This window comes from Cenococcum geophilum (assembly GCF_001692895.1).
Source record: "Cenococcum geophilum 1.58 unplaced genomic scaffold K441scaffold_14, whole genome shotgun sequence".
Taxonomy (NCBI): domain Eukaryota; kingdom Fungi; phylum Ascomycota; class Dothideomycetes; order Gloniales; family Gloniaceae; genus Cenococcum; species Cenococcum geophilum.
Genome location: NW_027137572.1, coordinates 2,401 through 145,129, shown reverse-complemented (window position 1 = coordinate 145,129; position 142,729 = coordinate 2,401). Strand labels below are relative to the sequence as shown.

Sequence of the window (142,729 nt, the reverse complement as noted above, 5' to 3'; positions counted from 1 at the left end):
AAAAATATCCTCCCTTGGCCTAGAGTGCCTCTGCGACTATTAGGGGGTAAGCTTTAGGCAGAGCCTCGTGCAGAGCCTTAGTAGAGCTTCGTGCAAAGCTTAATGCAGAGCTTCGTGCAGAGCTTCGTGCAGAGCTTCGTGCAGAGCTTCGTGCAGAGCTTCGTGCAGAGCCTCGTGCAAAGGTAGAATTGTGGCCTCTACCGCAACAACTTCCTCTCAACATCGCGCGGGTATAAGGAGCTAATGATCTCATAGCTTTATAGAGTAGGCTTTTCTCTATAATTTGGTGTAATTTTTAATGTTAACAGGTATTGCAGGAGGGTAGATTAATTTCGTTAAAGTTAACAAAGTCTTCTCATACCAACAGTGTTTTGGTTTTCTACAAATCTCGCCAAAGGGCCTCAGACCAAGAAAACGATTGCCGTCCTAAATCAGCTTAGCGGACGGTGCGGATATTCCTATATCCGCACAATCGACTTCTTGGTCTGAGCTTCTTACCTCAGCAAGCTCAGACCATAGAATCAATTAGCGGACATACGTATATCCGCAAGCGGATATCGCTAACCTTTTTTGTCAAAAAGTTGATTCTATGGTCTGAGAGACTTTTCCAGACTTTATTAAGCGATCCGACTTATTTGTATGTAGAGCAGTCACCTTCTTCAACGAAATTGTTAAAGCCATCTACGTAAGGTCTAGGGCTGTATATAGGCTTAAAATAATCGCAAGAACCAGCTCTATAATCGATGAATTTTTGGGCCTTATATATATACCCGTTGCGACGTCCGATGCAACGTTTATTGCGACGTCCCTCGCAATATCCGTTGCCTAAATTTGTATAGGGAGATATATAATCTTTAATAAAGTTAATAAAGCCACCCATATAAGGTCTAGGGCTGCATATAGGCTTAAAATAATCGCAAGAGCTAGATCTATTAGTGATAGGTTTTTAGCTTTTATATATATACTTATTACTATATTATAGGTAATGTCGGGGTTCCTAATAACGGAATTTTTTTTTTGGCGAAAATGATCTTAACTTTGGGCAGTAGTGGGCTAATTTAGACCCGATATTTATGAAATATTAGGTCGTCTCTCTAATCGATAAACTTTTGGTAGTATTTTAAGCCGTTGTGGTTAAGTGGTTCAACCGCGAATATAGGGAACACCATAAAAAAAGTCGGAGTTCTTAAGAAACGTTGGATATGTCCCTCAGACCACATTTTCGATTTTACGTGGAGCGGATATAAAATTATTCCAAATATGTGGTCTGAGCTTGCTGAGGTAACTGAGCTTCTGAGGTAACACATACAAGCCCCCAAAAGCGGATTACTAGCGCGCTGTCTTACCACATCAAAGTTTCAAGAATTACGGAGGTAGCGGTCAAAAGTTCCTGGCCCCCCTGCGCCACAAATTCGCCACCAATAAGCCACAAATGCGTTGTCTTGGCGTTCCTAATTAGGAAGGGTCACGACGGACCTTGTCAATAACTTCTCGAATCTTAGCAGATATACGTTTAGTTGGGCGACCTGACCGAGGTGCATCTCTAAGGTAGATATCAAGAATTGTGCGGCTTTTGGCCTTGTTAAAGCCGCGATTCCGTGCTTCTTAGACGATCGATATATACGGGAGACGCTTATTCTGGTGGCGGCTTAAATATCGGCATTTATGCTGCCACAAATCTTTATAGTAAGGGCCTAAGCCCTTATATAGATGTGGTATTAGTTACCTATTATAAACAGTAAGATGTAATAAGGATTTAATATATTTTAAAAGCTTATAGAGTATAATATTAAGTGGAGAGTCGCAATCTCGCGGTGTGCGCCAAGCATCACTTACGCCACACTTACGCCACTAAAGGCTAGCGCACACCACCACGACAGGGGGGGGGGCCAGGAACTTTTAACCGCTACCTCCGTACTAAGTAATTTATATATAAATCTCTAAATTTAAATTCTTTACAATATATAGCGCCCAAAACTCTATAGCGTCGTCTTGCCTATACGGAACGTGCATGTATTTACATACTTATCTACACGGCTTATTAGACACAAACTCGCATTATATAAGGTAAGGATGTGGATAGGGAGTCCAATAATAGAATAATGGGTATATTGTATAGACAGAGACAAATCCTTAAGGGAAAAAGGAGGAGTCTATATGCGAGGTAGGAAGGGTTTTCCCTAGGCACGTGTAGAGCACGTGCCTTACGGGCGAGTCACCCCTGGGTTGCCCTAGGGTCGCCCATACCTTGCGGCTATATAACTATCTATTTAGGTTTTACCTAATAATGCCCCCCCCTTTAAAAAGGGTCGTCCCCAATCCTTTATATACTTAAGCCTTAATAAAACCCTATAAAAAACCTTAGTAAGGAAAAAATTTAGAGGGGAAAGAGCGTCTTAATTTTATATATAGAGAGACGGGTAGTATATATGCGCGGCGCAAAGATATTAAGGAACTTTAACCGGCGGTTAAAGTTGTCTAATTAGTTAGATTTGCCTTACTAAAACTCCCCTATATTTAACTAAGCTAGTAGCGATTTTATATACGCGGTATAGAAAATCCTAATTAGTCTATTTAATAGGTAGAGCTAGTAGAGCTTAATACCGTCGCCTAAATTTAGTAGACTAGAAATATTCCAAAAGCTTACTTATATAGGTAGGTCGCTGGTACCTTACGGGTTAGTTATAGGTTATTTACATACAGCTAGATTTATGGACGGTAAGGCTATATACCTATTAAACCCGCCGCTAACCCTGCTTTAGCCTTACGCTATACCGGCGTAGCGCCGTATATACTTTATAGGTAGGTTTATAGGTTACTTATATACAGCCAAGTTTAGGACAGTAAGGCTATATACCCGTTAAATCTGCCGCTAACCCATGCTTTAGCCTTATACGTTATCTACGTAGCATATACGTGGAATAGTATAAGTTATTAGTATAGGTTACCACTAGCGGGTCACCAGTAGGTTATAAACCCTAGTTAAATAGACCCTAGTTATAAACGGGCGTAGGATATTAATAAATTAAAACTTTACTCCGTACATACGCCGCAGTTCTTATAGCAGTTATTACTTATTCTTTAATCCCTTAGGACGTCCTCTACTCCGCTTTAATATAGGTTATATTTTAACAGCGGCGCTTGCTTTTCGCCTACGCTTTAGCTATAAGGCTAGGGTGTCCCGCTTACAGTACTTATCTAGTAGTTATTAATAATTCTCGAGTTCTGTCTCGTATTTCCATTTATTATACTTATTTAGCTATCCTAGCTATTTAATAAGGTACTGCGGTTGTCTAGTATAATCCTAGTAGGCGACGATTACTTCTACTTCCTAGCTGCCTTCCTTAAGCTCTTCCACTACTAGGGGTTAAAACCCAGGGCGTGACCTATAAGGCTCTAGTAGGGAGATATAGAAGACTAGGTGGAGCTATACCATAGTAGGTAGGAGCTCTAGCTTATATACTTGCTGCCCTACGCGCTCTAGGATCTAAAATGGTCCTATAAACTTGTAGTTAAGCTTTTTATAAGGACGTTTCGTGCAGATGTTCTTAGAGAAGAGTAGGACTTATTTACTAATGGCGAAATGCTTAGCTAGATGGTAATAATTATAGTATTTTACCTAAAGCTTTTAGGCGTGTATTATTAACGCCGCCGCTGCCTTATATATAAGGCGTAGGCGTTATAGGTGCGTCTCTATAAGTTGGACATTTGTTAACTCGGACCCCTCCCTACCTTATTAGGCATCTTAGACGCTATCTAGAACTCCATCTAGGATGTTTAGTAGCTAGCTATAGGCGAGCTTAATGGGGAAACACTTTGTTATAGTATAGACCTTAGAGTTATAGGTAAAGGCTACTTCTTTAAGTAGGGAGGCCTAATTAAACTGTTCCTAGTTCGTAAATATACGTAGGTATACCTTAAGCTCCTAGTTCTGGCGCTCCATCTACCTATCTATTTATAGGTAGAATGCAGTACTAAGTTTACGTTAAACGCGGAGATAGTAGTATATAGTGCTCTAGTACTCGCTTATAAATATACTACCCCTATTAAAGACAATATTATCTAGAGGCCCTATTTATACAAAAACTCTAAATAAGAGTTCTACGAGTTGCATAGCATTAATTGTCTTATACACTAGATAGTAGCGCACTAGCTTTATAAAACGGTCTATAAGGATAAGGACGGAGTTATACTCTACGCTATTAGAAGTCTTGGACTCTAGGAGATCTATAATAAAGTTAAGTAAATAATGCCGCTAGGCTCAGGTGGGGGCCTAGAGAGGCTGCAGCTTACTATAGGGTTTATAGCGGCGCGATTTAGAGCATTAGTAGGCATTATAATTATCTAGGTATTTGCGGAGGTCCTAGGTAAGGCTGTTCTAAGTATACTTTCGCGCAATTACCTTAAAGGTATAGTTGAAACCATAGTAGCCGCCTATAGGATTGTTATAATTTCGCTTAAGGATCTCCTATTATAGTAGTATATAATTCAGCACCTAGACCTTATTATTTTACCTTAAGAGTCCTTAATTATTAAGGGTGTAGTCCTTATTACCGGCAGGAACTTATTTTTAGGTTAACTAATTATATATAGAGCGTATAAAGGCGTCCCTTTTTTATACTCTATAAATAAAATTAACTAGTAACTTAGGGGGTTGTTCCGTAAACGCCGTTTTAGCTAAAGTAGCTACTACTACTTCTTACCGTGGCATGAGACTCTGCGTAAAGTTAGTGCTAGCGAAGTAACGTATAATGCGTAGGTAACTCACCAGGTTGTCGTAGGGGACCGTAGCCTAGGCTAAGGGGTCTTCCTTAGGGTTAAGCGCTATTAGGCCAGTTAAAGTGGTCTTAAAGAGAATAGCAGGACGCTCTGGTCCGCTAGCGCTAAGTTTATAAGGGTTGCTTGCATACTACACGCATGCTACTTACTAGTATAGTGTAGTAACACTAGGGCCGCCTACAAGGCCTATAACCTGCAACTTTTGCTGCAATATAGGCAGTATAGTATTAAGGAGTGTCCTCTTACTACTATTTTTAAAGCCTTTAGCATAATCCAGGCGCCGGGATAGTGTGTTAGTAGGATTTGTCTTGCCTAGCTTATATTTAATCTTAAAATTAAACTTAGCTAGTTTCTTAGCATACTAGGCCTAGCGAGCAGATAAGCTCTTAGTAGTTATAAAGTACCGGAAATTGTTATAATTATAAAGTACGCGCATTACATACGCGGCATATTTAAGGTAATGGCGCCACGTCTTAAAGTATTACACTATAGCGAGTAGTTCTTTATTATGCGTATTATACTATACTTCTAGGCTAGTAAGCTTCTAACTATAATAAGCGATTAGGTGCTAATAGAGTTAATCTCCCTACCCCAAAGGCTGTAGAAGTATACTGCTATAGGTATAGTCGGAAGCGTTAGTAATTACCATTAGGGGTAGATTAGGGTTAAAGTGGCGAAGTAGAGAAGCTTATGTAAATATAGCGCGTAGCTTACAGAACGCCTACTACGCGTTATTAGGCTAGGACCAGGGTTAATACCATTTAGTAGGCCCTTTTAACTTATACTTCCTCTTCTTCTCCCTATCTAACGTTAGGTCGCGATGTGCCTATATAAGATATGCGTATAGGGGGTATACGGTATCTAAGTAGTTCTAGATAAATCGCCTATAGAAGTTAGCAAAGCTAAGGAAGACCTAGATATCCCTATAGGACTTAGGCTTAGGCTATTCCTTAATAGCTTTTACGCGGTTAGGGTCTATTACAATACCCCTAGGGGTAATAATAAAGCCTAGGAACTTAATGTTCTTAGTATAAAAAATACATTTTAATAGTTTGGCATATAGGCCCCAAGCACAGAGCTATCGTAGTACCTACTTAACGTACTCGACGTACTTATCCTTATTATTTAAGTAAATAAAAATATTATCTAGGTAGACTATATAAATAGTATCCACTAGGGTTTCTAGAGCTTTATAAATATAGCTCTAGAAAGTTATAGGGGCGTTAGCAAGACTAAAGGGCATTACTAGGTACTTAAAGTAACCGTAGCGTGTCTTAAATACGGTCTTCCATTTATCTCCCTTTTTAATATAAATCCTATGGTACGCATTACAAAGATCTAGCTTTATAAATATCTTTATATAGCTAAGCCTATTAAAGAGTTCGCCGACTAGCGGTAGGGGGTACCAATTTTTAATTGTAATCTTGTTTAGGCGTCTGTAGTTAACATATAGCCGTATTATACCGTCTGCTTTCGGCACAAAGAGGATAGACGCTCTAGTAGGCGACTTACTAGGCCTAATTTAGCCCTTTTCAAGAGCACTGTCTAGGTACTCTTATAAGATCTATAACTCTTTCTGTAAGAGGTTATAGAGGGGCATTTACGGTGGCGTCTTGCCTTCTTTTAAGTTAATCGCATAGTCGTACTTAGAGTTCTGCGGTAGTATACTTGCTAGCTTATTAAAGAAGATATTAATTTCCTCCTTATATATATCTAGTAGGCCAGGGGCCACGGAGGTCAAAGCAACTATTATATGGTAGTGTACTTCCGGGAGCTAGTAAAGAAAAGGGTGCGGCCGATATGCATTTCGTAGGTATACTTACACAAAGAGTATATATAGCTCTGCTATAGTATACTTAATAGTTTTAGGGTTTTGATCACCTCCCCCTTATATATAGGTAATCTACGCTAGTACTAAAGGGTCTCCACGGGTACTTACTACCAGTAACGGCAGGTCCTCTACTATGTTTATAACCGGTATCTTTATATCTAGAGGGTCTGCACAGGTACTCGCTGCTAGTAATAATAGGTCCTTTATTATATTCACAACCGGCATAGAGAAGAAGTCTTCTAGCTATAGCGAATAGACTGTTTTGCTAGCCTTAATATCTACTAGGAGAGCGTTAAAGGTAACTATCTAGAGGCGTCTAGGGTCTAAAGTACTCTAAATAAACTGTCTAAAATAGAAGCTAATTAATAGATCTGCTTCCGCGAGCCAATCCTATTTAAGAACTATATTATAACTATTAAATAAGCCGCCCTAAAAGGTCTACGGGCTAATAGTGCGAGGGGTACCCTAGGAGTCACTAGTAGTAACTATTAGATTATAAGCATCCTAGATTGTTATTTAGTTACTATTAAGGAAACGTATAATAGGTTTACGTAAATATAGCGCGTAGCGTATAGGCAGGTTAAACCTATAAATAACATCTTAATTAATAAGGTTAATTTAGCACCTATTGTTATATAAGGCATATAGGCGGACTTTACCCTAGGGCGTATCTATCGCAACATATACCATAATACGTTTCTTCTCTCCCTTTATATTAGGCCCTAGTTGCAGTTAAAAGAGATGCGCTACTAGGGCTTTAGGTTTTCCGAAGCCCAAGCTAACTTCTCTTTAGCCTACTTCTAGTATTCCTTATAGTGGCCGCCTACGGTCCTTCGACTCGCCTGCGTAGCACCAGCGTCTAGGGGGTCCCCTAAGCCATCTAGCTTTTGGGTAGTCTCCCCGGGAGTTTACTTAGAAAAGCGTCGCCCTTTTTAGGTTCTATTCCCTAAGCCTAAGTCTACAGAGCCTGTGCTGCGACCGCACTTCGTACACGATAATTTGCCGCTACTACTTACGCGATCTTCCGCGAGCTTTATAGTATTAAACAATTACTCTACACGGCGGATTTCGTTAAAGAGGTCTTCAGCGGTTCTTACCCATTAGGCGAAGTTCTGGCGGAAGAGCTCTGCTTATAGGTAGGCTAAAAGACATAAGAACTAGAAGTCTACCTATTATTTAGGATTAATAAAAGGGGTATATAAGAAGAGGTCCTCTAAGCTACGTATACGGGCTAGGAAGATATTAAACCTCTAGTTCTCCTTTATAACAGCTATATAGTACATTATAGCGTTATTAAAGCGTCTTACTATAGGGTTCCTAATCTAGTCTTAGACCATAGTCTTAAATTCGTCCTATAGTAAGGGACCCTTATCCTTAGTGCCTAACCGGTAATAAACTAGTTGGGCAATTATCTTCTCTTTTATAAGACCTTTAATGGCCTAGCGCGTGTATTACTTATAGTTATAGTTAGCGTTATTAACCTTAAATCGGTTCTTAACTGCGGCAATCCACCGGTTAAAATGCTGTTAAGTAATACCGCTAATATTAGGTAGTAACTTCTTAACTAGGGTGTTAAGATTTAATCAGCGTATACGTTTGCCACATAACTTATACTCTTTACTAGAGAGGCAACGGGAGGGCTTTATTAAATTAATAATGCTCTATAAGTTAGCTATTTTCTTAGCTAGCTTATCTAGCTCCTTTATATTAGCGGTATTAGGTAGGACGCTAGTAACCTTACTAAGCTTCTGTTGAGCCTAGGTATATAAGTTAAACTAGTCTCTAGCGTTTATAAATATCTAATTATTTTGGGATTCGGAGAATAGCTTAAATACTACTAGTGTGCTTCTAGCGGTTTTGTCTACACTAGATCCTAAGGCGTTCTGCGGTCGTATTACCAGCGTATTACCGTTAGGTATAGGCATCGGTTTTCTTTTTAGAGGCATCATAGAAAAATTAAACCGGCTATCCTCCCAAGGGGATTGGTAAGGATTTAAATGTGAGGTAAGGATGTAGATAGGGAGTCCAATGATAGAATAATGGGTATATTGTATAGACAGAGACGAATCCTTAAGGGAAAAAGGAGGAGTCTGTGTGCGAGGTAGGAAGGGTTTTCCCTAGGCACGTGCAGAGCACGTGCCTCACGGGCGAGTCACCCCTGGGTTGCCCCAGGGTCGCCCGTACCTTGCGGCTATATAACTATCTACTCAGGTTTCACCTGACACATTACTCAAGAGCTTAGTATTTCTCAATGTACGATCAGCAATTATCTTAAGCAAAATATTACTTCCGTTAAGCAAAAAGGCCGTCACCCTTTATAACTCTAATTTAATAACAGCTTATTGCTTATATAGCCCTTAATCGCGCAAGGAAATTTGTCGAAAGCCAAATAGGGCCTAGTTTAGGGTTCTACAGGGGGGGTCACCCCCTACATAAATAGCCTAGATTCTCATCAATTTGATCCTTACACGAGTTCTGACAAAATAACTTACGAGCTCGGAATTAACGTATACAAGAGAACTCTCGTCACTGCCTTTAAGAAGGAGCCCTACAACAAACGGGTCGCAACGGAAAAGCCTCTTCTTACCCCTAGGCATATGGAGAATCGTTACATTTAGGCACAATATACGAGAACCGGGAGGACTCTTAATAGGATCGTGTAATATGGACTGATGAGGTCCCCTTCCGTTATTAAGGAGGTAGACTGTACGTCACTAGAAAGGCTGAAGAAAAGTATCTCCCTAAATGTTGCGTACCTAACTTTAATAAATATACATTTATGATAATATGGGCCTTTATCACGGCTTAAAAAAAAGGGAGTTTTGGTAATATGGAACGGGAAGCAATAGGGCACGATAAGCTTAGAGACGTATATACAACATATCTTGCCTAAATTGCAACAATTCAAGATGCATCACGAGCTTGCCAATATAGGAATTAGCCAAGCAATTATCGTGGAGTATATAGCTTCGTCGCATAAGGCTCACGCAACTCATGCAGCCTATAGGGAGTTAATTAACTACCTTACGTGGTGGCCTGCCTACTCGCCCGATTTGAATCCTATTAAGAATATATGGCGTATTCTTAAGTATCGTGTGGGCAAAGACAAAACAGATTCTTATACAATGTATCCCTTAACCCGCCAACGTCCACAAGGTAGGTGGTCCGTGCGGAACAACAGAATCAAAAGTACGCGTATGGTCACGGAGCCTTGATCTTATTGATTCTATTGGCCAACCCTTATCGATAACGTGTGGACGAATTTTGGCGGGTTAAGGGATAAGGGAGAAATGGGACAAGCTTTTATTGCAGGATATTCAGAAATACTGTAGGAATGTGAAGGAGAGGTGTCGGGTCGGGCAGTATTGGACGCTAAGGGGGCACACGAAACACAGGATGGTTTTTGTAAATAAAACTGATTTGGGGAATGACACCTTGGCTAGACTAGACTAAGACGGATAGATCCGTACCCCACATACGATCTATTTTTGTATTCTAGTAGTAGCACATGTTACGAGTGATGGAATGTTCATGATTCCTGCTTCTTTTTCGTAGTAAAATATAATGGGAACATGCATGGCCACTTGTTCCTTTAGACAACCATCCGCATCTTCAACTGGTCCCCGTTGACGATCGCGTCCTTCTTGCCCTCCAACTCCTCAACGTCCCAGTTCGCGCTCAAGTACCGTCCGCTTAACCACTCCCTCCTCTCCTTGACCAGCCACACCAAGAAGGCCCCGCATAGTCCAACGTCATCCACAGCCCACGCGCGCGCTTGAGGCGCCATGCCAATCGGCGGCGGCATGGTCGCCACGATACCGGGATGCACCGCATGCGCCAACACGCCCTCGGCGCCATATGCCTCGGCCACAGCCTCGGTTAGCCTGTTCGTGGCCAGCTCTGAAATATTGTAGCCGATGGCCCCCATGCTCGCGAAATGCGACATGGCACTCGTGACGTTGACAATCGTCTTGGCGCCGCCCTCGGTCTTCAACAACAGCGGCAGCAGGGTTTTGATGGTGGCGAACTTGCCAATGAAGTTTACCTCCATGGTCTTCTGGATCTGGTCGATGTTGATGGCGTCGAACTTGTTGAAGGCGGACTCGTGCGTGCTGACGATGGCCGCGTTGTTGATGAGCAAGTCGAGACGGCCGTACGAGGACGAGATTGTGTCTGCGATGAGCTTTGCGGAGGAGGGTTCAGCTATGTCGGCGGCGAGGACGGTGACTTTGAGGTCTGGGGAGGTGGCTGCGGCTTCGACCTCCTTCTTCGTTTCGAGGAGCGCGGCGGATTTGGAGGTCGCGGTGAGGATGAGGCCTGTTGCGCCTGCCTGTGCGAAGGCTTTGGCTGTTGCGGCGCCGATGTTGCGGCTGGCACCCGTGATGGCGACTACGAAGGGAGCTGGCAGCTTCTGGCTGGACGGTGCGAGGGATGCTGGTGGGGCGCTGTTAAGCTTCGAGGTGAAGGTCAAGCCGGTCCATGGTGGTGCTGCCATTGTTGCTGTGTGTTGTTGCCGTGTTCAAGCGCAGCGAGGCCGGGGGTTCCCCCATAAAAGAAGGCGCGACGAGAGGGAGACCCGGGCCTCGCTGCGCTCGAAGTGGCCGTCAATAATTGTCGGTGTTCCTGTGTGCCTCCGAATTGGCTGGGAATGAGCGATCGCCGCTCGGCTTCGGCGTCGTGGGGAGCGAGGATTATGTAAATCTGATGGGCCTCCAGCTCCCCGAAATCCGAATTCCCATTGGCTCGCTCGCTGAGCGTCGCAAAGCAAGCAGGTACGTGATATGGGGCGCCTTCGCTTTTTGACGATGCCTTTCCGCTGGATGATTTAGTATCGAGCCTCGTAAAAGGAGCTGCATTAGCTGCATTTGCTGCATTTGCCCGTCTGCCATGGATTCTCGACCGGACACGCCGAGTTCGCGCGCCACGGCTAACGCCACCCAAGGCCGAGCGCCTGAGAGCGCAGTCGCTGGCGATGAGAAGCGCTCGATGATTGTGGAGGCTGCAGAGCCGCAACATGCAAGCCAACATGCAAGCGAAGAGCCGCATCCGTCCCCCTCCCCCTCGCCTCATGACGTTGTTCCAACAACAAAGCTGCAATTCCTTGTCATCTTCATTGCCCTCATCCTCGCCATCTTCTGCGTGGCCCTCGACAACACCATCATCGTTACAGCAATTCCCCGCATCACTGACGACTACAAGACTCTTAACGATGTTGGATGGTAAGTTTCTCGCTACCCTGCAAGTATCAAAGTATCATCTCGATGCTGGATGCTGACATAGCTCCCCAGGTACGGCTCCGCCTTCAACCTCCCCGCCGCCGCGCTCATCCCCTTATTCGGCAAAATCTACGCAATATGTTCGACCAAGCTCACGTTCCTCGTCGCCCTCTTCATCTTCGAAGTCGGCTCCCTGCTTTCTGCAGTGGCTCCCACGTCCATCGCTTTCATCGTCGGTCGTGCGCTCTCCGGTGCAGGGTCTGCGGGTATCTTCAATGGAGCGCTGGTCACCATCACCATGATCTCGCCGTTGGAGAAGAGACCAGCGTATCAGAGTGTGATCGGTGGCACGTATGCGATTGCGACCATTACTGCACCCCTGATCGGTGGTGCTTTTACTGACTCCGTATCCTGGCGCTGGTGAGTTGACACTTCAGTCAAACAGGTGACAGTAACTGACGCGTTACAGGTGCTTCTACATCAATCTTCCCATAGGAGCCCTAGCAGCAGCCATGTTGATCTTTGTGCTGCATCTCCCATCTCCGCCCCGCCCGAAGCAAACATGGATGCAGCTGCTCTGGAGTCTCGACCCCGTCGGCCAAATGCTCTTCCTTCCCAGCATCATCTGCGTTCTCCTCGCGCTGCAATGGGCAGGCACAACATACGCCTGGTCATCCGGCCGCATCATCGCGCTCATGGTCGTCTTTGCCCTTCTCCTCATCGCCTTCATCATCAACGAGCTCTGGATGGGCTCCAAAGCGACCATTCCTCCCAAAGTCGCATCCCAGCGCACCGTAGCCGCCGCATCCTGCTTTGCCTTCTTCAACTACGCCCAGTTCTTTATCTTCGTGTACTTCATCCCGATATACTTCCAAGCCATCAAGGGCGTCAACGCAGAGCAATCCGGTATTAATACTATCCCGCTCATCGTGGCGAACAACATCGCCTCTTTGACCTCGGGTTTCCTAACAACAAAGTTTGGAACTTATGTCCAGTACTTCTACGGCTGCTCTATCCTAACATCCATCGGCGCTGGACTCATTACGACATGGCAAGTCGACACCTCAATAGGCATGTGGATAGGCTATCAAATCATCTCCGGGTTCGGCACCGGCCTCGCCCTCGCTCTCCCACAAGTCGCCGTTCAACCCGGTCTCGCGCCCCAGGACATCCCAATCGGAATCAGCATGACCATCTTCCTTCAGTTCTTCGGCGGCGCACTCTTTGTCTCCGTCGGCAACAACATCCTCAACACCAAGCTTGTACAATACGTCCGCGACATCGGCATCCCGAATTTCGACGCTGGTAAGATTGTTGAAGCGGGCGCGACCGAGTTAAGGCGAGCCGTCCCAGCGGAGTATTTACCAAGCGTTCTAGTTGCGTACAACGAGGCATTGCAATGGGCGTTTCGCGCCGGATTGGTAATGGCCTGCTTAAGTATTCTGGCCGCTCTCCCGTTGGAATGGAGGAGTATGAAGCCGCCTGAGAAGAAGTCGGATGGGGAAAGTACCGAGGAGAGGATCCATGTCCCAACGATGGCGGCGTAGTGGTTGGAAAGAGGATATCTCTTCGTCTGCACATGGGTTTTAGCGGGTATTAGTTAACTTAAAAAAACTGAGCGCATGGGATTAAAGGTACTGGTGTTAATTGTAAAATTGATTTCTGGAATTTAATTACTTAAACATTTTTATTACTATGCTTTGCTTGGAAGGCTACGGTATTAACGTTTAATAAAATGTTGACCCTACACATGAAACTCAACGAAATATCACCCGGCCTTCTCCACCATCTCATCCAACTATGGAGCAATCTGCACACTTCGATCGCAGCAAAAAGCAAATTCGAAAACGCTATAAGGCCTTTCTCTAATAATCTGCGTTCGCTTCTTATCCGTCATTTACCCAGGCCCAAAGCCACTATCTAACCCACATAAATAAATATTAGACGTCAGTTACAGCCTAGTTTCGGCCCAATTTCACGACTATCTAGGGACCCTAGTAGGGGGTACTACCTCTTATATTTATAGTCTCTCTTCTTTATAGATCAATCTACACACGAGTTTTCCTTACCTGTATTTTTAGGTTCGATAATAAACATCCCAATTATTATAAAAGCCTTCTTTTCTAGCATATATATTTAGGACCAAAACAACTTTATTTAACTGAAATGTATCTTGCAATACAAGTTTATATAATATCTTTACCGTAAACCGCCTTAAGAATATTCCTTTTACCTACTAAAGTTAATAAATAAAATGCCGAAGGTATATAACCGTCAAAAGCCGCTAACCCTCTTTATTATCTATCCAAACGCGCTTAATCGCCAATGTCTAAAGTTAAAGTACTAGTATATTATTATAAAACTCCATCATTCATTTTATAAAGTTTCGGCGAAAGTATAATAAAGAAGGCAGATTTCTCTAGCCTAAGATCAGAGTTGGGAATAAGTAAGTAAGCCAAGCTGAGCAGGCTCAGCTTGCTGGCTTGTAATTTTTGACACCTTGAGCTTGCTTGCTTGGCTTGTTTAGCCAAAATCGTCGGCTTGCTTGGCTTGCTTGGTGTCACGGGACACCCCCGTGACACCTTATACACGTCCACCTGTTTCCACCGACTCAGCAACCAGAGACCGACCACGAGACGGCAATCTAACAGCAATCTGCGGCAATCTGACGGCAACCTGCCGCATTCTGCCATATTCCACTAAGTTCTACTAAGTTCCACTAAGTTCTACTAAGTTCCACTAAGTTCTACTAAGTTCCACTAAGTTCCACCAAATCCTGCCAAGTTCTGCTAGGACCACCACCTAAATCCTATTCTACTCCGTGTACGTATTAACTAAGCAACTAAGTCCATAATATATACCCTTTCTTCCTATTTTCCTACCTTTTTTTCTTATATAACGTCTTAACCTTCTTATACAGTTTATATATATAGCTTAATAATATCTACCTTACTATTTATTATTACCGCTTATACTTACTCCGTAACACTATATTACGTTAACTACCTATATTACTATTAATATATAGAACAAACCTAAAACTTCTATAATAGCCGCTAGCATTATATCTATACTTTAAAAATAATTAATAGAGATATAGAAGTCTTTTATAAACGCCCTTATATAGAACTAAGCTATTTTAAATTAATAATAAGCTAAATAAGAAGTATAATACTAGCAATTAATTAAGGACCTCTAAGAAGAAATCCGTATCCTTAAGATACCTATACTAGGACCTTAAGACTAAATACTATCTTTAGAGATAAATATATGGAATATAAGCCCTAAACCTATAGTAGTCTCTTACTCTAAATTAACTACTATATTATAATAATCTAAATAACTATTAGATCCCCTAGTATTTACTAATAAATAATAAAAGCTCTAATTATTTTTAAGCTAGCTAAAAAATAAGCTAACTAGTAATGCTAACTGCTACCTAACTAAAGCTAACTAACTCTATTACGCCCTAAGTTAATTAAAAGAAAAGGTAGCTAACCTTATTAAACCTCTTTAGCCGAACTTAGTATAAAGCCTAATTATACTTTTTAAAGCTATATATAGTAACTTAAACCGCTAAGTTACTACTTAAAGGAAAATAAACTATATAGTTTAAGGAATAAAGAGTTTCCTAGTATACTTTTCCAAATTTAACCCTTATATAAAGGAAACTGGCTAGAATAACTTTGCACTAGTTAATAGCCTTATTAAATTTCTAAGCCCTAAACTAAAAACCTCCCTAATAGGCGTAGACCTACTAGGAGCCCTTAATACCTATATAAACATTATTAATAAACGGTATAATAATATACTACGCCTAATACCGAAACACGCTTCTTAATATAATATAATAGCCCTATAAATGTCCACTAAGTTATCTTAACTTAAGCACTCTAATGCTATAGATATTAACACTAAGATCCTAGGATACGCCCTACTAAGGTTCTTTAAATAAGAACGACGCATTAAGCTAGGCCTCTGCTTTAAATATAAAAGTAACTCCTACCTCTTTAACTACTACTCCGTCCCTATACCTAAACACAATTTATAAACGGCTAATATTAGTAACCGTTTACTATATTAATCTTCTAGTTACTATCCCTAATCTTTACCTAGTTCTAGCCCTATATTTAGTAAGCACTACTTATAAAAGTAAAGCTATAAGCTCGGACCCCTAGAACTCGGTTACCCCCCGAACTCGTTTACCCCACCAAATCGGCCACACCACTTTGGAAGCTATTTACACTCAACGAAATCAAATAGATTATTTGCTCTTATATGCTATTTAGTATATCGACTTCGGGATTTCTATCTAGCGCATTTTAAAGCTTTAATTTTGGCTGCTTTACCCTTATTTTAGCCTTTTTTCCCTCCACCTCCACTATAGCTTAGTTAATTAAATCTATATATTTTAATATTATATTTAGATCTACCGTTATCTATTTATAAAATTTTAGACTTTTAAGGTCTTTAAGTTGCAATTAAAAGTTATATATTTAAGCTTCTATATATATAGTCTTTATAATAACTCTATAAAGTTGCTAACTTATTTTTTATAAAAGTGACTAAGTCTTTTAATTAAGTATATACTTATTATAGAGGCCTTAAGCTACTTAATTATATTATAAGGCTTCTTTAGGGTCGTTATAATATTAAATTACTTACTATTAGCTTATTTAAAGCTTAATTATATTATTAAAGCCCTATTTTTAACCTAAAAAGATTTATAGCCTTTATATAGATTTTATAAGTAAATACTAAAGATATACTAGCTAAATTTAATTATTTTTGTTATAAGGCCTTCTTTTAGGTATTATAGTAATACTTAATAAAATCATATTTTATAATTAGACCTATATAGTTAAGATATATATACTTTATAATTGACTAAAAATATCTTAACTTAATAGAGGAGGATTAAAATAGATTTAAGGGTTATAATATTAAATAAAGTAACTAAAAACAAGCCATATATGATATATTTTATATTTTAATAAAAAATCTAACTATATTATAGCCTATCTAGCTATTAAGGAAATATAATTAAGCTTTATTATTAAATAATTTAGTTTTTGGTATAAAAATAATAACAATTAGCCTAAATTTAATATAATTAGCCATTTAACTATTCTTTTACGTTATATATATTTAATAAGATATATATATATATACAGGAGCTCTTGCTACACCCGGCCCAAAAAGACCAAAACCAACCAAAAGAACCCTGAAAAACACCTAGAGAATCCCCCTAAGATGCATACATCGCAGGGGAGGCACACGTCAAACGACGGTGGTTCGTACTCGCGTGCGTCCACTAGAACTACGCCTAGCAATAGCCCTCCATAATAAGAACGGGCGAATACCATACCATAAAGCGGAAAGACCTCTATTAAGAAGGCATCTGACAAAATATAAAGCCTATTAGACGCGTCTAGTATCCGTAGTTATAGGAAAGTAACCGTTAGCTATAACGAACTAATGTAGCTAGCAGAATGGCTCCGCCAGTTTAGTGAACCCTAGGCGCCCCTTTAGTAAACCCTTAACTAAATCCTCCAACGGTTAAGTAAAATCAAAAATAAACAAAACCCTTTTTTACTGGCGAACCGCACCTAGGCCGCCGTAGCTGTATATCTATAGTATAGGGAACCTACCCCCCTAAAGATAATATCTGGGTATATAATTATAATATAACTAAATATAGAAAAAGTAGAGGGGCTTAGGGGATAATTAGAAATAGAAGTTCTTACAAAGATTTATAAAGAGGTTTATAACGCTATTATAGTCCGATACCTTAGGAGCGGAGATATTAGAGTTACCCTAAGGGACTAATAGGTAAAGGAACGAGCTGTTAGGGTAGGGAATAGGCTAGGAGAACGTATTAGTATAAAAGTGCTCCACGAAGATTACCCAGTCGAAGTCCCAGCGGTTCCCCTAAGCCTTAGGGTAAAAAAGGGACGCTAGGCGGATAATACAGCAACTATATATAAGATAGTAAAACAAACGGAACGCCTTATATTAGGACTTAAGATCACCTAAATTTAATGGCTTTAATAGGAAAATATAAACTAAGCATATAATAAGAATAATAAAAGAATATAAGGGTCGCTAGAGACTTGCTAGGGAAACGCTGGTTAAACGCATGGCTTCCTTATCGTTAGTATATATATACTAGGAATGCAAAAACTCCTTATTTAAAAAGGTATTATTATAAATGGCCTTATATACAACGCAAGGCTCTATAACTATAGACTCCGCCTAAAATAATGCTATTGCTGCGTATAATAGGGACACACCTAATCCATATACGCAGTATAGGTGTGCTGCGGCCACTATACAGGCCCCCACAATATAAGATAATGCTTAAATTAAAACTAAACAAAATACGCAAACTGCCACCGAAGCATATATAAGGCGTAAGAGAGAGTAAACTGCATTAAATATAGGAGACGGAAGGTAAGGGCTTAATAGCTGCGGGAATAACTGTATGCTAGGTTATATAAATAGAAACAATAGGTAATAAGCTAGGGGGGCGCGGGTGCCTTTCTAGCGTTTCCTACCTTTAATACTAGGGGGCTAGGCTAGCTATCCCAAGCCTTAACGGGCCAGAAGCGACGCCGCGCGATATTATTAGACTATATAGGGATATAAGGGTCACAGGGGACATAAGGGAGAGGACGCCCTATAGGAAGACCCTTATGGACAGCTATAGCAAGCTTAAGACCAGGATAATTAAGAATTAGACTTAACGCGGCAAATATAACATTCGCGGCCGACTCTTAAAGGGTATATAGCCAACTAGTAAGAATAGGGGAAGAACTAGAGATAATAACAGATTTAAATATAGAAGCGCTAGTAGGAACATAAGACACGGAAATAGAAAGCTCTATATAAAATAAGTAGTAACTAGGGTATAGATATAAGAGACAGAAGTTCTAAATATCCTAGAGAAAGTAGAAATAGAAGAAGTAAGGAACGAAGGAAAGGCGAAGGACCCTTACCGGGGGTCCGCCACCTATCTATTATATAGTACAACTGCGGTAATACAAACCACCGTCTTGTAAGGCCCTTACTAGACAGCCTAGACCTAGAGAAACACTATATCCTTACTATATAAGAGCCGTATTATAATGCCTATATATAATTAATATACTACCCCCGAGGATTCCAGCTCCTATATAAACCAAAAGCAGCTACATATATGTGCTTTATAATTAGTAAGGCTATTAGCCTATCCTTATAGTTATAGCAGGCAGTTAACCTAGATATTATAGTTATAACAATCCAGATATATAGGGGACCAGTATAGATTATTAATGTGTATAACCCTAGGGTTAAAAGGGTCCTATAAATAGAGAATATTATATCGGCGATAAGCTTACTAAAAACCGAAGGCATAAAGTCTATTCTATTAGGAGATATAAACCTCTACCACCTGCGGTAGGGGGGTATTTATATTACTGCTAAACGACAGGCAGAGTGCCTACTAAGAGCTATAAACACCTGGGGCCTTAAGCTAGCTACCCCCCTAGGAGTAATTATATAGCAATAAGGCACTGCTAGAAGTATAATTAACCTTATATTTATAGACGAAGGCCTATACTAGAGACTTAAAAGGTGCAACCCCAAAGAAGAATGGGTACTCGCTTTAGACTATATCCCTATTTAGATATAGCTAGATCTAGATATTAAGGCGCAACCTAATAGTAAAAGATACGCAATTAAGAAAGCTTAAAACAGATAGCTTCCTTAGCATAGTTAAATAACAACTTTAAGACCTAAAAGAAATCCACCCGATACTAAACAAGTAAGACTTATTAACTACCCCTAAGGAAATTAACTAAAGACTAGAAAGGATTTAGGCAGCAATTAAAAATGGGCTAGAAGAGCACTGCCCGGTCTTAAAACTGGGCCCCTATATACGACACGCATGGTCCGCATAATGCGCGGTTTTTATCGCCAGCTAACGACAAGCAAGAAGAAAATACATAAGTAGCTATAATCCTAAAGACGAGAGATAATATAAAGATACAAGAAACCAGCTAAAGAATACCCTAAAAAAAGAAGTAAGGAATAGCTAGAGATGGTTTATAAATAAGTATACTACTAACCCGAGCCTCCCCCATAACAAAGGTCTCTAGAGGATAGCAAAATAGGTAAAGAAAAAGGTGGGACGCCTAGTAGAAGACCCACACCTTCCGCCCCTACGAAGACTAGGTGAATCACTGGCCATAAGTAATAATAATAAGAAGGTAAAGATCCTTATAGAAAGATTTTTCCCTTAACTAGCTTTAGCAGACCTCAGCGATATCACAGGTAAAGCACTGGTAACTCGCCTAAGGGTTAACAGCGACATAATAACTAAAGAAATGACCAGAACTATTAGCCGCCTTTTAAATAATATAGCACTAGGACTAGATAGGATCCTAAATAAAGCCCTAAAGACCTGCGGACCACTAATAGCACCTTAGCTTACGGATATAGCTAGAGCATGCTTTATAATAGGCTACTACCCGAGACTTAGAAGAGCTATAATAACGTTTATCCTATGTAAAGAAGGTAAAGTAGACTACTTATTTCTAGGGAGCTACCGCCCTATTGCCTTAGAGAATACCCTTAGCAAGATCTTAGAAAGGGTAATAGCGGATCGCATAATAGACACGGCTAAGGAACACGCCCTACTACTATAAAGCCAAATAGAGGCAAGAAAGAACCGCTCAACACTATTAGCACTTACGCTACTCGCTGCCACCATTAAATCTGCATGGGCGATGTAAAAAGACTTTGTAGTATTAATACTTAGCCTAGATATTAGTGGCGCCTACGATAATATACCCCACAAGCGTCTCTTATATATCCTTAGGGTAAAAGGCTTCCTAGAATGGATTATATAATTTGTTTAAGGGTTTATAGATTAAAAAGAAATATTATTAGTCTTTAGCGGATACTAAAGCCCCCCTATTGCAGTTACAACAGAAATACTATAAGGATCACCCCTCTCGCCTATACTCTTCCTTTTCTTCATAAGCAACCTACTTAACTCCTTTAAAGAAGGGGCGACCTAGGGGATAGGCTTTATCGATAACACAAACCTAATTATATACGGGCCAATAGCCGCAGAGAATTGTAGAACACTAAAGAAAGCTTATAATACCTATATAGAATAGGCAAGACGACATAAAGTTTAATTCTTACTAGAGAAATACTAGCTAATCTATTTTATAAGAAAACGTAACCAATCTATAGATCTCTAGCATATAATTCGTATTTAAGGCTTTAGGGGTTAACCAGTTTAGAGCCTAAGAGTATTAGGAGTATAGGTAGACAGTAAGCTCTAGTGGAGCGCATATGCGGCGTAAGTAGCCCATAAGGGCTAAGTATAGTATATCGCATTATCTAGGATTGTTAACTCTATATGGGGTCCATACTTCTAGAGGTTACGCCTACTATATATAGCAGTTGTCCGGCTAACCATAACGTATAGGTCCAGTATTTGGGCCATTAGAGAATCTAAGAAAGGCCCCCCTAAATCGCTCCTTAAACTACTCTAAAAGGTCTAAATAGCTTAACTCTAGAGTATAATAGGCGGATATAAGCGAATGGCCACAGCACTGCTTAAGAAGGAAGCTAATATTCCCCCCCTATAACTATATATTAAAGCTGCTATAATATAAAGGGTATAAAAGGAACGTAACTTTAATGTTATAAAGTATATCAAGACACGCCTAAATAAACTATAGAGGGACCTTAGGGCGCCTCGTAGGAGAATAAACCAATAACCCTAAAGTAGGGAAGATATATTAGAGAAACAGGTAAAGAAAGCAGAAGAAGAATGGCGCTACTTTAGGGCCCAGGCCCATATAGAGGAGGAAGGGAGACGCGTAAGAGGCTAGTAAAGATAACAGTAAGAGAGAGAAAGGAGCTAAAGTAGAGCACAAAAGAATGCTAGGAAACCATCTACCGTAATACAATACTAGCTAGACCAATGCTAGAGAGGTGTATAGGAGTTAAAGGTATAGAGGCTAACTAAGGTAAGAGGAACCTAAGCCGTAGCATGGTTAACGCTATAGGGGGTAAATACTTTAGAGCTCTAAGAAGGCCTAATAAAGGCAAAAAATACAATAGCAATACTTTTAAGAACAGGAATAATAGGACTAAAAGACTGGCTCTACTGGGTAGGTATCCTAGTAGGTAGCCTAAGATATAAATGTAGCTGGCTAAGACAGATACCAAAATATATAATACTATTATGCCCCTTACGCACTAACTAAGAAGTAATGCTTTTAGTAGCTAGCACAGAGAACTATAAGACACTGCTCTTAATATAAAAAGGCCTTAAGGCGGTTACCTAGTAGCTTATTAGCTAAAATATACTAAACTAGTTCCGGGTTGTAAAGGAAATGGCAATAAAGGGCGGGGGGGCGAGTAACGGGCGCCCCCTAATAACTCTATAGTAGTAGAGTAAAGTTTATAATACTAGTGCGTCTATAGGCTTATTACGGCAGCAGTGGTTCCTAAGGAGGTTAAAAAGTAAGGTAGTAGGAGCACTACTAGTGACTTGTAGGCGCCTTATAGGCGAGTCCTAAAAGGCGGGGAGATAAATTACGGGGTTTTCTTAAATAGAGTTTTCTCCCCACATATATATAAGGAGTAGTCCGCGTGGGCCTAATAGGGATCTAAATCGGACGTTAAGCAATGAATTATTATTATATATTTAATAAAGTACTTTACTTTAGCATACTTATATTAATTAAGGGTATATTCCTTTAAAATAAATTATTTTGCTAAGGGTAAATATTGTCTTTATAATAAATACCTATTTATAATTATTAAATAACTTTATAAGTAACTTTTTTTAAAGATATCTCTTATAGTAATTAAATTTATATATATGCTTAATATAGCTCTAAATTTGTCTAAATTTTAGGTGTTTTTTGCCTATATATTATCCTTTTTTACACCCTTTTATAAAGGCTATAAAACTTTTAAATTTACTTTAGTTATACCCTATTAATTTATATACCTTCTATTAATTAGGGATATATAAATTTTATATAAAGATTTTATTTAAAGTGGCTAATTACATATATTTTACTAAGGGGCTTAGTATTACTACCCTAACCAAAGACCTAAGCTATTATTTTTTTATAATTACGTATATAATGGGAATATTTTTAATAAATCCTATTTAAGTACCCAATTAGTAAGGAAGGCCTACTATATAGGAGTTAATTGCTATTCGCATTGGTGTATAAATTGTTGTAATAGCCTGCCATTTAATTGGTCGCTTAAAATTAATAAAGGAATACCGTATACAAGTATAGCTTTTCGCGCATACTTATAAACACCAGATTTGAAATCTACGATGGCCATTTATAAGTTCTGCTTATTTTTGTCCATATTAATTAATTCGTTATAGAGAAAATAGGTTAACAAATTGGTAATTTAATTTTGGTTGGGTCGCCGAGTTCTAGGGGTCTGAGCTTAACTAACGTTTTATAGAAACCCCTCTGTAATAAAAGCCTTGTAGGAAATACTACGATAGACTTATTAATGGGCTGGGTATATAGGTATAGAATAGTTAACAACGTAAATATAACTAGTAGAGAAGTTACCTAATAGATTAACTCTAATTATATTCTAAGATTTACTATAAAGAAGAAAAACTATCTATAAAGACCGTATATCCTTAAATATATAACTCCTCCCTATAGTAAAGGTTTAGTATATTAGTACGTTAGTATATTACATTCCCACGTTTCCACGTTTTTATATTCTAAACTTATAACGTAACTAGCTATATAACTTAGCTACCTTTTATCCTATAGCTTAATCGGTTCTAGCGTCTCCTATACTATCTTAACTAACCCGTTTATATCCATTCTTAGTAGTTATATTACTACTAATATAAGGTCCGTAACACCATCTTTTTCCTTTTTATTTTTGTCCTTAAAGATATCTCCTATCTTTAAGTTGTTTATTAGAGGTATAGTATTCCCATCTTTAATTTAATAACCTTTATTATTCCTAATACCTCCTATTAGATCCTCTATATTTAATCGTTATAATTAGCTAGTAACGTTTATTCTTTTACTTAGTAAAGTTATACTATCCTATTCTTATTATATAGAGAAGAAGTTAATATATATCGCAATTACGGCTCCGTCCAGTTACTAACCTTCTTTTTATACTAAGTATACGCGAGCGAATATGCAATTATCCTATAATATTTAATCCGTCTTTAACGCTAAATATATATATCTTATTATTCTTTATAACTATTTAGTTCCTTATTTAATCTGTTTTAGGGTTACGCGTATTGGTAGCGGCTAAAAAACTAGAGAGTAAGCTAGCCGAGGCCCTTATTAAGGTTTAGCGTTATTCTAATAAGGCCTCTCGGGCTCTAAAAGCTTAATTAAATACTTATACTCGCCTAAGCCGTCTAGTAAAGGTCTATAAAAAGGTATACTTAAAAGAGCTATATTTAGTAGAGCAAGGTCTATTTAAACTTAAGGCTAAAAGGGCTAAAAAGGGTTCTAATTAAGAAGAGGCGGAAATAGCTTATACGCCGGTAGTAGATCCCTTAGATAATCCGGCTCTTCTATTACCTTTAACTAATCCCTTTATCTTTAGCTCCTTCTTAATATTACCTAACCTATTTTCCTTTAATACTCCTATACCTTTCCTATAGCATTCTTTAAATTCTATAGTAGTTCCTAAGTAGTCTTATTATAGCCTATTTACTTAACCTTATACTATATTTTATTATTAATGTCCTTATAACTAATAATCTTTAAAACTTACTATTTATCTTCTTCTTATCCTCTATACGTGTCTGCTTTATAAATTAATGGCTTAATATTTCTATATACTAGCTCTAGTATTATAATATACTATATAGGGTAAATCTTTATCTTAGCTAGTAAGTTTAACTTAAATATAACTGGTGAAATCCTTTATATAACTTTAAAAGGTCCTAGTCTAACATAGTCTAATTTCTTACTTAGTTGTTAACTCTTAAAAAATTTNTATAGTAGCTATACTTTATCCCCCTCTTTAAGATCTGGTCCCTTAGATCTTTTAGCATTATAATACCTTTTTATTCTTTTTTATACCTTTTTTATTAATTCTATAAGGTTTATATAAAGGTTTATTAACATCTTTATTCTTTCTTTAGCTATAATACTTATTTTCTTTACTTATTATAGTAATAATAATATTCTTAGCTTATATCTGTAATTTGCCTTAAATAGTAATATACCAATTTCTTCTTATAGTATTGTATTATATATAAACTATATAACTAGTAATAACAATACCTAATTATTCTATACGTAATTAATATAATATTTTAGATACTGTTTTAGTGTTTAATTTAATCTTTCTATTTATCTATCCGTCTGCGGATAATATACGGTAAAAGTTACTGCTCTAACTCCCTATTCCGCTAAGAATACCTTTTAAAATACTGCTATAAATCTTAGATCTTTGTCTAATATAATCTTACTAGGTACTCCGTATCTTGTAAATACTTCTTTAATATAGATTCTAGCAATATCTTTTACTAAGATTTCTTCTATATATGCTATAAAGTAGCCCTATTTAGTTAACTTGTCTACTATTATTAGGATTATATTACACTCCTATTTAGTAATAGGATCTCTTAACTTTAGTAACTTAATAATAAAGTCCTATAATATAACTTCCTATAGTTGTTCTGGTATTTTAATAGGGTTTAGCCTTCTATATAGTTTATACCTTATTATTTTATTCCTTTAATAATCTAAACACTTCTTTATTACTTTTCTAGCTATGCCTTAGATTCCGTTAATAATATATTCTTCCTAAAGTCTTAATACTAAGCCTATTGCTCTATTATGTCCTTAAGTTATTCCTTTATAAAAATCTTCCACGAAATACTCTACTATACTCTTTAGAATATATTTCGCTTCTTAATTTTTATATATATCCATCTATAGATCTTCTAGATATACTTTTAGAATTCTTTATGCCTAAAAGCCTTCTAGTATCTTATAGACTCTTTTTGGTTTTTTATCCTCTTAAGTTACTACTAGCTTAGGGTAATTATATCTAATTAACCCGTTATTATCTTTACATAGCATTACTCCTAATAGTTTCTTATTATTCTATAGTTTAGCCTTTCTACTTAGCGCGTTTGCTTTTATATTCTTAGTTCCTTTAATATACTAAATCTTAAAATAGTATTCTATAAGCATCTCTACCTATCTAACCTATCTATAATTAAGTTCTTTTATTATTAGGAACCCCGTTAAGTTTTTATAATCCATCTTAACTATAAATAGTTTTTCTACGCCTTATAAGAATGCTCTTTATTCCTTAAGTACTATAACTATACCTAATAACTCCTTATTATAGATATTATAGTTTAACTCTAGTAGTATTATCTTCCGACTATAATATGCCACTAAATACTATATATCCCTATATTTTTTATAATAAATATACTTCTAGTATAAAGTCTAATACGTCCGTTTCTATAACTATATTTAGTCCTAGTTAATAGATCTTAAGGATTAGCTCCTAGGTAAACAACTCCTTAAGTTTTTTTTTAAATAGCTTTCTCTACTCGTCTCCCTATACCTATAGTTTCTCTTTTTTTATAAGCCTAGTAAATAGTTTAATATTCTTTAACTACTATGTTATAAACCTTCTATAGTAGTTGTAAAACCCTAGGAATAACCTTAACTATATTACATTCTCTAGTTCCTACTAACTTACTATAGCTTTAATCTTCTTTAGGTCTATACTAATATAACCTAGTTTAATAATAAATCCTATAAAATTGGTCTTCCTTATAAAGGACTTATATTTTTTAATTACTGCTAGTATCTATTCCTCTTATAGTCTCCTTAAGACCTATTTAATGTATTCTCCGTATTCTTTCTTAGTTATTAAGTAAATAATAATATTGTTAAGGTATGCTATAATAAACTTATTAAGGTGTTCTCCTAATACGCTATTAATTCTTTTCTAGAATATTACTAGTATATTTATTAACCTAAATTATATAACTAATAGTTTATATAGTCCTTTTTTTAACCTAAAGGCTGCCTTTTATTTATTACCTTTCTTAATTTTAATCTAATGGTATGCCTATCTTAGATCTATCTTTATAAAGATTTATACGTTACCTATCCTATCTTAAATTTTACTAATTAAGGGTAAAGGATACCTATCCTTTTAAGTAATGCTATTTAACTATTTATAGTTAATATATAGCCTAAGTTTTCCATTTTTCTTTAGTACGAATAGTACTAGATATCCTGCTAATAACTATAATGGTTTAATATATCCCTTTTATAAGTTTTTTTAGATAAACTCTTTAAGTGCTCTTAACTCCTCTTAAGTAAGCTTATAGGTTAGAAAGAACCTTAGACTTATTTCTAGTTTTAACTCTATTTTATAGTCTTATACTATATAATCTACTAGCTTTTTACTTTCTAGGCTCTATAGTTTCTTGCCATATTTATAGTATCTTTTTAGTATATAACTTAAGCTTTACTTAGTCTCCTTATATATTACTCCAACTTAGTACTATACTAACTTAGTCTATTATTATATTCTATATTATTAAGTATCTTTAATATTAACCTAACCTATAATCTAATCGATCTTTAGATTGTATACTTAATACTACCTTATCCCGTCCTAATAGTAGAATATTAAAAGATATCTTAATTCGTCTCCCTTTAATGGTTATTTAAATAGGTCCTGTTTTAAGATTAATAATCCCTCCTTTATAGGTTATTGGATCTCCTAAAATTATAACTAGTAGGTAGGGTTATTCCTTCTATCTATAAGGTAGTCCTATTTTTTTTAACTACTGCTAGTAAGATATAGTTTCTTATTACGCCACTGTCTATTAATACTTTAAACTGCTAATCTTACTAATTAACTCGTAAATTTAGGTGTTATCCTTAAATTCCTTTAAGGGTCTAAGGCTCTACTACTAGCTCCCTTTAGTCCTATAGGCCTCTACTTTTCCTAACTATTAGCTACTTAATTCTTATATACTTAGCTCGTTCTTTAGCTAATACCTAGTTTGCTTTTTATCCTCTATATACTATAGACACGTATTCTCTAGGCATTTCTACTACTATTATCCGTTTAAGTATTCTTCTATAAGGAATCTTCCTGGTTAAAATATTAAGTCCCCTAACTCCTAAACTTCTACTAAATGCTATCCGTATATATACTTAATATTTCTATACTATTGCTTATCTAGTACCCAATATATCCTTATAGGGTACTTCCGACTTTTTTTTCTTTTAGATTCTTATATATAATCTATAATAGCGTATAATATACTAGGTACTTTAGGTTAACTCTTAACTCGTCTTTATTCTTAAGTTTAAACCTCTATTATATTAATCTAAACGTTATAACTTTATTTACGGGTACTAAGATTTACCTCTTACTTCTCTAGTCCTCTAATCGTTCCTTTAGATCCTTTAATATTATAATTAAGGCTCCCTTAATATAATTTATCGCTTTTTCCGTAATAGGGTGGTCCTAGATAACTTATTTATCTAACTATATATAAAAATCTTCCTACTTATTATTATGTCGCTGCCTATACCACTTTTAGTATAGCTGCTAAAGTATATTCAGCTTATCCGTAAGGAAGTATTTTATTATTACTACATTGTAATAGCCTTTAGTATATCATTCCTCAAACCTAATAAAGATTTTTAAATCCTCTTTATTTTCTAATTTAGTAAGCTACTTAGCTTTTAGCGTGCCTGCCCTAGGCCTATTAGTAATTCTTTATATAAGTGCTCTATCCCTTATACGACTTAGTATACTAGTTCTCTAATTTAGCTTTTATTCTTACTATACGAGGATTCTTTATCTAAATTCCCCTATAGTTTCTTTTGTTTTTTTGCCTTATAAGTAAATCCTTAAAGTCTTTTTGCTTTTTAATCTTAGTTTATTTAATAGTCCTTACTTATACCTAAAAATCTTAGTTCTATAGGATTCTTAATCCTAAGCTTACTTTTTTTAAGCTTAGCTTTAGCCTTAGTCTAACTAGGCTTCTGTAGTGTTCTTATCTTATTTTAAAAATCTTAAATCTTACTTATCTCGTCTTAAGAGTCTTATGCCTTTAGGAAACTTCGTTCTAAGCTTATTCGTATATCGCTAAACTAAGCTATTACTCTACCCTATTGGTTATTGTCTATTATAGGTCCTTAAGCTTATCTTATCCTATCTTAGGAATCTTAAGCATCTCTTATCTCGTTCTAAGAATCTTAAGCCTTTAGCCTTTTGCCTTTATTAAGTGCCAAAGTGGTTTATTATCCTATTTCTCTTACGTCTTATAAAGCAATAGATATCTTGTCTAGTAGGGTCTTAATCCCTACTAATATTCCCTATTCTATAGTGGAATTATTCTTTACCTCTTTTATAACATCTCTAAGGTCTATATACTCCTAGTAAGCTACCCTTATTACCTTATTATTACTAAATATTTCGCCTATATTAAATTTATTGTCCTTAATATCTAATTTATAAGATAGTTTATTAGTTCCTCTAAACTTTAATAATTTTAGCTCCTATAGCTAATAGCTTACGCTATACTTAGCATCTTTATAAATTTAGTATACGTTATTATAATAAAACGCAAAACTTTTAATTAAATATTCTTTGGTTCCTCGTAGTATACTATTGTCCCTTTATATATATATATCTTCTACTAGTCTTGTTCCTTTTACTATATAATATCCTTACCTACTTTTATAGTCTCTAATAAAATAACCTTATTTTCCGCAATTTATATAAGCCCCTTCTTTAAACCATTTTTCTTACTATAGTGTAACGGAATCCCCTAGGAGGTATATATCTGATAAAACGGTAGGAGGTTTTATCTATATCCCATCTATATTCTAGAAGAAATAGTTAGATAGGTTAGAGGCGAAAGGTTTTACTAGCGTCTTAAAAGAAATATATAGGAAGCTAGTTCCCCTCTAGGGAAGAACTAGCAATTAGTCTCTAAATAGAAGTAGTTAGAAGTATTTGTCCTTTAATACGTAAAAACTTATTTTACCTTCTACTTACCTTTAACGTACCTTTGACTTACCTCCTACTTACTAGTAATACTGTTAATTAGATAATTATATATTCCGGTTAGGCTGGCCTCTTATAATTCTAATTGCTTATAATCCGTTAGGAACGTACGGCTATTAATTAACAATAACGGACTATACTCCTATACCCTATAAAGCAACGCCCTTACCGCAAAAGGCTTAGAGAGTCTCCTTAGAGAAGCATATTCCCTCTACTTACGAAAGAGTAGACTAGGAAGCTATAGTTAGTCTATCTAACTTTATAAAACCCTTAGAAACGATTACTGCTAGGGAGTTATTAGAGTGGTTGCTACGCGAGACCCTATAAAAAAATAAAAGAGTTGGAGATATGATTAAGATAAGTATATTAGGACTATTAAGAACAATTATAAGGATAGTTAGAAGAAGTATAGACACCCTAGATATAAAGCGGACTTAAAGGGGTAACGCTATACTATACTATAACGTTAAAAAAACTTAGATTCCGTATAAAGGAACCTAATAAGTATAATAGTAATAGTCTCCAGAACTATAATTATTTTATCCGTTAATATAAAACTAAGTTTTAGCTAGATCTAAAATGTTACTCTAATAAGTATAATTAGACACTAATTGCTTCCACCTTTCTATATGGCACTATTAAGAGTTTATAGACACGCTATAAGAAGAAACTTACTATACCCCTTAAATTTAGCGAACTTAAGACCTGGTTGGTTAATTAGGTCTAAGACCCTACTAATTAAGGGATAGATTATAACTAGTAATACTATAACGCTAAACAGCGAGAAGGCTAGAGTATAGTCTAGTTTATAAACTACTTAAAAGAGCTAGAAGATAATATACCCTACTTAAACCTATGGGATAACGCTATATAACTTTATTAGCTACTTGCTAAGCTACGACCTAAGATTTAATAGGCTATTTAGGAGAAGGGCGAAATTCCTACCTCTTAAGAAAAGCTTATCTCTAAAGCTACTTAGATTAAAAATGCTAAAAAAGACTATTTAGGTAAGTGAAAGGAATAAGACGCTAATAATAAAGAGCGTAGGACTAGACCTAGCTTTAATAATAGGGGCAGATTCTAACCTAACTGCTCTGCGGAAGGATAACGTAAGTAGGCCTTACAGCCTTAGAGTAACGCTAGTTAACTTTAAAATAATAATAGGCAGAGACCTAATCCGTAGAAGGGGAACTAGGAGATACGTACCTATTATAACTGCGGCAAGAAGGGCTATATAAGCCGCTTCTGCCGGTAGAAGAAGTAAGAGTTAGCCTAATTAGGAAAAGAGATAGCCTAGTAGATCTTTACTCCCTTATACTAGGCTAGTAAGAGAAGAAGGAAGTAAACTGCCGTATGGTTATTCCTGTCTCTATTTAAGTTAATAATAAATAGGTAACGCGAGACTGCCTTATAGACAGTGGCGTGAATATAGGGTTTATTTCTTAATTACTAGTAAAAGAATTAGATTTAGACCTTAGCGGCTTATAGATACGTACTGTTTAAAGTATTAAAGGCTACTAGATTCCGTACTATAGGGAATAGACATTTCCTATTGCTAGCTAGGACCGCAATAGTCTATAGGATACGTAGAAGATACGCTTCTACGCCGTAGAAATTAAGGGGTATAACCTTATTTTAGGATACTTATAGCTTTACTAAGTTAATCCAGATATTAATTGGCCTTTAGCCTTATATTAACACTAGAAGTCTTAATTACGTATTATAGTTAAGGATTAAGAGACTTTCCTAAGCTATATATAAGAAGAAGGGTGGGTATATACTATATATGCTACTCTTAACCCTAAGAATAAAGATATAGGGTATTTATTTTTGGATGTTTGGCTATACGTAGTTAAGGAATTAGAGATTTTGTAGGAATATATAGACCTAAAAAAGGTTTCTAATAAAGAGGCTGCATAGGCCTTACCTAACCTTATGTTGGTTAAGCATAAGATAGATATAGGGGATAAGCAACCTCCTTTTGGACCACTATATAACTTATTAAAAACAAACTGGCCGTATTACGTTAGTATATAGTAGACAATCTTTAGAAAGGATAGATTTAGCCCTCTATAAGCCTAGTAGGGGTACTAATTATATTTATACTAAAGAAGGACGGAACCCTTTGCCTTTATATTAACTATTAGGCGCTTAATAGGATTACTATAAAGAATTGCTACCCGCTACCCTTAATAGGGGAGCTTATTAATAGGCTGTTAGGCGTAAAGATATTTATAAAACTAGATTTAAAAGATATATACTATTGAATCCGGATTAAAGCTAGTAATAAGTGGAAAACGGCGTTTTAAATACGGTACGGCCACTTTAAGTACCTAGTAATACTATTTAGGCTTACTAACGCACCGGCAATATTTCAGGCCTATATTAATAAGGTATTGTTAGGCCTATTAGACACAATATATGTGGTCTATTTTAATAACATTATAGTCTACTCTAATAACTATAAAGTATATACGTACTACGTATAAATAGTACTTATATCAGATAACTTATATAGAACTATTTATTAATAAAAATGGGTTAATTGATTAATAATCTTGATCGTGTCCTAACCTAAGGCCCCTAGGCTTAGATGAAGATATTTATAAAGCACGGGCTACGTATACGTGACTCGTGCACGTTCTATGCCATAGAGGATACAGATTATCTAATATACCCCCTTAGCTTCGACTTAGTTAAGGACGAAGCTAGCTACCTTCTTGTGTCCGTTAATGCGTTAATTGAACCATAATCTTATCTAAATCCTTCCGTCTCGCTCTAATATTCTCCCTTAGGTCCTCTAGTTGCTTCTCCTTATTTAGCCGCTCCTTAATATCCACTATCCCGATTATATTAACGAAGCTTTAAAACCTTTGCTTAGGCAGGGCCTTTATAAGTCCATCGGTGATTATCTTCTTTATTACTGTCTATTAAAATTATACTTATCTCTTTGCGTATTCCTAACGTAGCTAGTATTAATAGATATTAACGTATTAGAGCTTTGTAATTAGCTTTGCCATGTCTTTTATAATTAGTTAGAGCGTCTAGGTGTTGTTACAGTTGATAATTAAGGGCTTATTTAGTTATAACGTTATTGCTTTAAATAGCCTACTAATAAAGATAGCTTCCTTTGCTGTCTGTAATAGGGCTAACAGCTCGGCTTCTATGCTCGACGTTATAACTATACCCTACTTGTTTGCTCTCCAGGCAATCGGCCCCCTAAATAGCTTTATAATGTATCCTTACAAGCTCTTTCTATTGATGGAGTTGTCCGCGAATAATGCGTCGCTAGCATAGATAAATGATTGCGCTTCACTTTTACCGTCTCCTCCGTTGTCTCGTCCTTTATCGCGTATTCCTTTATCTCTCCCTCTACCGTTCGTTCCTTCCTTATCTCCTCTATAGTAGATTACTCTGCTCCTCATGCTATATAGGTACTGGATAACTCTATCTGCCGCTTAATAGTGCTCTTAGCTTGGGTCCTAATTAAACCTTACCAGCCGTAATACTGCAAAGGTAATATCCGGACACGTTATAGTGGCTATATAGAGTACTAAACCCAGTTTTCTCTAATATAGCGTTGTAGACGCTAGTAGGGATATAGGACAGACTAATAGGTCTGTATTGGGGGACGGACGCGTCGGACGGATTATACGGTGATTAGTAGGGAGGAGTTCCGATTCTGCCATAGGAGTGTCTAAAAGACGCCCTCTAAGATCTATCTTATACTAGTTAGCTATCTTCTTAATATAGGCTTCCTGGGATAGCTATAGGAGCCTCTAGCTATAATTGCGTAGTACGTAGATTTTTAGGAACTATTTTAGCTCGCTAAGGGTACTTATCTAGTATTCCTTGCTTAGCTCCTTAATTACTTCTTAAGCTTTCTTCTTATTTATCTTTTAGTAGCAGAAGACAATATCGTCAACGTAGAAAAAGATGACTATTTTACCTTTTAGCATAACATACGGCTCCTAGGGTACTTCTTTAAAACCTAATTTATTTAATAAGCTCGTGAGATTCTTCTGCTATAATAGCGGTGATCGTTATAGTCCGTATAGGGCTTCCCCCAAGCGCAGTACCCCGTCCGTCTTTCCTTTATTAAACCCTGGCGGTAGCTTTATGTAGACAACCTTGTCAAGATCGCAATGGATAAACGCATTAACTACATCTATATGTGTCGTCTTTAGGTTAAATTTTGTAGTAATCGCCATAAGGGTTCGGAAGGTCGTACTAGCTAATATAGTGGCTCTTATAGGTAGGTCTCCTGGGGCCTATTAATTTCCGCAGACTACTAAGCGTGCCTTATATTTCTGGAGAAATCCGTGCTTGTCCGTCTTGTAGACGAACACCTATATTAAGCTAAGGACCTACTATCCCTTTGCGTGCTTTTTATCTGTTTTTTAAAACGACCTTATTTAATAATAAGATTGTAGATAGGCTCGTTAAGCCTCCTAGAACTGATCTTAAAGAGGATGCGTATTAAGGTCCTGGATTAACTAGGGTGGCGGAGGTAGGTTCTTCCTATATAATCTAATATCGCGTATTCTGCCTGATTTTAGCTTGCTATTAGTAAGTTAACTGTTAAGGTTAAACTTCCTTCCTGCTAAAAAGGCGCCGTGATAGGCTGACGTGATCCTTTTGGTAATAAAGTCTTTAAACCTATTATCGCTGGCTTCCTTAAACGAGTCTTTAACTAAGTCATTAGACACTCCCTAAGTATTAAACGCATCTCCTACTTAATGAGCGACGTCTTAATTAGTACCTTATATATCTGACTTTGTAGAATACTCGACGTGAAAGGTATATAGAGATTCTTCGTCTTCTTCTGTTGGAGGTGGTGTATAGTACGCATCTTTAAAAGCTCTTGCAAGCTCGAGATCTGCTAACTTATTAAAGGCTTAAACTGGCTTATTAATGTTGTCGTCTTCCTCTTAAATTAACGGTTTAAATACTACTTTATTGTCTTCTAGAAGGACCTCGTTCTTAGTCTAGGTATTAGGTAGTTAAATCTTCTTAATTAGTATATCTAACTTAGCGTGTAGGTCCTTTAAGATGTCCGTTCGCTTGCTGTTAAAGAACGTCTTCTTGTTAAAGATAACATCCCTTATAGAGATAACGATACCCTTATATAGGATCTAGATCCTGTAGATATTGGTAGAGTTATAGCCGACGAGATAGCCGATATGGGCTCGCGGATCTAGCTTGCTTAGCCTTTTTTTCCTTAGCTGGGCGTCCGATGTTATTGCGTACGCCCTACAGCCGTAGGCTTTTAGGTGCGCTAGTTGCGGCTTTCTTAATCTTTTATTGGCTAGGAAGGTATAGAACCTCTTATATAGCAATATCTAACCGTTGCTTTCCCGTGGCGTTCTATCTTAAAGGTAGACTGTATAGTTAACTATCTCGTTCTATAGGTCGTGTGGTAGATTAGTAATAATTCTTATTACTTATACTCTCTTAATAATTACACCCCCTAAGCGTTCGGCGGTACCGTTCTAAGCTTAGGTATATAGCGCTAAAGGCTTAAATATAATCCCTTAAGTCCGTAGCTATTTAAGGGTTCTCCTTTTCCCTAGCTTATTGTCTAATCTAATAGTATTAACTTTAAGGTTATACCTTAGACGAATCTATTAGACGAAATCTTTAAGCACCTGTAGTGTCTCCTTTTCCTTACCGTGCGTTGTTATAAAGTATGGGAAGGATCTTCCTAAGTAGGTGTTATGGATAAGCATAACTTGTATAAATCCGGCATGCGCTTCCTTAAGGTTAGTCTAGTTAATATAAAGGTTAAGATAGGGTTTATTAATCTTCTATTTTAAGAACCTTCTTAAGACCTAACGCTTAATTTTAGCGAGACTATAATATTAACATTCCGTCGTCTTTAGGCCTTAAAGCTTAACTCCTAAGGCGTTAAGACCTAAATAATAAAGGTTTATAGGTCCTGGATAACCTAGGCGCAGATACTATAGATATGCATCTCCTTTTAAATCTAGATAAGCGTTTTTTAATAATACTTTGCGCTTTCGTTAGCGTAGTAGTTAGCTTATATTAAACGCTAATAGACTTCCTAGTCGGACGTATTTAATAGTCTATTATCTGTAATGTTCTTCCATTTAATATAGGACTAAGTTATCCTTTTAAACTAGAAGATTGTTCTCTCCTTTATTGTCCTAGTAGTACCCTTATTTTCGAAGTAGACGGAACAACACTAGATTTATATTAAAGTCCGTATAAAAGGCAACGTCCTTAAGACATAGGATTCCCTTACTCTTGTCTGGTTTTGTGACTTAAATAGTAACATCGCCGTAGCCTAGTATAGGCACTTCTGAGCTACCGGCGATAACGTATTCGAGTCTTAGAGCTTTCCTAAAGTTATAGAAACGAGAGAGGTTATTAAAGATATGGAGAGTGGTTCCTAAGTCAAGAATAGTTAATAGCTTTAGTGGATGAGGTTAACCAGTATAAAACGATTCTAGGAATATCGCATTAGCTTCTCCCTTGATCTTAACTATCTCCTAGCTCTCGTCCTATCGTTATTAAGCCTCGTCTTCTTGTTCTTTAAGTTTGATCTTTATAACTTAGTTAGTAAGATCCTTATTCTTTTCTACCTTCTTAAGCACCCTTTTGATGCGAGTATCTCCGATTATAACTCCTTTGGGTCTCTTGTCTTTAAATAAATACTAATAGTCTTATAGGGAATGTCCTTATTTCTCGCACGCTAAGTATACGGGTAGTAGTTTCTTACGGGACGTCTCCTTGTCTACTAGTGACCTGGCTCTCTTTAAGCGTCTAGTACGTGCTAAGGTTCCTTTCCCTAGACCTTTAGTAGTATTAGAGTGATCTATTATGGCTTGCTCTGCGAAGTCTATATTAAAGGTACTCCCTTTTATAGTAGTATTGGCTTTCTTTAAGGGTATTCTAAGTCCTTCTTATAGCTCCTTTACTACTTTGCGGTATTCGGAAGATCTTAACTTCTAAGGGTTATTTGACTCGGTAGTATACTTTATACAGTAGGCGTTGCTAAAAGGTTAAATAACTTTTGCTAATTCTTAAAGCTAGATTCTATCTAATATTTAAGGGATCTTATACTTCTTTCCTAGTACCATTATATGTTCCTATTAATCTAACCACTAATTTAATTTTGACAAGTATTTAAACCCCTTAAGGGCTTCTATGTACTGGTGTTGTACCTTCTTCCTAACGAATAACGAGGTAGGTTCTGTGTTCTCCTTTAGTTAAAATAGCTATTCTTTAACTGTTAAGGAAGGGTTAAGCAGTAGCTTCTTCTAAATCAATACTGTGGATGTAATTTGGGTGCGGATCTATTAAAGGTGCTCTTCTTATTTTAGGAAATACTTTATATCCTAGTTATATTATTGTCTACTATTCTCGTACGCCCTCTGTTGATTTGTTGAGAGCTATGTATATAAGGTTGCATTCTCATTAAAATCTATAACTTCTAGATAGGCTGGTTCTTATAGTAGACCTTATTAAGGTGCTTTTTTGTCTAGGTTAACGTGGGCCCAAATTCGTTTATCTATAAGGGCTTATAGTTGCCAGATCTATTGCTCCCAGTCTTCTGGCTTATTAAGGATAATTATGGTAGACGAACTCGACCTTAGTAGAGTTATTTAACTAATATATAAAGGAGGAATTAAGATAGTATTTTATTGATAGGATTATCCTTGTTATTAGGATCGTCCTTATTATTAGGATTGTCCTTTAATAATTAAAGTGGAATCTTATGGAATCTCGTGGAATCTCGTCCTATGATAATTAAGGTAGGATTTCGATTAGGGTCGTCTTGTGACGATAAGGTGGAATTTCTTTAAATGATTAAGTAATAGCTGAATAGCTTTTTGTGTTGGCGGACTAGGCTTATAACTGTCAGATAACTTATATAGAACTATTTATTGATGAAAATGGGTTGATTAATTAATGATCTTGATTATGTCCTAACCTAGGGCCCCTGGGCTTAGATGAAGATATTTATAAAGCACGGGCCACGTGCACGTGACTTGTGCACGTCCTACGCCACAGAGGATATAGATTATCTGATAACTTAAAAGACTATAGGAATATAAGCTCTATATAAACCTAAAAAAATACTCGTTTTATATTACTAGTATTAATTTTCTAAGCTTTATCGTTAGCGTTAACGGAGTGTTAATAGTGAAAAGCCGGGTAGACGCTATTAGGGAATGGCTATACCCTATAATATTTAGAGAAGTATAGGTTTTCTTAGGCATAGCGAACTTCTACTAAAGGTTTATTATTTACTATTTATAAATAATACTCCTAATTACTAATTTATTAAAAGGATCTAAGAATAGCAAGAAGTTAGGACCCTTTATATTTAGGGAAGCTACTAAGTAGGCAATAGACTGGTTAAAGGATTTATTTATATCAGCGCCTATTTTAATATACTTTTACTAGGAGCTATATATACCTTAAAACAAATATATCCGGCTTTACCCTAAAGGCAATTATATCTTAATTAAAAGACGGAGAATAGCATCCTGTAGCGTTTTGGTTAAGGAAAATAACCCCTATAGAGCAGCGTTATATAATACAGAACTAGGAGCTACTCGCGATAATTATAGTAATAAAGTATTGGCGATATTATTATATAGGAAGCAATTATCCTATTAAAGTTCTTATAGACTATAACAACCTAGAATACTTTATAACTATAAAGGTGTTAAGTAGTTAATAAGCGAGATAGGTAGAGGTACTATTATAGTATAACTTTAAAATTATGTACCGCCTAGAAAAGATAAATCCTACTAATAGGTTGTTAAGACGTCCGGATTATAAGATAGGGAGGATCTAGGATAGCATAGGGGAAATAATCCCTATATTACAAAATTTGCGTAAAAAGAAAGAAGACTCTTTCCCTAGAACTATAGAATTTTATAGTAGGGCAGAGGTCCTAGTAATGCAGCTATAAAGCGATATAATTATAGAGCTATAGGATATAGTTATAGACTAGGTTATAGACTAAGTAGACGTTATAAAGTTAGCGTACCTTAGAATTAGCGAGAATTCTACGGGATATGCTAGAGGTGTCGCGGCACCTTTGACTTAATAGCGTATTAGCTATAAGTTTTTGGATCTAAGGGGGATAGGCAAGATACTTATCTGTAGTATAGCACACTATATAACGGTAGGAGAATCTACTAGCACTAATGGTTTAAAACGTCTCGTGTTACGCCTTAAGTTTATAATAGCGACAGGTAAAATAAAAGTAATTAATCTATATAAAACCTTTTTAGATCTTTTTCTTTAAGCTTAATAAAGGAACGCCTTCGCCTCTAGGAAGAGGTAAAAAGATATAGTGGAGACTAACTTAGCCAGAGTTACTAAGAAGCTATAGTAGTAAGACTAAAAGGGTCTATTACGCTTTAAGGGTGCTATATATATCCTAAAGGACTAAGCGATTTAAGATAAAATTTTAAAGGTCTTTTATAATAACCCTTTTAGGGGTTACTACGGTGCCAACAGAACCCTTAAAGCTATTTAAAGGAAATACTTTTAGGACGAAATATCTAAAGAGGTTAAGGACTATATATTAAGGTATAATACGTGCTAAAGGATATAGATATCTAGGCATTGCCTATATAGTAAGTTATTAGTGCTTCCTATTCCATAGGGACCTATATTAGAATTAATAATGGATTTTATTATAGGCTTACCCCCTACTAAGATAAGAACTAGAGAGGTTACTAACACTACTCTAATAATTATTAATAGGTATACAAAGTTTTTAAGATACTTTGCTATTATAATAATAATTAAAGTAGCAGAACTGGCAGACCTATTTTTAGAACGGTAGCTCTTATTTAGTATGCTAAGGGGAATCATATCTAATAGAGGTACCGTATTTAACAGTGCATTTTAGTCTTTATTCTATCTCTTATTAAAAATACGGTAAAGGATAAGTACTACCTTCTATTTATAAATAGACGGGCTAATAGAGCGTCTAAATGCGTTATTAGAACACTACCTCCGCTACTATATTAATTATTAATAGGATAATTAGATATTATAGTTGGCTCTAGCGCAGTATATATATAATATAAGCATCTATAGTAGTATAAAAATGACCCCTTATAAAGCATTATTTGGGGTAAAAGTAAATAACCCCTAGAACATTAAGGATATTATTCCTAAAAGGGAGGCACTAGCAGCGTCCGAGAGAATTAAGTAAATAAGAATTCGTAGAGAAGAACTTAAAAAGCACTTGCTAAACGCCTAGGCTATATAAAAAAGGTACTATAATAAAAAATATATACTAAAAGAATTTAAGATAGGAGACGAAGTTTTACTATTTATAAAAAATATCTAAATAAAACGTATTAAGAAGAAGCTGGATTACTAGTGGCTCAGACCCTTTAAGATAGTTAGGAAAACTAAAGGAAATTAAGCCTATAAATTAGAATTGCTAAAATTATACCTAATATATCTTATATTTTATATTTCCTTACTAGAGCTATATTAGAGAAGAGATAGTGCAGAACCGCTACTACCTAGTAAAATTAATAGGGAACTAAAATAGAATATAGAAGATATTTTAGACTAAAGATGGCGTTAAAAGAAGCGCAAATTTTTAGTTTGCTAGAAAAGATACTCTTAGGCGTATAATAGTTAGGAACCTAAGGAGCACCTTTAGCCGGAATATAATATAGTAATTAAAACCTTCCTAAGAACTAAAGGTAAAGATTTAGTAATGGTTCCGGATATACTACAGATAAGATAATAGGGAAAACCCTATAAATTAAAACCATAAGGTTAAGCATAGGCATTAAGAACGGAAACGTTTTGCTATTATAATAGGGATCCTAAAACCCTATAAGGGGAAGCCTATAGGACCCATAGGAGAACTACTAGGGATACTATCTAAAGAAGACGCTATTTAAGAATAAGTAGTAGCAATATAAGAAAAGGCCTTGGGGATTTAGAAGGACCCCCTAAGGATAAAAGAAGAATATCTAGTCTAGCACTAGAGATACGTAGTAGAGTTAATAATATAAAGAGGAGCAAAAGGACAGCCTATAAAGAATTAAAAATTATAAAAAATTATAAAGTACCTATAGGAATACCACCTGTTTATTATATATAGGGATTATAGTAGCGTACTATCTTATAAGAATTGTTACCGAAGCTTAGAATAAAGGCATCCCTAAAGTATAAAGTTAATTCCTAATAATAGGGCATTCTAGAGGCACCTAAGAAGCACTATATAAAGCTATTCTATAATAAAAAGGAAAGAGCTAGGTAATAACTTAAATACTAATAGTAGTAATAGGAGCCTCCTCTTCTATCTTAACGTTATTATTAACGGTATTATTAGCTCCTTTATCCCTAGAATTATTAGTACTTCTATTAATATTCTTCTTAGAATAATGGGTACTAGAAGGACTAGTATAGGTAGGAAACTAGTAAGGAGAACGTTTATCTTAACCTTTATCGCTATCCTTAATATATTTAGGTTCCAAATCGGCGTCTAAGTAGGGATTAGAGAGACGTTAGCTAAAAAAGTTAGTATAGTTCCTAAGTAAGTTACTAGAGAAACTTACCTAGCTAAAGTAGCCCGCGTAAGAGTGCGAATATTATTATTAATAAAGGTAAGCTATTTGTATATACGCTCCTAGACACTATATATCTAAGATTATTATATCTCTATAGTAGTGAAAACCCTTATTAAATTAAAAAGTCTATAAGTGAGGGAAGACACCTTCTATCCCTACTTGTTACTATTAGGATATTAGCAGAAATCTTAGATAGCGCGTTAGAGCCTATAAGTCTTATATATATAAATAGCGGGGATTTAGTATAATTAGCAAAATCTAAAATAAGACAGAATAGGAAATACTAAGACGTAGGTTTTTCTCTTACTACAGTAATAGGAGCACTTAAATTTATTTTTACTAGAGTAAGGCATCTTATAGACATAGGAAGGATCCTGCGTAAGAGTATAAACGTAGCAATAATAGTATTTTAGGGAAACTGCTATAGAAGTAATAGACGCTGTCTAGGGCGTTACTAAGAGAGAAATAATACTACTGCTAGTTTAGGGACGCGTAGAAGGACCACAAGCCATTATAAGAGAATACTCTAAGAAGTTAGCATTGTTATAAGAGATAAGGTAGGGATCCTATTACTTATAAACGCGTTAAGAAAAGATAACGAGGTAGTAATAAAAGTGCGGCTAGAGATATAGAAGCTAAAAGGCAAGATATAATAAAAACAGCCTATTTAAAAATAAGACGAATAGTGTTGTTAATAGAAGGACGTATAAGAGACGACAACTTATAAATAGAAAGAAATTAAAATAAAAGACGTTATTATTAAAACCTATTTAGGTAAATAGGGATAGTAGTTAGTTAACGCGTTATACCAGATAACCTCCAGATCTATTTATAATAAATTCTTAAAATTAGAGAGGTAAATCCTACTAAATTTTTATTACTATTATTAAAATCCTATTATAAAAGCACTATAAGAAGCTAGGGTAGGAGAAGAGTAGAGAAATAAAAGATAAAGTAAAATTCCGCGCTAGTAAAAAGCTGGCGATAAGCCGTATTATAGGGTACCTTTCTACTAAGGGTTTCCCTAGTGGTTTTAGCCGGAACTCTATAAAAGCTTAGTAGAGGTAAAGTCTTAAAGGACTAAGACCCTAAAAGGGGAGGTAATTGTAACGGAATCCCCTAGGAGGTATATATCTAATAAGACGGTAGGAGGTTTTATCTATATCCTATCTATATTTTAGAAGAAATAGTTAAATAGGTTAGGGGTAAAAGGTTTTACTAGCGTCTTAAAAGAAATATATAGGAAGCTAGTTCCCCTCTAGGAAAGAACTAGCAATTAGTCTCTAAATAGAAGTGGTTAGAAGTATTTGTCCTTTAATACGTAAAAACTTATTCTACCTTCTACTTACCTTTAACGTACCTTTAACTTACCTTCTACTTACTAGTAATACTGTTAATTAGATAATTATACGTTCTAGTTAGGCTGGCCTTTTATATATAGAGTTCGCCTAAACGTCTTCTGCTACTAAGATCCCTAATTTAGCCTCTACTTCTTAACCCTTTAATTACTTAATTCTTATCCTCTAGGTTTCTATATTTTATTTATTTTATTTCTTATTTTCTTTAGTACTACTTAGGTCTATTGGCTCTACGCTATATTATAGTTTCTAACTTTAACTCTATTATTATATACCTTACGCTTTATATAACTATAGAACTTTATCCTAACCCTTCTTAGTCTACTCTCTTTAGTAAATCCTATTGTTAATCTTAATTGCTTAATTAATTAATTCCCTAAAAGTATCTGTATCTTCTATTAGAATAATTATATCCTAGACTTTTACTCTAAGTCCTTATTTATACTATTCTATAAGCGCCTTATTATTCTATTTAACTTATATAGCTAATATCTAAAACTATATTATGTACTTAATTACTAAAGTTCGTTATACTAGGTTTTAAAGCTTTTATTTTACTATAGTGGTTACCTCTAGGTCTCTAAATATTTACGTTAGGTATTCTATAAACCCATTCTAACTAGCAAACATATATTATACTTCTTAGTTAATAGTTGCTATACCGTTTTCCTATATCTCTATAAAATAAGGCTTAAACTACTTAAGTGCCCTTTCTATTAGAAATAGTCCTATATAGGCTATTTAGTCTATAGCTGTTGCTAGCTTCGCTCCCTCTTATATAACCTTAAAGTGCATCTATATAAGGAATTCTTTAAGTTTTAACTTCTCCCCTAAGAATCGATTAATAGATAGTAGCTTAATCTTTACTACTCCAATCCCGTTAATCCTTTCTTTAAATATCCTGTTATTATCTGTTAATTAATTAACTATAGCTTATAATTGTCTAACCGTAACTAGCTAAGAGTTAGTATTTACTATACTAGTGTCGTTACCTAATCCTAATATAGTTGCTGCTGTTAACGCTATCGTAACTACTACTTTTAGTAGCATATTATTTAACTTCTTTTACTATAACCTTAGTAGTAAATATATAATAAAGCCTTATAGGAAATACTACGGTAGACTTATTAATAGGCTAGGTATATAGGTATAGAATAATTAATAACGTAAATATAACTGGTAGAGTGGTTACCTAATAGATTAACTCTAATTATATTTTAAGATTTACTATAAAGAAGAGAAACTATCTATAGAGACCGTGTGTCCTTAAATATATAACTCCTCCCTATAGTAAAGGTTTAGTACGTTAGTATATTAGTACGTTAGTACGTTACGTTTCTACGTTTCTACGTTCCTATATTCCGAACTTATAATATAACTAGCTATATAACTTAGCTACCTCTTATCCTATAGCTTAATCGGTTCCAGCGCCTCCTATACTATCTTAACTAACCTATTTATATCCATTTTTAGTAGTTATACTACTACTGATATAAGGTCCGTAACACCCTTCTTACTTACTACTAAAAGGCATATCCTAAAGTTAAGTCGCTCTTTAACACGGCCCCACCTTAGAATCTTATTAAATACTTTAAATATTATAAACTCTAACTTTTAGGATTATAGTATAACTATTAATTATTATCTTTACTAGAATAATTAATAGGCTAATACTTAAGTCCTAATTAATATAGGAGCTAGTAGCATAGGATTTATTAATAAGATCTTTATATAAGATAATAGTTTTACCTTAATTCCCCTTAACCGGTATATTAATATATTTAGATTTAATAGTAAACGTACGGTCTTAGGCTAAATTACCTATATAGTATACCTAAGACTTTAATACTTAAACTATAAAGAACTAATTAAACCTTTTATTACTACCCTAAGTTATTTAATAATCCTTTAATAATCCTAAATAAAGCTATATAAGGTAACTATTAATTAAAACAACCTTAAGCTTCTATTTACCACCTTCTGTTATAAGCAGAAGTGCCTTATAACTTACTACTTAGACCTAGAACTAAAATCTAAAAAATCTACTAAAATCTACTAGTCTAAATTTTCTATAACTATCTACCCTATACCTAAAAATTCTACTAATATCCACCTTATGCTTAAGGAATCTACCAGATTCCACTAACCTAGGAATTCTACTAAATTCTATTAATATAAGATTTCTACTAATATCTACTAAGGACCTAAAAATTCCACTAAACCCCGTAAATTAACTCTAAGTACTATACTGCCTAAAGCTAGGTAGAAGCTTAAGCTCACTACGTAAAGATATTAGAAGGACTAGCATTCTACTATAAAAAGGATACTTAAAGAACCTAAACCCGAATCTAATACCAACTCTATACCTAATACTAAACCTAAAATTAAGTAAGGAACTATATAAGAAACTACGGACGACTAGAGCCCGCTTAACGCCCTAGATATCTATATAATTAGAGCTACCCCGCTAGCGTAACTTACTAAAAAACCTAAATATATAATCTTCGCTATTACTATAGCTAATATTAAGAAGGCCTTAGCATTAAAAAAGCACACTAACCCTACTATAAAGGTACTAGTAGAGTACTATAAGCGCCTAAAGGTATTCTTATAAAAGGAAGCCGATAAGCTACCAGAATACCGATTATACTTAAAGAAGGAAAGCAGCCTAGATTTAGACCCCTATATAGGATATCCTAAAACGAACTCTAAGTACTATAGAAGTATTTAGACAAGAACCTAAGCAAAGGATTTATTAGAGTAATCTTATCGCCTATAGCCGTATTAGTAATCTTTATTAAAAAAACCTGGCGGCGGTTTATACTTCTATATAGACTACTAAGCTCTTAATACTATTACTGTTAAGAACTAATATCCAATCCTATTAATATAGAAGACACTAAACCGACTAAGTAAGGCTCGCTACTATATAAAGCTTAATATTATCTCTGTATTTAATCGCCTCTATATAGTAAAAGGAGATAAATAGCTTACTATATTTTGTACTCGGTATAGATTATTTAAATACTTAGTAACGTTATTTAGCCTCGCAAATGCTCTGAGCTCGTTTTAACATTATATAAATAATACCCTACGTCCCTACCTAGACATCTTCTATACTACTTATATTAACGATATTCTAATATATAGTAATAACCTAACCAAATATTAGAAATACGTTAATTTTATTCTATAAGCCCTATAAGGAGCTAGTCTATAATTAAATATAAATAAATACGAATTTTATAAAATAGAAGTCCTATACCTTAGGCTTCTTATTTCTATAAATAGCATATAAATAGACCTAAAGAAAGTTAAAGTAATTATAAACTAGTAAGAACTTAAGAACGTTAAGGATATAAGAGCCCTTATAAGATTTGCCAATTTCTACTAATAGTTTATTAATAACTTCTCCGCTCTAGTTTTACCCCTTATTACTCTAACCTAAAAGGATAAAGCTTTTATCTTTAATAAGGAATATAAGAAGGCTTTTGCTTATTTAAAGGTTATATTTACTATTATACCTATACTCTAATACTTTAACCTAGAATAAATAAGTATTATAGAAGCCGACTTATCTAATTACATTACTAGAGGTATTCTGTCTTAATATAATAAAGAAGGAGTATTACACCCTATAGTATACTTTTTAAAGTAACTAAGCCCTACTAAATATAATTATAAGATCTATAATAAAGAATTACTAGCTATTATTAGATGCTTTAAGCAATGGCACCTAAACTAGAAGGCGCTAGATTTCTAATTAAGGTCCCTAGCGACTATAAAAACCTATAGTACTTTACAACTATAAAATAGCTAAGTTATCATTAGGCCTACTAGTTAGAATATCTAATACGCTTTTAATTCTTAATTACGTACCGCCTAAGCATTTAAGGTTAGAAGCCTAATACCCTAACCTAACGCTTACAAGACGCGCCAGCATTAGAAGAAGCGCGCTCTTACTAAAATTAGACCCTACTTCATTCTAAACTATTTAACCCTCCTACTAAAAACCTTATAGTGTATATCCTTAAAACAACCAATTAATTAATTAAATAAATTATAGTGTTTGTATCAATTTAATAATATAAGGCGAGTTATATCTAGGGGCACGAAATACGTATAGTATCGTATACTCTTTTGGATGGTAGTGACTGTTAATTCTATTAAGGTAGACTACGTAGTCTATATACTGACGCGCCTCCCCCTAATTAGTTAGCATTTAAGTAGTTAGTGCACCAAACGCGTAACTACGCGTTTGGCATACTACGTGCTATAATTATATACTATCGGCACTTGGATATGGCTTGCTTGTATATAACCTCCGTAATCGCTTTAACAGAGCCGTAAAACACAAAAAAAATACATAGGAAATCCCTCCTAAGGTGCCTTCTGGGCTGCCTTCTAAACGGTGCTCTAAGCTAACTATAAGTCCTGTTTACGGTCCGTAAAATAAACCGTACGGCCTTCTAACGGGCCGTAAATAAACTATGCATGCTCCGTTAGTCTTGTTCCACCTATTCTATAACCTTTAGGTCGAGCTTATTTATATTAATTAGGGTTTTAAGAGCTTGGCACGGCTTTGCCTTAGTTATAGCGTCTACTAGGTTGTCTTCGCTACTAATCCATTTAACCTCTATAATCTCGCGTCGTTTATAGGCCTGACGTAAGCACATTAGGTTAACTATAAGCCTCTTCTCCTATGTTATACCTAGTTTAACTATATAGTCATAAAGGGACTTTAAATTGGTGCATAAAACTAGGGGTAATTGCTTTAATTATAGGATCTTCTAGATTGTTAATTTAATTGCGGCTCTTATATCGAAGCTATAAGCTAGTGCGTATAGCTTAGAAGCTAGTATACTGCGGGTTACTTATTTGCATTTAATTAAAAACTAGTACAGTATATTTGCGTCTTAACTACGGTCCGTAAGTACAATTATAAAGCCAATTTGTAATAATAGGTCCCTATTATTAGTAAAGGAGGCGTCTATAAATGCTAGTAGGCTAAGGGAATTTAGGTCTAGTGGTACAAAAGTAAGTCCTCTTATTGTATTGTCAATTTGCCACTAAATACGCTTATTTAGCTGCTTAATATTTTTCTCTTGTAGATCTATTACCTGGGCTATAAAGGATAGATCGTAGGCAGATTTGGGTTGGTAAACTATGGCAATATAGGCGCCTCTTATGCGCTAGGCGACGTATTAGTCCTTTATATTTACGGTCTTATAGGTCTCTCTATAGGAACTAGTAAGGTCCGTAGGCTTTACTATAATAAGCCTTAGGTTTTAAGCTTGGCGTTCCTAAGTCAGCTAGATTAAATTACCCTTTTATATAATTAAGCCTCTATTAAACTTAATTAGAGTCTACTTAGTTAACTACTCTTACGGCTTTACTAAGAACTTTACCTCTTATAGTTTTATCTCTTTAGCGTCCGCAAAAGTCCGGTCCGCTAAGAAGATAGTATTATCCGTTTAGAGTCTAATAATACTAAAGCCGTTTAATAGGGTGTATAGGAGGCAGGGGTTGTAGGTTAACTATTCTATTTTAAGTTTACTAACGTAATACTAGTAATACGTTTTAAACCAGTGGTTTTTAGCTTTTGGTACTTTATAAAGGGGTTTTATAACCTATAAAATTGTTCCTAGTTATAAATTAAGCTTAAGGGGTAGTCGTATAAAGATGTCCCTACTTAGGTAGGTATTAGACTATACGTAGGCTTATAAAATGTCCCATAAGTAAAGGGCTACGGGTTTAGTTTACTATAGTTTAGGCGTAAGTATAAGTATAATCTATTAACTAACTTGTTAAATTATAGGTAATTGCGTAAGGACTAAGTCCTTTCCCTAGTCGTTATAAGCTTATATAATAAGCCTTGATTTCTTAAAGGCTTTATTAGTACTAGGGTGCTTAATTTTATTAATAAAGCGTAAGTTAAATATACAGACGCCTTGCGGAACGTCTCTCTCTATTATAACCGTAAAGACGCCCTTTTTAAGTAGTCCGTTAATCTCTTTACGTTATAAGTCCGTAAAAGGGGTTTCCTATACTAGAACTAATATATCTATAGGCGGAGATTGCCTTACGGATATGTCTGTGGAGGTTAGGTAGTTCTCTATTATAGGGTTCTCCGTTATAGGGTGCTTTTAGGGGTGTTCTTAGCTACGCTTTATAGTAGGTTTAGTAGGTTTAGTGGGTTTATAGGGGACTTCCGGAGTAGGTAGGGGTGCTTTTAGTTTATTTAGTTTAGCGGGTGCTTCCAGTTTATCTAGTTTAACATTATAGGTGTTTTTGGGCCGAAAGTAGGGTTTTACAGACGTGCTTCTAAAGCTAGTTAGTCCGCTAGGAAGTTATACGTAGCACGTTTCGTCTTTTATAGCTAGTAAATAATAAGGTCTAGTCTAATTGCCGCTCTTACGCCATATAAGGACTTTAGAGTTAAGCGGGAGGTTATGTACTAAGGTTATATTAGGTCCGTTGCGGTAGTGTAAAGCGTTATTAATAGTTTGTTTAGCCCGTAATTTAACTATTTCGGCCATTGCCTTCCGTATTATAGCTGCTTAATCTATAACGGACGGGGTAGGAGGGTCCAGTTTGCTTATCCTTAGGTAAGCTCCATAAACTAAGAGGGTAGGCACTAGTCCATTAGGGCTAGTAGTGTTATTAATAGCTTTTACGGCCATCTATAAAGCTAGTTCCTTTTAAATGTCTTTATACTCGTCCGTAATAATCTAGTAAGCTCTCTATAGAGCTAGGTAAGCTCGCTTAATAAGCCTAACGGACTAGTGCGCCTTAACTAAAACGGCTTTTATTAAAATAGCTATAGCCGTAGCGTACTATTAGAATTCCTTACTAATAAAGTTCTTACTAGCGTTATAGGTAATATACTTAGAAGGTCTAAGGTATGTATTAATCTAGCTAGTCCATAAAGTGTCCTAAGTATATTTTATAAATATATTTTATAACTAATGGGCGGCTTAGTAGTGGGTTACCTTATTAATTATATATAATACTAGGCTACCGTTAATGTATATAATATCTACGTACACTAAGTGGTTAAAATCAAGATCCTTATAAAGGGTGAACTTAAATCGGCCTAGGGAACGTCCGTATTTCTAATAAAAGAAGCAGTATTTGGTTAGGTGGTTAATTGCTTTCCTATTAACGTTGTCGTGTTTAGAGCGTTTAAGGACTCTATATAGCTTTTCGGCTAATAGGTAGCTAAAACGGCGGTATAGGCGGTGAATTTTAGTACTAGTAAGGTAGTATAGGTTGTAGTTAAAAGATTCCTAAATATAGGTCCGTAATATCTCTCCCTATATAAGGAACGGGTGTCTAAATCGTTGTACAATTAGTAGGGTAATATACTTGCTTCCTAAGGCAGTTATAGGGCCAATTACAGTATCCGTAACATTATTATAGTAAACCTATAACCTATCTATGTCCGCAAAACAGAGTAGAAAAGGGGTATCTATTTTTACTACATAGAAGTTAACTAGGCTAATTAGGGTCTTAACTGCCACTAATCTAATTAATGTAGTTAAGCCGATGCTAAATTAGACGTTTACGGCCCCAGTTTATATAGTATTAATATCCGTATTGTTATTTACGGTGGTCTTATATACAAGGTACTATCCATAACCTATAGTAGACTTTTTAGAGGCACCTATATCGATTATAACGCTATAGAATTCTTTAGGGGTATAGCGTTCTGTGGTAATATATATAAATAGGTCTTATTCGCGGTCCATAACGTCTATAACGGGTCTAATAGGTATACTTACGGGCCAGTTTTTGGGTGTAATTAAGTGTGTAAAGAAGTAGTTGGCTAATACGGTCGTAATATTAAAGGCTTAGCTGTCTGTAAAAGGTCTAAAAGTAGTTAAGAATATCTCTAAGGTCTCCTATTTCTAAGTATTTAAGTTAAAGTTAATTATAAGGGCTTCTATTAACTTTATTAAGAGACTCTTCTACTTCCTTTCCTTTATAGTCTAAGATAAACTAGTCTATTAAATCTCTTTTTAGACTTATTGCGTTCTTCCTAGGTATACCTTATAAACTAATATTCTTCCTTATTATATATAAAGCACCTCTAATTAGTTTGTTTATAGGGGTATACTTTTATATAGAAGTTGCTATAGGGGTTACAGGTAGGACCTAGTTAATATAGGTGCTGCTAGCGGTAGCGGCGGTCCGTAAAGTAGGCATCTAAATTAGTTTGTGGATTTTATAGGTCCGTAATAAAGGCTTAAGTACTACCTAGCGGGTTTAAGGCTTTGTATATTGTAATAGAGGACCGTAAATCGTTAATAAGGCCAGCTACGGTGTCTGCGGGCTTATAATAGGTGTATTTATAGGGTTCTATTTCCTAGTAAGCCGTAATAAGTTTATTATATAGGAAGTTGTCTGTTTAAAGCTTAATATTAAAACCGTGCTATAGGTGGCGGAGGTCTTTAATAAGGATTTACAGGCACTCTATAGTCGATTTTTTAGTGTTCTTGTCTATTACGGTCTATAACTTAGTCGCATTCCATTGGGTAAAAATATTACGCTTATATTCCGGTCCTTTAAAGTAGTTATATATAGCTTCGCATAGCTTATTAAAGGGAACACTAAGGGGGTTGCTCTTAAGGTTAGTATAGTAGTGGTTAAGTGCTAGGCCGCGCAGTATGGTAAAGTAGGCTTAGCTAAACTTTTTTTTTTATCCGTTGTATTATACTACGTATAATACTGCGTATGCAGCCTCTAGGCTATGGCGCTATAGTTCTATATACATAAATCCTTTCTAGGCAGCTTAATATATACTAGTAGCTATATCCTAGTAGTTTATAAATCCCTAAGCTAGGGATTTACAGCTTCCTAGTAAGATACTAGGTTGCTAACAACTATTAGGTAGTGAGAAAACGATAGGAAAATAGTAGAAAAAATTGGAATAAAATTATAAATAATCCTAACGCCTGTCCCTGTCCTTTTTATAGTTTATTTCTATCCTTTTGCTTTCTATAGTCTATCTACTAGGACTTTTAGTAGGAGTTGCCTCCTTCTAGAGATCCTTCTGCTCTTAGCCACTTCCCAGTAGCTATTTTTGTCCTACTTAAGAATAGAAAAAGCGCCCTTCTTCCTTTCTTTGTACAAAAAAGCTTCTCTAAGGAGAGAGAAGAGCCTATTTGTCTTTGCATTTCCTTTCTATCTTCCCAATGTAGTCTGCATTCTAGTAAGAGGTGCGTAGGGGTTTGTACCGCGGTACAGTCCTTAAAGCATCTACCTTCTTTATCCTTCCCTATTGTTTTAGAGAAGGATTTAAAGAAGCCTTTTCCTAGTTTTAGTTGAAAGAAAGCTAATTGTAGCTTTTTAGGATATTTATCCTTGGTGGCTTTAAAAGAGAAAGGGTAGTTTCCTTTACAGATTCTAGTATAGTGTTTTCCTTTGCTTTTATTCTATTGCTAATTNTTTTTCCACTNTTCTAGTNTCTTTTCTCTTGCTNGTTTCCCTAGGTNGGCTAGNGAAGAATAAGAAGATTNTATTTTTCTTCTAGAGAGGCCCTTTTTAGCTAGTTTATCTACTATTTTATTTCCGTAAATTCCTAGGTGGCTAGGGACCCAATAGAAGTTAATAGAGATATTCTTGCTAGCTAGATAGGAACAGCTTTGCGTAATTTTAAAGACTAGTTCTTGCCCTCCTGTAAGAGAATTAAGCTATAATCTCTTAATAGCCGCTTGGCTATTTATAAAGATATAAACCTGTTTCTCTTCTAGTCTTTGTTGTTTTAGGTGTTTTAGGGCCCTATAGACTGTATAAAGCTTTGCGTTTATAATTTCCATATAGGGCCCTAGATTCCAGTTTGTTGCATATTTAATCCTATTTCTCTCTCCTATTTTGNATACNGCTGCTNCATTTAATTTATTGTCTTTAGAGCCATCTATATAGTATATATCTACTAGGTCCCACTTTAGGGATTCTTATAGATTTTTTACTAGTCTTAGATGTTCTTATATAGCTTCTTCCTTACTACCTTTAGAGATAGAAAAGAAAGCGGGAATAGGAGGAGACTACGGTTTTTGCTAGTCTAGAGAGACTCTCTCTATATTCCAATTTTGGATTAGCTTCTAAACTCTAGTGGTTAGAGATAGTAGCTNTGTTTTTGGCTGTANGAGGTACTTTATAGTAGAGTTTTTAGGGCTAGAATTAGAGCTAGAACTNGCTNCTAGTTCNTCCCTATCTTTATTAACCTCTTCTATATAGGCCTTTTTAATTNCGTNNTTTTCCTTNAATTTTAGGATTNTTAATNCGTAGTTATTGNAAAGCTTTTTAAATCTAATTCTAGGGGGAGGAGTAGAAGCTTCAATCTCTATAGCTTGGCTTAGAGATCCTCTAAACGCTCCTAGAACTAGTTTTAGGGCCTTATTTTATAGAGATTGGTACCTAGCTAGTAGGTAGTCTCTAGATTTGCTTTTCCACTAGTATTATACTCTGTAGTCTACTATAGTAGTAATGCAGGCTATATAGAGCTATCGAAGGGCTTATAGGGATAGACCTCTTTATATATTGCCTAGTCTTCTAATTAAATAATGTTATTTTCACCCGATATTACATCACGTGACTTAGTTGTCGTCAACCTTTTATCTCAACCTCCTACTCAGATAGTTTAATTACTTACTCTTTAATACACTTAATATACTGTAATCGTGCTCGCCTTAACCTGCGCGTTTAACAGGTTATAAGCCTAGGTGACTTAACGCAACTTACGCCTTTTTTATTATTAATTTCGAGTTAAACATGCCTTTTAGTGTCCTTATTCCTTAAGACTTAAATCGGCATAAAAACGCGTTTAAACTCTTAACGTATATTGCTTGCTCCTTAGCTTTTATAAGCTTAAGCCTTGTTCTTATAAGCTACTAGCCTTATAAGTAACTTACCTTACAAGCTACCTTACGAGCTGCCTGCCTTACGAGCTATCTGCTTTATAAGTCTTTAAGCTATAGGGCATCTAATATACCCTAAGAAAAGGCCTATTAGCGTACACGACGATTGCAATGACTTAGGATACTTATTAGTGGTTAACTAACACCAAATCGTGATGGCGCTAGGGCGCGTTACCTGCTAAACTCTGCTATATTCTGCGGACCCTAACTTATACCAGCTAATTAGGATTTTCCATGCCCGGTATAGAAAATCGCTATTAGCTTACTTACCACTAGTGCCTTGGCAACCCCTTTATATTCGCGTTAACTCCTAACCGCCTTCCTTTTAGTAGTTAATTAGATAATGACTACACTGAGCCGGATAAGCTATAACTATTAGAAAGTCTTTATTCTTAAAAAGGATTATTACTACTTTATTCTTATCTCTTAACCTACATACTAATTGTCTCTTTTATTATGTTAGAAACTCCTACCAACGAGAAACGTCTTAGTATTGTCCTTAAAGGCCAAGATAACTACCTCCTATGGTCCACCGAAAAACGCTATAAGCTTTATTTAAGAGCGCTCTAAAAGTACGTTATTGGCAAAGTAACTACTCTAGCCAACAACGCCTCTTTGAAAGATAAAGAAAAGTATACTCTTAGGGAATCTTAAGCCTTCTGGTTAATATATAAATTGGTAGGCCTTAAGCTCTAATTGTATATTAAAAACCAAACGGCAAAGCATGCCTGGGAAATACTTAAGGGACTATATATAAAAGTTGGCTGGGTCTCTTACCACCTTAGACTTAAGGCGCTTATTAATACGCATTTGGGCGACTCCCTTAAAGAATATTGCACTAAATATAAAGCTGTTGCTAAGGAGATAAAGCAACTTTTTAAGGAAATACCTTGCTTAAATATAACTTGCATTAGGCCTATATAAAACGGGGTAACGGACACTTAAATAACTGGTATCTTCCTTTATAACTTAGGTGATTACTATTAGAACTTCCGCGATAGTAAAATTACGCCTAGCCGTAAAGAGAACACGCCTCCTGCTCTTAACGATCTTATTATAAAACTCCTTAGCCTTAAACTCTATAAGGAAGCTTATTAACTAGTTAATAATAAGCCGTCTATAATATTACTAGGCGCTTAACTATTCCTAAACCAATCTTATATGGTACCTATTACTACACCTAATAAAAAATGGTGCGACTTTTATAAGTTACCTAATTACTAGACTTGCAACTGTAGGGCTACAAAGATACCTACTAGCAAACCTAAGAGCAAGAAAAGGCGCTTTACCTAAAATGGAACTCCTCTACCTAACTAAAGCGACGATTGACTGACCGACTTCTTGAGCAACTATAAAAGGATCCTCGTGCTTTATAACACAGTAGATTTTTAACTAAATGGATAGTACTTTGACACTGGAGCAATATACTATACTTATAAGGATTGCAAGCTTTTTAAGAACTTTCAAGAATGCAGGATTAAAGTTAACTCCGCTACTAGCATTACCTATGCTACTGGGTACGGCGATGTTAACGTCGTCATATCTCTACCGTGGGGTAATAACGTACTTAGACTCCGTAACGTGCTCTATATTTTAGACCTCTTTATTAACCTTATATCCAGCTCTACCTACTAAAGAAATAGGATAACTATTAATACCATAGACTGTTTTTTACGCACTAGGGATAAAATAAAACTGGCGTACTTCTTTATACAGAAAGGACTTTACCGCCTTAATAAACTAAATAATTTACGTACTACTCTCTTACTAATAGGCTTAGATTATAACTCTTGGTGGTGGTATAAGAGACTTAGGCACCTAAACTTAGCAGATATAAGACGTCTAGGACTTCCTACTAATCTATTTAACTATAAAACCTGTGCCATCTTAAAAAGGCATAAATTATTTAATCGCGGTCCTTAATAGTGTGCTACAGCTATAGGCAAACTAGTTTATATTAATATTATCTATCTTACGCCAGTCGGCATTAAAGGCTTTAAGTACGCTATTACTTTTACTAATAACTATACTAGATAGATGGAGGTCTGTTTCCTTAGGTTAAAAGAGGCTTATAGCGTTTAAGACGTTATTAAGAACTACATTACCTAGTTAGAAAAGTAACTCGGCCCTTTTAAAAGGGTTTAATCTAATAACGGTGAATTAGATAACTGGCTTATAAAGAACTGGTTTACCTCTTATGGTATTAAGCTTAAATTCTCTTACGCTAACTTACGTCAGGAAAACGGGAAGTGGCGTAGGAAATTTGGTTTCGCTAAAAGTGTTTTTAGGGCCTGGGGCTAGCTTTCCGCCATATTAGCCAACCCCCCCTAGCCCGGGGCCAGCTTTTAGCCATATTAGCTGACCCCCCCTAGCCTAGGGCTAGCTTTTAGCCATATTAGCTAAGCCTTAGAGCTATACGCTAGCACTATGCTAGCTTATAGCTATAAAATAAATATTATTACTATTATTGTATTTATTGCTATTAGGGTATTAAAATCCTAAAGGCCTCCGGGCAGGCTCCTAGCAGGCTTCCTAGCAGGCTCCTAGCAGGCTTCCTAGCAGGCTCCTAGCAGGACTTTGATTTTCCTTATCATCTAAATCGTCCGAAGTACCATCGGGTCCCCGCTATATTCCCGACAGCCTCTACACGTGCCTTTATATACCCCTTGTACACCTAAATACCACCTTTACCCTTCCTTCCTTCCTTACATCCTCCCTACTTAGGGAGGCACCAGAACGGTAGCTAGAGGACTGTGACTAGAACCAGACGTCGCCAGAACCAGACGACCGTCGCTAGAACCAGACGACCGTCGCCAGAACCAGACGACCGTCGCCAGAACCAGACGACCGTCGCCAGAACCAGACGACCGCCGCCAGAGCTAGACGATAATTGTTTAAACGACCAGCCAGCAAACACCACGATCAATTCAATCGATCGATCGAATCGAACTAGAGCCTTGATATTATCCTATTACTAAATCAAATCGAATTAAGGCCTCTTAGGGAGGCACCCTAGACGACCACCGTTCAAACGTATAGCCAGCGAACGCCCAGAGAGAACGATTTAAATCAATATAATTAATCGCAATCAAATCAAGCAGAGCCTTTAATCGGGCCAATCTCTCCCCCGAATTATAGATACAGACAGGTAGGCATAGATAAGTAGGCACGACTGGCAGGTATAGACAGATAGGCACGAACAAGTAGGACGGTTAGACGGTAGGACAGGTAGGATAGGTAGGATAGGTAGGACAGGTAGGACAGGTAGGACAGGTAGGATAGGTAGGATAGGTAGGATAGGTAGGACAGGCAGGATAGGTAGGACAGGTAGGACAGGCACTAGGCCTAGTTAGGAAATCAGTACATAGCCAGCGGATCATCGGGAACGCCGCCAATTGACGATTTGGAGACTCTGCGAGAGATATCCCTTATAGCTACTATTAATTTTAAATTTTAAATTTTTAAATTTTAAATTTTGAATTTTATTATAATTATATATATTATAGCTATAGGAAATATTATATAAAATATATAAAACGTATAAAATGTATAAAACGTATAAAACGTATAAAATGTGCTAATATTGCTAATATGGCCCCGGGCTAGCCCTAGGCTAGCGTAAATAAGTGTATATAAGCAGATCAGCGGATCTAGCTGAAATGACCCCGGGCCAGCCCCGGGCTAGCCCCTGGCTAGCCCCTACCACCCTTTTGTTTTCCTGACGTACCTAAATAGAATAGAGTTGCGGAGCGTAACTAGCAAACGCTTACTATAAAAGCTCGCTGCCTATGTATCTATAGTTATCTACTATAAAACCTTTAGCCTAAACTTATTTAAATGGCAGCCTATCTATATAACTAAAGTCCCTTAGCTCCGCTCTTATATCTTACACTATATAAGAAGCGCTACGGCTTAAAGCCTAGCCTTAACCACCTACGTACTATTAGCTCTATAGTTTACTGCTATAAGAAACCCGTATAGTCTAATAAGCTAGGACTAAGAGCTAAGAAGTTTACTCTTATTAGTTTTAAAGGGAACTCCATCTACTAAGTATAGGACTTTTAGTCTTAGTAGGTATATAGAGTTAAGGATATTACTATCTTTAAGTGTTACGGAACCCCACCGCAGGGGCCTCCATAGGAGAGCCCCGTGCTCTCGCGTATACCTTGCGTACAGCTTATATTAGCTACGCGTAGGTATATCACCTCCTTACGCCCTTAACCCTTACGATCGATCGCGTAACGTCTTATAGACTCCTTGAATATATACGTCTTATAGCCACTACCCCGTCCCATAACATTACGTTACGCCTTTTTACCACTAATACCTAGCCTACGACCAATTCTACGTCTCTGTAATACTATAGGCGCTGCCAAAAGCAGCGTGCCTATAAGTTACCTCACTTTATACTTCTAAGGAACCCATAATAGTAAGATAATATTTCTTACTAGCTACTATATCAAACCTAAAGAATAATCCAATACTTATACTTAACCTATGACGCCAATTAATCCTAGGAGAATTCGATTTATCAGCCCTAGCCTTAACCCCTAAGGAGATAGACACCGATAATATCTTATCTTTTATTAACTATATAACTACGGATAAGTAAGCGGAAGGGCTATTACCTATTAAAATCGAAATACGAGACGCCGAGACGTTCGCAAAAATGGTAGTACGAGAACCCGATAAATACTACCGCCTTCTATAGAACTACCACCTAAAGCTTATATAAGCCGAGATGCGTACTACCTAAGATCGCGATATTATTTAAGACCTATAAGCTCGCGAGGCGCTCGCCAACAACACGCGTTAAGAAACTAAAGATAACCTCCGTGTGTCTGAACGCGACGTCTAATAGTTAAAGAAGGCTGAGATCGCACTTATTGCTACGGTCACTAAAAAAGAAGGCATAATTAAATACCTATAATCTTAGCTTAATAAGCACATTTGTAATAACGTTAGATACCTCTCTACTATATATAACGCCACTTAAGTCTTTATGCCCCTAGCAACTTTACCTACTTAACGCTTAACAGAGAGTTAGCGCTAAGTAGTCTTACCTAACGGGAACCCCTACCAAAGCGATAATAAAAGCTATAATAACCAAACCTAAGCTGCTACTATAGGGTCTAATGCATGTTACCTTAATCCCCTAGTTTTCTAGGGAAACCGCAAAGAATACAGCCACTAGAAGATGTAAATCCGCGAGAAACTAACTTAGAGCGCCTGCCTTTTTCCTACGGAAGATACTAAGATTAGCTATATTATTAGGCGAATAAAGGGTACACTATTTAATAGACTCTTCGCCCAATGGGAGACTAATAGCTTTTAGAAGTGGCAGTCCCACTAAAAAGTCCTTAACGATCTCAACCTAATATACCGCGACTATAACCTACTGGCCACCAACCGAGCTAAACTACGTGCCCTAAAGATGAGCCCTACCGAATTATTTAACAAGTTCTATATTAAATTCTAGGAATATACTGGAGCCCTCGCCTAAGACGATACTAAAGACTAGAAAGATCTCCTTAAAAAAGTCACTTATTGCCTTAGTTACGCAGCCGCTAGCTATAACTACAATAATATTTATAATATAGTAGCAGCCATACGGAAGATTAAACGACAACTAAATTAGATCGCTACTATAAACCCTTACCTAAAGACCTCCTTATAGAAGCCCTCCGGACCTACCAAACTACTAACACCTACTACCCTAAGTAACACTACTGGTCCTAATATTGACCTTTCCATACTAACCTTCCCGTAGAAGCTACTAGACGGAGAACGCGAGCTACTTTGGAAGCTAAAGTGTTGCTATAAATGTCGTTAAGAAGACTGTTATAGCTATAGCCTAAACTGCCTAATGGCTAGGTTTAGTAGCCGCCGCCTAATACTTAACCTAGTACCTCGAACACTAAATACGTTACTATATACTACTACTATACAAGACAAAGACGTAATAATAGCGGTAAAGTTAGATACGGAAATGGAAAACGCTAAGTCCTAGCCCTAAGTTATAGGTTGGGACGCCCTAATAATAAGGGGATCTATATATCGGCCTGCTTAATAGATAACTTAGTAAAGATAAATAGATGGAAATAGATAGTTTTACCCATAATAGGAACTACTGCTAAAAAATAATATAAAAGCCGTTCTATAATTAATTACGGAGCTACTAATAAATTTATAGATACCTAATTTGTGCGTACTTATAACCTACCTACCTTACCCCTTATTAAAGCCCGCGCCCTATAACTCGCTAACGGTAGTTATACCGCATAGAAGATTACCCATATAGTATAACTCTACCTAGACATAAATAGGCACTAGGAAGAACTCTAGGCCTATATTATACCACTTATTAACTACCCTATTATCCTTAGAATAAACTAGCTTAAATAATATAATCCCGCCATTAACTGGAAAAAGAAAAAAGCAACCTTTAACTCTAAATACTGTAGAGAGACCTGCCTAGGATATGGCCTAGCCGCCTTTATCTACTCCCTAGAATACCAACCTAAGGAACCCCTTATTACCCTACCTATAACTAACTACTACTACGTAAGTGCCGCGGTCTTCTACCGCATAGCACGTAAAAAAGGCTAGACTATTACCGCAGCCTCCTAATTATAACTATATAAGCTTAATAAAGAATAGGACTACGTCCTCTATAGTAATAGGATAGATATAGTTAACCTCCTAGAAAACGATGCCCCCGTAGAACTCTATGGACTTTTACCTTTAGACTTTAAGAAGTTTATAAAGCTTAAAAAAGGACTTACCAATAAGGAACTCCGTAAGCTCCTCCCTAANAGGTACTATNACTTTATTAACGTNTGCTTANAAAAGAGCGTANATATACTCCCCCNANATTNACCTAATAACTATGCCATTAATATTAAATAAGGAAAAACGCTACCCTATAAGAGACTCTACCTAATGTTAAAAGACGAACTTCTAGTTGTTAAAAAGTATATTAACAAACACCTTAACAAAGGGTTTATTCGCCCTAGTATATTCCTAGTAACCGCCCCTATCCTCCTTACTAAGAAGCTAGGAGGAGGTATTTAATTCTACGTTAACTATAGAGAACTTAACGCTATTACAATTAAGAACTAATACCCCGTACCGCTTATACGTAAGACTCTTAAGCGGCTTAGCTAAGCTAAAATCTATATTAAGCTTAATATNATCGCCGCCTTTAACCGCCTTTAAATATAAAAAGGTAACGAATAGAAAACCGCATTTGCATCGCGCTTTAGCTAATTTAAATATACCGTTATACCCTTTAACGTATATAACGGCCTAGATAGCTTCCAAAGCTATATTAATAACGCCTTATAGGACTACCTCGACGACTTCTACTCTACGTACCTAGATAATATACTTATTTATAGCGATAACCCTTCTAAGCATACTAAGCACGTTTAAAAGGTCCTATAGCGCCTTAGGGACGTAGGACTTTATATTAATTTAAAGAAGTGCGAATTCTTAGTTATAGAAGTAAAATACCTTAGACTAATTATTACTACTAAGGGTGTCCGTATAGACCCCAAGAAGGTACATATAATTACTAAATAGCAAACCCCTAACTGCATTAAAGACGTATAAGCTTTCCTTAGTTTCGCTAACTTCTATTAAAAATTTATATATAACTTCTTGGGTGTTATAGCACCACTTATAGCAATAATGCGAACAAAGGGCTTTTCCGTAAAAGGAAGAAAAACATATCTATGTTTTATCTGGACGCCTAAATACGAGAAGGCATTCTAAGACCTTAAAGATGCTTTTACTAAAGCACCTATTCTAGCTTACTTTATACCAGGACAACAACTCTATCTTAAGACTAACTCCTTAGACCACGTTAACGCAGGCGTCCTCTCCCAGATAGGTAATAACGGTCTCCTCCACCTAGTCGTATTCTATTCATCTAAGCTTACACTATAAGAATGTAACTACGAGATCTATAATAAGGAACTTCTCGCGATTATATAAGCGTTTAAGGAATTCTAACCGGAACTCTCCTTAATAGAACCTAACCAGCCAACTAAAGTCCTTACGGATTATCGTAACCTTAAGTACTTTATAACTATAAAACAGCTAAACTAACGCCAAGCACGCTGGAACGAGTTCCTCTCTAGTTTTAACTTTAAAATCGTATATAGGCTAGGAGTATAAGGTTCTAAGCCTAATAGCCTAACACGCCGCTCACAAGACCTTCCTTAGTCTAAAGATGACCCTCGCAACTAGTTCCAATAATAAACAATCCTAAAAGCATAGAATTTGGCCCTAGGTATACTACCTACGATAGAGCCAACTATACCTTAGCTCTACACCACAGAACTAGAATTACCTCCCGAAATTAACGAGCTTATTACCACGGCATATAACACCTCTGTTAACCCATTACTGTATTAACTTATTGCCGTAAAGACTACTAGCGCCTATACGCTGCTGACTAAACTCTAAAGCTTAGGCTAGATTAATATAGCAGCCTTAGAAGTAAAAGAGAACAGGCTTTATTATAGAGGCCGTCTATTCGTCCCTAACTTAGAAAATCTACAACGGCAACTAATCTAAATGGCCTACGACCTCCGATTAAGCGGCCACCTAGGTAAAGGAGGAACCTATAAGCTTCTTAGCCGATACTACTTCTAGCCTAAAATAATAGACTTAGTTAAACGCTTTATAGGCGCCTACTACGGTTGTAAGCGCGCTAAGGCCTTTAATACAAAGTACTAAGGACTACTGCACCCTCTACTAGTACCTATATAACAATAGGCAGATATCGCCATAGATTTCGTTATTAACCTACTACCCTATAAGCGATATGGCCGTACCTATAAGAACATCCTTATAATAATATGCCGACTTATAAAAGAGCGCCACTACGTCCTAACCGAAGGCGTAGCCGTTAGTGACGTTACTAATACCTTCCTCCGCGAAATCTACCGATTACATAGGTTACTTAACTCAATTACGTCCGACTAAGGTATACAGTTCGGCTCTAATGTATAGAGACGAATCTGCCAACGCCTTAGCATCTCCGTTAAGATATCTACATTCTTCTACTACGAAACTGCTGGGTAACCGGAAAACGCTAATGCTAGCATAAAAGCGTACCTACAATAGGTAGTCGCCTATAGTTAAGATAACTAGGTAGATTACCTCCCACTAGGTGAATTCGCAGTAAATAACTACGTCTTAACTACTATAGGACTTACCCCGTTCTTCGCGAATAAGGGATATTACCCCCGATCTAGTATAGAACCACCAGAACCTATTAATAAGAAACTGCTATATAGAAAACGCCTTAAGATACTACTTACTGACTAGCATGCAGACCATATAAAAAATCTACTCGACTACTATAAGGGAGAAATGGCCTAGGCTTAAGCAAAGTAGGCCTACTTCGCTAACCGTTATAGAACGCCACCACTAGAGATGCGTGTTAGCGACTAGGTATAGCTAGATGCACATAATATCTCTACACAGAGGCCTATAAAGTTACTTAATTATAAGAACCTCGGCCCCTACCTAATTAAATAAGTTATTAATAGGGGAGCCGCATATAAGCTAGAGCTCCCGCCTACCCTAGCTACCCGCGGGATATAGCCTATATTTTACCTATAGCTACTACACCTTTACTAGCCTAACCCCTTACCGGGGCAGATATAGCCTAAACCCCTATTAGTACTAATCTAAGATAAGAATAAAGATAAGAACTATAAGGAGTGGACCGTTAAATAAATTATTAACTCTAAATACTTTAGCAAAGGCAGAGGATAATAGCTCTACTACAGAGCTATATATATAGGATTTAATATAGACTAGCCAGAATGGCAACTATAGGAAGACTTTAAAAATGCAAAGGATCTAATTAGCGACTTTTACTACGCGAACCCACAGAAACTGGGCCTAAGCAGAGATTTTATACCTAATCCTTTATAGGAGCCCTTATAGAGTTAAACCGTTATACATTACCACGTAGGGGCAAATTGCCGTTAGATTGCCGTTAGATTACGGTAAAGTGCAATTATATAACCGGAATATTGTTAAGATGTCCAGGAACTTTAACTAGCGGTTAAAGTTATCTAATTGGTCGGATTCTTAGATGCTAAGCCTTATTACATAACGTTGTTTTAAGCCTTTAGTAATACCCCCCTTTTCTTCTTTTTTATACCCTAAGTGTCCCTTCTATATATATATAGTAACCACAGCGTCGCCGGAGCTCCGCCTCTATAGGAGGGGGGGTAGTGTTACGGAACCCCACCGCAGGGGCCTCCATAGGAGAGCCCCGTGCTCTCGCATACACCTCGCGTACAGCTTATGTTAGCTACGCGTAGGTATATCACCTCCTTACGCCCTCGACCCTTACGATCGATCGCGCAACGTCTTGTAGACTCCTCGAATATATACGTCTTGTAGCCACTACCCCGTCCCGTAACATTAAGACTATTAAAGCTTAAGATATTCCGTTCTAGGGGGAGTACAATACTAATCTATAGGGAAAGAATTATCAGTTTACGTCTTATCCTCGTCCTATATTAATATTACCACTTCCTTAAGAACTACACGAAGAATCTATGTTACGGGATTTAGAACCTATGACTTGGAATCTAATTTCGGAACTACCTCTATAACAATCCGGCTGTAAAACTTACGCTAGTTAAGCTCTTTAAGAATCTATTAAAAGCGAAGCCCTCCTTAATAAAATCCTTTTAAACTACGTCGCTATTAACTCACTTAGCTCTGCCGAGCACGATTACTTTAAGATCTATAAGGGTCACGCTTGGCAACCTGACCGAATTCTCCTTAATACGTTGTCTATACACGATCCCCTTAAGCTAGCGACCTTAAAAGAAGCTCTTAGCGGCCTATACGCAAAATAGTGGCTAGAAGCTATATAGGACGAACTTAAATCTTTCCTATAAAACGAAACCTGGCGCTTTATCTAACGCTTATTAGTAAACTCTTTACATAAAGTCCTTAAAGGGAAATGGGTATTTAAGATTAAGCGTAGGCTAAAAGGGGAAATACTTAGGTATAAAGCACGCTGGGTTGTTAAAGGCTATAAACAGTAGTATAGTATTAATTACGATTAAACCTTCGCCGTAGTAGTTAAGCCAATAGCCTTCCGCACGCTATTCGCCCTAGCTGCTTATTATAATCTTAAAATTAATTAAATGGACGTTAAAACGGCATTTCTTAATGGTTAAATTATTGAGGATATATATGTCGAACACCCTTACGGCTTTAGCAAATCCGGAGAGGTTTACCGCCTCCTTAAAGGTCTCTATGGTCTTAAGTAGTTACCTTATATATAGTATAAAGTTATTTATAACTTCCTTATAAGCCTTGGCTTCTAGAAGCTTTAAGCCAATTATAGCGTTTTTATAACTAAGAACTCCCCTTTTACCTCTGCGAATGGCCTTATTGTATTAGTTTACGTAGATAATATTAAGATTATTGGCAGCAGAGCCGCCGTTAACTCTCTTAAACAGCAACTTTATAGCAAATTTAAGATGACAGATCTTGGCCCTATTAGCTACTACCTTGGTATAACCATTACTTATAATTATAAGCTAAAGACTATTATAATCCAGTAACGCAGCTACCTTAAACGCGTGCTCTAGACCTTCTATTACTAGAATAACAAGTATAATAAACCCTTATTAAATCCGGTAAAGACTCTTATAGATAAGAAAGATTAATATCTTAAACTATTTAACGGCTAGGCCTTAAAGGACGATATTAAGACCTATTAATTGTAGGTCAGTTCCCTTATATATATAATAATTAAGACCCAACTAGATCTTACTTTTATAGTTTTATAAGTTAGCTAGTTTAGCCATAATCTAGGACCTTAACACTTTACTGTAATTAAACGGATATTTTAATATATCGCAGGGACCCTAGATTACGGTATAACTTATAGCAGTAACTATTAAGATCTAATAATTGCTGGCTACTTAGATATAATAATAATTCTTCTTTAATTAACGTCTAATATAAATGCTATCTAGCCCTACGCAGACTACTCCATATATAAGGGAAAAGTAATATTAATGGGAAAAAACCCTTGCTGCTAGGGGGGAGGAAAAACCCTATAAGCCACCTCAGTAGGATAAAAAACCCTAATTTGCTATATCTATCCGTAGCGGCGGCCCTACGGGCCTACGGCTACGTCCTGTCCTCCTTAGATGTTCAAACTCCTTAAGAACCACTACTTCCTTCTCTAGCTTATCCAAAGCTAGGGTTTACTACGTCCTAGCTAGGCCTTGCTAATCGATTACCGTACAGTCGTTTCCCATATCTTGACCACCCCCTATATACTATCTCCTATAACCATTACGTTGCCATATACACCTTGCCTCCCCCCCCCTAGAGCCACTAAAGGCGTAAGGGGGATTCATTCGTTCTAACTACCGTAATACTAATAAGCGAGCGGGATATATTATATTTGGGTATCTTTTATGCCTAGGCCCCAGCTAGGCCCTTTCTAAGGGTTACCACTCCGTTAAAAGAAGACAATGGGGAAAACCGTAGGTCGCAATCCAGGCTACTAGGTAGTATTTGGTAGTAAGACGGCGAGTAACCGCATGCTCCGTGGGCGATTGCCCTAGGGGTTAGGAGGGGCCGTATATTTACTCATTCGTTCGTTCATTTATACGCGCGTTTGTTCGTCGATATAAGGTCGTTAATGCTTTTAGTTAAGGTTTAGGGATGTTTATTAAGTGCCACATATCCACGTTGGATCGTATAGGTGCCCCAGATAGGAGAATAGTGGTAGTTATTATATTGTAGAGGGCCAACAGTAGTGGTTTTCAAGATCTTACCATCCGAAAATTTTTCACTACCGCCCTTAACGCCCACAACCACCACCAGGTCCTGTCCGCACGCTATGCGACGTCTCTGCGTTGGCTCTGGGTCTAAACTTCGAAGACCTAGGTTTGTAGCCGTCACCACGTACAGGTGCAGAGTCCGTTTTCGACGGCCGGCTACTTAGATATAAGTTACGGCGATAGTGTTATAAATTAATACTTATCCTCCGGATATATCTTTATGCTTAACGGTGGGCTAATTACCTAGAGCTTTAAGCGCTAGACGACTATCGCTCTATTAACGACTGAATTTAAGTATATAAGCCTAACGCAAGCAGTAAAGGAAGCCTTATGGCTAAGGTTGCTGCTTACTAAGCTATAATAAATTAACTAACCTAACCTTAGTGTTAAAGTATGGAAGGATAACTTAGCGGCGTACTTAGTACTAAACGCCACCAGACTTATTACGATCTTTGGCGATAATAAGTCTTTAATAGCCCTTACTTAGAACCCTAAGTTTTACTAGTATATTAAGTATATTGATATCTAATACCACTTTATATGTAATAAAGTCACTAATAAACGTATTAAACTTACCTTTATTAATACTAGCAACATAGTAGCTGACGCCCTTACTAAGCCCCTTAGTCCAATTAAGTTCGACCAATTTCTCACTTTAATAGGCCTTTATCCTACTAAAGGGTAATATAAAAGAAGGACTTTAGGGTAACGTTAGAATAAGAATAAAGAAAAGACGGAGTACTTTAAGCATTAGCCTAATTGGGTTAGGCAAGGGGTAATTTTAAAACTTATATTTTTAGCTTCTAATTTTACTAAGTTCAATGTTTAAAACAGGCTAATAAACAGCTTGCCTTACGAGATGTCTGCCTCACAAGCTGCCTTATAAGCTACGTTACGAGCTTATTCCAGCCTTACTAAACGCCTCACCTACTGTAACTAGCTTCTACGCTTCGTAACGGATAAGGGGACTATGTTATAATCATACTAGGTGTATAGGGAGTTTTAATGGATAATGTGGTAGATATAATACCGTTTAAGGGGGAGTGTTATTTTCACCCGATATTATATTACGTGACTCGGTTATCGTCAACCTTTTATCTTAACCTCCTACTTAGATAGTTCAATTACTCACTCTTCAATATACTTAATATACTGTAATCGTGCTCGCCTTAACCTGCGCGTTTAACAAATAAAAGGCTGCTTTTGCTTTAGAGCAGGTAGTTATATATACTAGTAGTACTAATAATACAGTAGAGTTTACTATGCCTGCTTATCCGGGCCTCTACCTCAGTTTTCTAGTGCTTTATCCCAACCCTAAGCAGTTAGCTGCCACTACCAATTGTATAGGGATTCTCACCAGTTCTTACGGATATCTTATAATAGGGTTTGCCTAAGTACCAGTCCGCCCCCCAGCAGTCTATATAAGAGTTTCCTCCCAGAGTTAGTACGCTTTCGCACAGCTTAGGAGCCTTCCATAGCCTCTAGTTTTACGCCTTTCTTTATTATTTCCGCCGGTACGGGCATAAGCTGCCATTTGCAGGGGTCGTAACTCCCATCTTACGTACCTACTGGCGTAATCCTACGAGGGCGTCGTGGCTGCATCCTGTAATGTAGTTAGGTACACCTTTTACGGTTAAGGCCTAGCCAAAACCTCTCCCGCCTAAGTAACTCCTGTTTGCTCCTTAAGCACATCTCACTGGCATACCGCCCTAGAGACGAACGGTTCCGTCTGTTGATATACCGACACGCGCATCCGTTCTCTTAAGCCACGTAGTAGTCTCTCCGGCCAGGACGTAATCCTGCCTGCCTACCAGGTGCACTAGGGGTTAGAGCCTAGCTAAGGGGTAAGGTCCCTAGAGCCAGCAGTAGCTACTACGCACTACGCCCCGCGACTACTCTAGGTAGTTGTTTTGCGTTGCCTATAAGAGTCTCCTCATGATAGGCCGACCGTGTCTTGCAGGAGGGGGCCATAGACCAGGTCCCGTGCCGGGCGACCTGCTCCCCCCTCTCCTACTAACTAAGCTTATGTCCCCCCTTTTTATAAGCTGGCCTATGTCTCTAACTGTCGAGTCCTCGTCCGACTGGCCTGTGTTTCCCCTATAGCCTCCCCCATATATATATGCATCAGGTCGCGTGCACCACGCCTATTAAGACCCTCCTGTGAGTCACCTTTTGACGCCATGGGGCCGTCGAAGCTGGCCTGTGTTTCCGCTGCCTAGAGCTTTGCCCGTGTTTCCACCTCGTTAAGCCGTCTGGTTGCCGTCGCGTTGCCGTCGCGTCGCCATCGCGTCGCCGTCGCGTCGCTGTTGCTGTCGACCAGGTCGCGCGCACCACGCCTATTAAGACCCTCTTCTGAGTCACCTGGGTGTCGTATACCAGATAGGCCCTCGTAGAGGGGCCTTAACGAGTTCTCTAGGCAGGGCCTTAACAAGTTCTTCGCGGTGGCCTTAGGGCCTTAATAAGTTTCGTACGAAGTATCTGCGACGCGTTAACCTTAACAAGTTCTTATAAAAAGAGGTTCCCTACGCCCTCGCCGTATCCTCTCGGTCTCAGAGCTAGTGCAAGCCCAAGGGTGTCCTGTTATACGACTAGGACGCGTCCATGTTGACTGGCTAGACGATAAGGCCAGTTTCGGGCCTGGCTACGAGCCAGGTAGTTGTATATCGGGTGGTTTTCGTATCCCAGTTTCCCTTGATAGGCCTCCCTAGATGGTATGACAGGAGCTCCAAGCGGAGGCAGTGAGGCTCCTGGTGTTGTTGAGGGCGATGTACGCGTCGCGGGCTCAACACCACGAGTCGCAACGACAGCGCGCTGCGCGCGCTGCGACGGCTCTCTACCATCGCCTCTGCACTTGGCCATTAAGAGGAACGGATTCCAGATGATGTTTCCACCCGCGGCGACGTGGACGCGTGCAGTAGGGCTTCGCGGGCCTTAGCTAAACTTCTATTTAGGAATATCGGCCTTCTAACAGAGGTCCGTAAAGATAGTTAGTTTAAAGTCAAAGTTATTATTTTCACCACTATACTTAGATTCGTTAGTATAGAGCTTAGCTAGGTTAGCTAGCTCCTTACTATAGGTCTTTACTTAGGTAGTTTACGGATCTATAACTTAAATAACGGAAGGGTTTTAGTCCGTATTTTGGTTTACGGGGGTATTACGGTCCGTAACTTAGGTACTAGGTATACTTTAGCCTATAAGATTAATTCTAAAGCCACTTAAGTCTATAGGACGAATTTGGTTAAATAGGTTAGCTATAAGGCTAGAGATTCTATTAAGTTTAAAGGAAGTAAAGAGTCCGCTAGTTTTAATATAGTTTAGGATTTCCTCTTTAGTCCATTCCGTTTGGTCTTCCTTATATATTATATTATATAAGGACTATATAACAGTAACTCGTTTATCCCTTTTAACCCATACACCTTAGTGATATAAAAGGGTTTGTAGGTTACGGATAGCAGTAGGGTTGTAGGCCTTAAGAATAGCTTCTGTAAAGTCCGCAAAGTCTTCCTTATATTACTCCCATAGGTCGTTATTTATAAGCTTAAAATATCCGTATTTAAGGATTTTATATTTAATATAGTTGTTGACATTAGTTATAGACGTAAGGTCAACTCCTTATCTCCATTTCTCTTAACCTTTATTAATCTGCTTGCTTATGTCTGCTATACTATATAGTATAGTGCGTAGCGGGTAGTAGTAGCTTATAGTAGGTGGGGGAGGTTTTATAACAGTCTGTAATAGTTTATAGGAGGGTAGGGGGTTCTATAAAGGTCTTGTAACGGTCTATAGAGGTAATTAATAGGTCCGTAGTAGTTCGCAGATAGGTAAAAGTTTCCGTAAAGGTCTATATTTACGTCTATAAACTTCCGGTAAACCGTACTAAGACTTAAATAAGTATATAGAGTTGGTGATAAGTTTATAATCCCCGACTTCCGACCTTTTAGTAGGTCGTACTAGGATTCTAAATAGGTAGTCGCTATCGTATATATCGCTTAGGGGGAGGTGTTAAGTAATTGCTGATCTATGCGCGCTCACTAATTAGTGTTTATATCAATTTAATAATATAAGGCGAGTTATATCCAGGGGTACGAAATACGTATAGTATCGTATACTCTTTTGGATGGTGGTGACTGTTAATTCTATTAAGGTAGACTACGTAGTCTATATGCTGACGCGCCTCCCCCTAATTAGTTAGTACCTAAGTAGTTGGTGCACCAAACGCGTAACTACGCGTTTGGTATACCACGTGCTATAATTATACATATAGTTAACGAATATTTAAATAATGATTTTATTTAAGAGACGCTTAAGCTAATATAAGATAGCATTAGACACTCTAAAAAGATTTCTTTAAGTAAATATAAAGCCTGCGGAAACTACTTATATTACTAAAACTGCCTAGTTATACCTAACTATAACTAACTTAAGCTTAAGCTCCTTAAATATATATATAATCTACTACTAAATTTTACTATATTCCGCCGACCTATAATTGGCTCGCCTAAAGCTAGCGCCTTGGCGGCTTACCCTATATATTTATTTACGTTGGTCCTAGCGACCCCTTTTCCTTCTCCTTAGCTTAGTATCTTTGTAATACAGCATTCTATAAGCTTTGGTTTAGAGGCATTTATACAAGCTGTAATAAGTACGTAAATATACAACTACCTATGTAACTCGGCTAGCTATCCTATAGTTTAACCAGTTCTATTATCTCCCGCGCTATTATAACTAGCTTGTTCCTTTCTTCCTTACTACCACTAATATATAACGTGTCCCGCACTACGTCGCTATAAGGCTAAAAAGACAGAGAGAGTACTCGCGAACTTGAGCGTCTCTTGCGAGATCTAATATATATACTCTTATATAATATAAGGTCTGTAATATTACCTACTATATTCTGCTGTATTCTACTATATTCTACCTACTTAGTAACTAAGTAAATAATATACACCCCTTTCTCCGATTTTCTACTTTCTTTTCTTATATAATATCTTAATTTATTATACAATTTATATACGTAGCTTAATAATATCTACTTTGTTATATATTATCGTCGCTTATACTTATTTAGTAATAGTAATTTTATATCTTAAGCTAAGGTTGCCCTGTGTAGGGATTATATATTAGCGCTAAAATGTAGATAAATACGAGGGGTATAGGCATAGGTGGGAGAGGGGGAGGGAAGTTCTTAGGCGCTTGGGAGTTGATTATATTATTAAGTGCTCCTATTAACTGCAAAAGTGTGATCGCACTCTTTTGATTACTATTGCTTTAAGAACAGAAAATAGGAAATAGAAAAAGAGCTGTAAGCTTGTAAATAAGACTTGTCAACCACAAAGAAGAGTATGGAAAGATTTTATTACTATAGGTCTGGCTCTGTAATCTTCCACATTAGCGCTCTCAAACTGAATAGATTAATGGATGGGATTTGTACCCCCATCCAATTCAAGCCAGTCCCAAGCCTTGTCTTCTGGGCTTCCTAGAGCTGGCGCAACACCAGATTTTATTAGCTCTGGGAGAAGTTTGACAAGCTTCTGGCCAGCTTTGAGGCTTGTACCCCTGTATATGTGTGAACCTCGATCACCTCGATAGCGTGTTTCAGAAGAAGAGCAACAGAAGGCGAGATCCACGTGATGAAATGAGGGTGAGTAATCCAACGCATCGATAAAACTATAGAGGCTGGTGAAAGCAGCGTGTGTATATGACAAGCGAGATTCATCGCCTCGTGCGCATCGGACCTCCTGAGCTATGAACTGGTAAGGTAGGTACTGAGATTGGATAGGATGATTCAGAATTCTTGCTGGCATGATTTGATTTGCTTTCGCCCAGATTTCTGCATCTCTTGTAACTTGCCCTTTTGGGTCTACGCTGTAGCCTGTATCAAATGTCAGGCACCACCGTTTGATGAGCTTCGTGTATTCCGGGTTGATTTCGAAGAAAGGTTTCTCTCGATATCGAGCATCTTGGTATGCGCCTTTTATGGGGTAGCCAACGGCTACCTTGGTTTTTTTTCCTCTTACGAAGAATATGAACGTGTTGTGCTTCCAGAAGAGAGGCATGGCTTCAAGGTAGATCTGTCGGTTTACACGAAGCAGATCAAGGCTTCCGGGCTCCCACATGGGAAGTTTGAAGGTTTTACTACCATAGTATCGAGGATCATCCTTCTCATCATCAAACACCTGTCGTTCAAAGCTCCTAGGGAGCGACAGACGCCATATTTCCTCCCGAAGTTCCAATGGAAGTGTAAGGAGGCACGTATTCTCGTGATCAGCTGTAGGTGAAGCCACTGTTGTCTGATGATGAGTGGGTTTCTCGAATATAGATCTCAAGATACAACTACCATTCATCAAGCACATTTGGAAGTTATAATGTACCGAATGGCCGGGTTTATGAGGAAAGCTGATGGGGAAGAGATTACCCAGGAGTCCGAGACTCGGAGAGTGTAGCCGAAAGCTTACCTCAGAAGGCTCAGAGGTGCGGATTTTCAATCGGTCCGCAAGCTGACTAACCACATTCGTGATACCACGTCTGTGGCGCGTATGTCGATTATAGATATAGGGGGTTCCGGGTTATTCTATATTTTAGGCGGTACGGAATAAAGGTTTAATATAACGTAGTATTACGGAATAAATACAAGCGACGATAATATATAACGAAGTAGATATTATTAAACTATATATATAAACTACGTGTTAAAGTAAATACGTTATATAAAGAAAGAAGTAAGAAATAAGAGGAAAGGGCATATATTGTTTACTTAGTTATTAGGTTAATAGGTGCCGTACTATATACGGGGCAGGGTAGAACTCGGGTAGCGGTTATCACGGTTCTAGTAGAATTCGGTAAACTTGGCAGAATTTGGCAGAGTTTGGCAGAATTTGGTAGAAGTTACGGATATTGCGGTAGAGATAGGTAGGCACGGGTAGGCGTGTGCAAGTTATTATAGGGTAGTCCCATAATATTTCTCTAAGTCCGATTATCTAATAGCTAATACGGCCGCAGCTGTTTTAATACCTTATTTACCTTCCTCCCTCTTAGCTTAGTGGGTTTTAGTGCCGGCATATAGTAGATTTGCCTAGATATTCGTAACTTAGTAGTTAGTACGCGATAAGGTTTTAGTATATATTATATACTATAACGCGGACGCTATATATCTACTAGGCTATAATAAGTTCTTTAAAATAGCTATTATAAATCTATATAAGTCTTATATATATTAGCTAGCGGGCCGTCGAAAACGGACTCTGCACCTGTACGTGGTGACGGCTACGAACCTAAGTCTTCGAAGTTCAGACTCAGAGCCAACGCAGAGACGTCGCACAGCGTGCGATACGACATGGTGGTGGTGGTTGCGAGTATTGTGGGCGGTGGTGAAAGGTTTTCACATGGGATGGTGAGATCTCGAAAACCACCACCGTTGGTACCCCTTACGATAACAACTACTACACTACTATTCTCCTATCAGAAGACACCTGTACGATCCAACATGGATGCACAGCATTCGATAGCATCCCCCGACCCCCAATAGAAAGCATCAACGACCTCTTACATCGACGAACGAGCGAATGCGACCGAGCAACGAGCAAATATACGGCCCCTCCTAACCCCCAGGGCGATCGCCCGCGGAGCATGCGGTTACTCGCCATTAACTATTAAGTACTACCTAGCAGCCTGGATTATGACCCATGGTTTTCCTTATCTTCTTTCAACGGAGTAGTGACCCTTAGAAAGGGCCTAGCTGGGGCCTAGGCATAAAAGATACCCAAAGTACACAACATATCCCGCTCGCTTTGGTATTACGGTAGTTAATGGATGAATCCCCCTTACGCCTTCGATAGGCCTTAGGGGGGAGGAGGCATGGCGTATATGGCAATGGTCAAACAAGAGATAGCATACAGGGGATGGCCAAGATATGGGAAACAACAACAATAATAAGCAATTAATTGGTAAGGCCTAGCTGGGACGTAGTGAACCCTAGCTTGGATAAGCTAGAGAAGGAAGCAGTGGTTTCTAAGGAGTTCGAACATCTAAGGAGGACAGGACGTAGTTGTAGGCCCGCAGGGCCGCCGCTATGGACGGACATGGCAAAACGGGGTTTTTTATCCTACTAAGGTGGCTCATAGGGTTTTTCCTTCCCCCCAATAGCAAGGGTTTTTTCCCGTCAATATTACTTTTCCCTTGTGTACGGAGTATTCTGCGTGGGCCTAGATAGGATCCGTATCAGACGTTAATTAAAGAATCTACTACTATATTAGCTAGCGTTTAGTAAAGTTATATAGAGGTCTATAGTCCTTAATAATAAAAATATTTAAGTAATAAATATTATATTCTAAAAATCTGGGTTTTATTATATAATTAATTTTAGGAAATAATATAAAATGCTAGTATTAAGTTATTTTAATATCCGTAACCTCTGTAAGGCAGATATTATTATCGCACATAATAAACGTTAGAAAAGTCCCTTAGACGTGATTCCGGTGATGCAGTATAAATGTAATTAGCTAGCTTGCGGACCGATTGAAAATCCGCTGAGGTAGCAAGCCTTCTACGTCTATATGCGGCGAATTTGCTTTACCACTGTGTCGGAAATGGAATGTATCAGGGACCCTTCAATGCCATGAGGACGGAACGTCAGAAAACGTCGCACAAACACATGAACATGTCACGTAACAGGGCCCTTGCCAACCAAATAGAAGCTAATAGAGCAATAAGTAAGCATTCATGTGCTTCCATTGATGAGTCCTTTCGAGTAGCATCAGAATAGATGCTATGACATATGTGATAAACCTCATCTTGCTCCATTCGCATGGCTTTGCCTTGGCGTTGCATAGTTTTGCCAACCGCCGGCGTAATAAAGACCACTATAATATTACAAGTTAACAGAGTTACTAAGAATTATTTATCTATTTCAATCAGCCACCCTCCTGACGCCTTCTAAATGCTTATACCTGTATCTACCCCGCTCTATCGCGTCAGGGTTTTTTTATCAGCTAGTTTGACATCATCCACACCTGTCGTGTCTACTTCCCCCCCCAGTGGTGTCAGTAATGAATGAATGAATATTTTGGCCAAATATTCATTCATATCCTTAAGCCAGCCAAATATCCATAACAATGAATAAATGAATGAATATGCATTATATAAGCTCTATCACCAGTCTTAGCATAGTTTTCTACTTAATCGTCATCCTCAACTTCGCCGTCTTAATCGTCCTGAAAGCCTTCCTCCCTCCCAATCTGTATATTAATCCTTCCTATAAGCTCTTACCTCCATCCTACTACTAGTCCTATACAAATCCATAACTTTAAGCACTTAATTCTCTTAATATTTACTGGCCTAAGCTTTATCCGTTACTATAAGATTGTATACTAAGCGCCTAAAAAAAATGTTTAGGTTTGGCCGATATAGGGGGTATAAAAAGGATATTAATTACTATATAATAGAGGCTTAGATAGCTTATACGGTTAGACGGATTAAGTCACTAATTAAGCACGGAGGTGCCGTTTAGAAGCTTAATAGGAGGATTATTAATAAACCGGTTAAATTTGTCCTTAATTAATATTACTACTACCTACCTCTTTTCCTATTCATTATACGCGTTAAGCTGTTTTTTTTAGTTTAAAAGCTTTTTATACGCTTATCTCCGCCTTATACCTATCCTTATAGTAATATCTCTATAGCTTTTAAGCGGTATTAACTATAGGCTTCTTCTATACTTCCTCCCAATTGCGGTAAATATATGCCTTTTATTGACGGGGAGCAAGCAGTAGAGCTACGCCGTACGCGGTAACACTGTCCGTCTTAAGGTAGTATTTATTAAAGGCGTGCTAGCTAGTGGTAATAGCGTTATAGAGTTTCTTGTTAGTAACGTACTTAACTAAAGATAACTTAAAGTGCTTTACTATAAAGTCTATTATAAACAGCACCTTATTAAGCGTCACTATATTACCTTTTATCTCCTTTATAATACGATTAAAGGGCTAAAGGAAGTCTTTAATATCGCTAAAAGTCTGCCAGTTAGCTATATTAAGGAGATCTTTCTTATTAAACTCCTTTATATACTCCTTCTAGTAGGCCTTAATTACCCCCCTTAGCTTAAGCGCCACTAGTATTATATTATACCATAAGTTCTACCATATATTATTATCTATAGGGATTATATAAAGGGCAATTGCTATAAAGTAGTTATAGTAAGCGTTGGAGCTTTAAATATAGATAATAATGTTATATATTTTGCTAGGGGGATTAAGTTTTTAATAGGTAAATTTACTAGCTACTCCCTTCTTAAACTTTTTAGCTAGGATCTCTTTTACTTAATCTTTATTAAGCTCTGTATCTTATTTAAGCCCTCCTTAAGTATCTTTAAAGGCAGTATTAACCGCTTTCTTATCCTTAGAAAAAAAGAAGGCTTATACAGCGATATTAAGGACATAGCTATAGCAATGGATTCGGTACTATTCGGCGTTAAATTAAGCCTTAATTCTAGCCTTTTTAAGCCTTAAAGAAAGCCCACAAAGAAGCTTATTGTTTAAGCCGTAATTATTACCAATACAGTACCTAATTTTATTAAGGATATTATACTCCTAAAGCACCTACCACAGCACTACTACCTACTCGTCGCCTCTATATTTACTAGGAAGGAACGGTAAAGCAAGTAGAGCCTTTTTAAGCTTACTAGTATTATTAATAAAGTAGGTATAGATTGCCATAAATATCTTTTAATTTGGTAAGGTTTATATATTTAGTAAAAGGTAGATAGGGATAAGGGAGGACTAAAGCTTCTGCTTAAGGACGGTTCGATTAAATAGGAAGGATTCTTTAATAAGCTCTAGCACTATTTTACTAGAGTTAACTAAAACATCCTTATAAGTATAATTAACTAATAAAAGAAGCGCTTAAAGCTCTAGCTAAGTAACTACTTTAAATGGAAGGTTCTAGACGATGATTAATTAAGTAAGGGCCTTACGGACGACTTCCTATTTTATATACTCCCTTATAATCTACTCCTTTTATTCTTTTATCTTTTAAGCACTTAATTAGCCCTACTTTTAAAATAAACCTTTAAGCCTCTACTTTATAACCTTCTTAATTATAGAGTCGTCTTCTTTAATAATAATACTGTGTTACTTTTTTAAATGGGACCGGATATTTGTTATAATTATATCGCGCTACTAAATACATTTCTTGCAATAAAACTAGCGCCTACCCTTACTATTCTTCTCTTCCTTATTCCTATAAGGCTTCCGCGTAAAATACTATGTATTAATAGCTTAAAGCTTACGTTTCTTACTAGTGGGGGTAATATTAGTAGAGGATAACGTGTTGGATTGCTTGTTAAGTTTAGGGTTATTAAATATGGCAGAATTAAGCTCGGATAACTCAGATTAAGAGCCAGTCGCGCTGCTGGTATTAAGTATTATAGGATCTAATAAAGTAGTGGACATTAGTAGTAGGGCGTGGATATAATATTAAGGGGTGGTAGAGTGTTAATATCTGAAGAATTATCATATATAGAAAAAGTAAATAACCGAGCTCTATGTATATATAAGAACGCTTGGCGTATATATAAGTATATACCCCCAAAACCTTATCTAATTTCTTTTAAGACGTCTCCTACTACCACTAAAGCTTTATATATATTCTATATATATTTATAAGCTTATAAATAATTTATTCATTTAGGTTATCAAATATTCAATTCATATCACGGTCTTATGAATGAATATATTCATAAGCTTTGAATATTATTCATATCATTGACACCACTGTTTCCCCCCAGCCACTCTATCCATGGTATCACTTAATACGCCTAAGAATGCTGCTACCTTCCCATAACGTTATGCTCCAGCCCCTGCTTCCATAAATAGCTTCTCCCTCTTCAAAAACAACGAGCACACTAGCCCAAAGGCGCCCGCCACAATGACTAGAATATACCCATCAGAGATCGCTTTCACGATCCCCTCAACCACCTTCGCCTTCACTTCTTCGGGCGCTGACGCAAACACCGCGCTCTTAGCTCCGGCCAAGGCGGCATGGATATCCGAGGATGTGAAATCAAGTCCTTTCAGTGCAGCGGCCACGTGTCGGTATCCCACGTTCTGGAACACGGTCGAGGTGATGGTAAGCGCGATAACAATGGCACCAATTTGTGCCGCATTGATGAATCCGACTGCGTCTGGCACACGGTTCGGGGCAACCTTTGCTGGAGCTACAGAGTAGGCGGCTTGCTGGGACAAGCCGGCGCCGATGGCCATGGGCACACGGTTCGGGGCAACCTTTGCTGGAGCTACAGAGTAGGCGGCTTGCTGGGACAAGCCGGCGCCGATGGCCATGAGAACCGAGTATCCGTAGATTGCGGCGTTGGAGGTGGACGGTGTTACGGTGGCGTACATAACTGCGCCGCCGATTGTGATGAAGATGGAGGAGATGAAAAAAAACGGCATGTAGTAGCCGACTTTTGGCATCAATGCGCCATTAAGCATCGTACAGAAGATAGTGATGATAATGAACGGGAGGAGGCGCACGGCCGCTTCCACGCCACTGTCACCACGGGTGAACTGAAAGAATACCGGAATATCTAGGGGAGGGTTAGCAGGCAAATGTGGAATTGGACGGAAGATGAGGGCTTACAGTAAATTGGAATGAAAAGGGAGGTTGCTGCACAGGCTTGAGAGATGTATAGGAGGATCAAACTTCTGTGGCGAAGGAAGTCACCAGGAAATAGGCGGTTCGCAGGTGTCGTAAGAAAAGAGAAGTATTGCGTTACGACAAAGGCCATGAGAACTACCCCAAAAACCACGAACAGGGCGATCGTACGGCCGTCATTCCAAGCCCATGTTGCCCCACCAAACGTGAAGACCATGACGAATGTGCAATATACCGCGGCGTTGAGAACAACTCCAACCCAGTCGATGTGCTTAAGCTTCTCGCCAAAAGATACATTTGGTTGAGGCTGATAGGAGTCAAGAACGAAGATATAAACCGGGATGAATACTGCGAACAGTACCAGGTTAATGTAGAAAGCCTGTTGCTTTAGTTAGAGGCAAGTTTTGATAGGTTAGATAGAGGTTAACTCGCCCATCTCCAGGTGGCAGAGCTGTCAGAGAACGATCCACCGATGACAGGACCTAGAATGCAGCCAATTCCCCAAAAGACGCCACAGCCACTCATGTAAAGAGACCGTTTCTGCATCGTTGTGTTGACAGAAAGGAGATTCAATACACTGGAAACCGACGTTACTCTCTATTCTATTAAATAAAAATTTTGATCTACTTACCCAAGATACATTCCTGCACCACCTGCGCCTGCCCAAACTCTACCGACAATGAGAGCGTTCATAGACTATGTCCTTTGTCGGTATATTGTTCTACGGCTCAATAATTTTGATAAATCCAAGACTGTTTCTACATACCGGTGCTCCTCCGCAAAGGGCGCTGCCTGCTTCAAACATGATAAGACTACCGAGGTACAGCCTTTACCGTAGTTAGCATAAGTATTTCAGACTTAAGTAGATATTATCATACCACTTGACATCGAAGATGGCGAATGCTTTACTCCTGTCCCCATTTATCAGCCACATAATCTTTATAAATGGTCTTCGGGGAACCCACAAGGATAGGATAGTAGCGATTGATCCAAGAGGAAAACCAATACCTAACCATCCGAGCCTTTCTACTTCTCCGAATGTTTCAACGGCAGCAGCTTGTATATCTGCAACGATGGTATTGTCGAGGCCGTAAAGAAATGCAGATGAATAAATGGCTGCTAAGACAGCTACCCATTGCCAGTTGTTGTATTGCGATCCTGGAATCGGCTGAGAATCCTCCTCGGGTGCCTCTAATGACCCCTTTTCAGCATCGATTTTTGGCAAGTCTGATAGGTCAGGAAATGAGTCTTTCGTGTCATCCCCTTTGAATTCGGAAACAAGATCTGCGTTGGAGGTCGAGGTTGACCTTGCTAACGAGGTAGTCATGGTGCGTTCTTGTGTCTTCCAGTATGTTATATCGCGGAGCGAGTAATCGATATATTGGAGCGCGGTACCACGATGATGGTATCGGCATATGCAAATTCTCTTGTGATGAATGGAGCGCAGGAGTAGTTGGTGTTAAGAGTAAGGGGTGTGAGAGGTAACATAATGGGAATATATAGGGTCCTATTCGTCGCTATTGGCTTCATGTGATAAAGTTGTATTTCTAAGAAATCGGATTTTATAATGACTAGGATGGTGCAATGCCATGCGATACGAGGAATGCGAGTAGACAACGCAGAATGCAACAGAGCAGGAGAGATTGTTGCCTGTACCAATCCTTCCTAGATCGACTTGGCGCCTACCGCGAAGGGAGAATGCGCCATGCTCCACAATTATCCATACATAATTGCTAGAATCCCACCATGCACGTGGAAAAAATGCTAGTGACTCTTCAACTCCTTTGATAAGGCCTGATGCTTACAAATGTCATTCGCCTTGTTAGCCCCGCACCTAACCCGACAGCGGAGATAATAGTGATTAGATACCTTTGAGGCTTGCTGGCTTTCGAATCGAGCGAGCCTATGTGAGAAGAGATGAATTTGAGATTAGTAGATCTTCAACCTCAAACACTAACTGAAATTGGGTTGTAATCCTGAGGAACGTGCCGCATTCTCCTCTTTGTCGTAATGCTACTCTGTAAAAGTGACGAATAACAGAATAGGATAACACGAGGAAGGTCGTAAATGCATTGCAGCACGATACGATAACAAGACGGAGAAGTCTTTGAGAAAGGCATCGAAAAGGAATAGACGAAGGAGGTACGTGCCAACCTACGGGAAGCGACCTTGGCGATGACGCATGATGAAGAGTAACTAATCGGAAAATGCTTGGCCTTGCAACAACAAACTAATCAGCTTACAAACCACAAAAACCCCTAACCAAAAGCCCCCAAAACGCTACTCCCATTGTCCTCACAAGGAAATATTCAGCAACTCAATTTACTATTCATGCAGAGCACCAAACTGCAACCTTTGCAAGCAACTGTGCCAGCCATTTCGTCATTCCATTCAGGATGAGAAAGCAAGAAAGTTTAAAGTCTAACATGAGTGCGACCATCGAGGAAGTATAAAATGGGGTTGAGATATGTTGGAATTCTACACTCACAAAACTGATCGTTGAACGCAACAGCATTTCGAGCATCTTCTCCCCGAAACCATATTACACTTAAGTGTATCTTTCCAGTCACAAGCAGCTTCCTCATATTCAGACCTATCCCTTAACACGTCAGTTCGCGTCCATCTTTTATCGATAAGGACTAGCCAATTAAATTAACTGAATCGAATCGTCGTGTTCAGGAATATAAGGCTGGTGATATTTATAAAATCTCATATAAAACGATCTGTATAGCTTATTCGTTGGAGTTTAGTCGCCCAATATAAGGTAATTAACACTCGTCCTTTCTGCAGAACGGAATCTGACATATTTTACACCCACAATGTGTCCTCGTTCCGCGCACGGACCAGATTCTAGATGGACGCTGACGTGTTAAGGGATAAGCATTTGAACCTTTCACACTGCTATCCAAAACAACCAAATACCAATTCCGAACTCCCAGTATCTTTGAGAATTGCCTCGAGCGAAACTGTCACCATGTCCAGCGATCTCGTCCTAATTACTGGCGTGACTGGCCATCTCGGCTTCCGTACTCTGATCTTTGCACTTCAGGCTGGTTATCGGGTTCGTGCAGCTGTCCGCAGCCAGTCAAAAGCAAACACAATCCTCTCAAACCCTATGTTTAAGGCTTTGAACCGCTCCTCTCAGCTTTCCTTCATCATCGTGCCAGATCTTACCGTCGCCGGGGCTTACGATGAGGCTGTCAAGGCTGTGAACCACGTTATTCATATCGCCTCGCCCATCGCCAATGGACAAACCACCCCCGAGGAGTTCCAAGAGAGGTTGATTACGCCTGCAGTGAAGGGAACGATTGGGATGCTAGAATCTGCTCTGAAGACCGACACCGTGTCCCGCATTGTCATCACTTCCTCAGTTGTCGCACAAGTACCAGCGGCCGACTTCATGGGAAAGCCCGACTACGTTGTAGAAGCATCCACCCGCACAGCGACACCTGCTGGACCCTTTACCAATGAACTTGAAGCATACGCAGCCTCAAAGGTCACAGCGCTTAACGAGACGGAGAAATGGATGGCCACCCAGCAACCTCAATTCAACGTCGTGCATATTCATCCTTCTTACATCATCGGCCGTGATGACCTGGTAACTAAGAGCCAAAACGTTATTACTGGAACTAACGCCGTGCCGCTCCGCGTAGTTCTGGGTAATGATGCACCTTACCCAACGCCTGGTCTCAGCGTCCACAATGATGATGTGGCCCGCGCACACGTTCTAGCCCTCGATTCCACCGTCCCGGGCAACGAGAGTTTTATCGTCTCCTACAATCCGGAAGGAACTTTTGACGGGACTACGTGGCAGGATGCTACCGAAATTGTTGTGAGTGAATTCCCAGAGGCTGTAGCAAAGGGTCTTCTGCCCAACAACGGAAAGATCCAAAGCATTCCCCTCAGATATGATAATAGAAAGACGGAGGAAACTTTTGGGTTTAAGCATCAAAGCTACGCAGAGCAGGTCAAGAGTGTTGTCGGACATTACCTCGAGCTGCTTGCGCAGGAGTAGGTGAAGTCAAATTCTAGTCTTTTGAAATTTAGTGTTTCCATGTTTCAAATGGCCTTGGTATTTATAGCATGTACCGTTTACATAGACTAAATAATATTGTTTCGAATTTCTCACACCCGCACAACAGTCTGTGAGTTCATTGGATTAAGCCACAATCATCATTCATAGAGAGCTTGAAATGTCTTTTAGAAAAACCAAAATGCCTGTCTATATAATCGCTCAGGGGAACTTTTGGCAGCTAGGGGCTTGTCGAGACCGACGTTCTTTTGGACTGCCAGTGTACTTTTGGAACAGCTACTCCGCCTGCAGCCTCTTCACTTCCGTCGTCACTCATGGCGTAAAAGTCATTTTCATCATCCTCGTCATTGGCCTCATCCTCTTTGTCCGTACTAGTGGATACCTCTTCAGCAGATTCTTCATCAGCAATCCCCCCCCTGTCGGCCAACTCACGTCTCAAGCCCAACAGCACCGTCTCCAACCTTGCTTTCAAGTCCGGGTTCCATACTTGCGTGATTTGTGCTTCCATCTCTTTGATCTTGCTATTCAGCTCTTCAATAACCTCAGTATCCTCCTGACCCTCCTCGGACCCTCCATCCTCCTCTTTGCCGAGCTCACCTTCGGCAACTACACCACCTCCAAAACACCTAGCAAACTCCTCCGCCATTTTCCTGTTCAATATCGCAAACACAACGTCTTCCACACCGTCCCAAACCTCTCCCTGAGCATTACCTCTCCCCTTCTTCCGCCTATTCCCACCTCCCTTCCCCTCCTCCGGCCCCAGAATAACTTTCTTCCACCCCCTCGCAACCTCCGAAACCGGATTCCCATACGCTCCGCAACCCCACGCGCCCAGGACGATCCTCCTCGCCCCCTTCGCACACGCAATCCTCATCACAGCCCTCATCTTCCTCTCCATGACCTCTCTATCCCTCGCGCTGGAAAACCTCATCGCGCCACCCTCCCCCTCCTCCACATCCGGAAACCGCAGTGCCCCCGCTGTGATCACGTCAACCCACCAGCGCTCCTTAACCCCCAGCTCCGGCTCCTCCAGGCTCCCAGCGTCGCGGAACACGAGCACGTCTTTCGTGAAGACGCCGCCGATCTCCGGGAGGCGGTAGAACGGCTCGCGCAGGCTGGGATACAGCGTCGTGCGCGCGCACAGGAACTCCTCCTGGCTCGTGGCGCCGCTGAGCACGCCGCCGCCAGGGAGGAGCGGCGACGCCATATTCAGGACGACGGGGTTCGGAGCGCTCGCACTCGAGCCCTTGCGGTGGGCGCTTTTCTCCGCCCCCGCGGCGTCCTGAGCGGGGTGGGAGAGGAAGCGCGCGGCCGTCAGCGTGTCCGTGGCCCGGATGCGGATCCTGATGTCCTGCCTCTCTGGCAGCGGCGTTGAAGGCTGTTCGGAAACCTCTTCTTTTGGCTTGGCTTTCCCCTTTCCTTTCCCTTTCCTGCCGTCCCGTCTCTCGGCTGCCCCTTCCGCTTGCTGCTCGTCCCTGGAACCCAGCGCGGGTGGATCCACTATTAGCGACGCCTCTTCGATGCCTCGCCTCGCGCGCGCATTCGACGCTAGAAGCGCGGGGATGGTTTTGTTGATGATGGAGCGAGCTTGCTTTGCGCGCACGTCTTTGCGATGGACCTGCGGCGCGAGGCCGATGGTCGGTTCCGTGCGGCCCATTTTGTATGGTGGGTTAGAGGTTTGGGACATCGGGGCGGAACTTTGAGTCCGATGGCCAAGTGTGCGAAAATTTAGGATTTGACGTTCTCATCATAATCTGGTTGGTCATGAAGTCAGAATATGGAGCCTTGAAGGTGGCGTAACGTTAGGAATTCTTCATTGGCTGTGAAAAGGCCTTGCACAGGTAAATTGTTCCCAAGGGTTATTGGAGTCTCGATAGAGAATAATCCATCAAAATATTTGGTATTGCGTAAATAAAGGTTAAAGTCACTTCAAAATTGTGAGTATATCATTTGCTTCTTTGTCATTAGTATCCTTTACTCGTCTTCTAGGTTGCTTGACGCCTATTCTAAGAAGGTGCTAGGCTTAAAGAACCCAAAATGCCAATCATGCTTGAGTCTTGGTTCCTTGCAAAACACATTATCTTCTCGTGTATTCAATCGGCCGCCAATTTAATTAGGGATGCGTCTGCTGCTTCTCCAACCATATGCATAATAACGTGTTGAAGAGAGGGCACCATGCTCAGATCTATGAAGGTCATGTCTACATAACCAAGCATATTAACTCCATTCCTTAAAGCTCTTCTGACGTTGTCTAGAATTCCAGTTTAGGGTCCGAGAGATGCTGTCGACCCAGTCCTTGCTCTTCCTCTCCAAGGGTAAGACGCTTGGGAATGGGAATCGAGAGGCTGAGATCGTCACATAGTCTCCAGGCCGGAGCTCAACGCTTATTACAGTCAGTACGGACAGTTTACTACGGTTACTAAGGTAGCTCTTACCGTTCTCTCCCATCAAAGCTAGCCCAAGAGCTCGTCCGTGCATCATAAGGCACGCCGGCCCTCAAAACTATTGTGTCCGGAAGGATGATAGGGCGGAATGATAAAGTATGTGCACATATAGCTGTGACAAGAATGACTGGGTTATCAGGATGACACAAAGAGCCGCCAGCTGCTAGGTTGTACGCTGTAGATCCAGTTGGAGTCGAAACACATATACCATCTGCTTGGACCGTGGTGAAATGTTCGTCGTCTCCAAAGAGCTCAATAGTTGACATCGCTGGGAGCTTGATATCAGTCATATACTGGAAACCAGGGCTTCGCACGTACTTGGATTTGGCCCTCGGTCCACAACAACCTCATTAAGAATATTGTGCGTACCATCGGGCTTGTGCGTATGGTTATCTTCACTTTCCTCTCCAATGAGTTGCTCGACCAAGTCTCGAGCGCTGTCCCCATTGTGAACTTGCGATCGCATTACTGTTGCTTCGAACCTAAGTCGTAGGCTAACAGTTATGCCTTCTTGGAACGCCCCTGACAACGTGCTTTGAAATTTATCATAGTCAAATTTGGTGAGAAACCCCAGCGAGCCCAAAGAGAAAGCGAGAACAGGGGGTACAACTCGCTGGAATAGCCAACTGGCGTAGAGTACGGTTCCATCACCTCCCAGCTGACGACTTGTCAACCCCGCGGGCAGGCATATCGGATTGAAGAACTACGTACCGCAAGGACAATATCAAAAGCTTGAGGCCTTTTAGCGCAGAGTTCGCTTGTCCAGAATTTTAATCGGCCTTCAAAAGAGTTGTCTGAAGCTAGAAGGCCTTCTGCGTCGAATACCTTATTATGCTCGAGTGTATCCTCCACATAGCTAAGAAAAAACATGAGACAAGCTACATTAATTAATATTTTAAGTATGCATGAGCGCTTACACCTTGTAGGGTTGGTCTCTTTTCAATAACCACTCCGCTACCTCTCGGGTATTCGCGATCAAGGTCGCATCATGCGCTTTCGCGAGGAGGAACACATGTTGCACGTTCATTTTGAGCCGTATGTGTGCAAGCCGTTTAGCGAATTCCCGTATACCAAATGCCATGTCGGCTATCTGCTTCTTTGTAAGAAGCCTCGATTGATGGCCTGCGTCGAGGAAACCATCTGGATCTTTGTCAACCTTCCGCTCCTGGGCCAGTCCCTTATAACTCGCATTGTGACTGGGCACGTATATCCCATTGTTCTCATCGAGAAGAGAGTGTACGAAGCAATTGGTGTGCTTGCGGCCATTCTGAGGTCTTGCATTCGACGGGACAAGGGAGGATTTGCGGCGATGGATATTGTCTGATTGGAAGACTACCTGCAGCTCTGCGCTCAGTCACTGAAAGAGGGCAAGGGGATTTTTTTTAACGAACCTCTAGAGCTTGTTGAACATCTGAATCACTAGCGCTCATATCCCCATAATCCCCGGAGTCTCCATCGTTCTCAGGGTGGTTGTTAGCTTTACGTGCGGGCAGTCGCTCGTGCTTATTACCTCGTTGCCAGTTATAATCTCTGGTACTTTTCCCAGGCCGGTATTAGCGTTATCCATTTTGAAAAGGTAGCAGACCTCAGATAAAAACGGCTACAGGCAGAGAGTGTCTTGAAAGTGTGGGGTTGTGGCTTGATAGGCGCGAATGCCTTTGAAGGGAGGGGTAGATCGTTTCGTCAAAGAATGGTGGGGCTTCCTACTCTTAATTTAATCGAGTGAAGAAGCCAGGGATCGGCTCCGAATGAGTGCTACATGGGCAATATATGCTTCTATGTACTCTGGTTTAATGTAATTACTAATGATGAATAAGAAATAGATGTCGGAATTCTCGTTGACTTCTTTCGGTGGAAACGAGAGTCTATCGTTCAGAAGTCCACCAGCTTCTGTATTTGTGATAATTTTTGTAAAACCTTGTTAAATATCCCTTAACTCGCTGAAATTTGTCCATGCGTTATCGATAAGAATCTGCCAATTAGATCAGCGCAATCGACTGTGCGCGTTGTTTGGATTTGGTGTTCTGCACGGACCACCTACTCCGTGGACGCCAGGGATAGGGACATGCATGCACAGACTGGTAAACCTCGATCGAGATCTCAGGTTCCTTATCCTCGGTCGGAAGATCTAACCTGCAGGGCCTTTTTCGCGAGCTTCCCTGCCTAGGAAAGCTTCATTGGCTAACCTTAACCTTGATGATCGTAAACGAGCAAGTCCGTCTTAGGGATCCCGAATAAGACTAATGCTATTATAAGGTCTAAAAAGCATCTCACTTGTTATTAATAAAAGAGGTGACCCCAGAACACCTCCATGAAGCTAGATTTTCTGCAGTGACGACCGTCTTTTGGCTTATGAGTATTTACAACGGTACTTCCACTGTTTGCAATACCTCTTCTATCACATCACCAACTGTAATACCATCTAGCACTGCCCTCACAGCTTCCACTGAGCTTCCCCATTGCATGCTCCGCTCATTCTCAGGCATCGTAAGCCTTATTCTGTGAGGATAAATTTTGCGCGCCGCAAGGGCAACAAGGGAAGGCGAGACGTGTGACAGGCCGTGAAGCGGTGCAAGAGCCCTGCGACAATTATTATCAGATCAAAGATTCAATGCAGAGAGCAACCACCAAACCACTGCCTTTCCAGTAGCAGTAGAACCATAGGAAAAGCTGGACTCACCTAACCAGGGTACTGAAATGGCGAGTAGCAATCGCCGATATACCTCCTGCAACAGCACGATGTAGTCTCATGAAAACAACGATATTGTGAAGGTATGCACGGACTTCGGGAGTTATTCGGACAGCTGTAGTAAGCGCAATCAAGCTTTCGATATCCTATACTCCCATTAACATATGCGCTACATGACCTGGAGCATCGTACTTCTCGTGTGAATATTGGCATCGGAGCCTTCGAGGTGTGCATCGCTAAAGCTGACGTTCGGATTACGGATGATATAGACGCCTCATCATCTGAAATGGAGGCTTGGGTGTGACTCTCCTCAAGATTCGGCAACCCGTCATCGACACGATGTCTGTGCGAGATGAAGAATTGGTCATTCTTCATAGGAGTCAGCAAATTATTATACGTGATGGGAGAGCGAAACCTGCCAGATGAGGTGTCAAACGTGCGCTAGATTCAGATGAAGTGAGAGCAATAAACAAAAATGGCTTTGGTGCTGCATGAACTGCCGTTCGTGAAAATATGCGCCTGCCGCGAATGAGCTACCAGAATATCAGCATCAAGACTTCCATTTCACGATGTAAATGATGAATGAAATAACTGAAATACCTCTAAGGCCTGTATTTGAACTTGCTGATGCGTCTCATTTAGATTCTTTGCAATAACCACGTTGGCAATTCTACGACTATCAAGAGGACTGAAGGGCCCTGGGGATCGGGACGGACGCTTATCGGAAAGCCTTGGGGATCCCGAATAGGAAGAGAGATACTGAAGTTGATCTTTAGTGTTCTGTAGACAACTCCAAAATAATCTAGTCCTGTAAAATATATATATATATGGATTTGCGTTAAATATAAAGTATAAGAGAGGTAATGTAGCTCCCAGCGAGTTTGCCCAAGTAGATGCATAACATTGAAGTCTAACTTACATCATCCTTGAATTTCTCAGGCTGATTAGCGAAATAGCTTCCGCTATCCTCCCTTACAAGCAGTCCGTTCCCAAAGTCCTCGGAGCTAGTAGTCTCAGAGCAGTCCACCATAGCGCAGGAAAGACCGAAAACATTGGAGCATACCTAGGAGAGATAAGCAAGGCAGACAGATGATTCAAAAATCAACATTTACCAGTTGCAGTTCCTGCTCTACCCCATCGATTAGGTCTTTCTCTGTCTCAACGATACAATGCTGACCGGCAACGAGGCAGAGAAGAGCCGCAAGTTCAATATCGCTTAAAGCTTGGACCTTCTCTGCGATACGGCCACTCACATCATCCATGAGCCTCAGATTTGACTTGCGCTCAGATTGCGGTTGGGCATGTCGACCACGCTTTAGTGTTGGTTTTGCGCACGTCGAAGGCGTGATTAGCGCGGTAAGAGGGCAGCGGTCCAGAAGGACACGCGGAGGCTTACTGCAAGGTTGACGCTAGCGCCGACGCGGCACCCCAGCTCGCCTAGCAGGCGCTAACTCCAACCCCACTTCAACACCAAAAGACTGTGACTGGGAACACTGAAACACACCAAGACGTCCCCCATGGCAGACTTATGGGTCTTATGGGTGGCGACCCTATAGAAGCTGTTGCCACTTAAATGCAACAGTCAGTAGTGATTAAAGCTGCATTGCGCATTGCGCCTGGCGCGTGGTAACCAGTCATCTCTCAGAGTGCACAAGGCATCCATAAACAAAGCGCTCATTTTGCCACAGATGGATCAGGCAATATTGGAATTCTGGTCATTCCATTGCAGAAGCCCGTTTAGCTGTCCAGCAAAAATCTCCTTACGCGGCAACCCAAACCACGGACATTGCTCGAAGTCTTATGGCGCTGCAAGACTATCTAGCAGTTCCCCTCTATATCAACCCAACTAAGATTACTCTCCGGCAGTATCCGGAGAATCGGCGCATCGCTATGCCGTCCTTACGCCCTCATGCCCTTACGGAGCCGCGCAGAACGAAGCGCTCTCCCTACTCCATGCAGCGAGCAACCGTATCTGAATGGGTTTGACGGCAGATGACCTATGCCCAACTCATTAGTTGCCCAGCTGGCATCTCACTCAAAGCAGCTGATCCCCTAGACCACAATCTTCATTCGACCATTCTTGCAAAAGGGACCCCGTATAGATATTTCGAATATCATTTACCACAGCCCCGTTCAAGGTCTAGGACGATTCCAGTAGCCACATTATCGGCAATTCCCAACCCCTCCGAAGGCGGAATTGTGGTATCGCCACCTAGCTTAAGAAGCGAAATGAGCAGGACAAGAAGTCATGGCGAGGCTTGTATCAATTTCAACAAACTTATCATGGTATCGCCACTATCCACCGCCAACCCATCATCATGCACAACATCTCTGTATCTCAAATTTTCCTGTCACACCCCACACATCATATTAACAGCATATCCAAAGGCGAAAACAAAACGGAAACCCCCATGATTCATTGGATGTCGCTCAAGGAAGCCCTATAGATATAGCGCTTGTTTTTGCTCAGACTTCCAGACAGACTTCTACCATAATCATCCGATCGAAACGCGCCACCTCGCCTTGTCCCGCCCGTCGCTGACTTCGCCTTACCGCAAACACGCCTCGCCACTTCTGCCTTCCCCACTGCGTCATAAGAGGTTGTGTTAACCACCTCCTCCATATCAAGCTTATCCCGCAGATTCATACACGTTAAGGAAATAACTCCTGCTTTGGCGCACCCATTACCCCAAGTTTACTCTCTTCAAGCCTCAAAAATGCCACCAACAGGAGCCGAGTATTCTAGAAGGTCCACCTCGCCCTATCCTCTGACCGCACCACCAAAATTCCATAGGACGGTCAGCACGACAGATCAGCCACTCCCCAGAAGGAGCTGTGCTCAGAAAACGTCGGATAAGGAGTCACACTTGAAATGTACTTCGCCGGCATTGGAGATCCCTACATTGGGAGACTTGAACCCTGAAAACCCAACCCCTGAGAAACCTGGCAAGTCCTAACTCCTTTAAACCGGCATAGGATGGATTTAAAAGCTAAATCAATCCAGGCTATGCCCCCTCCAAGGAGTGCTCAGTCAACTGTCCTTACCATGGTCCTGTTTTGCAACTCCTTCCTAGTCGTAACAACCCGAACAACAACTTCAGCGCAATAGACAGATTTATGAAGGAGGATTCGTCGGATCAACATGCTTTACACATCCGACCGGACACTGGTCAGCTCTCAATATCGAAAGGATGCTCTTGCCGAGATATTCCACAAGATGAGGTTAGCGCGCTGGCTCGGTTAGCTATAATGGAATTGAGTAGAGTGTGTGAAGAGAATTTTATAGGTATTCACGACACTGCTTACACGGTTAAGGAAGAGTAGCGAAGCCAACGCATCAGCTAAGGACTATTTCTTTTTTTCCAAGGCCTCCGTTCGGTCGGTCATTGCTCCTTAGCCAGCGCGGACCCATCATTCAGCGTATAGTCAATCAAAGTTTCAATGTGAAAACCTTTACAGCTCTTAATAGGTCTTCAATAAGTACTTGCAATTAGTTGTCTGCCTGCTGCCGTGAAGCCATATATGACTAGCATATTGTTGGACCGTGCAAGACAACTGAACAACCCTTCCCGATCGGAACCGTACTCAGCTTTTGAGCATGCCTGCTGCGTACCACCTATCGCGCCAATTAAGTTGGCGGTCATAAAAGAATATACAATCATTTATGAGCGATGCTAAAGGCGCACGATCCATATCATGCTTCGAACCCTTTTCCCAAATACGTACGCCGGGATTGTCAGCGCGTACACCCCAAATTGATAGCCGTGATCACATCGAATACCCCTCGAGGCCCGACCGCACATACAACCCGTTCACATAAGTAATTGTAAGGAAAGTGAACACGGCTTTGGCGAAATTGATGGTCATCCGAAGGACGACAATCAGGTGCGTGAGACTCGCTTGCGTTGCAAACCCAACCGACAGCGCGTGCGATAATGCGAAAAGAAGTAGCCAAACGAGCGGCTGCTTCTGTTCAACGCTCATTCCGAAACCCAAGAAGCCGGCAGTAGATAGCGAGACTGCGATAAGCATGNGAGTCAGACGGAACTCAGGCTCGAAGACACCACTGTTGTGGCGATCCATGACTTTCGCTGTTGTGTCCGCAAGCCAGCCTGAAAGTGGAGAGCCAATAAGGACGACAGGGAGAAGTGAGATGTTTGTAAGGCCGACTTGTGCTAGGTTGAGGTTGTACGCGGACTCATGTATACGTTGGCTGAGAGTACCGAGATGACAAGAAGCCACGTGAAAAGGTACCATATACGATCGTGCTGAAAAGGACAGCAGGATATGCTATCGGCGGGAGAGGCTTCACGACGCCTTTCCAGTGGCTTTCATTGCTGAGCCAGCCGCGGAAAATCGCAAGACGCTTCCAATAACTCTTCTTATCATCCATCTCAATCGTCCAGAATGATCCCTTTCCTTGTAACTCGATTGTTTCCGCGCGGGGCGCTGTATAAGTGGTCTCGAGAACAAAGAAGTACATCAACGGTAAAATTAGAACTAATATTAAAGTGCAGATGCCGCGGAGACGCTGAGAGATTGTTGCCCAGTTTCGACCAGCTCAAAAACAAGCCGGTTATTGACGAGCTGGGGGCTTACCTGAGTAGAACGCCTGAGGCAAGCATGACGCTCCAGATAGCTTGCCGGGATCACCGCTGGTGTACAAAAAATAGATCCGAGACTGTACTAGTTATGAGGGTCTCCAGAGGAACAGAAGCAATCCCCTGAAGTACTCTCATAGCTGCAAGTGAGGAAAAGTCTGCGAGAAAGTTAAAAATATTTTCAGCAATGAATAATAATTGTACTAGTTGTGGTAAAACGGCCCTAAACATTCGTTATGAGGAGAATCATAGTAGAAATAACGAAGAATGGACGTTTCCCCCATATGTTTGCTCCGGATGCGGTGAAAAAGGTTGTAAAACCAACCCAAAAAGCGAAGAACCCAATCATAAGACTTGATACCTGATCTAAGCTAACATGATACTACATTAAAATCACCTGAAGTCCTAGGGTAAGCATGGGGCCGTGTCTGCACGTCTTATTAGTGGGAATTTATTTTCAAACGAGAGATAATTAATTTAACATATGATGTCGTCACACCCGAACTAAACGCAAGAGTACACATTATTGTGTTCTTTCAGAGTGGAGACCTTTTCATTCCGCAGTTAAAATTGTCGTCATATGCAATCCATAGTCCAGATCCACCAATTGAGAGGATCGTTTGCGCTGTCAGATGGTTGTGGTTGGAGGATGATATTACCATCCCTTTTTAGATGGCTTAAGTCTCTAGTAGGTTCAACTAGAAGATACAATTAGACGTAGCGTAACTACAGATTTAGGTGTTTACGTACCAACTGGGCAACCATCTTCGAATCTTTGAAGTACCCCCCAACCCGTCTTGCCAAATTTTATCTTCAATAGCGAAAAGAAAAACAATGAAAAGATACAGAACCACCAGAGGCACCGAGAAGAAAAAAGAAGACAGGAAAGGAAATGAGAACAGCTTTATTGACAGAAAGGAGACGCCATCTCTGAGAATCAGGGTGGTTTTGGATAAATCTTATCGCGATAAGTCTTGGCATACCCTAAACAAATTTTTAGTTGCCTTCTTCTTTATTATTATACAAAATATGGCTTTAAGAGTGGAATTAGAAACTTTTAACTCTGTTAATACCTCTAAATTAAAAATATAAGAGGTTGCCTAGCTCTTAATATAGGAGCATACCCATCCACTAGAAGTCTGTCCCACCTCGTGCACAGCACCAAAATACGTCTTTTTAAAACACTTATATCTTAATAACCATGATAGATATTTATATAAAATTGTAAATATAGCTTATCAAATAGTAAGAAAAGCTTTTTATAAAATAAAAATATAAAAATAATATAATTTATAGTATAATATAAAAGAAAATCACTGCCCGCGAAGCCCTACTGCACGCGTCCACGTCGCCGCGGGTGGAAACATCATCTGGAATCCGTTCCTCTTGATGGCCAAGTGCAGAGGCGATGGTAGAGAGCCGTCGCAGCGCGTGCAGCGCTGTCGTGGCGACTCTGTGGTGTTGAGCCCGCGACGCGTACGAAGCATCGTATAAAGCATCGCCCTCAACGACACCAGGAGCCTCACTGCCTCCGCTTGGAGCTCCTGTCCTACCATCTAGGGAGGTCTACCAAGGGAAACTGGGATATGAAAACCACCCGATATACGACTACCTGGTTCGCAGCCAGGCCCGAAACTGGCCTTATCTAGCTAGTTGACGTAGATGCGTCCTAGACGTATAACAGGACACCCTTGGGCTTGCACTAGCTCTAAGATCGCAAAGGGAACGCGATAAGGGTGTAGGGATCCTCTTTTTATAAGAACTTGTTAAGGTTAACGCGTCGCAGGCACCTTGTACGAAACTTGTTAAGGCCCTAAGGCCACCGCGAAGAACTTGTTAAGGCCCTGCCTAGAGAACTCGTTAAGACCCCTCTAAGGGCCTATTTGGTATCCGGTACACCCAGGTGACTTAGAAGAGGGTCTTAATAGGCGTGGTGCGCGCGACCTGGTCGACAGCGACGGTGACGTGATAGTAACGCGACGGCGACGTGACGGCGACCAGACGGCTTAACGAGGTGGAAACACGGGCAAAGCTCTAGGCAGCGGAAACACAGGCCAGCTTCGACGGCCCCATGGCGTTTAACTTAGTCGACTCACAGTCGACCCATAGTCGAATCACAGGCGACTCACAGGAGGGTCTTAATAGGCGTGGTGCACGTAACCTGATGCGTATATATATAAGGCGACTTATAGGAGGGTCTTAATAGGCGTGGTGCACGTAACCTGATGCATGTTGAAGTGGGTTCCAGTTAGCGTGTATTGCTTCTTGTCGGGTGGAACCTCTGACACTCTTCTATATAATTGTCGCTTCCCCACCCTCTTAGAAATGTATGCTCAATAAAAATAATTATTAAACTATACCTATTTTAACAGGTTATAAGCCCAAAGACGCTTCTATTGCGCAGCGACCTGTATACTACGTCTTAAGATACACCTTAGATATACGCACTCTAGATATTTTAGACATGCGCATTCCAGACACTTTACACTCTAAATACTTTAGATATACGTACTCTAGACTTTTTAGACATGCGCACTCCAGATACTTTATACTCTAGACACTTCGGACATACGCACTCTAGACATTTTAGATATGCGCACTCTAGACACTTTACACTCTAGATATTTTAGACATACGCACTCTAAACACCTTAGATATACGCACTTTAGATATTTTAGACATTCGGACATATACACTCTAACTTAGATATACGCACTCTAGAAATTTCAGACATCCTATTAATTAAGATTGGCTTTTCTTACCATGTCTTAGTTGCCTGTTACTGTCTATTAACCTTAAATTAGGTTTTCTATTAATATCTTAGTTGCCTATTACTATTACTATTCCTAATGCCATTATTATTATCATTATTATTATCATCAGTCGTTAAATCCTTAGCACTATACTAAATACTAAAAAGGTAATAGTACACAAGCTAAAGAATATTATTTCCCACCTTTTTATTAAAACACTTGCTTCTCTCTTATAAGTTATTATAGCGATTAAATACTCTAAGTCTAATATCAATCTCTCTAACATTTAGATACTTAAAAGCCCTATAAACCATAAGAAGTAAAAGAAAGGTACTAGGCAGTAGCTAATTAAGAATAACTTTAATTTAGACGCTCTAGTTAACCTAGAAGCCAGACCAGCTATAAACCAATCTTAGGTTAAGAGAGACGCTTATAATAAACTTATTAAAACTTATTAGGCGGATTTTAAAGCTTAAAAGAGAAAGTAACTTAAGGGAGTAAACTGCATCTCTATAACCTATAGCACTTACGGATAGAACCTTATTGAAGACTATATTAAAATTAAGGATATAATAAAAATCTTATACGCGGAATTTAAGCCAAAAGGAGACGCGATATACGCTAAAATATACGCTAAATGGTGAAACCTTACTCTTGTAAACTATAAAAACGTTAAAGAATACGTTATTAAATTTAAGGAGATATACTTAGACCTTAAGACCCAAAACCATACTATAGACCGAATAAACCTACTCTTTAAGTTTATTAATGGTCTCGGTCCTACTTTTAACGGCTAATAAGAATTATTCTACCTTATACACTCCCTTACTAATAAGACCCTTACTCTCTTAAAAGTTTAGGGCCTTGCCCATATATAAGAGCAACTTATACTCTAAAGTTAACCAGTAGCTTTTTAAGCACATATAAATTAAGCCTCTTACTACTAGCAGCACTATAATTAGCAAGGCCAATAATAATATAATAGACCGTATTGCAGGCCATGTAAATGCGCTAGCTACTAGGAAGATAGATACTAGATCCTTTAACCCTACTTAAAGGAGATCTAGCGAAAGGAAAACCCTAAGAAAGCCATAGAGATAAATACGCGCTCTGCTTATAAAAGGGACTTTAGAAAATAATAAAGAGCCTATTAAAGTAACTCCTTATTAGGATCTGCATTATTACCTACAGCACTATTAGCGATAATAATAAATAGTAAGCCTCTTACTAAGTTAAGGTAATATATAGGAATAGCTATTTAATTAACTATAGTCTAGTAATAAATAAGGTGGCTATAAAAGCTTTAACTCTATAGCAAGCTAACTAGGCCATAATTATACCTTAATAATTGTGGCCAAAACTCCCGTATTTCTAATTATATTAGACGTTCTTTACTATAGATCCATCTACTCTTATATTATCTTTTATTTGTTCCCTTCGGACTCTTTATAGCCGGCATACTATTCTTCTTTTATAGTCTTTTACTGCTTATATAGATCGCCCTTTAACCTTTACTATTAGCATAAAAACTATTAGCCTACGTATACAACCTGTAGAAGAACTTACGCTACTTTACATATAACCTACTTCGCCAACTATGCCTTATTGCCTATTAGTGGCGGGTTCCCTGTATTATTCGCATTCCTCCTTACTCCTATGCCTCTAAGCTTACTAGACAACTTTATTTTATAGCCAAACTAAATATTAACCTCTCCTCTGCAATTATTATTAATACTAGGTATACTTAGCATATATTTTAGTTAAAAGAGCTATTTATTACCTATTAAGATCTTTAAGCTAATAAGAAGATTATTATCTCCGGAATTAGAGAAACGTATTTCTAGTTAATAGGAAAGGGAGATATATACCTAAGACTTATAGTTCTAGGAGTTAAGAGAGAGCTTATTCTTACTAACGTCCTTTATATCCCTAATTTATAAGCCAACCTAGTATCTAGTTCACAGCTTATTAATAATTAAGTTTATCTTTATCTATCTAACCTTAGATGCGATTTTCTCTATAACTTAAAGCTTATAGCTTACGCGTTTTATAAATCCGGCCTCTTTTTTCTCTACACTTAGGCCAACTATTAAGAAGGGCTTATAGCCTTTATAGTTAGCTATTAAACCAGCTATATATTATATAGCAGCTTATAAAACCCAGCCGAGAGGTTATAGCACGAAAGGCTTAGTTATATTAGCCCCTAGAACTTATAAAAGCTCTAAAGAATGTTAAAAGGGATAGACCTTACTTACTTACTAGACCTTTACGACTGCACTTGTAAAGCCTGCCTATATGGCAGAATGCACAATATTATACATTGGGATTCTCTTATTAACCACAATACTAAGCCTTATGAAGTTATATTCTCTAATATTAAAGGACCTATAAAAGTAGCTAGCTATAATAGATCGAGATATTTTGTTACTTTTTAAGATAAAGTTAATAAAATAAGCGAAGTCTACCTAATAAAGTATAAGGCTGAAGTCCCGTTCTATTTTCGACAATATTAAGTAAAGGTTAAATAATAAGGAAGTCTTATCTTACGGCTATATAGTAATGGCGGAGGAGAATATCTTAGATATGCTTTTTAGCTAGAACTTACAAATAAGGGAATTTAGTTCTCATACTCGACCCTAGAGAGTTAATAATAAAATAGAGCCTTAAAACGACTTAATCGCACGATATATAACCGAGCCTTTACCTTTATAAATAATTACTTACTTCCTAAGAACTTCTAGCCAGAAGCAGTTAAGCACGCTAACTTTATACAAAATATTCTCCCTATTAAATCGTTGGAAACATAGACCCCCTATAAAATAGAGCAAGGCGAAGTCTTTAATTACTCCTAAATTCGTACCTTTAGGTGTAATGTCTGGTATAGGGCCGGCAGTTAAAAGAAGTTCAGCTCTTATATGGATAAGAAGGCAAGATTAGGGAACCTTATCGGCTTTAAGGGTAAATATATTATTTAAATTCGAGATAAAGAGACAGGACGGCTTATATGTGCCTCAGCTATCTACTTCTAAGAGACTATTTTAACAGTTCCCGGTAGTAATAAGTATTAAATTTAAGAACAATATGTTAAATACGACTCCGATACTCTAAATATTAACGCTTAGTTTAAGGGAGAAGAAGCTTTACCTAATTACGCTACCTAACGTAAATAGCATTGAGAAGAGAAACAGCTCCTTAAGAAAGCTTAAAAATTAAAGCGCCTTGCTATTAATAAAACACCCCTATAAAAGTTAAAACGTCTAGCAGCTACTAATAGGCCTTAACTACCTCTTAAGTATCGCAATTCTGTCAACATTAGAGAAAACCCGCCTATTACAGCATTCTTAGCGCTTACCTACTTCTTAACCCCTTCCTTTAAACACCTCTACGCTATACTTAGCAACTCCCCTATAGCTAAACCTTACGAGCTAAGGTTATAGAAACAATCTACCCTTAACGTTAATAATAATAAATGGTACTCCGCTAGTAAAGATAAAATTAGCTCTTATAAAGCAAATAATACCTAGATACTTATTAACCGACCTCTTAATTATAAAGTTCTTAATACCTAATAGGTTTTTAAGCATAAATGGGATAGTAAAGGAAGAATTATATAATATAAGGCAAGGTGGGTGGTAAAGGGTTACAAACAATAAGCTAGGGTTAACTTTAATAAGACCTTCGCATCTATTGTAAAACCCATAAGCTATAAAGCGCTCTTTGCTATTATAGCTGTATAAGACCTTAAGATTGAATAAATAGACGTTAAAACCGCTTTTCTTTACGGAAGCGTTAAGGAGGAGATCTACGTTAATTAACCTAAAGGTTTTAATAATGGAACTAGACGGGTTTGTCGTCTAAATAAAGCACTTTATAGTCTTAAACAGTCGCCTTAAGTTTGGCATTAAACGCTCTTAGAGTTCCTTATAGATGCTAGTTTTAAACCCCTTAACTTTAACTCTTTAGTCTTTGCTAAAGGTTCTATGTATATTACAGTCTACGTTAATAACCTCCTACTTATTGAACCAGATATTATTAATATTAAAATTATTAAAGCTTAACTTAGCGGACGCTTTAGCATAACCGATCTAGGCCCTATTACTTATTACCTTAGTATAAAAGTAACTTAAGATTAATAACTCCGTAAACTATGGCTTAGCCAATTCTCTTACCTTAAAGAGGCTATTTATAGCGCTAGTCTTTGGAACTGTTCCCCTTACCTTACGCTAATAGGAACCTCTTATCTTTAACCAGCGGCGGCAGATTATTAGGCTAACTCTACGTTTAAGACTTAATACTAATCGCTAGTTGGCACCCTAATATACGCTATACTTAGTACTTAACCTAATATCGCCTTCGCCGTCTCCCTTATTAGTTACTTTACTTCTAATCCTAATAAGTCTTATATATAAGCTGTTCTTTAAATACTTTCCTACTTATGCGGTATACTTAACCTCTAACTCGTCCTCTAAGAAGAGATATAAGCGCTTTAGGGGTTTATAGACTCTAGCTAGGCAGATAACTTGGAAACTTAAAGATTAACGTTAGGATTTATATTTAATATTAGAAGCGGTATAATTAGCTAGTCCTTAAAGCGCCAACCTATAGTAGCACTTTTAACCTGCGAAGCAGAGTATATGGCACAGATAGTTGCAGTAAAAGAAGCCATTTAGTTATAATAACTCCTTTAAGAACTATCTCCAACTAATAAATCCCCTTACGCAACGATCATTTACGCCAATAATTAAGGTGCTATTGCTCTTGCAAAAGACCCTAAGTTTCACGCTTGAACTAAGCATATTACTCTCTAATATTACTTTATTCGGAAGAAGGTTATAGACGGAGATATTAAGCTAAAATATATATAAACAAGTCGACAAATGGCTGATAGTTTTACTAAGGCGCTACCGAAAGATGCATTCTATGCATTTAGAGATGCTTTAGGTTTAGAGAGATATTAACGTCTTTTATAACCTTTATATTGTTACCTATATTTAGCTTAAGGGGGGCTGTTAAAGTGGGTTCTAGTTAGCGTGTATTGCTTCTTGTTAGGTAGAACCTCTAACACTCTTCTATATAATTGTCGCTTCCCCACCCTCTTAGAAATGTATGCTCAATAAAAATAATCATTAAACTATACCTATTTTAACAATGCATATATATAGGGGAGGCTATAGGGGAAACATAGGCTAGTTAGACGAGGACTTAATAGTTAAAGACACAGGCCAGCTTATAGGAAGGGGGGACACAAGCTTAGTTAGTAGGAGAGGGGGGAGTAGGTTGCCTAGCACGGGACCTGTCTCTATAGCCCCCTCCTATAAAATACGGTCGGCCTATTATAAGGAAACTCTTATAGGTAACGCGAAACGGGAACTGGTAGTAGTATAGGGTATTACGCCCCTATACTACTACCAGCCTCCTACGGGGCGTAGTACGTAGCAGCCACTGCTGGCTCTAAGGACCTTACCCCTTAGCTAGGCTTTAACCCTTAGTGCACCTAATAGGCAGGTAGGATTATACCCTAGCTAGAGAGACTACTACATAGCTTAAGAGAACAGATACGCGTGTCGGTATATTAACAGACAGAACCGTTCGCCTCTAGGGCGGTATGCCAGTGAGATATGCTTAAGGAGCAAACAGGAGTTACTTAGGCGGGAGAGGTTTTGGCCCGGCCTTAACCATAAAGGTGGTAACGCCCTAAGATGGGAATAAGCTACTAAAAACTGGGGTAGAGGCCTAGATAAGCAGGCATGTTAAACTCTACTATATTATAGCTAATATATAACTACCTAGTAGCGTAAGCGGCCCGTAAGGGCCAAGCACAGTACATTATATTATCTAGGATCGTTAATTCTATATAGGGTTTATGCTTCTAGAGGTCACGCCTACTATATATAGCAGTTATCCGGCTAACCATAACATATAGGTCCAGTATTTGGGCCATTAGAGAATCTAAGAAAGGCCCCCCTAAATCGCTCCTTAAACCACTCTAAAAGGTCTAAATAGCTTGCCTCTAAAGTGTAATAGGCGGATATAAGCAAACGGCTACAGTACTGCTTAAGAAGGAAGCTAATATTCCCCCCCTATAACTATATATTAAAGCCGCTGTAATATAAAGGGCGTAAAAGGAACGTAACTCTAATNTTATAAAGTATATTAAGACACGCCTAAATAAACTATAGAGGGACCCTAGGGCGCCTTATAGGAGAACAAACTAATAACCCTAAAGTAGGGAAGATATATTAGAGAAACAGGTAAAAAAAGCAGAAGAAAAATGGTGCTACTTTAGGGCCTAGGCCTATATAGAGGAGGAAGGGAAACGCGTAAGAGGCCAGCAAGGATAATAGCAAGAGAGAGAAAGGAGCTAAAGTAGAGCACAAAAGAACGCTAGGAAACTATCTACCGTAATATAATACTGGCTAAACTAACGCTAGAGAGGCGTATGGAAGTTAAAGGTATAGAGGCTAACTAAGGTAAGAAGAACCTAAGCCGTAGCATAGTTAACGCTATAGGGGGTAAACACTCTAGGGCTCCGAGAAGGTCTAATAAAGGTAAAAAATACAATGGCAATACTCTTAAGAATAGGAATAATAGGACTAAAAGACTAGCTCTACTGGGTAGGTATCCTAATAGGCAGCCCAAGATGCGAATATGGCTAGCTAAGATAGACACCAAAACACGTAATACTATTATGCCCCTTACGCACTAACTAAGAAGTAATACTCTTAGTAGCTAGCATAGAGAACTATAAGACACTGCTCTTAATATAAAAAGGCCTTAAGGCGGTTACCTAGTGGCTTATTAGCTAAAATATACTAAACCAGTTCTAGGTAGTAAAGGAAATAGTAATAGAAGGTAGGGGGGTAAGTAACGGGCGCCCCCTAATAACTCTATAGTAGTAGAGTAAAGTTTGCGATACTAGCGCGTCCGTAGGCTTATTACGGCAGCAGTAGTTCCTAAGGAGGTTAAAAAGTAAGGTAGTAGGAGCACTATAGGTAACTTATAGGCGCCTTATAGGCGCCTTATAGGCGAGTCCCAAAAGGCAGGGAGATGGATTACGGGGTTTTCTTAAATAGAGTTTTCTCCCTATATATATATAAGGAGTAGTCCGCGTAGGCCTAATAGGGATCCGAATCGGACGTTAAGCAATGAATTATTATTAAAAGAAAATCACTTTTATACAGGTTAAAAAAATAAAAAGTATTGTGTAAGATCTAATTTCAGAAAAAGAATTTATAAAAAGCTTTTTTTACTATTTAATAAACTATATTTAAAAATTTATATAAATAGCTATTATAGTTATTAAGATATAAGCACTTTAGAAAAACGTATTTTACATAATTTTGGTGCCGTGCACGAGGTGGGACCGTGCATGAGGTGGGACAGACTTCTATAGTGTGGTTTTAGATAAATCTTATCGTAATAAGTTTTAGTATACCCTAAATAAATTTTTAGTCGCCTTCCTTATTATTATTATATAAAAATAACTAATTTAAACCTAGTAAATAAAGTTATATTATCCTTTTTTTCTAAGTTTTAGTAGGTGGCTCTACATTTAGTTCTACGTATGGAAGCTCTGCATATGGAGGCTCCGCATGAAGCTCCGCACGAAGCTCTGCACGAAGCTCCGCACGAAGCTCTGCACGAAGCTCCGCACGAAGCTCTGCACGAAGCTCTGCTCGAAGCTCTGCACGAAGCTCCGCACGAAGCTCTGCACGAAGCTCTGCACGAAGCTCTGCACGAAGCTCTGCACGAAGCTCTGCACGAAGCTCCGCGTACGGAGGCTCTGCACGAAACTCTGTATACAAAAGCTCTGCACGACGGCTCTGCGTACAGCTTGGTTGGGGTAGAAAAGCCCCGCACAGGGCACTTTTATCCTTATTGATTGCGATATTTTATGCTCGCTTATTCGCATTATCCAAAACCACCCTGCTGAGAATTAACAGAACGATCCGCCTTATCATTTTGTCGGGTGATGCGCTCCAAGCATTGATTTCGGGGTTGGCCTAGTTTCTGCGAGACATAAGCAGATGGAGAATTAGCTACATCTATGGTATGCGGCCTTGGGCTCAATGAAATGCCTAAACCTGAGAGAACAGTGTTCCGACATGGAACACCAAAGCTTCTGAGCTACAACCGTATTACATCACATCTAATACTACATACGTTTCAAGCCACCTAAAGCCAAGCCTTGGCTCTCACATCTGGTATCTGATGATCAAAAATACTAATCGTAACATTCTAGTTGACTGGTGGCGTTAGACTTGTCCCAACTGGTCATAGCGCTTTCGTAGGTCTTCATGGAAGCTTAAAAGAAGATCTCAGAATGTTAGCATTTGAACCTCAGCCATCACTTTTCCGGAGACGAGACATCTCTGTGGCGTGTACCCATGTGGGGCTGGAGATAACGGTAATCGGAGCCGGCACTTTCCATCGGAAAGCGGACCACTTGCATTGCACACTACATCTCAATATCAGTTATGATTTGGAAGACACAGGAGTGGCTATCTCAGTGATGGAAGCTCTACCTGTGATCATAGCGGGTGAAGACATGTTGGCAGGAATTTGAAGCTATATATTGTCCTAATTGGCGCTGCCATAAGGACCGGCCTTTTTAGTGTTAATTGGCGTTCAACAAGACCAGACGCGTAGTGGTCTAAGAAAAGGGGGTGCTTCATGAACAAGTAACGCGGGAAGAGCATTTGGGATGCATGAACCAAAAGAGCATCTTCAATGAGAACTAAACGATACATCTCACCCATTTCAGCGTTATCGAGACATAGTTAATTACCTCAGATTACTAATCATAACCGATTTCCTAATTTTGACCAGCGGGGAAACACATTACGCCTTTGTCATACCACGCCTACGTAGCTAACCCATAGGTTACTGGCCTAAACACCCAACCCGATGGAACTAAGGAAAGACTATCTAAATCGAATCCTTCAATACCAGTGCGAGTAATTGCCAACTTGTGCCAAGATCATTTAGTAACAACTCTAAATAATGATAATTATCACCACTAGGTAAGAGGGAAATAGAGTTGTAAATTATTGGTAATCTACATCATCTCACGCAGGCGGCCACGCAATACCCAGATTCGCCATCAGTTCACCGATCGTGGAAACTGGCCTATCCCTGTGGCTCTCAAAATCCTTGTAACCTTTTCCCTTCACAAACGTCGCATTCCAAGGCCCTTGCTTTTTGAGGTTGACTAGCTCCCAATAATACTCAGCATGAGGCCCTTGCTTTTTGAGGTTGACTAGCTCCCAATAATACTCAGCATGAGGCCCTTGCTTTTTGAGGTTGACTAGCTCCCAATAATACTCAGCATGTGCAGGGCCGTCTATCAGCGTCGCAATACTATGCCCCTTCTCCGTCCGCTCATCCGCAAAGTACCAATATCCTTTCTCTCCATTGCCGCCTTTGCCATAAACGTTGGCAGCTGTCTCAATCATGTAGGCCATAGCACTCTTGCCGACACCAAGCGAGAAGGTTTGAGACACGATGAGTGAAAATTGCATGTTTCCAGTGTAGATGAAGACCTTACGGTGCGGAGAGGGTGGGAGTCTGGCAAACGCGGAGGCAGCGGCGTAAGCGGAGGTCGCGTTGACGGCAATGTCTTTAGCAAAGGCTGAAGGATCGACTGTGAAGGGGTCATTGCCATCTGCGGCGAATGTTAGGGAGTAAGCTAAGATGGTGTAAGTAAGACTATCGATAAGTGGTTCCATGAAAGGGTATTTCCTCACCATTGTAGACAACCACATTAGGATTTCCGAGCTCTTTCTCGACTTCTTCAAAGATTTTAGCGACGTTAGACGGATCACCTGATAGGTCGGCGGTAATCACTTTGTCGGCAGCTTTCTTCAAGTCGTCTTTCACAGTCCGGGCTACAGCCGCGACTTTATATCCCTCAGAGCGGAACTTGCTCATAACAGAAAGGCCAACGTTAGGGCCAGCGCCAAAGAAAAGGAGGACTGGAGATACCATTATAAGATGTTATTACTGCTGTAAGTGAGCCATACCCTGAAGCGGAAGGTCAGTTCATATAGCCTACAAGCCTTAGAAATCCAACATGTTAGAGTTGGTCAGCAAAAACCATTACCAAGCAAATCTGTTGCTCAATGGTACGAAGTATCATTTTTAATCGCATGTTGGACCTTGAGATTCTTATAGTGGACAAAAAATCGCGGACAAAGATGTCGATGAGAGCACCACGTGGTCAATCACCCGCTTGCGGGCCGATTGACTCCGCACCAACGGAATCACGTCTGAGCATGCTGAGGTAACTAACGAACTTCCTCTCTTGTGATAATCTTGAAAACTATTATTCTAAACGTCCTTAAAATTACCTCTTTGTGGAAATACCTCTTAGGATTTGTCTCTATTCGTTTTTGGGTTTGGATTCGAGGGTCATCTAAGGCCTAGCACCAAACACCCTATAAACCCCCAAAACCGAGGTAAAACTCGGGCCCAAAACGTAAGAGACACCTGACCTGAAGAACCCAACCATCGAGCACGGGAGAAAGTAGTCAATAAAAGGCCACTACACTGGCTCCTGAGCTAATGCTCAAATGTTCAGCATTCAGCCCGAAAACTGACGTTCCTATCTCCCTCTAAGAATGCCAATAGTACGTAGCAATTTAGAGCAGTGGCAGCGAATTCGTCAGCACGGAATAGGGGTAAGCCACGTGACCGTGATATCTTCCACTCTGAGCGAGTTCCTTCTTTCGCGTCCGCGGGCAACACCGATGCCGAACCCTACTCGCGTTATCAATAGAATACCATAGAACAAGATACTGGTACATATGCAAGTCTTCAATTATCACTATGGCTATGAAAGTACCGGATTTGGCTTAGTCGTTTTACTAGATTAAATCCTACTCCCGAATATCACAGCGTTATCACTCCATCATGCCTACAATGGTAGGATCGTACTCGTCTACGAAATGGCATTGAACAAACTGAATGCTTAATTGGCTTTTACCCGCGTCTTTACCGCCTACTACGACAAGCTTATACTCTCGAAGAAATTTAGCAATGCTCGTGGGCTGTGGTGTGAGGTGTTGGTGGGTTGGTTCCCGACTGCTCCATTTTGATTTAATGGTCTGCTGCGGTGGTGTGGCATCTGATCGAGATCCCCTTTGGCGAATTTTCGGTGTTGGAAGTGTAAGACTGCTTATCGAACTGCTAGTTGGAATGCTTGGTGGCCTATTTATTGGGTTTTCCGAGTTGATATTGTCGATGGTCGGGTGTAGCGGCAATAAGGTGAGGACTTGCTCGTTGGCTACCACCTCTTCTCGATCTCCTCCCTCTCCTCCTTTCTTTTCTCTTTTTCCTTCCTCTTCTTTCTCTTCTTCTTTCTCTTCTTCTTTCTCTTCTTCGTTTCCGCCCTCGCTATCCTCTGGGTGGTCCTCCTCCTCCTTCTTTCTGTTCACAGCGACGTATTCAGACATTTCAGCCACCTGAACATCAAAATCAAATTGCTGAATAGGGTCATAGATAACTTTATCAACATCATCGCCTCCTACATTGTCAAAGGAGCGTATAGTTATCCGATCGTACTCCTCGAGAATTAACGGAAGCACAGGTTCATCCCACTCGTTGTCTTCTATGGTCGGTGAAAAGGAGGTAGTAGCACGACTATCGCTTGGTCGCTCGTTAATGATCCTTCTATAGAGGTCTGAATTTAAAACCTCGTTGTCAAAATCGAATGCGGTCATCGAGATGATACTGCTCCGGCTAAGCGTGCTGGCTACTGAGTCTCGAAGTGAAGAACGGACGGAACTAGGTCTCGTTTGGTAGGATAATCGTGATCGTTGGAGAAGAATGCCGAGAGCGGTGCCTTGATTTACTAGAAGATCGTGTATTTGGTTCATGGATTCCCTACAATTGGGATTGAGACTCGTGTATCTTTAACCGGATGAAATGGGAAGTAATTTGACTAACATTTGCACTATTGTGAGGATATTTGTAAGACCGGTCTGGTATCCTCGGAGTTGCTGTAGCAGCTCCTTCATTTCATTTTCTTTCCAGAATAAGTGTAATCTCGATGGCGACCCCATATCCCTTGATAATTCAGTCAAGGGTGCCCCTAATTGTTCTTGCAGTTCCATGGTATACTCGTCAACGACCGATAGTGTCATATTACATCCTAGGAGAAAGGCTTCAATGCTTCCCATAATCTGCTGGCTGCGGGGTGCTCCAAGAGAATCTAAGTTCGACAAATCGAGATATTGTAATTGAGCTAGAGACTCATGAATCGCGAAACATTCAGTAGCAATGGATGCCATTGTCAGCGGGGTGTTTTTGCACTGATTCCTCACGCCGTGGAGGAACTTAATGATCTTCGTACAGCCTGCCAGCAACAGCGGAACCGCCATAGTAACACCGGCGACCTCCATCATCAATGAACGCCCGAAGGGCGGCAACCTTCTGGAGTTCGAAAGGGTCGTGAGGATGAACGAGAAGTAATTAAGTCCAAGTCAAGTTGTCTGTCTTGCCGAGTTCTGTCACTTCAGCCACACGCTTAAAGGGCGGCTTAGCTGCGCCATGGCCCCCCATGCGGAGCCAAGGTCGCAAAATGTGTTTAAAGTGATGCCCAGCTTTCTATAATTAGACACCTGTACACCCTCTTGTGGTTATCGCAGCCACGTCTGCACGGCCTTTTTGTAGGGGGAGTTTTGGTATTTTTGCTGTTTAAGGGAAAGTTAATAAAACACGTTAACCACCGGAATTGGCGAGAGGGTGTAGTTGAAATGCTAAGTATTTTCAAAGTAACTAGGTATCGCAGGTTGGGGCCGCTGTGAGACTTGCCAGGGTTGAGCCTGGTCGCGAACGGGCCACCGATATTGATATCCACCTGGTAGATTTTGGGCAGATTGACCGTCTTGGCAGCTGAAAAGGAGGTCTGACCTGCATCTTCATGGGCCTCTGCCGGTTTCTTTGCCTCTCATGAAGTAATCCTTAATAATTAGATGATAGGCTACAGTAGTATTTTATTTACATAGATGTATTTGCTCCAACCCAAGGATGTTAACAGGGCTGGATGCGGCTAGTTGGTTCGGAATAATATTGCAGCAGTCGATTGTTTCCAGAGAGGTTGCCAAGTCGGTCTTGGCACGCTAGAAGGACGTTCTAGGTATCTCGGCATCATCCACACACTACCAACCAGTGCAACGGAACTATGTCCCCAACCATTCCAAGTCCCCGACCGAGCGCCAAACAACTGGCAATTTAGCATACATAAACTGTGTCCAGTTCTTCGTGACGCCGATTCCCAGCATCTATGAATTGAAACCGAGTCCTTACACCAGGCGCGGGACTTTCACAAGAAGTCGCTAGATAAGAAATTGAGGAGGAAGACGGTATCCTATATTGAGAAGTGGCCCGTAAGAGCTGGAGAACATGTGTTACTAAAGGAGTTGGATGAAGACTCTTGCATTGTCGTTCGATAAGAGGCACAATTTATTCGCGAAGGGTATTTTGGGAGGATGAGTCGTTTCTATGCTGAATTACGGAGTGTAAGAGCATGGAGCATAAAGACTGCATATAGGGAAATTTTGCTAGGCGAGAACTTCAAAATTTTAAGTCGTTTTGCGAGGCGTCCTGGTCACATCTGCGTACACAAGGTACCGCCATAGTAGGACTTAGCGAAAATCGCGAAAATCAAAGTTCCCTATATGCAGTCTTTATGCTCCATAGTCTTACCAAAGGGGCCTGTAAAAGAAGATCTGGAATAGCCTGAGTATATTAAGTCCGGTAGTGTTATGCCTGGCTGCACCCACCGTGGTATTCAAAGAAGACGTAATAATCAAATCAAACGCTTTACGAATTGTCGAACGGTCACCTACCGCCTACCTGGTGGCAATTTGTCGTCGTCAGCTTTGTCGTCATCCTGTGACTCATGTCTACCTTTTTGCCACCCACCTCATGTATATATAGTCACTTTTCTTCATAGATCAATCTACACACGAGTCCTCATTTTCAGACCTCATTTTTAGGTCGACAGTTATAAGCCCGGGGTTATTTCCCATACACCAATTATTCTTTTAATTAGCTATTCCTATAGGCTCGTGTCTAGGTACTACTCTTATACTCATAATTACTTCCAAATCAATACCAAACAACTTCCTTCGACCAGTGTTACAATAGACGATCCCTATAGTATCACAAGCTCGTAGAGGCTAGACACAAGGCAGGGACCTTAGCCAGACACAAGGTAAGGAGCTAGACATAAGGTAGGGCCTAGGGGCTAAACACGAGGCTAGTGCTAGATGGACGATTACTAAACAGCATGGTAGGATTAAAACATAGATAAATGATTGCTAAATAGTATGGTAGGATCTAGGCACTACTACGGCTTAGTTAGATACTAGATGGATAGTTACTAAATGATATTTAATTAAGGAAACGAACACTAGAACGATTCAACCAATCAATCAATCAAATTAACTAAGAGACTTAATATCGGCCTGTTGCCGAATCAAATTGAATTAAACTAAAGCCTTAATATCGGCCCGTTGCCGAATTAAATCGAATTAAGGCCTCCTAGGGAGGTATATAAGATGTTAATTGTTTAAATGAATAGCAAGCGAATAAGGAACAATTCGGTTAAAATGATCGATCGAATTAAAATTAAAAAGGATTAATTTAGACCACTTAAAGAACCTATGTGTTTTAACTTCTAAGCAAGCTTCTACCATTGGTTCGCTTAGATGCATGTAATTAAGTTAAATCTGACTTTTAGATAACTGTCTACCCCACAAAACTCTATTATCATTCTTATTAAAATATACGAATATCTATTACGTAGACATTAGGTACACGCAACAGAAGAAGCAGTAAGTATTACTAACGCAATGGCTCCATTAGCTGTCCCGTTTGAGCCGTCCTATACCACACTAAAGAACCTACGTTAGAAGATACATAAACACACTATAACCTCAGTCAACCTTACCCTACCCATTCAACCGTTAGACCTCTCCATAGATTTAAGTCCTTACCTAGATGGCGCCATAGGTATGCTAAGCAACTCGACGGCTTTCCTATACGACAACGATGCTCCTTAGGCCGTAAGAGTAGCGGAAGTCAAAAGGGGTATTAATCGAGTCGATGCTAAAGTAGATGAGGTCAAAACACAAGTTAATGAGGTTAAGACACAAGTTAATAAGGTTAAGACACAAGTTAATAAGGTTAAGACATAAGTTAATGAGGTTAAGATATAAGTTAATAAGGTTAAGACACAAGTTAATAAAGTTAAAACGCAAATAAGGTTACTAGATAAACGTCTTACGACATAGGTCAACGACGTCAAGTTATAAGTAATGTTGTTGGAAATATAAATAAAGGACGTTAGGACAAGCCTTAGTAACTAAACAGAAAGCCTTTATAACTATACGGCAATTTAACTAAACTCTATATGAAAATAGCTCGACGACTTAATTGAACCTATTACAGCCCCTATTAAGGATGGATACTGCTAGAACTATATTGCGGCTAAAGGCTTTCCTAGCAGAATTAAAGACTTCTAGAGGCTTATTTTAGACCCTACTACCCTAATAAAGCTTGTAAGATATTACTTAGTATAAGACTGGGATTGATAGAAGAGAGCTAGCTTAGGGGATACCAACATCAGCTGCTACACGGAGCTAGAGGATGCAGTTACCGCGTAACCCCTTATGTGTCTTAGGGCCCTAGCTATGAGGTGGGGCCTATAGTATAGCCTCCTGGAATACCCGGGACAATAGGAAGGCCTAGGAAGACGACAGAAACGCAAGGTAGAGATGGATAGTGGATTAAGATGAGTTAGGGCACGAGAAGACTAGGACAACGATTCTGCAACAGAATTAAAATTAACCTCTTCACAAGATATCGACGACCAAGGGTCTCCATAAGACGTTAACGACTAAAGGTCTTAGCTAAGTAGGGTAATATTGGTGTAGATACGGGTACCGTCTAATACGGAGAGAAGAGATCTTGTAGAACTGCTAATAGCAGCTGCTAAAAGAGATAATCCAGGAAGACGTAGCCCTAAGTCTATATATTGGGAGCCTAGTGCTTCTTCTAAGCTTTAATAGAGGATTAGATCTACTCCTTCTACTAAACAACGGAGGAATTGGATGCGTTATAGCGATGGTTAATTAGTCTATACCTCTAAGCTTCAAGAATAACATCAGGACCGTAGCCCTAGGGGAGAGCTTACTTAATTAGCCCCTAGCATGGTACCTTTTGGAACAGCCACTCGCAAGGGACTTTAGCTTCGTCAATCAGCCTCTAGTAAGGAGCTTTAGCGGAGGAAAGGCGATGGAAAATTAATGCAATTATTAACTTAACACCACGCCAAGACTAATGATACAGCTTTAACCTGCGAGCAAGCTTAAAGCTAGGGGGGTATATCAAACGGTCACCTACCGCCTACCTGGTGGCAATTTGTCGTCGTCAGCTTTGTCGTCATTCTGTGACTCATGTCTACCTTTTTGCCACCCACCTCATGTATATATAGTCACTTTTCTTCATAGATCAATCTACACACGAGTCCTCATTTTCAGACCTCATTTTCAGGTCGACACGAATACTCGAAATCATAGGACACCTCCAATATAGCGCAAGCAGCTAAGGCTTGACTAACTCTTCTAAGGTATTGATGTTTTTCTCCTTCAGGAAATGAGGTGCTGTACATCCTAACGGTCTTTACTCTAGACTACCCGTCCTGGAACGTGACCACATGCTTGAGCAGCCTCGGAAAGATCTGTGTGTATCCTGAATACCACCATCATACGTCTCTGCACGCAGGAAGGACTTCGCGCAAATTAACTCTACTAGCAATAAACATGGCGCTAGCGGAAGACTTTCGCATGTGATGAAAATCAATGTAACACCTGCAGTCTTAAGGGAAGATTCTGAAGCAGTGTCGTCTAGAGCGATACTTGTGCGAGCAATTCCTATGCTGGCAATATACATACGAATAGCATACGTACTCAAGTAATACATTTATGAAAAATGCCGACATAATCAACGCCAAAATGAGTAGTACCCAACTGGGCAATGCCCAGACAGGTAACGTGCACGCGATTGCTGCTCACATAATTATTGCTATGGCAGTAGTACCCATATGCTCACATATTCGGACATGTAACTTTCCTTTCTAGTCTCAAATACAGCATGTAATCCAAGCAACCTCTTCACATCAACTGGCTGCAGCCAAGCCTGCGGCCTCAGGCAAAACTCGAGCTCAAACATAGACCTCGCGCCAAAAAGGCTACACAGCCCACCAATTCTGAACTATTCAGGAGCAGATCCGCCAATACCATACAGGATACACATACACTAAACTTCTCAACACCAAGAATGGTCTTCAGACGCTGGACTTCCACTGGTACTCCAACCCCTGCTACATCACTGCACTACTCAGCACCCCCACCCTCTCCAGGCCCAACCCTCCGAGCCTTAACTCCCGCATCAGTCCCATCCCTCTCCTCCTTGGCGCCGCCAGCGTGGCCGGCCTCCTCTACTTCTCCCGCCCCGCTCCTCTCCAAAGCCGCGGACTCGGCCTCGCAATGCCACAGCTGCGAATCGCCTCTCCCATCTAATGACCGTCCTAGTCCCCCTTCGTTTGCGAATCCAGTCCGCGCCCTCACGCTCGCGGAGGCGCGCGTCAAGCTGCGCGAAGAGGAGTACTACGTCTCCCACGCGCTCTCCACCCCCCCCCCATCTCCACAGCAATCCAATCCGCCTTCACAACCCTCGACACCGCCGTCCTGCACCCCGCCTCAATCACAACCCTCAATCCCCTCCTCACCACCTACCAGCCGCTAACCCGCACCCTCCGCACCGCTAACTCCGACGACTCGCGCGCCGCGCTGGGCCGCCGGGACGGTGCCACAAATCCTCACCTCGCCCTCCCGCTTCCCACCTCCCGTCTCCCGCTGTCCGCCAACCGGACCGACTCCAACGACCCTGAAAGAGCGAGGGGTCCCTCACGGCACGCCTTCGGCGAGGAAGGGCATTTTCGGGGGAGGACGGGCGAATGCTCGGCATGATGCCGCTGCGCCCGAGGGTGGAGGTTGGTTCGGGGACGCGCGGTTGAGTGGGGGATGACTGGAGATATGAGAGGGGTGGAGGGCGATAGGACGGAGTTTGATGTCGTCGATGAGAGGTTTGTGGGGTGGAAGACTGAGCCCGAATTCTTTGTCGTGGAGGATCAGAATAAAGCAACACGTTAGTCAAGAATGCGCTGGGGGGAATATCTTTTGCGGCGTCATGATGGCGTGTCCGCTAATGGGTCGTTATGTGAGGGATGGTATTACGGTGCAGGTTATCTTTCTTGAGGAGGAAGAAGAGTACAGTGGGATTGGAGTGGTAAGTGGTGGTGGTGGAGTGATTGGGCTATGGTGATGTAGTGCTAATGTGTCGACCTGAATCAGGTTATCTTGTCACCGACTCAGCTACCTCCCATTGACCCAGCCATTGACTCGGCCACCTACCCCGTCTTGACTCGGTCACCTACTCCTTGTTTCCATTGCCACCCCCATTCCCCCTTCTCGTTCTCATTTCCTACACCTTTCTTATGTATATATAGAGGCTCTTAGAGCCACATTCAATAGAAAGAGTCCTCATTCTTTTCTTACAATCGGTGCACGGACTACCGGTCGACATAATGGGAGGAACTGGTGTGCTTTTTGAGGGTTTATTTTTATTTTTAGGGTTGTGAGTATATTGAGAGGAATGAGAGCGAGAAATAAAAGAAGATAATGATAGGCAAACAGACACAAGGAAGATAAGATTTTGGCAGAAAAGACTCCTGTTATTTATGTAAAGGTGAAGCATCTTTCGTAGCAGGAACTCTATCCCTCCCGCTGGTGTATTTCGTCCTTCTGTTATCGATAAGAGCTGGCCAATAGAATCATAGGATCAAGGCTGCGTGATCATACGCGTACTTTTGATTCTGGTGTTCGTGCACGGTCCGCTCGTAGGACACCAGCGGACGGGATAGTTTACCATAGCCTCGCTGACACCTCTGCTAATTATTTCATACGCTTTAATTAAACTTGATTATCCCAGCGATAAGGTCTGCAGGGGTGCCTCACTTATTCTACGAGAGTTTTGTATTCTTCAGAACCTTTTCTAGAACCTAAAAAATGGGTTAAACCCTATCCCCAACGAAGCGGAATGCCCTATATCGAGGAACTACCTCACTCGCAATGCCTTAAACTCCACCACGTGAAGAGTTTTTGTATAGTTATCGTTTGCTTAATGTGTATTGACTATGTCTCGTTATATAATGACGATGCCTTGGAAAAGTTACTCTGACCTAAGTCTTTTATTACTATATGTCGATCTGAAACGGACATCCTTGCACCTTGACCCGGTCACCGACCCCTTGACTCGGTTACCGACTCAATTACCCTTCTTATGTATATATATAGAGGCCCTAGAGCCACATTCAATAGACAGACTTTTCATTCTTGACCTGCGCACGGACCCTCAATCGACACTATTGTTTCCCACGACGGTCAAAAGCCCTAAATCAATTCCTAGTAATACAGCAATAGAACTCTAAAATGAATACTTGATGTCTAAATAATCGAAAGCTGTATCTATATCATTATCTTGCTTATTACAGTATCGTCTGCAAGATCCTATATATAGTAAATCGTACTTATATAGGTCGAAGGGGTACTTCGTGGCGGCTCTTAGAACGCTAAGTGGTTAGTCATACGGCTATAAGCCCGTTATCAGGCTGGGGAAAGATATCAGTTGATTCACCAGTCCTGGAGCATACATAACCAGCTCCTGTTTTTTATGTACTGTTGTGTACTACGAGCTACAGTAATCAATTCATTCACTGATTGAGCCACCTATCTTTTCCTCATGGTATTGTATTTAGGCCTGGTCGCGCACCGCCGTAAGAACGCCGATAATGGTTTCTAACATAGGAAGCTTGTCGATTGTAGGGTGGGACGGCACTTCCAATATCATCAACTTCACAGCAGGATTCGCACCTGTGCTCAAAGATTATCAGGTTCAAAAGAACGAGATAAAGACAAGGAACCGGGCTTCGCCTCCAAACAAGACCAACCGCAACAACCACCCTCAGCTCCTTACGTGAAAATAAAAAGCTAATGATAGATTTCGAATGACTGTTAGTGCAATCTGAGAGTGGACTACCAGCATACGTTAGTGTGTAGGACAAGCAGCATACACGTAACAGTAATCGCGTCACGGCTTCTAGAATAATCTAGCTATATGCAGTATCTATTATTCACACGCTTGCGGAGAAGAGGATTAATTAATCTGATTGGTGGGTACGGGCTCAAAGGCATCAATTGAGAATGGGTATATTCGCAAGGCCATTTNCAGGGGATTGCCCTGCCTTGACTAAACGTGATGCCCATNGACCCGTGCGCAAGCATATCGCTGCAGTATCTATTTANAAAGCCCAAAATATGCAACCAAAGAAAAAGGTGCGGGTGGGAGGGAAAGCAAGCAAGCAAGGCTCAATTTTGTGAATGTTGATGATGTTGGTGTTGCTGAGATGCAGGGGTGCTGCTGCAGTGCTCGCTTAGCCACATAGACATGTCCATATAAAACCTAGGCTCCCAGGTCCCTCTCCATTAGAGTTATTATAAATATTATAACAAAGATTATTTATATACATTCATTCGTACGCATGTCTCCCGGCTCTCCAAGTGCTAAGTGCAAGCTTCTACGATCAACGTTAAAGCTCAAAACACGACCATTTCTTAACCCGATAGCCACTTGATTGTCTTTTATATCAAAACATGTCAACTCAACATCTGGCGCCAGGCGAAATACAGGCACTGCTCCATAGTGAATCCATTGATTTCCAACCCAAAGATCCTCTAATAACTTATTATCATGGCTTTGTCCACTTGCAAGGGTATGGTCGATCTTGATCGGACCAAGATTTGTCACGAGATGTCGGCCGTTTCTAGAAAATCTTAAGGAGTCCGCACACCCTGGGATCTTAATTTCCTGACATCCACGGAATTTAAGACGACTACCAATAATGTTACCCAGCAGTTGTGATACTTTCAGGGACTTAGTAATGTCCCACAGCTTGATGGTCCCATCACTTGACCCCGACGCGATCTGCTTGCCGTCGGGCGAGAATGCGACGGCGCGGATCCAGCCGGAGTGGCCTGCGAGCGTCTTCTGGAGGTCGCCCGTCGTGGCATCCCATAGCTTGATGGTCTCATCACTTGACCCCGACGCGATCTGCTTGCTGTCGGGCGAGAATGCGAAGGCGTGGACCCAGCCGGAGTGGCCTGCGAGCGTCTTCTGGAGGTCGCCCGTCATGGCATCCCATAGCTTGATGGTCCAATCACTTGACCCCGACGCGATCTGCTTGCCGTCGGGCGAGAATGCGACGGCGTGGACCCAGCCGGAGTCGCCTGCGAGCATCTTCTGGAGGTCGCCCGTCGTGGCATCCCCATAGCTTGATGGTCCAATCACTTGACCCCGACGCGATCTGCTTGCCGTCGGGCGAGAATGCGACGCCGTGGACCGAGCCGGAGCGGCCTGCGAGCGTCTTCTGGAGGTCGCCTGTCGTGGCATCCCATAGCTTGATGGTCTCATCACTTGACCCCGACGCGATCTGCTTGCCGTCGGGCGAGAATGCGACGACGCGGACCGAGCTGGAGTGGCCTGCGAGCGGCTTCTGGAGTCGCCCCCGTCATGGCATCCCATAGCTTGATGGTCTCATCACTTGACCCCGACGCGATCTGCTTGCCGTCGGGCGAGAATGCAACGGCGTGGACCGAGTCGGAGTGGCCTGCGAGCGTCTTCTGAAGGTCGCCCGTCATGGCATCCCATAGCTTGATGGTCCCATCACTTGACCCCGACGCGATCTGCTTGCCGTCGGGCGAGAATGCGACGGCGTGGACCCAGCTGGAGTGAACCTGCGAGCGTCTTCTGGAGGTCGCCCGTCATGGCATCCCATAGCTTGATGGTCCCATCACTTGACCCCGACGCGATCTGCTTGCCGTCGGGCGAGAATGCGACGGCGTGGACCCAGCCGGAGTGGCCTGCGAACGTCTTCTGGAGGTCGCCCGTCGTGGCATCCCATAGCTTGATGGTTCGATCATCTGACCCCGACGCGATCTGCTTGCCGTCGGGCGAGAATGCGACGGCTTGGACCGAGCCGGAGTCGCCTGCGAGCGTCTTCTGGAGGTCGCCCGTCGTGGCATCCCATAGCTTGATGGTCCCATCACCTGACCCCGACGTGATCTGCTTGCCGTCGGGCGAGAATGCGACGGCGTGGACCCAGCCGGGAGTGGCCTGCGAGCGGTCTTCTGGAGGTCGCCTGTCGTGCATCCCATAGCTTGATGGTCCGATCACCTGACCCCAACGTGATTTGCTTGCCGGTCTGACCACCTGACCCCGACGCGATCTGCCTGCCGTCGGGCGAGAATGCGACGGCGCGGACCGAGCCGGAGTGGCCTGCGAGCGGCTTCTGGAGGTCGCCCGTCATGGCATCCCATAGCTTGATGGTCTCATCACTTGACCCCGACGCGATCTGCTTGCCGTCGGGCGAGAATGCGACGGCGCGGACCCCGTCGGAGTGGCCTGTGAGAGTTTGGATTAGAGACGCCCATGCCTCTTCCACCTGAGGGAGCTTCTTTAACCACACAGGGACTTTGCTTAAATTGTCACTCCTTACTACACTTTTCCGAGGGCTGAAAACGATCACAGAGCTATAGATCTGTAACGGCCAAGTTGCTATAGTCTGGTAATGTCGCAACAAGAAACGTGTAGCATCGTCTATAAGCATCAATAAGAATGGTCGTCCCTGTGAAGGTTCAATGAGACGATAATCATAAAAGTCGAAAGTCTGATACTGACCTCTGCTATATCTCTTAGGACCTTAAATGCCTCGATAGCGCGTGGGAGCTCGTCTAGTAAACTTAAGCACTCTAGCCACTCCAACAGCTTCTTACGAAAAAACATATCCACTTTCCCTTGCTCGGCAAGTATGTTTTGTATCAGTGTGGTGTGCTTAGCATCGTTGAGATGCTGCACCCAGAAGGTGGCCGCGTAGTCCGTGCTGGCCAACTTTGCATTCCTCTTCTTATCATTCAGCGCTTTCATTGATTCCCTAGTTGAATTAGGTTGCGGAAGATCCATAAGGTTGACCTTGAGCTGGTCAAATAGATAGAATAGACAGCTCAGTGCAATCTCGCCGTGCTCGTATGGTCCACGAGAGTCGAGGATCGATCGTCCATCCTTCCCACCCAAGTAGTCTCGAGCTGACTGATGAACAAAGTCGACATCAGTTTCTCTCTTCTTGATAAATGAAGCGCATCGATCTATAAACGCTCCTATCTGATTTTCGGACAGACCTGTCACGGCAGCGACTTCCTCTGGCTTCAGAGGCCGGTAGGCAAGTAGCATTACCTTGAGAAGTCGCAAGCATCCCTCGGCATTGGCAGAATCGCCTTGGCCAAGCTGATAGAGTATTCGATCGTAGAAAGGATGCAGACCAGGCGGGAGCTCTTGAATCGTTGCCAAAACATTGTCCCTAGGCACACTCTCGAGCCTCTTACATACCAAGCTCACCCACAGAAATGTCTCCTCAGCTTTTTCTACAAGTGCAGCCTCGACTTTCTGACGCAGTACCGGTCCATAGCGCTGGCGACAATCGAGCTCAGCCGCTCGCGAAGCCGCGTAAGTCTTTACTGCTTCGGCAACATGATTTGAATTCAGCTCTAGGCTCACCCGCTCTTGATTAGACCCTGTAAGCAGTTCTTGCTCCGCGCTGTCCAGTGGTCGGCTTGTCAAAAGCCACTTTATCTTCGAGTGGTAACCTAGTCCAGTTCGGACGATGAGTCTCAGGAGCTCGGCCATGCCTTTATCTTGGCACTCATCGAGAGCATCCACAATCACGTATATCCTCTGACTCTTGCAGTGGTCCAACATTTCCAAGAAGATGCCCCAAAGCGTTCGCCATGCTGTAATATCTTCGTTGAATCGCTCGTTCACAGTGTCCCAGCGGCGTCGTAAACATTCTTTGAGATCCTTTTGTTGACTGATTAAGCGAAAGATCAGTCCCTTGATGATCGCTTCGATAGTGTTGAGCTCGTAGTCGGCGTTTTGACAGAAGAAGTATGTCACTACCGTAATCTCGTGTTGTGCGCCCGAAAGTTGCTCGACAAGTCCAATCGACATCATTGTCTTGCCTTTCCCCGCACCACCCTTGATCCAAAGCAGGTTGACATTGTTTCCATCTTGCCAGCTCACGTACTGCGGATCTCGAAGGATCCAACCAATCGATTCATAAAGTAGCTTGTCCTTCTCTTGCAGCCGGTTCTTGACGGCGAACGGATCAGGGCATCGAAGAACGCGGAGACAAGCGCGATCTATGTCGTCGTTGGTGTGCGCTATGTCCGTCGTTAGCCTCATGCCGTTCACATTGACTATGTCCGGAATCAAGCGTACCCGTAGTTAAGTTAACGTTGTTGATCTGAGTGGATCCCGGGCCGGCGGCATTTTCGCGGATGACAACATGGGCTGTCATTGATGTGCATACCTGCGAAATACCTGACGCAGTGGAAGGCCCCTGTACTCACTGTAAACAACGTAGTGTGGAGGATGGATTCGTGTATCTCGCAAATCTCTCCATGATGGTTTGAGCAATAAGGTCTCGCTCATAGCTTCTCGGGGATTCTACAGTCGCTTCGGAAAGAGACGATCAAATGTCAGAAACCATAATCAAAAATAGAAATTTGCCGAATCCTCACCTGTTTGAACCCTTTTTCTGTACTCGCGCATGCCACCACCCATTACCTTATTATTACCTTATATTTAAAGCCATGGGCAAACCTACCTGGTTAACTAAACAGAAGTTAATTGTACAAGCTCTAATTAACCTTAGCAACGACGATTTCTATATAGAAGTTAAGACCCGCGTTCCTCGACCTACTCTTTAATATTAGAGGGTAAATTTAAGGAGATTTGGCCAGATTAATCCACCAATTAAGGCGAGTAGTAGGCCACTACTGCTTACGGATAAGGCTCTAGATGTATAACGTTAGGTGTTATTAATATTAATTTATTAATACGTACCTTAGGGCCTCCTTAAATACCTCTTATATAGCCCAGACGCCTATTTTAAAGAGATGCTCTAGTTTCTATACGACGAATATAATATAATAGTGGCACGGAGTATACTGTCGGCTGGATTAAAGCGAAGGAGATAGAGTAGAAAGGTTATAAGGATAATTGTGTAATAACGCAACCTAGGCTTAAGAGACAATTAGATCGTTCGAACCTATAGCTATAGGCATAATTAGTTTATTTTGTTAACGAATTAGCTTATAATAAAAAGATAATAGATAGGAAGTATAGGTAGGCACCTATTAATAAGCCTACTAAAGAAATATTAGAATTAAAGAGATCTAAAAGATGGAGCTTGCTACTAGCGTATACCTAGTAGGGCTATATACCTAGTTGGTTAATATACTAAGGCTCTATTAACAGGTTAATATTTATTTAGTAGATAAAGAACGAGGTTTTTATTTATATATAGCCTTATCTATAGCCTTATTTAGTTCTAGTAATAGATAATATATTAATCTATCGCAATAAGGTATATAGTAACTATAAAGGATAGGCGCGCTAATGCTGCTACTTACTTAAATCTAGGAAGTTTAACGCCTCTGTAATACTGCTAGTGTTAAACTTAAATATCTTCCTCCTTACTTACCCAATTTTAATCTAATTAAGGCCTCTTTTTATAACTTAAAGTAGTGGCTGCGTACTTATTAATTTAAAGCTAAACTATAGAATAACTTTAGTAACTTTTTAAACTATATAGTAGAGTAATAAGGATTTAATAAAAGGGTAAAAGGCCATTTCTTACGGGTAGGAATTAAGTAGTAGATAAAGGGAAGGATAAGGTCTATTGTAAGCTTTGCAGTGCGAAGAATTGAATAAACGACTTGATTGTAAATATAGCTCTAGAGGCTCTATATATACACAAAGAAGGTAGAAGTAATGGGGTAATAGATAGCTAAAATAGGAACGGTAATCTGCCACCAATATTGATCTGCAACCACTATATTGGGTGGCGTTAACGCCATCTCGGAGCCTTCCAAGCGGTAATCTTATGTCTCAACGCAGTGTCGGTAGTCGGTTACACACCCCCCCAGATTTAACGGTGTAGTTAAAGCTGTAGAACATAAAATAAGGGCAGAAGCTATACCAAAATAGGAAATTTAGATACAATTTAAGAGTAGCAAACGGATAGGGTAAGAATGGCATATTGCGAATATTACAAATATTGCGGATATTACAAATAGAATTAATTGATCTAATGTCGAATATCCACCAAATTCAATTGCTTTATCCATGCCTCGTGCTTTTAACGGGGTAAGATCTTAGTAAGGCCGTCGGCAGGCATCTTGTCTGTAGGGACCCATTAGACGTCGATCTTTTTATCTTGGACTTCCTATCTCAGCCAGTACTGGTAGACGTCGATATGTCGAAGCTTAGTGTTAAGCTTTAGTGTATCCTGTCTTAGGAGTTATACAGTCTGCATATTATCGCAGAGCACAGTAAATTCGCATTCTAAATTAAAGCCAATTGCCTTAAAGAATCGTTGCCACCAGATAATTTCAACGGCAGCAGTAGATAGGGAGAGAAGCTCTGCTTTAGTAGTTAAGCGAGTAACAGATTACTATAGGGTTGCTTTCCAATCGATTAGTCCTCTAAATAGGATAAATAGATATCCTTAAGAGCTCCGTCTAGTTTCTATATAGTCCGCAAATGCTGCGTCGGATGCTCCATAAAAGGTAACATCTTCTCCTTTAGGGTTTCTAAAGTAGATGTGGGCTCCAAATACTTCGCCAGAGTATTTAATAGCTGTAGATTTTGTTCCAAGACAGTAAGTAATAGCTTGGTTTACTGCGTTAAGGTGTTATTAATTTAGATTAGTAAGGAATTCGGCCAGCTTAGAATACATCTTAGTAATATTAGGTCTTCCAAATACGGCAAGGTATGCAAGTGACCCTACTTATTACTAGTAGGCTAGGGTTCTTTAAGGGTTCGTCTGCTAGTCGGACAGAATTAGTTCTTCGGTAGGAAGTAGTGACTTAGGAAATCTTTCTGGTGGTTAAATATTAAATTAATTAGCTATCTTTTTAATATAGGAGTCTTGGCAAAGCCAGAGCTTCCTACTTGCTCGATCTCAACTAATTCAAATACCTAGGAACCACTGTAGGTCTCCTAGTACACGGATTTCGTATCGGTGCAGCAATTTTGCTTCAAATTCTTTAAGTCTTAAAAGGTCCTTCTTAGCAAATAGGACGGCTATATCGTCTACATAGAAGAAGACAATAAGTCGTCTATCGGTAAATAGGCAGTTAGTGCCTAGTACTAGTTCTAATCCAAATTTAGCCAGTGTATTAGTAAGCTCTTTATACTAAAGTAGTGGTAAGATTTTTAATCCATATAGCGCCATAAGTAGCTTTAGGATATATCCGTTTTAATTAAAACCTTCTGGGCAATAGCAGTAGATTAGTTTACTAAGCTTAGCATTTATAAATGCGTTTATAGCGTTATACTGTCGAATTTCCAGGTTAAATGCGGCTGCTATAGCTATAAGAGCACGGAATATTCGAGCAGCTAGGGTTGCTGCATAGGTCTCTTCCTCTGTAATCTACAGGTCTCCGCGGACGCATAGTCTAGCTTTAAGCTTCTATAGGTAGCCGTTACTATCGAGCTTGTATTTAAAGACCTATTTTAGTAAAAGGATCTGTTTGTTACCTGCTTCTGCTTTCGGTACAGTCTTAAATATCCCTTGGCGTTTTAGGTCATTATATTCTTTTTCTATGGCCTTTTAAAAGCCAGTAGTTAAAGGATGCTTTCTTAGATCTTTAAGATTCTTTAGTTTAGGAGGAAGGTTGTCCCGATATAGAGATAAGGATCTAGTTCGGTTAATGTCCTTTACTAGTCCTGTGGCAAATCCAGCGTAGTAACCAAATAGGGTAGATAGATTGGTTAGTGCTGCTGCATACGCTTGACGTTAAATTCATTTTAATTCTTCTGGTAGGATAAGGTCGGCAGAAGGTTTAGCTGAGACTTCGTTAGCTCGTGAAGCTGTATTAATTGCTCTATTAGATGGTTCTGGAGAGCTTGGCTAGGTTAGAATTATTTTAATTATATCTAGGATGTCGTCTTGAAGTCCTTGTAGTAAGGTGTTCAATTCTAGTAAATCTAGAGATACCGTTCTACTAGGTATCGGTAACTGCTCAGTATCCTTCATACGAAGCTTTACTAAATCATTCAATTTAGATATAGTCGTTTAATCTACACCTAAGGTAGATCTTTAAGGGTCCAGATTAACTGTGTATAGGATTAATTCATCCTTAGATTTGTCCTTATATAGAGGTTCTAGTAGACTGATCGTCTGGAGGGTGTCTTCTAATACTTCCCTTAGCAGGTAGTCGATGTCTTGACCCTTGGGGTCATAGAACGAGGTCTCGTCAAATATGACGTCTCTGGTTTAAATAATCTTGCGGAGACTTAGAATCCAGATTCAATAGATATTAGTTAAATCGTAGCCAACTAGGTGTCCAATTAATGCATAAGGAGCTAGTTTATCTCCCCTTTTAATTCGTTTGTCTAGTGTATAGGTTTTGCAGCCGTATACATGCATATAGGTAAGTAATAGCGGCTTGCCATAGGCGATCTTATACGGAGTTTTCCATCCTAGTTGCTCATTTAGGGTTTAATTGAGTGCGTATCCTACGGCAAGGAACGCCTCTAGTCCTAAAGACGGGGGTAAGGATGCTTCTAGCTGCATAGCCCTTGATTAATCCATAAGGGTTCATCCAGATCGTTTAGCTCCGCCATTTTGTTCTTCTGTATACGGGGCTCGGCATTTAAAAGTAATGCCTTTATCTGCGCACTATATATACAAGGTGTCTCCTGTTTATCTAAAAGCTCGTTTATTGTCGCTCTAGAAGAAGATCACGTCTTAGTGGAATCGTATTTTAATTAAACAGTGGGTCTTACGGATGGTAGGTAGGACGGTAGCTTTATCCTTATTCTTAGCGGTAAATATAAAATTAAATTTGGAATACGTACAATAGAAGTGCATTATATATCTATTGCCGTTGTACCCTAGTTCTCTAAGGGTAATAATATCAAATGCTACCCGCTCAAATGGTCGAGTGGCTGGAAATTCGTGTTCTCGTCTTTAAGAGATCTGCTATATGTGCTTTGATATTAAGCAGACTTCGCATTTAATTTTAAGCGGTGCTCGTTCGTCGATTAGCTCTTCGAGCTCTACGCCATTAACGTGCTTAGGAAGTTGCTTAATAGCGTCAGGTCCTGCATGGCCAAGTATTTTATACCATTTTGTAGCTATAGCTCCGACTAGTTTGCGGGCCATTCTGCTTAGTTAATATCTTCTTAATAAGAAGGTCGATTAAGTTGTCGAATCTAGGGTATTTATAGGCTCTCGGTGCATCAGTACCCAATAGCCCCCTAGTCGTTTCGCATAGCATACTGTTTCGCCAGTAGCTAGACGGTATAGCAAGTTTCGTCCTAAGTCGAAATGGATATCGTTATCTGTAGCCCTTAATAGTGCTACAATATTTGTAAACATAGTAGGTACCAATGCTACGTGGGATAGCTTCATTTTTAAGCTCCCAGTAGGTATATCAACAGTAATCGTTACTATTCCGTAAGCCTGTATTTTTTCACAATTTCCACCAGCAATTAGGTAGTCGTCTTCTGCAGCTAGGTAGGAAAAGGTAAAGTCTTCTTAGTTATTACAGACGTGGGTATCTACACTAGGGTTAAGTATCTAGGTGTTCTGGAGTTTGAATAGAGTTTAACCAGTACTAAACACAGCAGCATAGCTAGTCGGGGTTTTAGAAGGTAAAGTTTTAGAATTAAAATCAATTATAGATTCTATGTTCTTCTTTGCTTCCTATTCTTTTTTTAAGATAAGGTTAACAATGCGTTTAATCTAAGGCGTAGATAAGATTACTTTTTCTACTTTCTTTTGGATGTCTGGGTTTGGTTTCCATCCTTAAGGACGCTTCTGCTTAATAATATAGTAGCAGCTGCTAAATCAATATTTAAAGCCGCATATACATTCCTTATTCCATTTTAAATCTGAATTAGAATTATTATTAGAATCTAAATTGGAATTACCTAGGGTTGCAAAAGCAGAGTTATTAGTAGGGGTAGCCGAGGATACTGCTTACTGCATACGGTAGTACTCCTTAAATTCCTTAATTAGATCGATAATAGATAGGGCCTCTTTATCCTTCCGTTCTTTTCTAATAAGGTCTACTTCTAGTGCTCCTGCAAAACTAGAAGAGATAGATTTAATAGCTTAAACAAAGTTATAGTATGGCCTAAATCCTTATATATCTGGTAGCTTTAATTGCTCCGCAAGCTTATAGACATTCCGCCAGTTATTTAACTATTTATCGATACTCTACTTTTTATTATAGACTTTTAAAGCCGTGTACTAATTTAGGACGTCTCGTTTTTAACCTAAGGTAGTAGGGGCTAGTGCAGTCTTGAGTGCTTGAAGCCGTTTGTGTACCGTATTGAGGTCGTTAATAAGTGGAAGGTAGGCTACCGATATAGTACAAACGATATAGTTACTAATATCGTTTATAGCCCGTTTTTGCTTCTCGTATATGCGAAGATCGTCTTTGTATTTAGCATAGAGCTGGTTGTAGGCGGTGAGCTGACTTAGGTCTAGCTTTGCTATCAATGTAGCCGTAGGTAGTATGTCCCTTGGTGTGGGACGACTTGGTTATACTAGCTTTAGACGCTCGCCTTTTTTGGATGGGTCAATGTGCTCCCATACCTCATTAGTTTTGGCAGTGTCTTAGATAATAAAGAACCACTATATCCAATCAGAAGGCTGGTTAAGGATTAGGTTGACTTTCGATTCGCTCATAGTTATCATTTTTAGGATTTGACAGGTCAGGCAGGGTCCAATTGGCGTCTTGGCAAAAACCTTATTTTAACGTTTCGAACTTTTGATTTGATTCGTCAGTTCGTTCGTCGGTCGGGTACGTACGTTAACTGGGGTCGATTATCCGTTCGTTTGATAGGTAAAGAAGCTCAAGACACTGCAAAGGTAGTAGAAGTAGTGACTTCTTAAATGAGGTAGTAGATTAATTAGTCAGCAGGTAGTGCGATCCGGGCTTATAACTGTAAGCTTTGCAGTGCAAAGAATTAAATAAACAACTTGATTGTGAATGTAGCTCTAGAGGCTCTATATATACACAAAGAAGGTAGAAGTAATGGGGTAATAGATAGCTGAAATGGGAACGGTAATCTGCCACCAATATTGATCTGCAACCACTATATTGGGTGGCGTTAACGCCATCTCAGAGCCTTCCAAGCGGTAATCTTGTATCTCAACGCAGTGTCGGTAGTCGGTTACATCTATTATTATATAGAGCGCCTACTAACTAAGACATTAAGTAAGGCCTCTGCTATAGCACTATAATATTACTAATCTATTCTAAAGTCCTCCAAGTTATCTACTATGCGATTAATAAGCCCGTATATTAAGCCAATCCTATATAGCTTTATATGGCCTATATTATTATTAAGCAGCGCATACTTAAGTATCTTAAAGGTATAGTACTTATTAACTAAAATTAACTCCGATTTAGTAAAGGCGTGGGTAAAAGCTAGATAACGGCTTTATAGCTATTTAATAAAGGCGCTAAGCTTACTATCTAATTATTTAATATTACTGTGGGCGGGGCTACTAGGTAGTAGGCTAGTAGAAGGCATATTTAAGAGTAGATAGTAAGGACTAGTAGGCGTTTTAGAGGATAGAGTAGAATTAGATGGAGTACTTTGTAAAGAAGGCACTAAAGGTCTTATATTTAGTATAGGATCCACTATAAAACAACTATTGGCGATAGTTAGTAATACTAAAGGTAGTACTGCCTATATAGCACTCTATAACTATTATAGCGTCTATTAGTTCTGTAGCTGGTTCTACTGCTATATTTAGCTTTACTGCTATATCTAGTTTATTAAAAGCGTTAATTGCGTTTATAATAGATCTTATTAAATAGGATTGGCTAGTGATTGTATAACTATGGTATAAGCCTCTTATCGCTGCCGTCGTTTAGGGGGGGAACTTAATTTATCTGTACTATAAGAGTTACCTTAACGGTGCTTATAGCTACCTAAAGACGCCTTTGCATCTTTTTTATCCTCCTTATCCTATAGGTGCTAACTATACTTAATCTTTAATAGTAAGAATAGATTTAGTATATTAACCGTAACTTTCTTTTATTCTATTGCTTCTAACCAGCGCGTTAAGTAGTAAGATTATATTAGGTAGTGCTTTAAGTTAAATTTAAGATAGTATATAGTACCGTGCTTTTTATTCTTATAGTGCTATTAAAGGCAGTAATAGCGTTTAACTAGCGCATATAAATGCTTGCTTTTAGCTTCTACACGTTTACGCCATTTAGCAGCCTCTTTCTATATTTTGGTGGTAGTTAACGCCTTCTTTTTACTAGCAGCTTCCTTTATTACACCTTCGTAATCCTCGCCAGAGGACTCTACCTCTTTATTAGCCGCTGCTTTAATTAGAATACCTCTTGCTTAAAGCGCCGCATTAATAGCTACAGTAAAATTAGCGTCTTTAGTATTAGTAGACGCGTTAATAGGTGCAGTAGCAGCCTTATATTTAACTGTAAGATTAACCCTCTATACCCTCCTTACGTACTTTAACTATACCTCTATTATTTCCTCTACTTTACGCTATTTGTCTATATTATTAACCTCTTTAGGTATTATAGGATCCTTTAGATTTAATAACGCAATAACGGCAGTTAATTAATTAAGCTGGAAAGAACGAAGACCGTAATATTTGTTAGCTTAATGCGTATTTTAGGCGATAAACTCTTAGTATTTAAAGGCTCCAAATAGGACGGCTAGAATATTAGTGAATATCTTTGTGGTATTAGCGTATATAATTATATTTAGAATAAAGGTTTAATAATCTTTGGGCTGTTCTATAACAGTAGAAGGTGTTAGTGTAGGTAGTGTAGGTTTAATAGTAAGGTCTACCTCTTTAGGCGCTTTAGAAGTGTTCTTTGCAGTATTTTTAGGTGCTTTGGCTCTCCTCTTGTGTGTTATGGCGCTAACTAAAATAGGAAACGATATAGGCTTTAAATAGCTTTAAAAAATAGGCGACGGCGATATATTAGCATGGAGGATGGGTGGTGGCATGCGCGAGTATAGAAAAAGGGTTCAAACAGGTGAGGATTCGGCAAATTTCTATTTTTGATTATGGTTTCTGACATTTGATCGTCTCTTTCCGAAGCGACTGTAAGAGTGGCCAATCATCATCGTCCAGCACAGATCGCCCCCATGCTTGTCTTCGATCATCTTCCATCTGGGGCATGAGCTATTTTTGGCCAACTTTCTGTCTCTCCTACCGGTCACTCTGCAACAAGAGTCCGCGCTTCTTTCACCATTGCACCGTCCTGATGGCTACAGGAATTGGAGAAGCGTCTGCTCTGCTTGCTCTGATCGTTTTTGCCTATGACACGAGTAAATCACTATACGAAGAAGTCTCCAGCTTCAAGAGTCAACGAAAAACAATCAAAGATGTTCTAGCCGACCTAGGCTATCTTAATACCGTGCTCGAAACGATCCGTGGGCAGGCTCAACGATCACAGGAAGTTGAGAGGCTCGAGCCTCTTAGGGAGCCGTTGAAATGTTGCACGGCAACATGTCGAGAAATGCGCGAAATGCTCGATGTGTGTACAACACATTCGAAGGAGAGTCGGAACAGTGTTCGGGATTGGCTCAATATACGATATAAGGAGAAGACGTTCGAAGACGTAAAGAAACGACTCGCTAGTTACAAGTCGACGCTCACTATTGCCTTCGAGTCAATCAACATGTAAGCAGGCATTAAAGTTTTGATGTACAAAGATGCTGAATTGGCTAGTGAAAATCACTCAACTACTCAAGATTCGCTGAGAGGTCTTAAAGACTTAATCAGTGGTACCAGAGAAGACTTGGAGGATCAGCTGGATCAAGTGCAACAGACCATCAGTTCTGCAGATGCGTCCTTAAGAGAAATTCTTCAGGGCGATCTTGCTCAATTACAGAATAGTCTCGATAGTATCGCACGAGCTCAGCGGATTGCGGACACCGCTCGTCCTGAGATTACTATCGAGCACAACCAAGCAGGTCAAGGCAGCCGCGCAATCTTTGGCACTGATACGCCGCAACCCCAATTCAACTTAACAGTATTAGGAAATGAGGCTGGACTAGGCGCCGTTGCGAGTGCTGGCGTTCACAGTCCGCAAACTCTCCAAGCGCTACTGGGAAACACCCGGACACCAGATCTCGCGCTCGCACTTCAGGCATTGCAAAACCAATCACCAAACACCAATCATGAGTCTCTGCAGTCCATCCTGAATGGTTTATCAGCTGAACGCCAACGAGGAATCACGGGCATACCGTCGGAAACAATTTCTCATACAGTCCCAAGGACCTTAGAAGATGCGGATCAACAGGGACTATTGGACTCAATTAGCTCAGTGCATGAAGGTATCGGTTCAGCATCCTTAGAAAAGCGGTGCTTAGCTTTTGGACAGCGACCAAGTGCATCATCTCCTGCACCAACATCTTCTTCACTGGCTGGAGGCCATTGGGTGGATGAGGAAGGTTCCTGAAGGGATCTATGCCACCGTTGCCTTGGAAAGTCTTATAGCTGTAAGCGAACCCTCCAAAGATGCGAAATCAGGCTAACATTCCCTTTCAAAGGAATCGCTCTCCACGGCTGGCCGCGTTCGTTCATGATATAAAACGGCTCGTCCTATACAACAGGTCCGCAATCGAGCAAGCCCCGCAACAGGTATACAGTAAAACCTCGCTATACCGTTCAGCTCGGTAGTAGGGGGTTTGAACGTTATGCCGTATGGAAACGTTATATTGCGAGCTCACTTATTAATTGCTGCAAGGGGCTAAATTAACTCTTCTTTCTATCCATAACTACTTAAAGAAGCTCGTGATAGTCGTCTGCCTTACCCGCGCAGCTCGATGACCTTGAATTACTCTCTCTGCCTTTATGAGAGCTGTAATTAGAGTCTCATTACTATCCTCTTGCTGCCCCTTATAGAGCTTAAGGCGCTCTAGTGCATCTAAAGCCTCATTAAGCTTAATAACTTATAGCTTAACCTCCTTATCGCTTTCTTTATTATCTGGCGCGTTATATAAAGCGACAATTAAGGCCTTAATTGCTTCCTGTAATATAGAGGCCTTAGGCTCTGTTAAAGCGTCCTCCCTATTTATATTAATAAAGTTACTAATAGAAATTAATTACCTAATTTGCCCTACCTGGCTAAGCTGCTATAAATATACCTCTAATTCGGCCTTAAGCTGAGGCTCGCTGTACCCGCTTGGTATACCCTAGGGGCCCTCATAGGGTCCAAAGATTGTTAAATACGTAAAGTAATTTATCACGGTTTGAGGGCTAATTTTATGCTATACCGCGATAGCCCACTAAACGGCCCTAAGTACGTTTATTATCTTAAGGGGGTTCCTATCTTATTCCACCTAATCTACTATATAGGACAGCTAGTAGCGGCGGTAATAGGCTTTAAAGGTTTAAATTATACCCTAATCTAGAGGCTAATAGAGAGAAGTAACGTTTTTAGGTAGAAATTTGACCCTAGTGTTAAGCAAGCTAGCGCGCTCTAATATTGTAAGTATACCCCTAGTATGGCTAGGAGCGGAATTAATAAGTAGGAGGACCTTTCTACTGCCCATTAAGCCGTTAAACCACTTAATATAATTAAGGAATATTAACGCCATTATCTAGGCCTTCTTATTAAACCTCTAGGCGAAGTTAAGGCCCCTAAGGTTGCTACGTTGCGTACTAAAATATTAAGGATTCTTTACTCTTCTAATAATCTATAGAGGTACAATATAGCTGCCGTCTACGTTGCTGTAGTAGACGGTTATAATATGCTCCTTCTGCTTTTTGGTGCCCGATTACCCTATAGTTACAAGTCCTATATCCGGCGTGGCCTTATAGAAAAGCCCTGCCTTATCCATATTATAGACGTCTTAATTTAGGTATGCATCTATAACAACCCTAAGCTCCTGCATGCGCTCCTTAGCGCCCTCTATATCTGCTAACCTAGCCTCGCTATGTAGTTTCCGTCTTAATATTTAATTTCTTTTCTTAAAGTTATTAACCCAACTGCTTAAAAAGCTAGGCTGTTGTTAACCCTAATAATACGCTATTATATTCTAAAGCTTTATTACTATAGCCCAAATAAGGTCACCGGTAATGAGTATATTAGCGGCCTGTATCCGCTGTTGCTATTTAAATAGCGCTTCTTTAAGCTTAGGATTATTAGGAGCTCTACGCCTCTTAAAGCCCTCTTAACCGCGTTAAAGGACTAGTGAATTAAGGTACTTATATTTAGGCTTTAAGGAGTCTAATATAATAGACTGTCGAATAGGGCGTTGAAATTAATTGGTAAAAAAGTAAGTAGTGTCTCTTTAAGGTTTTCTAGGGTTCTTATGGCAGTATCCCTTAGAACGCCAACTTGCGTCTATCTATTATCGATAAGAACTAGCTAATAGAATTAATAAGATTAAGGCTCTGTGATTAGAAATACAAGGTTTATAATATCTGTCAATTGCCATACAAAAGGTCTATATACACTTAATCCTTTAAGTTTAGTTGCTCTATATAAGGTAGCTAACACTTATTCTTTTTATAGAAAGGAATTCTATATATAGTACACCTAAATAAGGTCCTCGGCGCTCGCTAAGGCCTCCCCTACTCCTTACTACTACGTGGCTTACGTGTAGTATTTAGTAAGAGCTCTAATAGAGCCTTCCTAAGTCCCTTATATTATTCTTATAAGGTTTTATTAGCCTTAATATAGGTAGAATAGTTTTTTTAGCTTTGACTAAAGCTTCTATAGTATATATAACTTAGTTAGGTGCCATATAATATCCTTTATAGAGCAATAAGAGGAGCTTAGTATATATATCTTTGGAACTTAAATTAAGCGCTTAAATAAAGCGTTACGGAGGTTCCTCCTAAACTTCTTATAGCCGTTATACTAAGTACTTTGCCCCTTAGTAGGAACGTAGGAAGATAGTAAGTAGAAGTTACTAAGAACTATATTAAGTAGGAAGTAAAAAAGAGGCTTTTAAGTCTTTATATATATCTTCTAAGTATAATATAAGCGAAGCTAATTAGCAATATCTACACCTCCTATATAGAGATTATAGTAGAAAATAAAGGTAGGAATCCTAAGAATCTTAATATACTTATTGCTAAAGACTTTACGTGTTATTCGGGCTCTCGTTTAGGTAAGAGGAGGGCATTATTTGTCGAACTAAAAGTTTAGGTTAGGAAGACTCGTATAAAGATTAATCTACGAAGAAAAGAGACTATATATACATAAGGTATAAATCATAGGTAGGGGGGGACCTTCCTCCCTATATGACTTATAAACTAAGCCACACTTAGCATCTAACATTATTATTCTATTTCTTTAGTTAATTAACCTATAATATATAACGTTATTAGGGAATAAGGCTTAAGAATAAGGTATAGTTCTTACCATTATTAACAGTACTTATAAAAAGCACTATATTAGCGTCCTTTTAGGCAAACTCTATTACCTAGCCGTCTTTAGAGTTGCCCCGTAGAGAGTACCCTATTCTATTTAGGCTGTATAAGTTAATTTAAGGTCTATAAGTCTCTTATTAATTTACTTAAAAGGAAGCTTAAACTTTCTCCTTATTAGCATTTTATTGGGGTGCTAAGATCCTAGAGGCCTCCTACTAGGATTTTAATTTTCCTAATTATCCTAGTTGTCCTAATAGGCTCCTAATAGGCTCCTACTAGGAGCTACTAGGATCTTAATCGTCCTAATTGTCCTAATAGGCTTCTACTAGGATTTTTAATTTTCCTAATCATTTTAATAGGCTCTTAATAGGAAACTAGTATTTCCTAATTATCCTATTAGGTTTTTAGTAAGATACCCCCCTAAAGCAATACCCTATATACATCCCTTAAGCCATACTACTAAGGCTCTATATAAGGCTCTATATAAAGCTCTTTATAAAGCTCTATATAAAGCTCTATATAAAGCTCTGCACGAAGCTCTATATAAAGCTCTACATAAAGCTCTATATAAAGCTCTATATAAAGCTCTATATAAAGCTCTACGTAAAGCTCTATATAAAGCTCTACGTAAAGCTCTATATAAAGCTCTACGTAAAGCTCTATATAAAGCTCTATATAAAGCTCTATATAAAGCTCTATATATAAAGGCTCTATATGAGGCTCTACGCGAAGCTTTGCGTACAGAGGCTTTATATAAAGCTCCGCATAACACACATTACTATTAGGTCCCCGCTATATTCCTAATAGCCTACATATACCTTTACCAAGTTACCCCTTAATAGCCACCTTATTTTTTACCCTTCCTTATATCCTCCCTACCTTAGGAGGCACTAGAACGGCAGCTAGTAGAAAACTATTACTAAAACTAGACGACCGTTACTAGAAAAAGATAACCGTCCTAGAGTTAGACGACCGTTTAAACGACTAGCCAGTAAACACTATAAACGATTTAATTAATTAATCGATTGAATTGAACTAGAGCTTTAATATCGGCCTGTTACTGAATCGAATTAAGGCCCTCTTAGGGAGGCACCCTAGATGACTACCGTTTAAATATACAGCCAGCAAACGGCTATAGAGAACGATTCGAATCAATTAGAGCCTTTAATTAGGCCGACTCCTTCCCCAAATTAAACTAAACACTAACGTAGGCAGGCAGGCAGGTAGGTAGGTAGGTAGGAGAGGACCGTCGCTAGAACTAGAGACCGTCGCTAGAGCTAGACGATAATCGTTTAAATAACTAGCCGGCGAACACTACGATTAATTTAATCAATCAATTAAATCGAACTAGAGCCTTAATATTATCCCATTACCAAATTAAATCGAATTAAGGCCTCTTAGGGAGGCACCCTAAATGATTACCGTTTAAATATATAGCCAGCGAACGCCCATAGAGAATGATTTAAATTAATACAATTAATTACAATTAAATTAATACGATTAATTGACTAATTAAATTAAGCAGAGCCTTCAATTGGGCCGACCTCTCCCCCAAATTACAGATATAGATAGGTAGGCATAGATAAGTAGGCATAATAGGCACAGATAGGTAGGTACAGACAGGTAGGTATAGATAGGTAGGTATAGATAGGTAGGTATAGATAGGTAGGTATAGACAGGTAGGCACAGATAGGTAGGACGGTTAAATAGGTAGGATAGGTAGGATAAGCAGGTAGGTAGGTACTAGGCCTAGTTAAGAAATTAATATACAGCTGGCGGATTATTAGGAATACCGTTAATTAATAGTTTAGAGCCTCTATAAGAACCTTATCCCTTATTTCCTTAATTAATCGCTTAACGCCTAAGTAGATATAGATATAGATGTAGGTAGTAGGTAGGAAGGATTGATTTAAATTATTTAAATTGCTTAAAGCATCATGTATATAAAATAGGGCCTAAAATTAACCTAAATTATATATTTTAACTGCTATAAATACTAGAGTATTAATATACCTTATTTTGAAATCTAGAATTTTAATTATTTTAATAGTCCTAATGGTCCTAGAGGTCCGTTTAGTCTGTTTAGTCTAGGCGGCCTCCTAATAGGCTCCTAATAGGAAACTAAGTATAAGGGTCTTCTAGAGATCCTAGCAGCCCTAATAGGAGCTATTAGGAGCCTATTAGTACTATTAGGAGGCATAAACATTTTCCTAATACTGCCTCCTGCCCTTTTATTTATTATAATATTTCCCTTACCCCCCCTCTCCTTTCCCTTTCTATTTTAGTTATATAAATAGTCCTTATACCCCTAATTTTAAGCTTATAAAGTTAAGTAAGAAGCTTAATACTTATAAATAGATTATTTAGCTAAATAATATGCTTCCCTAGAGGGTAAAGGGGCTTATTTATTTTAGGATTACATTAAGTAAGTAGATTTAGTATAATTGCCTATATTTTTAAAAAGCTTTCTTCCTTAGTAAAATACTTATTAAGATTAACTGGGCCTCCGTTATTACCTCTTACGTATTATAACTAGTTAAGTATATAGCCCTTATTAGCTAGGACCTAAATCTTAAAGCCCTTTAGCGTTAGCTTGCTAGAAATATTAATAATTTTAGGGGCACGGCCTATAAAGCATTTAATTGTCTTATTAACTATAAAGTGCGCGCTAAGGGTATAGAGCTTCCTATAAGTAAGCCGAATAGATTTAATAAGGTTTGTAACTCTGTTAAATATAGACTTAGGTGTAGGGTCGTCCTCTAGCTACGGCTCTATGCATTAAAAGTAGCGATTAAGTTACTAAAACTGATTTCTACTTATATATTTCTTAACAATATACTCTAAGCTAGTTATGTTTAAAGAGCCCTAGTAATCCTTAATAGTAGATTTATATATAAGCCCTATATAAATAAGCATACCTAAATACCCGTATAATTTATCCTTATATATTAGCTGCTATACCTATAATGGAACCTTATAGCAAGTGCTATAGTAGGCTCGTTAATAGGCTAGATGTGTAGGTAATATAAATTAAAGTAAATAATGTAATAACTTAGTGGAGTAGTTGCCTAATAGATTAACTCTAATTATATTCTAAGAATTACTATAAGGAAGGAACTATCTAGGTATATTAGGAAAAAATTTACCAGCATCTAATTTTACTTTTTTACTATTTTAGCATTTTTTTAGCATTTCTAGCATTTTCTAGCATTTAGCGCCAAATGCCGCATTTATAATTAAGTATTAGCATTTAGCTATATTTATAATTAAGTATTAGCATTTAGCTATATTTATAATTAAGTATTAGTATTTAGCTACATTTATTACTAAGTACTAGCATTTAGCCGCCAAATACTGCATTTATAATTAAGTATTAGCATTTAGCTGCTAAATGCTAGAAAATGCGAAAATGGCAGAAAAGTAAAATTAAATACTAGTAAATTTTTTCCTAATATAGAGGCTCCGTATAAAGCTCTGCGTAAAGCTCTATATAAAGTTCTATACGAAGCTCTATACAAAGTTCTATACAAAGTTCTATATAAAGTTCTGCATAAAGCTCTATATAAAGCTCTATATAAAGTTCTATACGAAGTTTTATATAAAGTTTTATACAAAGCTTTATATAAAGCTCTATATAAAGTTCTATACAAAGCTTTGTATAAAGCTCTATATAAAGTTCTATACAAAGTTTTATATAAAGCTCTACACAAAGCTCTATATAAAGCTCTATATAAAGCTTTACACAAAGTTCTATATAAAGTTCTGCACGAAGTTCTACATAAAGTTTTACATAAAGCTCTACACGAAGCTCTGTATAAAGCTCTGTATAAAGTTCTATATAAAGCTCTATATAAAGCTCTATATAAAGCTCTATATAAAGCTCTACACGAAGCTCTACATAAAGCTCTATATAAAGCTCTACGCAAAGCTCTGCACGAAGCTTTACATAAGGCTCTATATAAAGCTCTATATATAAAGGCTCTGCATAAGGCTCTACGCGAAGCTCTATATACGGAGGCTTTATGTACGGAGGCTTTACACAAAGCTCCGTATCGGGTCCCCACTATATTCCCAATAGCCTCTATACGTGCCTCTGCTAAGTATATCCCCTATATACACCTAGGTAGCCACCTCATTTTTTACCCTTCCTTATATCCTCCCTACCTAGGAAGACACCAAAATGACAGCTAGCAGATGACCGTTGCCAGAGCTAGACGACCGTTAGAGCTAGACGACCGTCACTAAAGCCAGATAACCGTCGCCAGAGCTAGACGATTGTCGTCAGAGCCAGACGACCATCGTCAGAGCCAGATAAACGTCGTTAGAGCTAGATAACCGTCGTCAAAGCCAGACGACCGTCGTCAAAGCTAGACAACCGTCGCCGGAGCCAGATAACCGTCGCTAGAGCTAGACGACCGTTAGAGCTAGACGACCGTTATCAAAGCTAGACGACCGTCGCCAGAGCCAGATAACCGTCGCCAGAGCTAGACGACCGTCAGAGCTAGACGACCGTCATCAGAGCTAGACGACCGTCGCCGGAGCCAGATAACCGTCGCCAGAGCTAGACGACCGTCATTATCGCCACACGACCGTTGCTAGAGCTACACGACAACCGTTTAAACGACCAGCCAGCGAACACAATAAACGATTTAATTAATTGATTGAATTAAGGTAACATGTATAGGTAGGCATAGATAGGTAGGCATAGATAGGTAAGTATAGATAGGTAGGTATAAATAGATAGATAGACAGATAGACAGATAGACAGATAGGTAAGTAGGTAGGTAGGTAAGTAGGTAGGTAGGTAGGTAGGTAGGTAGGTAGGTAGGTAGGTAAATAGGCAGGTAGGTAGGCAGGCAGGTAGGTAAATAGGTAGGTAGGTAGGTTAGTAAGTAGGTAGGTAGAAGAGAACCGTCGCTATATTATATTAAATTATCTAAAATAATATAATTTATTTTATACTAACTGCGTAAAAAAAGTAATACTTATTTATTGCTTAAAGTAAGTAAGATATATAGAATGCGTAAGGAGGGCATTATATATAGAATGTGCGAAAAGGGTATTATATACAGAATGTATAAAAAGGGCATTATATATAGAATACGCGAGAAGGGCATTATATATTAATTGCGCATTAAGTGCAAAATACATAGTTAGCTGCACTGCATTGTTAAATATAGCAGTATACTGCAGTGTATTGTTAAATATAGCAGTATACTGTAGTATATTATTAAATATAGCAGTATACCGCACTATATTGTTAAATATAGCAGTATGCCGTACCTTAGTTAATACTATATACTATACGTTATAGTGCGCGGAATGCGCATTTAGCCGCTAAATGCTGCCAAATACTATAAAAATGCTGGTAAATTTTTTCCTAACGTAGGGACTAAGGGTCCTTAAATATATAACTATACTCTTATAAAATCCTCCTTATATATAATATATGTATACTCTATTTACTCTATTACTAATAATATATTACTTAAATATTTACCTTAGTAAAAGCTCCTTCCGTTTCTAGAGGTGAGCAGGGCCGCTTTAATAAAGGATGCTGGGTGAGATAAGGGTGAGTGGGGTGAGTAAGGGTAAGCAGGGCGAGCGATTGGGGTGGGCCGCGTTATGGAGCATTACTGGTTGCGGAGCACATTTCAGCTGCACAGCCATCCGGTTGCAATTGCATTTCTAATGGAAAAGTTCTAGGGCCCCCCTGCATACCTGCCGGCAAACCTGGTTCCCTTTTGTGTACCGCATGGAGGAGACTTGATAGTGACTGTTGCCTTGTGTTGGTGTAGCTAAGTACAATCGCTAGCTTGCTCTCAACCAAGGTTCTTCTTTCAGCCTAGCCAAATTTGGCGAAGAGCTGGGTGCCCAATTGTGGTACCTGTACCAGCCTCGTTGTCAACGTGTCCTTTACAGCTGCGCCGCCCTAAAGCCTGCGCATGATTTGCAAATCAGAGAGGATCTGACCGGAATCCCTGAAGAGTACCGCCTAGTTACACCTATTAATGGCGTTCGACTCCAATGAATCGGTGAATTAGTTTCCTCATTAGCACGGTATCACATATGCTGTGCTTTGTCACAGTCTCACTACAAATCTCTAACCTTTGCAAAGAATTGTGCCACTCACCCTAACACCCGCCATTCCAAACAGCTCGCTGAAGAGCGCGGACATGCAACTCGACTACACGGCGTGGCGAGGCGCACAACTGGTATTCAACTGAACAGTCGCCTCAGAATCAGATTGGAGCTCCAGATCAACTCCATTCTGAAGTCCTCATTCTGATCTGAACTTGCTAACCGAACATATCCTAAATCGATCAGAATCGACTCTATTTTTTCTGGAGTCAAAAAACGCAAGGATCAGAAACACTACCGGAAAGGATAGCATCTGATAATGAAGCGAGGTACGGAGGACGGAGCAAAAAGAGATTTCCCCTTCCTTTTTGGGACTAGCGATGTTATCCCCATAAGGTGCCCATAAGGTTACTGAGGTTTTGAGGGAAAATGGGCGTGGTTTGCACCCTTACAGAATTGGAGCAGGGGGACTCACCGCCTCAGTTGGAGCCCAAGTGGGCCTGAGCGAGGCTAACAAGGTATACCTAGTCCGAATTGTATATAGAATCAGACCGATCGGAGGCTTTGCCTCAATCTGGTAAAGTCTTGACTAGAGGAGCTGCTCTAGTAGGGAGCCAAGCTGTTCGTGATGTATCCTCCATTGACCGACCGTGCCGAGTTGTCTACTATATCAACCTCAGGAACCCCTAATTCCTTCACACTATACGAGCACAGCTTTTCGCGCAGATATATCGTCTAACTTCCTTGATCCTCCTGAATCCTTTAGATGATAATAATTTGAGAAATAATCTCCATAGGAAGAGATTCTAGTATTGACTTTATTTTAGAGATTATATAATACTAGGGTATGATTTTAGTAGTTAAGGTGGTAAAGTAGTCTACGGGCAAGTGGACCATATAGGCAAGTAGACCACTTTAAAAACTCACCAAAAATTAGGAAATCCACACCTCAATATCTCAACAACTACTTAATAATAAATTTTAATAATATAGATTTAGACTTTTATATATCCTCTACAGCTTTTATTAAAATTACATCGTAAATAATTTAGTAGTTTTTAAAATATAGTGGTTTGCTTTCATTTTGGCCCCTAAATTTTAATATCTTAAAAACTATTAAATTACTTATTATACAATTTTAATAGAAGCTATAAAGTATACATAAAAGCCTAAATATTAATTACTAGAATTTATTATTAGGTAGTTATTAAGATATTAAGGTGTGAATTTCCTAATTTTTAGTAAGTTTTTAAAGTGGTCTACTTGCCTATATAGTCCCACTTGCCCGTAGACTACGTTAGTGCTAGTGTAAGTGGCCTTTATAAAGGAACTAACTAATATAGGCTTAGCTGGGACATCCTAAGAGACATCTTCGTCTGGGGATGTCCCTTGGCCTAGAAATTTTTCCTTTTAAATGTGTAACCGACTACCGATACTACGCCACTGTGGCAACCAAGTGGCAACCGTGACTCGTTGGTATCACCGTCGGCATCACCGTTTTCAGCTACAATTGTACATCATTTTAGCTGCGATTGTACATCGTCGTCGTTAGCTTTTGCCCCCTATTTTGTGTATTTATTCCACCTATTTCCATAGATTTAGAATCAAGTTGCTCGGTTAGTTCTATATATTACAAAAGCTTATAAAATATAATAGTTAGTAGAGATATAACAATAATTTAATTTCCTATTTAACTTAAAGATAGAAATTATCGCGACCGCCTGGAGCTAGTAAGAGGGCTTATTTAAAAATAAAAGTAGAAAATACCAATAATAAAACGGAAAGCTTGGGGGTTAACACGCTATAGTAATTTCATGTTCTGGGAGCGGAGCAAATCACGTCTACAACTAATTCTAATTTTTTAGATCGGCGTATAATATAAAAAGACCAGAACAAAAGTCACTTGGTAATCTTGCAGTTATATATCTCTAAGACCCCTATACGCCCTAGAGCAAACTAAGTTTAACTCTCTATAGAGCTGCCTAGGCTCGAGGTAGCCAAAATATCGTCTTCTAACTTATTACTACCATTAAAGTCCCTTAGCCACTTATAATTAAAAATATGGCTATCTATAGGTCGTCTTCCTTTAAATAAAGACTATGTAAAGACGTTTTGTGTTGCAATTCGTAAGACGTTTTCCGACATATGAGTGGCAGTAGCGTTTGCATTAACGCTATGAGATAGCGCTGGTGTTACTGGTCGCGAATTCGGCTTAGAACTGCATTCACAAATTCCGGGATCTTTAAGAGAAATCCCGCTTTTTAATCGCCAATTCCAATAGCTATAACTTAAGTTATAACGACAACCCGCATGGCACTAAGCTTTAATTGCGGTATTCTAAATTAGTATAGCCCTAAAAGGCGGCCAGGGGCTAAGAGGGGGGTGTGGATAACTCTTTATATTAGTCTTGGTGATATAAAGGAGACGTAGTTTATCCTAGCGATGTATTAGCTAATTCCCGTTATTATTAAGCGTAATATAAACTTCGTTATAAAGGTTTAAGTGGTCTATAAATAACTACGCTAACTATATCTAAACGGCCGCTTTAGGCGAAGTTAGTAGCAGATTATTAAGTAGTAATATTATCTTTAGTAGCAGCCTAGTAATTACCAACCCTAGCTATAAAGACCTAAGGTTTGGCCTGTGGATTGCCATTATCTTAATAAAAATGTCCTATACGTTGCCTTTATTAATTAAGGGAATAATTTCATTAGTAATCGGATGGAGCTACTTGCTAGCTATATTATAATCTACACCAGGCTCCTAAAATATCCTATATAGAGTAGAAGGTATCGTATAAGGTATATAGCTGAAAGCTATATAGTGCGGTAGATGCTCTTTATCGATAAGTGATTTAAGGTCCTTAGATCCTAAGGCATAACCTAAAGGCAGTGACGGCATATATAGATAAGGTAGCTTAATAGCAGATCCAAATCTATTCTGCCTAAGAAGAGTTAAAGCTATAACAAATGCGGTAATAAATTAATCCTTAAGATTATACCGCGTGGAGAAGTTATAGAGGTATTAAAAAGCTTTGTCTAAGGTTAGAGGTAATAAGGGTAAGCGTATTAATGGAGTTTTAGTATAGGAGCAATAAAGAGTTAGATTTTGGTTAAGGTGTATTAACTATAGGGGATAATATAAACGGTTGGAGCGCCTTATAACTGCCTTCCATCCATAACCCAGAGCGAGGAGTGCCGCCC

The 142,729-nt window shown here is 39.6% G+C and overlaps 19 protein-coding genes across 19 annotated transcripts; 6 read left to right on the top strand and 13 right to left on the bottom strand.

Moving 5' to 3' along the window:
* Window positions 1–10,006: 10,006 nt before the first annotated feature.
* On the bottom strand, window positions 10,007–11,595 carry K441DRAFT_657390 (NAD(P)-binding protein). The gene has a single exon (XM_067648169.1). The coding sequence runs from the start codon at window positions 11,103–11,105 to the stop codon at window positions 10,203–10,205; it is 903 nt and encodes a 300-aa protein (XP_067505589.1). The 5' UTR covers window positions 11,106–11,595; the 3' UTR covers window positions 10,007–10,202.
* Window position 11,596: 1 nt separating this feature from the next.
* Window positions 11,597–13,373, top strand: K441DRAFT_553600 (MFS general substrate transporter; the record flags this gene model as incomplete). Its single annotated transcript, XM_067643190.1, has 3 exons — window positions 11,597–11,829; window positions 11,899–12,246; window positions 12,296–13,373. The coding sequence occupies 3 exons, from the start codon at window positions 11,597–11,599 to the stop codon at window positions 13,371–13,373; spliced, it is 1,659 nt and encodes a 552-aa protein (XP_067505588.1).
* A 58,682-nt stretch (window positions 13,374–72,055) lies between these two features.
* On the bottom strand, window positions 72,056–73,054 carry K441DRAFT_695112 (uncharacterized protein; the record flags this gene model as incomplete). Its single annotated transcript, XM_067652785.1, has 2 exons — window positions 72,348–73,054; window positions 72,056–72,200 (listed from the first exon to the last, which is right to left on the bottom strand). Exons 1-2 carry the CDS (start codon window positions 72,995–72,997, stop codon window positions 72,056–72,058), a joined length of 795 nt encoding a protein of 264 aa, XP_067505587.1. The 5' UTR covers window positions 72,998–73,054.
* A 5,274-nt stretch (window positions 73,055–78,328) lies between these two features.
* Window positions 78,329–80,114, bottom strand: K441DRAFT_657367 (MFS general substrate transporter). Its single transcript, XM_067648168.1, has 6 exons — window positions 80,053–80,114; window positions 79,918–79,982; window positions 79,719–79,863; window positions 79,272–79,665; window positions 78,958–79,218; window positions 78,329–78,879 (listed from the first exon to the last, which is right to left on the bottom strand). The coding sequence occupies exons 1-6, from the start codon at window positions 80,089–80,091 to the stop codon at window positions 78,479–78,481; spliced, it is 1,305 nt and encodes a 434-aa protein (XP_067505586.1). The 5' UTR covers window positions 80,092–80,114; the 3' UTR covers window positions 78,329–78,478.
* A 2,146-nt stretch (window positions 80,115–82,260) lies between these two features.
* On the top strand, window positions 82,261–83,301 carry K441DRAFT_676021 (NAD(P)-binding protein; the record flags this gene model as incomplete). The annotated part of the gene is made up of 1 exon (XM_067650908.1): window positions 82,261–83,301. The coding sequence occupies one exon, from the start codon at window positions 82,261–82,263 to the stop codon at window positions 83,299–83,301; it is 1,041 nt and encodes a 346-aa protein (XP_067505585.1).
* Window positions 83,302–83,353: 52 nt separating this feature from the next.
* K441DRAFT_657363 (uncharacterized protein) lies at window positions 83,354–85,093 on the bottom strand. Its single transcript, XM_067648167.1, has one exon. It carries the CDS (start codon window positions 84,974–84,976, stop codon window positions 83,540–83,542), a length of 1,437 nt encoding a protein of 478 aa, XP_067505584.1. The 5' UTR covers window positions 84,977–85,093; the 3' UTR covers window positions 83,354–83,539.
* A 149-nt stretch (window positions 85,094–85,242) lies between these two features.
* K441DRAFT_657362 (ATP-NAD kinase) lies at window positions 85,243–87,446 on the bottom strand. Its single transcript, XM_067648166.1, has 7 exons — window positions 87,274–87,446; window positions 87,155–87,223; window positions 86,681–87,099; window positions 86,475–86,619; window positions 86,082–86,421; window positions 85,755–86,031; window positions 85,243–85,702 (listed from the first exon to the last, which is right to left on the bottom strand). The coding sequence occupies exons 1-7, from the start codon at window positions 87,328–87,330 to the stop codon at window positions 85,537–85,539; spliced, it is 1,473 nt and encodes a 490-aa protein (XP_067505583.1). The 5' UTR covers window positions 87,331–87,446; the 3' UTR covers window positions 85,243–85,536.
* A 541-nt stretch (window positions 87,447–87,987) lies between these two features.
* K441DRAFT_695107 (uncharacterized protein) lies at window positions 87,988–89,971 on the bottom strand (the record flags this gene model as incomplete). Its single annotated transcript, XM_067652784.1, has 8 exons — window positions 87,988–88,343; window positions 88,444–88,598; window positions 88,645–88,821; window positions 88,872–88,985; window positions 89,053–89,211; window positions 89,372–89,515; window positions 89,565–89,765; window positions 89,957–89,971. 8 exons carry the CDS (start codon window positions 89,969–89,971, stop codon window positions 88,124–88,126), a joined length of 1,185 nt encoding a protein of 394 aa, XP_067505582.1. The 3' UTR covers window positions 87,988–88,123.
* Window positions 89,972–91,455: 1,484 nt separating this feature from the next.
* K441DRAFT_487507 (uncharacterized protein) lies at window positions 91,456–91,662 on the top strand (the record flags this gene model as incomplete). Its single annotated transcript, XM_067641952.1, has 1 exon — window positions 91,456–91,662. A coding segment is annotated over one exon (207 nt), but the record flags the coding sequence as incomplete, so codon positions are not given.
* A 558-nt stretch (window positions 91,663–92,220) lies between these two features.
* Window positions 92,221–92,935, bottom strand: K441DRAFT_676017 (uncharacterized protein; the record flags this gene model as incomplete). The annotated part of the gene is made up of 2 exons (XM_067650907.1): window positions 92,221–92,627; window positions 92,707–92,935. The coding sequence occupies 2 exons, from the start codon at window positions 92,933–92,935 to the stop codon at window positions 92,221–92,223; spliced, it is 636 nt and encodes a 211-aa protein (XP_067505580.1).
* A 12,017-nt stretch (window positions 92,936–104,952) lies between these two features.
* On the bottom strand, window positions 104,953–105,793 carry K441DRAFT_481383 (uncharacterized protein; the record flags this gene model as incomplete). The annotated part of the gene is made up of 3 exons (XM_067641900.1): window positions 104,953–105,021; window positions 105,115–105,494; window positions 105,553–105,793. Coding segments are annotated over 3 exons (690 nt in total), but the record flags the coding sequence as incomplete, so codon positions are not given.
* Window positions 105,794–106,602: 809 nt separating this feature from the next.
* On the bottom strand, window positions 106,603–108,206 carry K441DRAFT_657350 (uncharacterized protein). The gene is made up of 3 exons (XM_067648165.1): window positions 107,753–108,206; window positions 107,306–107,689; window positions 106,603–107,071 (listed from the first exon to the last, which is right to left on the bottom strand). The coding sequence occupies exons 1-3, from the start codon at window positions 108,184–108,186 to the stop codon at window positions 106,708–106,710; spliced, it is 1,182 nt and encodes a 393-aa protein (XP_067505578.1). The 5' UTR covers window positions 108,187–108,206; the 3' UTR covers window positions 106,603–106,707.
* Window positions 108,207–112,344: 4,138 nt separating this feature from the next.
* K441DRAFT_657348 (uncharacterized protein) lies at window positions 112,345–112,823 on the bottom strand. Its single transcript, XM_067648164.1, has 2 exons — window positions 112,505–112,823; window positions 112,345–112,442 (listed from the first exon to the last, which is right to left on the bottom strand). The coding sequence occupies exons 1-2, from the start codon at window positions 112,793–112,795 to the stop codon at window positions 112,350–112,352; spliced, it is 384 nt and encodes a 127-aa protein (XP_067505577.1). The 5' UTR covers window positions 112,796–112,823; the 3' UTR covers window positions 112,345–112,349.
* Window positions 112,824–112,858: 35 nt separating this feature from the next.
* K441DRAFT_52613 (uncharacterized protein) lies at window positions 112,859–113,782 on the top strand. Its single transcript, XM_067642159.1, has one exon. It carries the CDS (start codon window positions 113,153–113,155, stop codon window positions 113,618–113,620), a length of 468 nt encoding a protein of 155 aa, XP_067505576.1. The 5' UTR covers window positions 112,859–113,152; the 3' UTR covers window positions 113,621–113,782.
* Window positions 113,783–113,818: 36 nt separating this feature from the next.
* K441DRAFT_52603 (uncharacterized protein) lies at window positions 113,819–114,278 on the top strand. The gene has a single exon (XM_067642158.1). The coding sequence runs from the start codon at window positions 113,945–113,947 to the stop codon at window positions 114,197–114,199; it is 255 nt and encodes an 84-aa protein (XP_067505575.1). The 5' UTR covers window positions 113,819–113,944; the 3' UTR covers window positions 114,200–114,278.
* K441DRAFT_52602 (uncharacterized protein) lies at window positions 114,279–114,698 on the bottom strand. Its single transcript, XM_067642157.1, has one exon. It carries the CDS (start codon window positions 114,629–114,631, stop codon window positions 114,359–114,361), a length of 273 nt encoding a protein of 90 aa, XP_067505574.1. The 5' UTR covers window positions 114,632–114,698; the 3' UTR covers window positions 114,279–114,358.
* A 1,754-nt stretch (window positions 114,699–116,452) lies between these two features.
* On the bottom strand, window positions 116,453–120,226 carry K441DRAFT_676013 (putative G-protein beta WD 40 repeat-containing protein; the record flags this gene model as incomplete). The annotated part of the gene is made up of 4 exons (XM_067650906.1): window positions 116,453–117,370; window positions 117,665–118,130; window positions 118,171–118,529; window positions 118,670–120,226. The coding sequence occupies 4 exons, from the start codon at window positions 120,224–120,226 to the stop codon at window positions 116,453–116,455; spliced, it is 3,300 nt and encodes a 1,099-aa protein (XP_067505573.1).
* A 9,095-nt stretch (window positions 120,227–129,321) lies between these two features.
* Window positions 129,322–130,521, top strand: K441DRAFT_553679 (uncharacterized protein; the record flags this gene model as incomplete). Its single annotated transcript, XM_067643192.1, has 2 exons — window positions 129,322–129,740; window positions 129,789–130,521. The coding sequence occupies 2 exons, from the start codon at window positions 129,322–129,324 to the stop codon at window positions 130,519–130,521; spliced, it is 1,152 nt and encodes a 383-aa protein (XP_067505572.1).
* Window positions 130,522–131,479: 958 nt separating this feature from the next.
* K441DRAFT_553532 (uncharacterized protein) lies at window positions 131,480–131,662 on the bottom strand (the record flags this gene model as incomplete). Its single annotated transcript, XM_067643187.1, has 1 exon — window positions 131,480–131,662. The coding sequence occupies one exon, from the start codon at window positions 131,660–131,662 to the stop codon at window positions 131,480–131,482; it is 183 nt and encodes a 60-aa protein (XP_067505571.1).
* Between the last annotated feature and the right edge of the window lie 11,067 nt (window positions 131,663–142,729).

Excerpts from the sequence above, each read along its gene's own strand:
- K441DRAFT_657390 (XM_067648169.1), bottom strand. The coding sequence starts at position 11,105 with ATGGCAGCACCACCATGGACCGGCTTGACCTTCACCTCGAAGCTTAAC.
- K441DRAFT_657367 (XM_067648168.1), bottom strand. The coding sequence starts at position 80,091 with ATGTTTGAAGCAGGCAGCGCCCTTTGCGGAGGAGCACCG. Across the intron at positions 79,219-79,271 it reads CCTTTTCATTCCAATTTACT|ATATTCCGGTATTCTTTCAG; the intron begins GTAAGCCCTCAT and ends ACCCTCCCCTAG. Across the intron at positions 78,880-78,957 it reads TCTCATGGCCATCGGCGCCG|GCTTGTCCCAGCAAGCCGCC; the intron begins GCTTGTCCCAGC and ends CCATCGGCGCCG.
- K441DRAFT_657363 (XM_067648167.1), bottom strand. The coding sequence starts at position 84,976 with ATGGGCCGCACGGAACCGACCATCGGCCTCGCGCCGCAGGTCCATCGC.
- K441DRAFT_657362 (XM_067648166.1), bottom strand. The coding sequence starts at position 87,330 with ATGGATAACGCTAATACCGGCCTGGGAAAAGTACCAGAGATTATAACT. Across the intron at positions 87,224-87,273 it reads AGATTATAACTGGCAACGAG|AACGATGGAGACTCCGGGGA; the intron begins GTAATAAGCACG and ends AACCACCCTGAG. Across the intron at positions 85,703-85,754 it reads AGCTTTGATGGGAGAGAACG|CGTTGAGCTCCGGCCTGGAG; the intron begins GTAAGAGCTACC and ends GACTGTAATAAG.
- K441DRAFT_657350 (XM_067648165.1), bottom strand. The coding sequence starts at position 108,186 with ATGGCGGTTCCGCTGTTGCTGGCAGGCTGTACGAAGATCATTAAGTTC. Across the intron at positions 107,690-107,752 it reads ATCCTCACAATAGTGCAAAT|GGAATCCATGAACCAAATAC; the intron begins GTTAGTCAAATT and ends TCCCAATTGTAG. Across the intron at positions 107,072-107,305 it reads GATGATGTTGATAAAGTTAT|CTTATTGCCGCTACACCCGA; the intron begins CTATGACCCTAT and ends GCAAGTCCTCAC.
- K441DRAFT_657348 (XM_067648164.1), bottom strand. The coding sequence starts at position 112,795 with ATGTATTACTTGAGTACGTATGCTATTCGTATGTATATTGCCAGCATA. Across the intron at positions 112,443-112,504 it reads CACGTTCCAGGACGGGTAGT|CTTAGAAGAGTTAGTCAAGC; the intron begins CTAGAGTAAAGA and ends AAACATCAATAC.
- K441DRAFT_52613 (XM_067642159.1), top strand. The coding sequence starts at position 113,153 with ATGGTCTTCAGACGCTGGACTTCCACTGGTACTCCAACCCCTGCTACA.
- K441DRAFT_52603 (XM_067642158.1), top strand. The coding sequence starts at position 113,945 with ATGTCGTCGATGAGAGGTTTGTGGGGTGGAAGACTGAGCCCGAATTCT.
- K441DRAFT_52602 (XM_067642157.1), bottom strand. The coding sequence starts at position 114,631 with ATGCTTCACCTTTACATAAATAACAGGAGTCTTTTCTGCCAAAATCTT.